General features: G+C 50.7%; 3 protein-coding genes, 2 long non-coding RNA genes and 1 pseudogene across 10 annotated transcripts; 2 read left to right on the forward strand and 4 right to left on the reverse strand.

Annotated features, from left to right (window-relative positions):
- The first annotated feature begins 10465 nt into the window (after window positions 1-10465).
- KCNN4 (potassium calcium-activated channel subfamily N member 4) lies at window positions 10466-23211 on the forward strand. Of its 5 annotated transcripts, none has more exons than XM_067718012.1 (9): window positions 10469-10894; window positions 13778-13873; window positions 15136-15566; window positions 17574-17709; window positions 20240-20350; window positions 20546-20664; window positions 20982-21051; window positions 22247-22414; window positions 22726-23209. In XM_067718012.1, the coding sequence occupies exons 1-8, from the start codon at window positions 10736-10738 to the stop codon at window positions 22409-22411; spliced, it is 1287 nt and encodes a 428-aa protein (XP_067574113.1). In that variant the 5' UTR covers window positions 10469-10735; the 3' UTR covers window positions 22412-22414; window positions 22726-23209. The 5 variants fall into 5 exon arrangements, with proteins under 5 accessions (XP_067574116.1, XP_067574115.1, XP_067574113.1 ...); XM_067718016.1 differs by lacking the exon at window positions 10469-10894 and adding an exon at window positions 10990-11081 and having other exon boundaries at window positions 22726-23210; XM_067718013.1 differs by lacking the exon at window positions 10469-10894 and adding an exon at window positions 11398-11781 and having other exon boundaries at window positions 22726-23211.
- LOC137214361 (uncharacterized) lies at window positions 16541-39489 on the reverse strand. 2 transcript variants are annotated; one of them, XR_010938872.1, is made up of 4 exons: window positions 39356-39489; window positions 37130-37275; window positions 18088-18313; window positions 16541-17022 (listed from the first exon to the last, which is right to left on the reverse strand). It is a non-coding gene; the product is annotated as an uncharacterized lncRNA (long non-coding RNA). The 2 variants fall into 2 exon arrangements; XR_010938871.1 differs by having other exon boundaries at window positions 16546-18313.
- On the forward strand, window positions 39417-58624 carry SMG9 (SMG9 nonsense mediated mRNA decay factor). Its single transcript, XM_067718009.1, has 14 exons — window positions 39417-39552; window positions 42211-42366; window positions 44601-44675; window positions 44764-45028; window positions 45106-45203; window positions 46700-46812; window positions 49017-49128; window positions 52167-52262; window positions 52665-52750; window positions 55416-55522; window positions 56233-56340; window positions 56511-56639; window positions 56953-57097; window positions 58108-58624. The coding sequence occupies exons 2-14, from the start codon at window positions 42217-42219 to the stop codon at window positions 58184-58186; spliced, it is 1563 nt and encodes a 520-aa protein (XP_067574110.1). The 5' UTR covers window positions 39417-39552; window positions 42211-42216; the 3' UTR covers window positions 58187-58624.
- Window positions 58625-60561: 1937 nt separating this feature from the next.
- Window positions 60562-63709, reverse strand: LOC137215496 (interferon-inducible GTPase 5-like; annotated as a pseudogene).
- Window positions 63710-66037: 2328 nt separating this feature from the next.
- Window positions 66038-67437, reverse strand: LOC137214358 (interferon-inducible GTPase 5-like). Its single transcript, XM_067718010.1, is given in 4 exon segments — window positions 66038-66347; window positions 66349-66613; window positions 66615-67245; window positions 67248-67437. Coding segments are annotated over 4 exon segments (1362 nt in total). The 3' UTR covers window positions 66038-66071.
- A 22420-nt stretch (window positions 67438-89857) lies between these two features.
- LOC137215168 (uncharacterized) lies at window positions 89858-93535 on the reverse strand. Its single transcript, XR_010939184.1, has 3 exons — window positions 93438-93535; window positions 91401-91541; window positions 89858-89960 (listed from the first exon to the last, which is right to left on the reverse strand). It is a non-coding gene; the product is annotated as an uncharacterized lncRNA (long non-coding RNA).
- Window positions 93536-107161: the final 13626 nt, after the last annotated feature.

Here is a 107161-nt window from a genome sequence, read left to right on the forward strand (position 1 = left end):
AGAACAGGCAGAATTAAAAGATATGGATAGACAAATATATGAAAAGATAAAAATAAAGGGAGAAAGGAGGGAAGGAAGCAAAGAAGCAAGGAAAGGAAGAAGGAAAAAAAAGCAAAGAAGAAAATATGCATATCTAATACAGTTTGCATTTCTGTAACTGGTCACAAGGCCATAGTTGAAATGTTTAATTTCCTTCTTCCATTACTCATTCCAAGTGTCCTTTGCCCTCAGCTGGCTGGTGTTATTTATCAAGTTAGGCAACCGAAACCCTCATTCCTGAAAGGTCTAAATCCTTAGTGGTCCTGCATGTTTTTGAGGGGGTTACATATACTATGGGACATGAAATCTCTAAGGAGTGCTCCAGAGAATGCCTTGGGTTCCAGACACGGCCTTCCTTGGATCCACTCTGCAGGAGGAACCCAATTTCCCCTTAGTAATTGAGATCAGTCATCCCAGCAAATAATCTTCTTCTTTGCCCATTGGTTCAGTGGAGTGAGGAGCCCTAAAAGGCCAGGTGAACGTCTCACCTTCCCACTCAGTGGAAGCATTGCTGTGTCCTCTAGTGGAAGCAGGAAGCATTCTTTCCTTGGGAACCAAAACCTCCAAACCAGCAGAGCTCAAAGTCATGGGGATGGGAGGCAGAAGTTCTGCAAGGGGCTTCCGTGGTGGCGCAGTGGTTGAGAGTCCGCCTGCCGATGCAGGGGACGCGGGTTCGTGCCCCGGTCCGGGAAGATCCCACATGCCGCGGAGCGGCTGGGCCCGTGAGCCATGGCCGCTGAGCCTGCACGTCCGGAGCCTGTGCTCCGCAACGGGAGAGGCCACAGCAGTGAGAGGCCCGCGTACCGCAAAAAAAAAAAAAAAAAAAAAAAAAAAAAAAAGGAAGTACTTGGGCTGGAAGCGCTGGCAGGTAGAGAAAAAAAACCTCTGACTGGGGGTTAGGGCATCAGGAGTGATTTCATAGAGAACGGAGCCTGTGCTGGGTCGTGAATGATGAGGGGGGTCACCAGGTGGACAGAATGAGGAAGAGCATTCCAGACAGAAGGGCCAGCCCACACAAGCTCATGAAAGGAAATACTTGGTTTGTTTGCTTTTTATCATTATTATTATTGAAGTATAGTTGATTTACAATGTTATGTTAATTACTGCTGTACAGCAAAGTGATTCAGTTATACATATATATACATTCTTTTTTAAATATGTTTTTCTATTATGGTTTAACATAGGATATTGAATATAGCTCTCTGTGCTGAAGAGTAGGACTTGTTATCCATCCCTTTTATAAAAGCTTACATCTGCTAACCCCAACCTCCCAATCCATCCCTCCCCCAACCCCCTCCCCCTTCACAACCACCAGTCTGTTCTCCATGTCCTTGATTCTAGGAAACACTTGTTAAATGGCAGAGGGACAGCAGGACAGAAGCAGGAACAAGTAAGAGACAGAGGGAGCTGCAGGGAGGCACAGTCAGCAAACATTTATAACCTATTCTTCTGAGCCGGTGACGCCAGGGACCCAGCAATGAGTCAGACCCAACCCTGTCCTCCTGGTCTGGAAAGAGTCAGTCACAAACCCGGAGGCTGATTGTTGGTAAATCATAAAGTATGGAGGTCTAGGGGAGCTCCAAAGAGGAAGACCAGGGAAGGCTTCTGATAGGAACGAATCTCTGAGAAGACACTTAAGTGACAAGTAGGAATTGGCAAAGGAGAAGGAGGAAGGGCGGAGTGCAGAAAGGCTTGGTCTGTGTACAAAATGTGAGAAAAGATGAGGATGAAGTGATGGCAGCGCTCCTGAGGGGCTTAAAATGTCAGATGAAGCTAAAGTTTCCTGAACTTATTCTGCAGCCAGTGGGGATCCATGGAAGGGCTTCGAGCAGGGGAGAGGTATGGTCGAAGCCAGGGGATGGGAAGCTCTCCCTGTGAGCACGCAGGGGACAGACTGGGGGAGTGAGACTGAAGGTAGGGACACCAAGGAGAGGCTGGTGATGGGGTCTCTCATTCATGGTCTCCAGGGTCAGGGGCCACTTAGTGTTGAGGGGCTTGGAGGGAGAAGGAAGGAGTGAGAAAACAGTGTGTCAGGGCTGAGGAGTAAAGTCCCTTATGCATGAGGATTGTGGCTTCCTCTGGAGATTGGGAAGAAGGCGGTGGTCATAAAGAAGTACACAGGAAGATTCTGGGGAGTGGCAGTATTCTCTCTGGGTGTGTGGTAATTTCATGGGGATACACAAATGTAATCATTTGTCCAATATAAATCTCTATATGGTATACGCTTTCTGAACATGTGGTATATTGCATAAAAAAATACTAATGCCAACAGCAAAGTTAAGGCAAGAGCCTAGGTTTTTGGACTCCCATATTGTGGCTTTCTAATCTTTGGTGACAGAGGTCAGGATGCTGGCTATCTCTGGTGTATCAGTTGGGAGACGGTTCAGGAGAACCTCCTGTGGCAATGGAGATGCTCTATGACTTGCCTGAGGTGATGGTCACACGTGTCTATACACAGGTAGAACTGCATCAATTTGTACACTTAAGACTTGTGGGGGACTTTCCTGGTGGTGCAGTGGTTAAGAATCCGCCTGCCAATGCAGAGGACATGGGTTCGAGCCCTGGTCGGGGAACCAGATCCCACATGCCATGGAGCAACTAAGCCCGTGTGCCACAGCTCTAGAGCCTGGGCTCTAGAGCCCGCAAGCCACAACTCCTGAGCCCACGTGCTACAACTACTGAAGCCCGCGTGCCTAGAGCCCATGCTCCACAACAAGAGAAGCCACCGCAATGAAAACCCCGCGCACCGCCACGAAGAGTAGCCCCCGCTCGCCGCAACTAGAGAAAGCCCGCGCGCAGCAACGAAGACCCAACGCAGCCAAAAATAAATAAATTAACTAATTAATTTTAAAAAAAGATTTGTGACCTTTCCAACGTGTAAGCCATAACTCCACAGAAAGAAACAAAATTAAAATACGACATACAATTAAATGATATCATGTCTGGGATTTGCATGAAAATAATATAGGAAGTGAGGAAGCAGGTGGAGGCACAGATGAAATGCAATTAACCATGAGTTGCTTTTGTTAGATGGGTACGTGACGTTTATTATATACTCTTCTGTTCACTTCTGCTTGTTTGAAATTTTGCATAATAATAATATATATACGTATACGTATACATGGATAGATAGATAGACAGGCGATAGATAAAACAAATACCTGTTGAACCCAGTGACCCAGGCACTTCCTCCCTTCAGAACTCAGATGCCTGCTGCGCTCAGTGACCCAGGTGGTCCAGTGCTTGGATCACACTCACAGCGCCCCTCTCCTAAGATTCTGTTGCCCTCCCCAGGTTAATGCAGGTGGGAGCCTAGGTCAGCACCAAGGACAGATCCACAGCATTGGGTCTCAGAACCACAGACAGCAACTCAACTAATAGGTGAGACAAAGGACACGGAAATGAGGAAATGACATCCTTCCGATTTCCAGAACAGTGTGGAACAGGGCAGGAGGGTGGAGTCGAAGAAGAGCCAATCAGTACTACTGAATAAGAGCATTCCTTCAACAAATAGCCATTGAGCATCTCCTCTGTGCCAGGCACAGTTCTAAACACTGGAGATGGCAAAATCCCTGTCCTGAACAAGTAGGAAAATAAGAAAACAGGATCATTTAGATAAATGCCATGCGCCATGATAAAGACGTAGCAATGAAATATGATGCAGTTATTTATGGGGTGGGAGAGGAGCATTTCTGAGGAGATGGTCAAGGAAGAGACTATATTGAAAAGAGAACTGGATGAAGTAAGGAAATGATCCAAGAGGAGACTGGAGGTAAAAGCATTCAGGCAGAGGAAGAAGCAAGCACCAAGATGTTGAGGCAGGAAAGAGCGTGGCATGTTTGAGGACCAGCAAGAAGGCCAATGTGGTGGAGCAAAGTAAGTGGACAGGAAAGGGCAGGAGGGCTTTTGGTAAGATAGGAGTAGACACACAGAGAGAAAGAGATAGAGAAAGAGAGACAGGAAAATATGAAAGACAAGCAGAGACTGAAAGAGTCAAGAAAGACCCACAGGCAGAAAGAGAGAAGCAAAATAACACTAGCTGTAATTTATAAAGTGCATTTTCCATTATCTATTCTATTACCTATTCATATATACGTACTCATATATATTAATATATACATACTTTTTTTTTTTTTTTTTTTTTTTTGCGGTACGTGGGCCTCTCACTGTTGTGGCCTCTCCCGTTGCGGAGCACAGGCTCCGGACGCGCAGGCTCAGAGGCCATGGCTCACGGGCCCCGCCGCTCCGCGGCATGTGGGATCTTCCCGGACCGGGGCACGAACCCGCGTCCCCTGCATCGGCAGGCGGACTCTCAACCACTGCGCCACCAGCAAAGCCCTACATACTTTTTATTACGGAAAACTTCAAACATAAAAGTGAACATAAAAGTGTAATATTTATTGTTATTATTATATAACAAACCACTCCAAAATTTAGTGTCTTAAAACAAGAAGTGTATTATTTTTCATGATTCTGAGGGTTGACGGGGCACTTCTGCTGGTCTCATGCAGCTGCATTCAGATGGGGCTGGACTGGGGCTTTTGGCCAGAGTGCTTTGATTCTTCTCTGCATGGCCTCTCCATGTGACTAGCTTGGGCTTCCTCACAACATGGCAGTCTTAGAGTTCTAAGAGAACAAAAGCAAAAGCTTCTAGTTCTCTTAAGAACTGGACCTGGAACTGGCCCAGCATCATTTCTGCCACATTCTATTAGTCAAAGCAAGTCACAAGCCAGCCAGATTGAAGGAGAAGAGACAGAGTCTACCTGTTGGTGGGAGAAGCCACATACCAGCACAGAGGAGGAGGAATTACTGGAGCCAGCTTGGGAAACAATGTGCCACGAGGGCTTAATGTATGCCAGGTCCCGTGCTGAGGGCCCCACATATTCCACCTCACCTAATCCTCAAGCAACCCTGTGACACAGGGTATAATCATCCCCCCATTTTACAGGTCTCATAGGACACAGAGCTAGGGATAGCAGAGTTAGATATGAACTCAGGTCTGTCTCTAAACCAGGCTGTATGTGTGTTATGTTATTATGTTCCACCCAAAAATAAAGTCAGTGACCATGGCCATGTCAAGGCTTAACCCAGGGCTTCCCTGGTGGCTCAGCGGTTAAGAATCCGCCTGCCAATGCAGGGGACAGAGCCCTGGTCCAGGAAAATCCCACATACTGCGGAGCAACTAAGCCCGTGTGCCACAACTACTGAGCCTGCGCTCTAGAGCCCATGTGCCACAACTACTGAAGTCTGCACTCCTAGAGCCCGTGCTCAACAAGAGAAGCCAACAAAGTGAGAAGCCTGCGCACCGCAACGAAGAGTAGCCCCCACTCGTCACAACTAGAGAAAGCCTGCGCACAGCAACAAAGACCCAACGCAGGCAAAATAAATAAATAAAATAAATAAATAAATTTTAAATTAAAAAAAAAGGCTTAACCCAATTGACCCAAAGTCTCTAGATACCCAGATTGCGAGATATATATCTATATAGACAGATAGATAAATAGCTTAACATAATATAATACATAATTTTTAATTGGTTGGGAACACAGAGATACAAAGGATAAACTAAAAGCAGAGGGCTTCCCTGGTGGCACAGTGGTTGGGAGTCCGCCTGCCAGTGCAGGGGATGCGGGTTTGAGCTCTGGTCCAGGAAGATCCTACATGCCGTGGAGCAACTAAGCCCCTGCACCACAACTACTGAGCCTGCCCTCTATAGCCCGTGAGCCAAAACTACTGAGCCCGCGTGCCACAGCTACTGAAGCCTGCATGCCTAGAGCCCGTGCTCCACAACAAGAGAAGCCACTGCAATGAGAAGCCCACACACGGCAACAAAGAGTAGCCCCTGCTCGCTGCAACTAGAGAAAGCCCACGCACAGCAACAAAGACCCAATGCAGCCAAAAATAAATAAATAAATTTATTTTTAAAATAAAATCGGGGCTTCCCTGGTAGCGCAGTGGTTGAGAGTCCGCCTGCCGATGCAGGGGACGCGGTTCATGCCCCGGTCCGGGAAGATCCCACATGCTGCGGAGCGGCTGGGCCCGTGAGCCATGGCCTCTGAGCCTGCATGTCCGGAGCCTGTGCTCCGCAGCGGGAGAGGCCACAACAATGAGAGGCCCGCGTACCGAAAAAAATAAAAAATAAAATAAAATAAAAATTAAAAAAATGAAAGCGGAGAGGCATGCACCTGGGGACAAAGACCAGGAGACAGAAACTCAGAAGCAAGGCCAGTGAGATACAGAGAGAAGCAGACTCACAGAGACAAAGCAAAAGCAAGAGATAGATTGACAGAACCACAGGGTCTCCCTCCTTTAGCCAGGAAGCTCCATGGGGGCAGGGATTTTGTCTGTTTTGTTATTACTGTATCCCCAACGTGTAGAGCAGGACCTGACTCAGCAGGTGCGCAATAGATGGATACTAAGCTGGAAAAGCAGAGAGCCTGCAGTTCCCTCAAACAGCACCAGGTGGCAGTATCCCAATGCCCCGAAGCCTCCAAACGCCTAAATCCAAAAGACAGCAGTTGGAGGATTTGCCGCCACAGGCCTCAGACTTTCTGGACGTCTTCCCCTGGGCTGAGCCCCGCCTTTCCCTGCACAAGCCCTGGGTGATGAGTGACCTTTCCATATGAGACTACCTCTTCACCCGCTCCACCACCAGGCCGAGTTAAACAGCTCTTTCTTTGTCCTTGGCCCCTTCCGGCTGGGCACCAAGGCATCTGGGTCCATTCCAGGCCCGGAGATGGGGCTGGGATGAAGGTGGGGCAGCTGGGACGAGGCCAAGGAAAAGTCCTAAGGATTTTGGAATCAGTTTTCCTAGTCTTCCTGGACCAGGAGTATGGGTCCAGCCCCCTCCTCCCTCAGACCCAGGATCCTCGTCCCCGGCCCCTCCCCCGTCAGACCCAGGATCCAGGACCCCGGCCCCTCCTCCCTCAGACCCAGGATCCTGGTCCCCAGCCCCTTCCCCGTCAGACCCAGGATCCTGGTCCCCAGCCCTCCTCCCCTCCAAGTCCCTTGCAGCTGCCCTGCTCCCTCCTCTGGGCAGAGAGGTCCTCTAGTGCTCCCCCTCCCTGTCTTTTACAGAGACCCCCTCCCCCTCCACGCCCCCCTTCCAGGGTTGAGACTAAAGGTGAGTCACAGGAAGCGCTGGGGCCCTGAGTCACCAACCCCCTCTCTGGGCTGCAGGGAGCTGGCTCGGGCGCAGTGTGCTACCAGCTGACCCCCATAGCCCAGAACTTCCGTTTGGAGGCAGGTGCCCTTCCCACTCTGGCATCTCCCACACCCTGCCTAGTCTCCGCTTTTCTCTTTTAGTCGTGGTCTCTTTGGAGGCAAAATTTCCCTCTGCTCCAACTTCCCTGTCTTGATTCTGACTCCTGCTTTCTCTTCACCACTAGGTCTCTTCTGTCTCCAGCTCTTTGGGTTTGTAAAAACTTCTTCCCCCAACCTCCTCCCTCCCCTCTCTCCCCCTCCTTCTCTGTCTGTCTCTGTCCCTCCCTCTCCTCTGGCTCCAGCATTCACGGTCTCTCTGGTTGTCTCTCTCCCCTCAGTTTTTCACAGTTGCCTGCACTGGAGCACAGAGGCTGTGGAAGGCCTGGGCTGGAGGTCTCTGTTCCATGGCCACTGACCCTCTCAGGCAGCTGCAGTCTGTGTCCCTGGCCTTTGGCCCCTGAGCTTAGAGAGGCCCAGAGACACAGAGCACTAGAGGCAGAGAGAGGATGAGACAGAAAAGAGAGCACAGGCAGAGATGGAGACAGAGTCAGAGAGCAACAGACAGAGACACAGATAGCGACGAACAAAGAGAGGGACAGGGACAGGTAGCGAGAGTGAAATAGAAAAGCAGCGGGATCATAGGATCTCACTTCTATGTGGAATCTAAAAAAAAAGGGTGCAAATGAACTTATTTACAAAACAGAAAGAGACTCAGAGACACAGAAAACAAACTTATGGTTATCAAAGGGGAAAGGGTGGGAGGGATAAATTGGGAATTTGGGATTAACGGATACACACTACTGTATATAAAATAAACAACAAGGACCTACTGTATAGCACAGGGGACTACATTTAATATCTTGTAATAACCATAATGGAAAAGAATCTGAAAGAGAATATATATATTATATATACATACATATTAACTGAATTACTTTGCTGTACATCCGAATCATTGTAAATCAACTATACTTCAATAAAAAAAATGTTAAAAGCAGTGGGATGCAGGGATAGACACAGAGACAGAGATGCTGAGAGACATAGGGACACAAAGAGAGGCAGAGCCAGAGAGAGAAATGGAACCAGAGAAATGGACAGAGAGAGACAGAGCCAGAAGGTACTTAGGCAGAACGGAAATAAAGGCATAAAGGAGAGGAAAGCAGAGACAGAGAAAGACGGTCGGAGAAAGAGATAAAGACGAACCGAAAGGCTTCCAGAGCGGGAGAGACCGAGACAGCAGTCTGAGGCAAGGCCTGGGGAAGCCGAGAGGGAGGGGAGGTGGGGGGGGTCCCCCGGCTGCAGCATCTCCTCCAAGCAGACAGGCATGTGTCTCCATCACTACCCCCACCGCGTCTCATCCTGAGTGGGAATCACATGTGCACCATGGGGCCGGGCTCCAGCATAGGTTGTGTTTTTGTCACCGGGTGTGTCTGTGTGTGCGGTTTGGTGTCTCTGGGTGTGTCCATGTGGGTTGTGGTGGTGTGACGCCAAGCATGTCTGTGTGTGTCTCATTGCCCTGTGGCTGGAGGGACCATGTTCCTACATGGCATACAACTCAGGAGGGGAGAGGGGTTATGTCTGTGTGTTTCCCCAGAGAGTGGTGTCCATAGGGCCACACACCACACGGTGAGAGGGGTTTCGTGTCACCTCGCCAGCGAGTCCTGGTGTGTTGCTGGCGGAGGGTTTTGATCTGTGTCTGGATGTACGGTGTGCAGCCCCGTGCATAACTTGTGCTGCTGCGTGAGGTCGCATGCCGCATGGTTGCCACTCTGGGGGTCACCATGCATCAGTCTGCATCGCATTTGCTGTTCTCTTCCTTATGGGTGTTGTATGTGTAAAGCTGTGTATCACTCAGTGATGTGACCCTGTGTCTCCCTCCAGGTGTGTGTCCATGTTGGGGCCTCTCTTTTCCCTGCCAAGAACACAGACTGGGGACCCACACGCAGAGTGTTGTGTTTGCACGGCTGTGTATTACATTGTACCAGAGGGCGTCCCCCGGGGCTGTGTGCGGTGTCATTGCAGGCCTAAGTGATGGCTGTGTCAGTGGGTCACATCTACTGGTTCATGAGACAGTGTTTGTGCTGGGAAGTAGTGTAGCACGTGTTTTGTGTCATTGTGTCTTTGTGTATTCCACTGTATATGTTGTGTTTGTGTGGCCACCTGTGTTGGAGTGTATCATGCTCCAGGCTGTGTGTGGGTGTGGTTTATGGCGTCGGTCCCAGGCGATGGTGCACGTTTTACTCTGCTCACGGTGCTCTTGGGCATCAGGGTCCGTGTAGCCTGTGGCCAGCCCCCCTCCCCCGGGGGCACCATTCTTGGTTGTGTCCTGTGTGACGCACCAAAATAGATCAAAATGTCTTACACGGGGCATGCGCCGCTTGGGTTTCTGTGTGTGTCACTGTGCCTATAGGTCCGTTCCTACGCGCATCCGTCCATATTGCCCTCTGACTGCATATATGAATGGCATTGTGCACCCGGGTGTATTGTCTGTCAGGGTGAATCCATGTGTGTTGTGAATCATTCTATGAGCATATGTGCTTGAGTCACCACGTGCCGTGACGTACGTCAGTGTGCATTTCTCCAGGTGCTGGGTGATTGGAGACTGCCATGGGTGTGTCCCTAAGTGCTGTGTGTCTGCACACGTCGTGTTTTGTTCCACAGGTGTGTGATGGCTGAGTGCTCTGTTCACACAGATATGTTGTGTGTGGCATTTGGGGATTGCGAGGTCAATACAGATCGTGTGTTTGTGGAACACCCGTATATGTTGTGTTTGTGTAGCTACGAATGGGCATCATCCTGTGTGAGGCGTCTGGGTGTGGCTGTTTGTGTCAGAAGATGTCGTGCCAACTTTGATTGCAGTGTTTGTGCCTGCGTGTGGACAATATTTAAGTGACCGTGTGTGCCACGGGGCGCTGCCTGCCTCACTAAGTGCCGGTGTGTGTCGCATCATGTGTGTGGTGTCCGGGTGTGGCTGTGAGTTTCAGAGCTTGTCGGGAGTTGTGAGTCACTCGTTGTAGGTTGTGTTGTATGCCCATGGGTGTTATAGGTTCTGTCTCCGGCCATGCTGTCCATGGTTGAGGGTGTTATCACCGTGTGTTGCATGGTGTCCGGGTGTGGCTGAGTGTAGGTGTGTATTACACGCTGCAGACCGTTGTGTATGACAAAGCCCATTGTGTGTTGGTGTGTGTCTTAATCCATGTGGACACACGCCTCTTCCTTGCTCTGCCCCAAGACACACCCAGCCCCTCCTTAGTCTGAGAAGGGGGGTTGGGGAGCCTCCCCTCTGCCCAGGGGCCTCCCCAGCACCTCCCCGCCCTGCCCAGCAGTCACCACCCCCCAGAGGGCACAGGCTCTGCTGTGCCTCAAAGCAAGAGTCCAGAGCGAGGGAGCAGAGCAGGCCGGGGACCTGCAAGCCATAGTGGCTGCTCTTTGTGTGCTGCGAGGTGGGGGACTCTGGGCAGGAAGCTGGCTGAGCCCCAAGACCCCGGGGGCCATGGGCGGGGAGCTGGTGCCGGGCCTGGGGGCCCTGCGGCGGAGAAAGCATCTGCTGGAACAGGAGAGGAGTCTGGCAGGCTGGGCACTGGCACTGGCAGGAATCGGCATCGGACTCATGGTCCTGCACGCGGAGATGCTATGGTTCGGGGGGTGCCTGGTGAGTGGAGGCTGGAGGCTGAGACTCCCGAGCCTTGAGGGAGGAGGGACTGTAAGCTGAAACTGCTGGGTCTGAGGGAGGAGGGGCCTGGGGGCCAGGGCTCTCGGGTCCTTAGTGAGTAGAGGCTGGAGACCCCTGGGGCTGAGAGTGGAGGGAGCTGAGGGCTGGACTCCTGGGACCTAGGGAGGTAAATGCTGGGGGCCCTCTCTGCAAAAGGAAGGGAAGAGGGGTCACAGAGTGTCAGTTTGAAGGTATTGCAATTAGACAGTTGGAGGTCCAGGAGCCCTGCAGGCCAGGAGGTGGCTGGTCAGATACTTGAGCAGATTAGGGGAGAGGTAACCCCAGGTTCAGTGAAGGGAGGGTGGGGAGAAAGGCTGACTTCTTCCAGTAGGCAGCAGCTCCTTGGTCCTTATCTAAACTCTAATGTTTGCACAGTATCTCAGAGGCAAAGGGCAGAGACCAAAAGAACTGGCTGGGTGGGGGGGTGGGAAAAGAAAACAAAGCACCGCCCCCCTCCCCCCCTCCATCTCCAACATTAAGAAGCTCAGCTTCCCCAGAATCTATGGGCTATTTAGTCTGGGAAACAAGGGAGAGGTAGGTTTATGGTAGCCTGGACTCCTGGGTCCCAGGAGAGGAGAGGCTGGGGCCCGGGTTCCTTAGAGGTGACTTAGAGCGTTTTTAGGGGGAGAGGGGCTGACTTCGAGGATAGTGTGAGTGGGGAAGGAAAGAACAAGTGGGGCTAGGACAGGTCTGAGCAGGTTCCCAGCACATTCCAGCCCTGGTCCGGGCAGCGATGGGGGCAGATGAAGGACACGGGTCAGAACTGGCGGCTTGAGGACGGGACAGAATTGCTCAACAGGAAAGGAGGGGTTGGAGATCTGTCTAGGGTAAGGGACGTGGAATTGGGCTGGTTGGAGGGCACTGATTGGAGGATTGAGTTGGGGGGACTTCTGGGGGACAACACTCAGGCTTGGATTTGGGGGTGGGAGAGGCAGACAGCTTTGAAGTGACCAGGAGCCACACGGACTGTCAGGGCAGGCTGGCTTCCTCTGGCCGGGTGGCCAGGCGAGGGCAGCGGGCACTGAGGGGGTGGGGCCGCCGAAGCCCATGCCAACAGGAAACATGGTCAGGCCGACCCGCCGCTCCCACACTTCAGCACCCCGCCCAGCAGGCGAGGTGAGGACAAGGGAGCCCTGGCAGATGGGAAGGGACAGGGGGTCTTTCCTACGCCACCCCATCCCTCCGCTGCCTCACCTCCAATTGCTTCCCTCTACCACCTGCCAGGCTGCTGCCTCCAGCACGGGGACTCTGGAATCTGCTGCAGCTCTCTGAGCCTCAGTTTCCGCAACTGGAAACCGGCAGTGAGGGTTGAAATACATGATCCGAAGGGTCCTCCTCGGCCCCCTTTCTATGACTGCCTTGACAACACCCGTGTCCCCTCCCCACCTCCATCGTAATCTAATAAACTCATTTTGCAGGGATCCAGACACCTGCTCGCCAGGAGGGAAGGGCTGGAGGAGAGGCAGGTGCCAGACCCCACCGATGCAGGGGAACGTGATAGAGATAGTGGGGCGGGAGAGGGAGGATGGTGAGAGGTACCGAGAGGCAGAGATACACAGAGAGACCGAGACAGAGAGAGACCAAGACAAAGATGCAGTAAGAGACGGAGTGGTACAGACAGAGAAGGGGGTCGGGGATTCGGGGCAAGAGGAATTGGAAAGGAGAGAGGACCACCAGAGAAGTGGATTGCAGAGTGGGGAGGGGGTTGGGCCTAGTGGGATGTTCTTTGGGACAAACTAAAGAGCGGGACAGGGAACTGGGGAGCCACAGAAGGATGAAGGGGTGGGGAGGCTAGGGACAACAGCACCATTGTTCGGGGAAGGGGGGCAGGTCCCATGGAACAGGAAACTGGCCCTCTTCCCCTGCACAGAGGGGGGCCCTGGGTCAGGGGAGCTGGCAGTGTTTTAGGAGAAACAGGTGCTGAGCTCAGAGTGGGAGCCCAGGTGGCCCCTTCCCCCTGACACCACCTCCCAGGCAGGGATCCACACACACACCCCCTCCTAGGGAATCCAGCAGTCCCAGTCCCCTCTAAATCCCTTCCTCAAGAATTCTAGATTCCTCCAAGGTATTGCCACACAAAGACAGGGGAAAAAACTTCCTGTGGTTTCTGGAGGCCATGTGCTTCTGGGCAGCTCTGCCCTGGGCTTAGAGCCAGGAGAGAACGCAGGAGGTGGGGAGGGGGGGCAGAGGAGACACACGGGGCAGCAGGACTGGGGGGCCTTTCTCAGAGCTGGGGCTGGGGTCTTAGGAACCCACCCCCCTGGATGAGGGCAGGGGAGGGTGTCACTCATTCCTTGGGGCCTGAGTGATAGTTTCTAGGCTCCTCAGGAACTGCGAAGGGCAGGCGGGGGGAGGGGAGGGACCTGAAGTTGCTTTCTAGGGCAGAGACCAGCTGGGTGGGAAGGGAAGGGGAGGGACCACTTTTTAGAAGCTAAATGTCTGTTTCTAGACACCCCCCCATACACACACACACAACTGAGGAACTATTATTGATGGGGACCAGTACAGGGGAATTAGGAAGGAATGTGAGTTTCAAGGTCTTCCCTCAGGGGTGTGGTCCTAGCAGAAGAGCTGAGGAGGAGGGTGAACACTGGCACCTGGGCCAGGGCTGTCCCCTTGGGAAGGAAGAGGGCACTCTCCCTGGGGATCAGATGATGGTTTTGAGACTTCCCCAGACCTGAGGCATCAGGGGGAACTGGGCTGGGGGCTGGGGGTTAGGAGGCTGGGAAATTGGGACTGGAGAAGGGATGGCGGTTTGGGAAGAGTGCAGCGGGGGCTGAGGGAGGCCTTGGCTCTCACCCCTCTCTCCCTCCCTCCCAACAGTGGGCGATCCACCTGTTCCTGGTTAAATGCATGATCAGCATCTCCACGTTCTCGCTCCTTTCCCTTATTGTGGCCTTTCACGCCAAAGAGGTCCAGGTAGGCCCCCAGCCCCTTCCTAGCTCCCCTCAGCCCACCCCCACGCCCTGTCAGCTCACCCTTCCCACCTCCTGGGCTGAGTAATGAGCTTCCTCCACCCTGAGATACATCCACACCCTCATCCACCCGGAGGGGATGAACCACGGACAGACAGACAGACAGCCCCCCCCCACCCCCCGAGCAGCCCTGACCTTCCTCCACCTGCTGCCCTGTCTCACCTTGCACACCTGTAGATGCTGAGAGTTCCCGCCCCCAGGCCTCTGTCCACTCTGTCCCAGGTTGCCTCACACAAGACACAGCCTCCCAGATCTCACTTTTCCATCCCTGAGTCCCTACCTGTTCCTGTCCCAACAACCCAAGATCCTAGCCATGTGCCCGCAGGTCCTTCCCCACTGCTGAGCTCCCCACCTCTGTGCCAACGACTCCACAGACCCAGAAGCCCTTCCCACCCGTATCCCCCCCTCCCATCTCATGTCTCAACCCACACTGGACTCTCCACCCCTTCCCCTCTCATCCCATCCCCCACATCCCCAGATCCTGTTTCCTTCCCCCCACACCTCTGCAGTATAAAATGAGGGTTATTGGTCGAGTGTGGTGACGCCCCTTGCAGTGCCTGGCACACAAGACGTGCTCAGTAAGAAGTACACATCATCATTAACGCAGTCGTTCGAATAGTTAAGTGGCCTGAGAGCCCAGGGCCTCAGTTTCTGCATCTGTAAAATGGGGGTAAGAATATTTTCAATCTCACTGTCTTGTGAGCATTCGCTGAGTCACTCACGTACAGAGGACAGCGCAATGGCTGGCACCTCCAAAGTGCCCTGTAAATGTTGGCCATTATCATTGCTAATGGGACGATGGCAATTACTACTGCGTCCCCAGAAACTGGAGTTAGGACACAGCTCTATGGATGTGGAATGTAAGTCCTCGGAGAGGCAGGGGTTTTGTTTCGTTTGTCTTGTCCACCCATATCCTCAATGTATCTCAACATATGGAACAACGTCGGGCATACAACAGGCACTCAATAAGTGCTTCTGGGCTGGAAGTTCTGGAAGTGGGCTGAGACTAGGGGGAGAAGGTGGAGAGATGTCTTCCTCGGGTCCTGCCCTGCCCCTTCCCACCCTCCCGGGCCCCATGCCCTGCGCTATCTGCCTCCCTCTCCGGCCCCGCGGGCGCGCCCCCCTTATCTCCCCGCGCAGGCTGGGGAGCGGGCGCCTGACCTTCGTGTGACCCCCCTCCTTCTCCATCCGTTCCCCTCCCTGCAGCTGTTCATGACGGACAACGGGCTCCGGGACTGGCGCGTGGCGCTGACCGGGCGGCAGGCGGCGCAGATCGTGCTGGAGCTGGCTGTGTGCGCGCTGCACCCGGCGCCGGTGTGGCGCCCGCCGTGCGCGCAGATCTCGGGGTCCCCGCAGACGGCGGTCACGCAGTCCTGGCCGAGCTTCCTGGGCCAGGCGGAGGCGCTGCTGTCGCTGGCCATGCTGCTGCGCCTGTACCTGGTGCCCCGCGCCCTGCTCCTGCACAGCGGCGTCCTGCTCAACGCCTCCTACCGCAGCATCGGCGCGCTCAACCAGGTCCGCTTCCGCCACTGGTTCGTGGCCAAGCTGTACATGAACACGCACCCCGGCCGCCTGCTGCTCTGCCTCACGCTTGGCCTCTGGCTCACCACCGCCTGGGTGCTGTCGGTGGCCGAGAGGTGAGGGTGCGCGGGGAGGGGAGGGCGGGAAGGGACGGTACCTGGAGCCTCTGGAGGAGCCGCTTACAACCACCATCGCCCTGTACCGTGGTGCAGGTTGGGACTCCCTGGGACCAAGAAGTGGAGAAAGCCTATCGCCCCAAACCCTTTCCTCCACCTGCAGTCTCCAGTCTCCCCAGACACACACACACACCATAGGAAGCCCTGCCCTTCCTGCTTCCAAATCTCTCTTGCCTCAGGTTTCCAGGCATCTGTTCAGTCTCAACACGCAGGCTCTGGGCCCTGGCCAAGGGTTGCACCTGCTTTGGAGGAAGGGGACGTCTCTTCCAAATTAGCACAGATGCACTGTAGGTGCTCCCAGTGACCCCCGGGCTGCGCCAGAAGGGAATTCCGTGCAGAGCATTGGTATGGGAATTCGAGACCCCCTGCTGGACTTTGACCTGATGCTGGAACTGTACCCCTCAGGGCCTCCACTTACCTTACAGATAAACAAATTGGGGGTAATCTTAGCCAGTGGTTCTCAAAGTGTGGTTCTGGGACCAGCAGCATCTCCTGGGAACTGGTTGCAAATCCAAACTCGCAGGCCCCACCCGGATCTGTGGAATCCAAAACTCTGGTGGGTTGGGCCCAGCAATCTTTTTTAACAGTTCACGCTGATGCTGGCTCAAATTTGAGAACCTCTGGTTTCGTACATCTGGCAAAGGATTCTTGAGGGGAGATGGAGAATGGGAAGAACTGGCCTTAGATCTCTCCTCTCTGAGCCTCTGTTTCCGCATCTATAAAATGGGTATCAAAATCCACCATCTTTAAAGTCTCCCTGGCAATTCTAATCTTTCATGATTTTAAACTCATTTGTCTCACAGGATCTCAGTTTTCTCAGTTGGGAAATTGGTCAGGATCAGTAAAGGATCCTCCCACCAATTTTCTCACCTGAAAAATGGGAGGATGGGGAGGGAGCCAAATTTCTAAATCTGTTTGAGGCAGAAGTCCTCAAACTTGAATGTATTTTGGGATGAAGGGATTGGAGCTTAACAGGGCAGATTCAGTCGCCACCTCCAGGCACAATTTAGTGGGTTTGAGGTGTCTGGGGCCCTGGTGAGTGATGCTTTCCCTGCTTTGGCCTAACTGTGGGTCAAAGTTAGACAAATCCTGATTATCCATCCTTTCCATGGCTGGACCTAAATGTCCCCTCCTATGAAGTGAGGGGAAAAGAGGCAGAGTCTGCCAAGCCTTTTTATTTATTTTTTTAAAGTGCATTTATTTCCTTATTTTAAAGATTTATTTTCTATTTTATTTTATTTACTTTTGGCTGTGTCGGGTCTTGGTTGTGGCATGCGGGATCTTTTGTTGCGGCGCGTGGGCTTCTCTCTAGTTGTGGTGCGCAGGTTTTCTCTTCTCTAGTTGTGGCATGCAGGCTCCAGGGCGCGTGGGCTCTGTGGTTTGCGGCACGCAGGCTCTGGTTGAGGTGCGCAAGCTCAGTAGTTGTGGTGTGCAGGCTTAGTTGCCCTGCGGCCTGTGGGATCTTAGCTCCCTGACCAGGGATTGAACCCGTGTCCCCTGCACTGTAAGGTGGGTTCCTTACCACCGGACGACCAGGGAAGTCCCCCGTCAAGCCTTTTTAGAGTCCCACCTTTTTAGTCCTGATAGGGCCACCTCTAGGCCATAGAGCATCTTTGTGGAAATTAGAAAAAGGTGCCCCTTCCTTTGAGTGGATGCAGCCCCCTGCCGGGTCTGACAAGTGGACTTCAGGCTGGGTGTCTGCCCCCCTCTCAACCCCTCAACCACACGCTCTGAATGTAGCAGCCCTGGTAGCCTAGCTGAAACCAAAAAGGCTTTGGAATTGGTCGGATCCAGGTTCAAATGCCACAGCCCAGAGTGGTTGAGCATCTTGCCCAGGTCACACAGCAAGGAGGAGGCCAGGCAGGCTCTCCAAAGCCCAGAACTTAACTGGGTATCAGGGTATCAAACATCACAGGAACCCCAGAATTAACCCACTCTTCCCCACAGACAGACCGTTAATGCCACCGGGCACCTTTCAGACACACTGTGGCTCATCCCCATCACATTCCTGACCATCGGCTACGGGGACGTGGTGCCGGGTACCACATGGGGCAAGATTGTCTGCCTCTGCACTGGGGTCATGGTGAGTACACCCACTCAGGGACCCTGCCTTTATCCCACACTGCTCATCCCCTGGGCCCCAGGAAACCACAGAGCCAACTAAGGCACTCAGGGACACCCCCAAGAAACTCGGGTGTCTGGACCCCCACAGCCCCATTCCCTGTCCAGGACACAAACACTAGCCTCATTTCCTTTGAAAATCCAGGAATCCATCCCCTGAGTCCTTGCTCTCTCCAGAACCTAGGACCCAGCCCTCGTCCTCCTCGGGAACACAGGCCCCTGACCTCCCAGCCCCATTTCCTCCCAGATTCCAGGAGTCCAGTCCCAAGCCCCACCAAGACTCAGGTATCTTGCCCTCTCCACCCCCCTTTACCCTCTCAATCATCCAGGACTCAGGTACCTGGTTTCCCAGCTCTAGGCTCTTCCAGGACCCAGGAATCCAGTCTCCCAGCCTCCATTAAAGCTGTTTAGACATCAAGAGCATGCCTGTGGACTCAGGCTGCCTGGGTTCAAATCCTGCTTCTGCCCACTTCCTAGCTGGGAGTCAGCCACACAATCTTTCTGGGCCTCAATTTCCTCATCTGTAAAATGGGGATGCTGATACCAGCGTACTCCTCACGGGGTTCCTGAGAAGACGAAATGAATTAAACCATGTAAAGGGTCTCAAACACAGAAAATGCTCAGTAACTGGGTCAGGGGGTGGCGATGCGGAAGCTGTTGTTGTAACTGGTTCCAGGCGTCCGGCTGCCCCTACCCCAGCTCTTGTGCCCTCAAGGATGAGGCAGAGGCTCCCCAAGCGCCAGACTCCAGCCTCCTCCCCAGGGTCGGCCTCCTCCTACATCTAGACATCTGCCCCCTTCCCCTCATAGACCCAGCACCCAATGCCTTGGCCTTCACCTCCCTGTGAGATCTGGCTCCCTTCACCCGCAGGAATTCAAGCCTCCAGCCCCAGCCCTGATTTGTCCCAGGAAGGACATGGTGAATCCCCCAGTCCTGGGTCCACAGGTGATGCATGGGGGGAAATGTGACAGCCCCCTTCCCTCCAGCAGTGAGTCTTTGTGACTAGGAAAGAGGGGCAGAGACTCAGCCAGGCACACACTCCCAAAGGGAGATAAGGCGATTTGCACTCGAGCTCACAACCAACTCCTAGCTGAGAGGTTCCAAGGTACAATGAAATTATAATGGCTAACTTTTATTGGGCACATACTCTGTGCCAGTCTCTGCTCTAAAGGTGTCAACTTATGGAATCCTCGGAGTAATACTGTGAGGGTGTGCACGTTTTACAGATAAGAAACTCAGACACTAAGAGATTAGATAACTTGCTCTGAAGCTGGGCTTGAAACCCAAGCAGTCCCAGAGCCAAGGTTTACAGCTAGTAATTATTCTGAGGGTCAAGAGTTGAAACATATGGGGTGGGGGAAGACTTCAGGAGATTCATTCTAACTCCAGGTGCTACAGAGCAGTTGGGATTTGTTGGGGCCTTGAAGGATCAGAGGCCTCGAGAAGGAAGGGAGAAGAGTGAGACCTGCTCAGGCAGGTGGGGGCTGAGTTGCCTGGGACGGGAGCTGGGCAGAGGAGGAAGAGCGGCCTGGACCTTGGAAGGCCTTGAGAGCTACACTAAGAAGTCTGGGGCAGTGGGAGCCTAGAAGGAGATTAGGGTGAGGGCATCAGGGGCATAACTGGATGTTCGATCTCCCTGGGGTCAGGGTGGAGTGAGGGAAAGGCTGGAGACTGTCCAGAAGGGAGAGGATGTGGCCAGAGCTGGGCAGAGGCTGTAGGGGTGGGGAGGAGGGGGAGGACACCCTCGCTGACCTGACGGCCCACTGGACCGTGGGGAGGAAAGGGTCCCGCAGGAGTCTGAGGTCTGCTCCTTGCCCAGAACCAGCCCTTCTCCCCAATCTCCAATCACACTTAACCAAAGAGAACATGGGCTTCCCTGGTGGCGCAGTGGTTAAGAATCCACCTGCCAATGCAGGGGACACGGGTTCGAGCCCTGGTCCGGGAAGATCCCACATGCCACAGAGCAACTAAGCCCGTGAGCCACAACTACTGAGCCTGCGCTCTAGAGCCCCCGAGCCACAACTACTGAGCTCACGCGCCACAACTACTGAAGCCCGCGCACCTAGAGCCCGTGCTCTGCAACAAGAGAAGCCACAGCAATGAGAAGCCCGCACACCACGACAAAGAGTAGTCCCCACTCGCCACAACTAGAGAAAGCCCGTGTGCAGCGACGAAGACCCAATGCAGCCAAAAATAAATAAAATAAAATAAATAAATTTCTTTTTTTAAAAAAAGAGAGAGAACATTGTGATGGTGTAAATACCACACCTAGGAGTTGGACTCGGACGCATGATTTTATGATCCCAGCTCCACCACTGGGAGCTGTGGGACCCTGACTCTCTCTGGGCCGGTTTGCTTGTCTGTCAACTAGCGGTGGTGGTGCCTGCTGTCTGTGGCTGGTGGGAGGGCTGAAGGAGAGAGAGAGTTGGTGGCACACGGCTGGTCCTCAGATCCCCACGGGCCTTGTGTCATAGTGCCTGCTGTGCCCACAGGGGGTCTGCTGCACAGCCCTGCTGGTGGCCGTGGTGGCCCGGAAGCTGGAGTTTAATAAGGCAGAGAAGCACGTGCACAACTTCATGATGGATATTCAGTATACCAAAGAGGTGAGGGGGGCCTCCAGGACCCAGGGCACACCCCTTCCACAGCCCCAGGATCCAGGCCCCCGGCCCCTCCCCCCTCAGATCCAGGATCCAGGCCCCCGGCCCCTCCCCCCTCAGACCCAGGATCCAGACCCTGGGCCCCTCCTCCCAGAACCCTAGGAGGACTATCTCGCTTGACACTGTGAAACCCACCCCCAGATGAAGGAGTCGGCCGCCCGAGTGCTGCAAGAGTCCTGGATGTTCTACAAACATACACGCAGGAAGGACTCTGGAGCCGCCCGCAGGCACCAGCGCAGGCTGCTGGCCGCCATCAACAGGTGAGGACCTCTATGCGTGCGCACGCCATGTCCAAGTCTCTTCCTCTCTGCAGGGTGCACGCGCACGCGCGCGTGTGTGTGTGACCAAGCATGAACATGTGCCCAGGTCAGGATGCCCATGTGTTGTCTCACTGAACGGATGCCCACCTGGACCTCACAGTGACTCTGCGTGATGGTTTCGTTTACATGTCTCAGAGTGTCTGTGGGCCTGGATGCCCGGGTCTCTATGTGGGAGGCGGGCTCATGGGTGCAGCCACCCCCTCTCATCCCACCTCTGAGCTAGGGCCACTCTGACCCCCCCATTTTTTTATCCCCAGTTTCCGCCAGGTGCGGCTGAAACACAGAAAGCTCCGGGAAAAAGTGAACTCTATGGTGGACATCTCCAAGGTACTGGGATCCCATGAGAGGGGGTCTGGGAGAAGAGGGAGGTTGGGGGCAGCTGGTAGGCAGATCTGGCCCTGGAATAGGGAACGCTGGCACACACAGGCACTCACTAAAGGTTTGTGGCTGAACGAACGAATGAATGAATAAGTGAATGATGCAATAGCGTTTCTCATGTGAGGTGCGGTTTCCTTTGAAACTTAAATAACTTGTACAAAGAACTCCAGTGTTCGATGTGAAATTATCTCCATTGTCAAGTTACTTACATGTGGACGGATATAAAATTCCTTTCAACTATGACTCTTATACAACAATAAAACCAAAGCAAATTGACAAACCAAGTTCAGACACAAAGGGCAAAGCAATAAAATGCGAATTAACAGCACTGACACCGGACAGGTAGAAAACTCAATCTGTGTTGCTATTGTGAAGAGGGGGCCCAGGAGCGCTGGGCAGCCTTGCCTGGCCAAGGGGTGACTCAGCTTGCCCTCCTTCTCCTGGGTCCCCTTGATTCTGAAGTGCTCGAGTAGGTGACATCATGCACCCCGGCTTGGCTCACAGCACCTCTTGCTTATCTGGTAGCCTCTGCTTTTTTCTCATTAGTCCACGACAATTCAAACAGTGGCCCTTGGCCCCAATACCATGGTAAACACAGTCACAGATGCCGGCCCCTAAACTGCATGGTGGTGGCCTAAATCTGACGGAATTGGCAGGTCATGATTTCCAAGATTATCCACCCGGCTCAAAACATGGAAGTCAAGAGTTCTCATAGAAAGCTCACACACTCTCAAGGACGAAGCTGTGAATCCTAGTTTGAGAAGGCAGAGAAAGGGCTCTGTGGATTGTGAAGTCAGGCAGTCATCAATTACACAAAGATTTAAGTGAGCACCTACTAAGTTCTAGGGCCTCCCTGATCCAGGTGCTGCCTTGGGCGTGTCATTTAACTGCTCCAGGCCTGTTTCCTCAGCTCTTAAAAATAGAAACAGGATTCCCACTGCCCACACTTTTAGGAGGATTTTAAACTATAAAAAGCACCGGGCCAAGTTGCTGGGCGGTGGCAGGTGGTTGATCAGGTACCTGATATTATTGAGGATAGTCCTCCAAGGCCTGTAAGGACTTAGTAAATGCTGGTTCCGCTGCCTTACTCCACGGGGCTGGGAGAGTCTCCCCCAGCCGATCCCTCTGACCTCTCTCTGCCCAGATGCACATGATCCTCTGTGACCTGCAGCTGGGTCTGAGCACCTCACACCAGGCCCTGGAGAAGCAGATTGATGCGCTGGCAGGGAAGCTAGACACCCTGACCGAGCTGCTTAGCGCTGCCCTGGGTCCACGGCAGCTTCCAGAACCAAGCCAGGAGGCCACGTAGCTGGTAAGGGAGCTGGGACTTGGGCAGGAGAACATCCTGGAGGAAGGGTGCCTGTGGCCAGCACTCCATGTGACTAAGGGGGTGGGGGATGGGTGGCCTGGAGGTGAGGCCACCCTTTCTCTTCCGCTTTGGCTCTGTCTGGAGGGAGGGACTCCAAGTTCGGGGCTGGACCAGCAGCGAAGGAAACAGACGTTCCATCCCCCCTTCACAGACTCTCAGTACCCGCTCTCTCTTTCTTTGCTTGGTCTCTGTCTCTGTCTCTTCCTCTGGTGTCTGGCCTGCTTGTCTATCCAGCTCTCTGTTTGTCTCCCCAGGACCCAGCCAGGAAGAACCAGGCTACTTTCCCCAGGATTGAGGTCAAGGACATTCTCTCTGCTACTCCTAACCCAGCCCCATGCATAAAGCCAGTTAAGCGTAAGGACCCAGGGGGGCCACACCTTGGGGTGGGTTGACTCCCTGATGGCTGCTGGCGGGGACACTAGCTGAAGGAGGGAGGCCGTGGCCCATCCCCACCGAGGCCCCAAACGGGAAAATGGTCACCCCTGTCCCACATACCCTGTGCCTGGGGACTGGGACTCCTGAGTCCCAGAGGAGGAGGGGAGCGGGGGCCCAGAGTCCAAGATGCTGGACTGCATCAGTTACCCGCTGACCAGCACAGATGAAGGAACGAGGCCCGAGGCAGAAGGCAGAGCCCCCTGGCGGGAGATCGAGGAGGACACCAATTCTCCAGAGCTGCAGAGAATTATCTGGTGGGGGAGAAGGTGGGACCTGGGGGGAAGGGTGAAGCTCACCAGTCTCTGCTCTTATACTTTGTAATAAATGTTAAACAAAGTCAGAAGAAGTTGCTGTTTCTTTCGAAACATCCACACTCCAAACAGGCAGGTCAGCCAGTGGAACGCCCTTGCCCTGTCTGAACCTGTTTCCCCATCTATAAAACAGAGGCCTCTAAGACGTATCCTCCCGGGTCTGTAGGCTGGGGAGTCCTCAACTCCCACCTGGCCCCAGCCCAGATCTGCGGCGAAGAGCAAGGGCTTTCAATTCAGGCCCAGGAGCCCAGCCCCCCAGCCCCTCCTCCCTCAGACCGAGGAGTCCAGGCCCCCAGCCCTCCTCCCTCAGATTTGGATCAGGGTCCAAATCCTGGCTCTGCCAACCACTGGCTGTGTGACTTTGGGCAAGTGGCTTCACCTCTGAACATTTCACTTCACCTGTAAGATAGGGCCACCTTCCCATGGGTCAGCTGTGAAGATTAAAACTGGGAGTGCACAGAGGGTCAGGTATTCAGTAAGAACAAATACAGGCGAGAACTTAATCATTTTTATTAGTGCTACTGATTTTCAGACACAATGAATACGGGGCTGCCCTTTCTCTTTTTTCTACTGCCCTTTAACCCTCTCTACTCATATCCCACCAGAACCTAGATGAAAACTCACCTATCAGGAGACTAACAGGAATTCCAAACCATCCTACGTACTTGTTTCGTACCTGCTAGGACTAAGACAGAAAAAGGAAAGGGGGCTGGCACTTACAGAGGTCCTCCTGTATGCCCAGCTCTGCGCTCCTGTTTTGTAAGTCACCACCACCACTGCCCGCCCCACTCCACTCCATTGTACAGATACAGAAACTGAGGTTTCAAGAGGAGCAGGGCCTAGAGGGCCTGGATTCACACCCAGCTCATCCCACTGCAGAGCCCTCCCTCTCTGCCCTGCTTGAGGTGAGTCAAAGACAGAGCAGCCTTGGACCCTGAACCTAGGTCTCGTTTCCCACAGCCGCTTCGTTCCACTTGCAGAGGCTGATTCATCCTCGCTTCCCGTGATTTGAGGGGAAGCCCAGGCTGCGAGTCATCCTTCTCTGCTGAGCTATCTTTGGATTTCCCTGCAAGTCCACAGCCAGCCTCCCCCTCAGCCCCAAGAGCTAAATGGGGTTTGCACCACCCATTGCCGCAGACAGCCCTTCCTCTGGACGCCAGCCCATCTGCGGGGAAGAGGAAACAGGAACATTTCTAACACCCTACCCCTGCAGTAAGCCCTCCTTAGTGATGCCAGATACCCTGCCGAACTCATTCCTCCAGGACCACCCTTTCCTAGTTGTACTTGGCTTCAGCAGGCAAACTCCTTCTTACTCCTCCTTTGGGCCCCTGCTTAGATGCCCCCTCCTCCAGGAAGCCCTCTCTGAAGCTCCCATAGCCCCACGAACCTGTCTCTATTACGATAATATTTATTGGGCAAAGCCCCAAGTTAAGTCCTTTATATAAATGATCTCACAAAATCTCTACAAAAGGAGACAAGGTGGTATTATTGGTCCCATTTTACAGATGAGGAAACTGAGGCACAGAGATTAAGAACCCTGCCCAAAGCCACAGCAAAGAGATGGGGGAGCTGGGATTTGACCCAGGTGGCCGGGCTCTGGAGCCCCAGCACTTAGCCAACCAGCCCATTCATTCGCTCAGAGTTCCCTACACCGTATTTTAATTTTTACTCTGTTGCGTCTTCAATGTCAAGGGCCTGGCATATACCAGGCCTCAGTGAATATCACTGAATGAACACACTACCTGGGATGGCTGGAAGCTTCTCACCCTCTACCACATGTTGGTTTCTTCTGGGACAAGGGACGAACTGGTTATAAGGGGCTTTTGACTAAGAAACTAAGAGGACACGTGAGAGCGCTCCTGTTCTGAGTTATCTCAGATCTGCCCCCGCCGCCCTGCCCCCACTCTCCACTGTGGAGCTCAGGTCCTGACCTCTCCCTCCAGCAGTCTCTGCTCTCCCCCTCACACAATCAGCACTTCCTGAAGGCCCTGCACCAGGGGCAGGGCTGCAGGCATAAGTCAGAGGGCTCTGCCCCCAGGGGCTCAGTCTCATGGTGATTTTGGCAACTTCCCCCTCCTACTTCTGTTTTGCCTCCATGCCCACGAGAGGACTGGGTGGGGAAAAGTGGGTCCAGAGAGGGCTGGAGGGCTTACCAGGATTAGAGAGCCAGTCAGGAGCTGGGGCCACCCCACCCCCCACCCCAACCATGCCCCAGACATGCCCTTCCTCTGCTCAAAACCCTTCCATGGTTCCCACCTGCCCTTCTCTCAAAGTCTGGCTCCTAGTCCTAGCTCATTTTTTCTCTTCTTGCAGGATCTTAGCTCCCTGACTAGGGATTGAACCCGCACCCCCTGCAATGGAAGCGCAGAGTCTTAACCACTGGACCACCAAGGAAGTCCCCACTCAATTTTTTTCATTGAGATTTATTTTACATAAACAACACAAATTTTAAATGTGGCCTCAATAGATTTTTTACAAAAGAATTTACCTGAGCAACTACCACTCAGCTCAAGCTTGAAGTTTCTGGGCCCCTAAAAACTCTCATGCCCCTCCCATCTTGATTCCTTTTGCCCAGTTTTGAACTCTGAAAGGAACCCTGCTGCACACCCTGGTGTGTACCTGCTTCTTGGTACCAGCCAGGTGCACATTCGTTTTTACTACAGAATGGTGTTACTACGCACACAGGCCTCACCTGGGGGGGCTCTTCAGGCTCTGCACCCCCCTGCCCCTGCCTCTAGCCTCCCCATCCCCTCCCTGTCATGGCTGCTAATGATTCTGCACCCAATTCCAGTGTGTGAGGGTTTTTTTCCCCCATGCCAAGCAATTCTCAGACACCACAGTCAACTCAATCCTGACACTGTCTACCTGGAGACAGCGTCAGATTCCACAGGTTAAGGGTTCAGTCCTACAAGACTGCCCCCTACCCTCACCCCTTCAGATGCCAATTTCAAGTCCAGTGTCACCCATGCTTCTGACCGACTGGCTACAGATCCAACAACCCCCTTCCTTGGGTTCGATGAGTGGCTCACAGAACTCAGAGACATGCTTGATTTACTAGATTACTGGTTTCTTATAAAAGGATATAACTCAGGAACAGCCACGTGGAAGAGATGCATAGGGCAAGGTATGGGGAAGGGGCAGGGAGCTTCCATGACCTCTCTGGGCACCACTCTCCCCACATCTCCATGTGTTCACCAACCTGGAAGATCTCCAAACCCTGTCCCTTGAGGTTTTCTATGGAAGCTTCATTACACAGTCATGACTGATTAAATCATTGAACTTCCGTGACTAATTCAACCTCCAACCCCTCTCCCCTCCCTGGAGACCTGGAAGTTCTGACCCTCTAATCATCCAGTTGGGTCCCTTGGCACCCAGCCCCTATCCTTAGGTTACCTAGGTGCTTTCCAAAGCCACCTCATTAACATAACAAAACACACCCTTATTACCCCGTTCCAAAGGGTTTAGGAGCTCTGTTCCAGACTCAGGGGACAAAGACCAAATACACATTTATTATAAATCACAGTTATCACAGCTGCTCCAGCCACAGGGCTCTTCCCTCCCAAAGATTCTCTGTTGTAATTGCCCACCACTCTCCTGGCCCTTTTGCCCCAACCATGTAGAACAAACATGGCCAGTATTTGTCCAGTTCTTTATGATGGTTGGTGAAGGAAGCTGTATCGTCTACATCAACACCAGACTGCAGTCCAAGGACCTGTTTTGAGCTTTGCTGCTGTGTGGGATTACTGCTAACATACAAAAACTAGGAGAGTGCTTTTCACAATTTGGAGGCAATGTCAAATGGTAACACTTTCCTTTCTTCTACCAGGATGAGCTGGCCCTCCTTCAGTTCAAGTCCAAGCCCTGTCTCCACTTGCAACCAGGCTGCATCCTCTCTCGCCTCCTTGAGGGCCTGGGTCCTAAGTCTCCTGCCTCATCCATTTTCCCTGCTATTGAAACAGGAGGCAAGGGGCAGGGCACAACCTTTAAAAGAATGACATAGCCAAAGGACGTTAGAACTAACTAAGTCCAAGATGGCGGAAGATTCAACTTCCAGTGGAACGTGAGCCTCATTATACGCTCATTGTAATACATTAGCATATGCTAAAGGACACACCCACCAGCGCCATGACAGGTCTGAGGACAAGCATAAAAGGCCAAAAAGTGTGCTGTGGTGCAATTCCTGGAAATCCACGCCCATTCCCCTGAAATAGATGGAATAATCCTTCCACTCATTAGCCTATGAAATTACCCAGTCCATAAAAATTAACCACCCCATATTTCAGGGCCTCTCGCCTTCTGAGATGGCCCACACTCTGTCTGTGGAGTGTGTTTCTCTCTAAATAAATCCACTTCTCACATATCACTTTGTCTCTCACTGAATTTTTTCTGCAACGAGACATCAAGAACCTGAGCTTCATTAAGCCTTGAGACCAGGTGTGTCATCTCAATTAAAAGGCCATGGGGAAGATGGCGGAGTAGAAGGATGTGAGCTCACTCCCTGTTTTGAGAGCACTGGAATCACAACTAACTGCTGAACAATCATCGACAGGAAGACACTGGAACTCACCAAAAAAAGATACCCCACATCCAAAGGCAAAGGAGAAGCTGCAATGAGATGGTACGAGGGGCGCAATCACAATAAAATCAAATCCCATAACCGCTGGGTGGGTGACTCACAAACTGGAGAACACTTATACCACAGAAGTCCACCACCTGGAGTGAAGGTTCTGAGCCCCACGTCAGGCTTCCCATCCTGGGGGTCTAGCAATGGGAGGAGGAATTCCTAGAGAATCAGACTTTAAAGGCTAGTGGGAATCGATTGCAGGACTTCGACAGGACTGGGGGAAACAGAGACTCCACTCCTGGAGGGCACACACAAAGTAGTGTGTGCATTGGGACCCAGGGGAAGGAGCAGTGACCCCATAGGAGACTGAACCAGACCTACCTGCTGGTGTTGGAGGGTCTCCTGCAGAGGTGGGGGGTGGCTGTGGCTCACCATGGGGACAAGGACACTGGCAGCAGAAGTTCTCGGAAGTACTCCTTGGCACAAGCCCTCCCAGAGTCCGCCATTATCCCCACCAAAGAGCTGGGTAGGCTCCAGTGCTGGGTCACCTCAGGCCAAACAACCAACAGGGAGGGAACCCAGCCCCACCCATCAGCAGACAAGCCAATTAAAGTTTTACTAAGCTAGGCCCACCAGAGCAACACCCAGCTCTACCCACCACCGGTTGCTCCCATCAAGAAGCTTTCACAAGCCTCTTTGAGAGCTTCATCTACCAGAGGGCAGACAGTAGAAGCAAGAGGAACTACAATTCTGCAGCCTGTGGAAGGAAAACCACATTCACAGAAAGACAGACAAGATGAAAAGGCAGAGGACTTTGTACCAGATGAAGGAACAAGATAAAACCCCAGAAAAACAACTAAATGAAGTGGAGATAGGCAACCTTCCAAAAAAAGAATTCAGAATAATGATAGTGAAGATGATCCAGGACCTGGGGAAAAGAATGGAGGCAAAGATCGAGAAGATGCAAGAAATGTTTAACAAAGACGTAGAAGAATTAAAGAATAAACATCTAGAAGAATTAAAGAACAAACAAACAAACAAAAAAAAGAAAAAACAAACAGAGATGAACAATACAATAACTGAAGTGAAAAATACACTAGAAGGAATCAAAAGCAGAAGAACTGAGGCAGAAGAATGGATAAGTGAACTGGAAGACAGAATGGTGGAAATCACTGCCACAGAACAGAATAAAGAAAAAAGAATGAAAAGAAATGAAGACAGCCTAAGAGACCTCTGGGACAACATTAAACATACCAACATTCTCATTATAGCGGTCCCAGAAGGAGAAGAGAGAGAGGAAGGACCCGAGAAAATATTTGAAGAGATTATAGTCAAAAACTTCCCTAACATGGGAAAGGAAATAGCTACCCAAGTCCAGGAAGCGCAGAGAGTCCCAGGCAGGATAAACCCAAGGAGAAATATGCCAAGACACATAGTAATCAAACTGACAAAAATTAAAGAAAAACAAAAATTATTGAAAGCAGCAAAGGAAAAACAACAAATAACATACAAGGGAACTCCCATAAGGTTAACATCTGATTTCCCAGCAGAAACTCTACTAGCCAGAAGGGAGTGGAACAATATATTTAAAGTGATGAAAGGGAAGAACTTACAACCAAGATTACTCTACCCGGCAAGGATCTCATTTAGATTCCACGGAGAAATCAAAAGCTTTACAGACAAGCAAAAGCTAAGAGAATTCTGCACCACCAAACCAGCTCTACAACAAATGCTAAAGGAACTTTTCTAAGTGGGAAACACAAGAGAAGAAAAGGACGCACAGAAACAAACCCATGACAATTAAGAAAACGGTAACAGGAACATACATATCGATAATTACCTTAAACGTGAATGGATTAAATGCTCCAACCAAAAGACACAGGCTCGCTGAATGTATACAAAAACAAGACCCAGGGCTTCCCTGGTGGCGCAGTGGTTGAGAGTCCGCCTGCTGATGCAGGGGACATGGGTTCGTGTCCCAGTCCGGGAAGATCCCACATGCCGCGGAGCGGCTAGGCCCGTGAGCCATGGCCGCTGAGCCTGCGCGTCCGGAGCCTGTGCTCCGCAACGGGAGAGGCCACAACAGTGAGAGGCCTGCGTACCGCAAAAAAAAAAAAACCCAAAAAACAAAAAAAACAAAAACAAGACGCATATATATGCTGTCTACAAGAGACCCACTCTGAAGACCCACCTAGGGACACATACAGACTAAAAGTGAGGGGACGGAAAAAGATATTCCATACAAGTGTAAATCAAAAGAAAGCTGCAGTAGCAATTCTCATATCACATAAAATAGACTTTAAAATAAAGAATGTTACCAGAGACAAGTAAGGACACTAAATAATGATCAAGGGATTAATCCAAGAAGAAGATATGACAATTATAAATATATATGCACCCAACATAGGAGCACCTCAATACATAAGGCAACTGCTAACAGCTATAAAAGAGGAAACTGACAGTAACACAGTAATAGTGAGGACTTTAACACCTCACTTACACCAGTGGACAGATCATCCAGACAGAAAATTAATAAGGAAACACAAGCTTTAAATGACATAATAGACCAGATAGACTTAATTGATATTTATAGGACACTCCATCCAAAAACAGCAGATTACACTTTCTTCTCAAGTGCATATGGAACATTTTCCAGGATATATCAAATCTTGGGTCGCAAATAAAGCCTCGGTAAATTTAAGAAAATTGAAATCATATCAAGAATCTTTTCCGACCACAACACTAAGAGATTAGAAATCAATTACAGGCAAAAAAAACATTAAAAACATAAACACATGGAGGCTAAACAATACGTTACTAAATAACTAAGAGATCACTGAAGAAATCAAAGAGGAAATAAAAAAATACCTAGAGACAAATTACAACGAAAACATGATGATCCAAAACCTATGGGATGCAGCAAAAGCATTTCTAAGAGGGAAGTTTATAGCAATACAAGCCTACCTCAAGAAACAAGAAAAATCTCAAATAAACAATCTAACCTTACACCTAAAGGAACTAGAGAAAGAAGAACAAGCAAAACCCAAAGTTAGTAGAAGGAAAGAAATCATAAAGGTCAGAGCACAAATAAATGAAATAGAAACAAAGAAAACAGTAGCAAAGATCAATAAAACTAAAAGCTGTTTCTTTAAGAAGATAAACAAAATTGATAAAACTTTAGCCAGACGCATCAAGAAAAAGAGGGAGAGGACTCAAATCAATAAAATTAGAAATGAAAAAGGAGAAGTTACAACAGACACTGCAGAAATACAAAGCATCATAAGAGACTACAACAAGCAACTCTATGCCCAAAAAATGGACAACCTGGAAGAAATGGACAAATTCTTAGAAAGGTATAACCTTCCAAGACTGAACCAGGAAGAACTAAAAAATATGAATAGACCAATCACAAGTAATGAAATTGAAACTGTGATTAAAAATCTTCCAACAAACAAAAAGTCCAAGACCAGATGGCTTCACAGATGAATTCTATCAAGCATTTAGAGAAAAGCTAACATCCATCCTTCTCAAACTCTTGCAAAAAATTGCAGAGGAAGGAACACTCCCAAACTCATACTATGAGGCCACCACCACCCTGTTACCAAAACCAGACAAAGACACTACAAAAAAAGAAAATTACAGACCAATATCACTGATGAATATAGATGCAAAAATCCTCAACAAAATACTAGCAAACAGAATCCAACAACACATTAAAAGGATCATATACCATGATCAAGTGGGATTTATGCCAGGGATGCAAGGATTCTTAAATATACACAAATCAATCAATGTGATACACCATATTAACAAATTGAAGAATAAACCCATATGATCATCTCAATAGATGCAGAAAAAGCTTTACACAAAATTCAACACCCATTTATGATAAAAACTCTCCAGAAAGTGGGCACAGAGGGAACCTACCTCAACATAATAAAGGCCATATACGACAAACCCACAGCAAACATCATTCTCAATGGTGAAAAACTGAAAGCATTTCCTCTAAGATCAGGAACAAGACAAGGATGTCCACTCTCATCACTATTATTCAATATAGCCACGGCAATCAGAGAAGAAAAAGAAATAAAAGGAATACAAATTGGAAAAGAAGAAGTAAAACTGTCACTGTTTGCAGATGACATGATACTATACATAGAGAATCGTAAATATGCCACCAGAAAACTACTAGAGCTAATCAATGAATTTGGTAAAGTTGCAGGATACAAAATTAATGCACAGAAATCTCTTGCATTCCTATACACTAACAACGAAAGATCAGAAAGAGAAATTAAGGAAACAATACCATTCACCACTGCAACAAAAAGAATAAAATACCTAGGAATAAACCTACCTAAGGAGGTAAAAGACCTGTACTCAGAAAACTATAAGACACTGATGAAAGAAATCAAAGATGATACAAACAGATGGAGAGATATACCATGTTCTTGAATTGGAAGAATCAATATTGTGAAAATGACTATACTACCCAACGCAATCTACAGATTCAATGCAATCCCTATCAAATTACCAATGGCATTTTTTTATAGAACTAGAACAAAAAAATCTCAAAATTTGTATGGAGACACAAAGACCCCGAATAGCCAAAGCAGTCCTGAGGGGAAAAAATGGAGCTGGAGGAATCAGGCTCCCTGACTTCAGACTATACTACTAAGCTACAGTAATCAAGACAATATGGTACTGGCATAAAAACAGAAATATAGATCAACGGGACAGGATAGAAAGCCCAGAGATAAACTCACGCACCCATGGTCAACTAATCTACGACAAAGGAGGCAAGGATATACAATGGAGAAAAGATAGTCTCTTCAATAAGTGGTGCTGGGAAAACTGGACAGCTAAATGTAAAAGAATGAAATTAGAATACTCCCTAACACCATAAACAAAAATAAACTCAAAATGCATTAGAGACCTAAATGTAAGACTGGACACTATAAAACTCTTAGAGGAAAACACAGGAAGAACACTCTTTTACATAAATCACAGCAAAATCTTTTTTGATCCACCTCCTAGAGTAATGGAAATAAAAACAAAAGTAAACAAAGGGGACCTAATGAAACTTAAAAGCTTTTGCAAAGCAAAGGAAACTACAATCAAGATGAAAAGAAAACCCTCACAATGGAGAAAATATTTGCAAACAAATCAAAGGACAAAGGATTAATCTCCAAAATATATAAACAGTTCATGCAGCGCAACATTAAAAAAACAAACAACCCAATCAAAAAATGGGCAGAAGACCTAAATAGACATTTCTCCAAAGAAGACATACAGGTGGCCAAGAAGCACATGAAAAGCTGCTCAATGTCACTAATTATTAGAGAAATGCAAATCATAGCTACAATGAGGTGTCACACCAGTTAGAATGGGCATCATCAGAAAATCTACAAACAAATGCTGGAGAGGGTGTGGAGAAAAGGGAACCCTCTTGCACTGTTGGTGTGAATGTAAATTGATACAGCCACTATGGAGAACAGTATGGAGGTTCCTTAAAAAACTAAAAATAGAATTACCATATAACCCAGCAATCCCACTACTCGGCATATACCCAGAGAAAACCATAATTCAGAAAGACACATGCACCCCAATGTTCATTGCAACACTATTTACAATAGCCAGGACATGGAAGCAACCTAAATGCCCATTGACAGACGAATGGATAAAGAAGATGTGGTACATATATACAATGGAATATTACTCAGCCATAAAAAGGAACAAAATTGGGTCATTTGTAGAGACGTGCATGGACCTAGAGACTGTCATACAGAGTGAAGTAAGTTAGAAAGAGAAAAACAAATATTGTATATTAAAGCATATATGTGGAAACTAGAAAAATGGTATAGATGAACCGGTTTGCAGGGCAGAAATAGAGACACAGATGTAGAGAACAAACATATGGACACCAACGGGGTGGTGGTGGTGGTGGGATGAATTGGGAGATTGGGACTGATATATATACACTAATATGTATTAAATTGATAACTAATAAGAACCTGCTGTATAAAAAATAAAGAAAATAAAATTCAAAAAAATAAAAAATAAATAAAAGGACGTGCGTGGGTTCAATTCTCAGTCTGGGTTTGGCCCGGTTCAAGTCCTGGCACGTGGGTTCAAGTTCCAATTTGAGTTGCATGGTTTCCCTATCACTCCAAGCAGCATACAAACATGCTGTCATTCCTCCCATCTCAAAAACGGCCCACAGGAACTTGAAGCACTTTACATCCTCCACTATGTATTCTCCAAACTGCAAAACATCCGGAATTCAAATTCAGAGTCTTTATTTTACACATTGTAAAATAACCTGTATGTGGAAATCCTTTAAAAGTAAGTTCTTATAGAACAAACTCCTGATACATTCAACAGCAGCAAAGACTCTCACAGACCAAAGAGCTAAAGAAGGAAGACAACACAGAAGACCTGCTGTAAGATTTCATTTATATCAAGTTCAAAAGAGCAGACACAACTCACGTATAGTAACCAGAATTAGATCAGTGGCTGCTTCTGGAGTGGGGGAGCTGACAGGGAAAGGGTCCAAGAGAAATTTCTGGGGTGTTGGAAATGTTCTCTACCTTGACCTGGTTAGTGGTTACACGATTATATATATTTGTAAAAATTCATTGACCAATACTCTTAAGATCTGTGTCTTTTCTGCACTTCGCCACGTTTAAGTTACACCTCAACAACAAAAAAGATAAAAAAAAGTAAGTACCTGTAAACTTTTCCTTATAGATTCCATATTACGATATTGAGAAGTTTCCATGACATAGTGAGACTGAGACAGGAGGGAAGGGGGCAGGACACAACCTTTAAAAGAATGACACAGGACTTCCCTGGTGGTCCAGTGGTTAAGACTCCATGCTCCCAATGCAGGGGCCCTGGGTTTGATCCCTGGTCAGGGAACTAGATCCTGCATGCATGCCACAACTAAAGACCCAGCGCAGCCAAATAAATAAATAAGTATTTAAAAAAAAAAAAAAAAAAAAAAGAATGACACAGCCCCTCGAGGATACGACTAAAACTGTTTAGAACCTACTAGGCCCAAGTTGGCAGAAGATTTGACTTCCCTAGACCTTGAGCCTCATTATACGTTTGTTGCAAGACATCAGCATATGCTAAGTGACACACCCACAGGCACCATAACAGTTCTGAGGCTGACCATAAAAAGCCAAAGAGTGGGTGGTGGCCCAATTCCTGGAAATCCCCGCCCCCTCCCCAAAATATTTGGAATAATCTTCTCACTTGTTAGCCTATGAAATTATCCAGCCCATAAAAACTAACCACCCCCGCACCCCAGTGCCACTCTTGCCTTCTGAGATGGTCTGCATTCTGCTGATGGAATGTGTATCTCTCTAAATAAACTTACTTTCACTTTACTGTGGCTCGCTCTTGAATTTTCCTGAGTGAAACCAAGGACCCTCACTTGATGGCCCGTCCCTGGGACTCGCCTGGGACATGACCATCTTCTTGCACCCCATTCTCCTGCAACAAGACTGGGGGATAAGACAGCCATGTTTTCTCCATGGTGGACCCCACGTCCACCTCCAGCTACTGCTCTGTATCTCTGCTCCCTAGTCGATCACCATCTTTTTGGAACTCTGTTTCCTCGGCCCCAGTTTATCACCTCTCCTGATATTCCTGCTCCATCTCTAGGATGCTGGTCCTTTCCCCGATTCCTAAATGTGAGAGGCCCAGGGCCCAGTCCCTGCTCAACCTACTCCCTCAGGCTGGATGGTTTCAGCAAATTCCGGGGCTTTAAATGTCATCTATATATTAACAGCTTCAAAATTTAGCACACTTGTATAGTTATTGATAAAATGACAGGACATCTGAGGTTTGCTTAAAAGCTTAAAAAATAATACAGAAACTCCAGGAAAAAGTGTGCTTATATGTGAGAGAAGAAAATAGAAGAAATAAGATAAGTAAAATGTGATGGCTCTCCACGCTGGGTGGTGGGTATGTGGGAGTTCTTTATACCAGAAAACTTTTGTGCGTGTTTTTAAATTTTCATAGTGAAAAGTCAGTAAAAATTCTGTATCTACAAACCCTGGCTTCGCCCTAGTGCGACCACTTACTTGGACCACTTGAGATGTCCAGTGTGCATCTCAAAGTTAAGCAGTTCAAAGCTTGTCAATTTCCCGTCAAGTCTACTCCTCCCCATCTTGATAAAAAGCATCACTCTTCACCCAGTGGGTCAGGCCCAAACCTTCAGGATAACCTTTAAGTCATTCCTGATTCATGCTTCCTCTCACATAACCCTCTTCCTGAGTCATCGTCATCTCTTGCCCAGGGAAGAGACAGCAGCTTCCTCATCTCCTGCTTCCACAGCTGCCCAGCTGCAGCCCATTCGCCTCATGGCGGCCAGTGCTGGTTTAACTTTTTTGTGCATAGGTAAGAGTCACATAGTTCAAAAACATGCAAGTCTTAAGACGTTTTCCTCCACATCTACCTATAACCTTCACCCCCACAGGGAACCACTGTTACTACTTTTTGAGAATAACACTAGAGAAATCTTTATAAAACATACCTCACAACATGCTTGTCCTTGCTCACGGCCCTCCAGAGGCTTCCTGTTACACTTGTAAGTAAATTCAAAAGCTCTTACCATAGCCCACAAGACCCCATGTAACCTGGACCTCTCTACAGCTATATCCCTAAATAATTCTACCCCTTTCCACTCTGCTCCGGTCACCCTGGTCATTTTGATAATCCTTGAACACCCAGGTCCATTCTCACTTCGGGATCTTTCCACTTACTGTTTTTTAGCATCTTCCTATGGTTCATTCCCTTACCATCTTTCAGGCTTCTGCTCAAATGTCACCTCAGAGCAGCCTTCCCTGACCACCTGTCACTCTCTGTGACCTCTGTCACTCTCACTTCCCTTATCCTGATTTTTCCAAGCATCTTTTACCTGACATCATCTGCCCCTACTAGAAGATCCATTCCTGAAGGGCAGGTGCTCTGTCCTGGCAGATGACTAGAGTTCCATAATTCGTTCAGTAGATACAAACGAATGAATGAAGTGAACGGAGAAGTGACTTGAGAAATGAATAGATCGTTTGGCAAAGGGCTCTTAAAATTCCCTGTGCAGGTACCCTTTGACTCAGCAATTCTACTTCAAACGAGATATTCTATTGATAATACTATCATCTACAGGCAGTCAGATGTACAGGATATTCATTGTGGCAAACGTTTGTAAGAGCAGAAGTTCAGAAACAACCTAAATGTTTATCAATAGGGTAATGGTTAAGTATGGTACATCCACACAACAGCATGCCATCCCATTTATATAAAAGGCAGCTCTCTGGGTGCTTGATTGCACCACTGACTCACCGCTAGGCAGGCTGCCCAATGCCAGGGAAAAAATGTGGGCTCGCCCTAGAGTGAGACAGGGTTGGGTTTGAATCCAGGCCCTGATGCCTCCTGGCCCTGGGTACTTCAGTAAGGCCCTTCTTCTCTCTCAGACTCATTTTCTGCATCTGTTAAATGAGGAGGGGAGAAGGTTACAGTGATGTATATAGTATACAGTGGGCCCATGGTCCAATGCCAAGCCCCTTCTTTTCCCTTAAGTCAAATCTCCACCTCTGAGGGTTGCCCAGAGGTGAAACTGGCATTTGTGAGGGTACTCTGGGGTTGAGAAATTCGGGTAAGAAAAACAGATTCGAACTAACAGATGAAGATGCTAAAGGGGATAATGTCAGACATAACACAAAGATGGCCTGTCATGCGTATCTATTCCAGACACCCACAATCTTCTGGAGAATCCACAAACAACAGGACTCTCAACTCAGTCTGTGTGATGGTTGTTTTCACCCAGCCTGTGACAGCCTGGAGAAATGGTTCCACCTGCCACCTGTGCTGAGAAAATGGCAGCAGGGATGAGGCCTGGACGGGATGGGGGCAGTTCAGACTCAGTCACTATCACTGTCATCGTAACCACAAAATAATGACAACAGGGCTTCCCTGGTGACACAGTGGTTGAGAGTCCGCCTGCTGATGCAGGGGACACGGGTTCGTGCCCCGGTCCGGGAAGATCCCACATGCAACGGAGCGGCTGGGCCCGTGAGCCATGGCAGCTGAGCCTGCGCGTCCGGAGACTGTGCTCTGCACAGGCCATAACAGTGAGAGGCCCGAGTACCGCAAAAAATAAAAAAAATAATTACAACACACAGTGCTACTATGCACCAGGCACTATTCTAGGCACTGTCACCCATTTAACTCTGCCAGTATCATCATTCAGTGCCCTCATCTCCATTGTAGAAACAGGACACAGACGCAGAAAGGTTAAGGAACTTGGCCAGGCTCAAGCTGTCAACCCCAATGCTTTGCTCTAACAGTAGCTCCAGAAGGAAACTGAGAAGCGGTGCTCTAGGAATGGAATATGGGAACCAGAGAGGAGACGGACTTTTCTTGTCTACCCCATGGACTTCTCGACTTTTGTCAGAATGTACATGTATTCCCTGTCCAAATATAATTTTGTTGTTTGGCCACGGCACGCGGCATGTGGGATCTTAGTTCCCCGACCAGGGACCACCTGTGTCCCCAAGCAATGGAAGCCGAATCTTAACCACTGGACCTCCGGGGAGGTACCCAAATGTAATTTTAAATGAAAAATGGTAAATTCCTCACTCACCTATATATCTATGAATATATGTATATGTATATATACCCTTCTCTCTTCTCTTGAAGCATCTATCGTTCCCATTGGCAACCACCCGCTTCAGTTAAGTCGCGGAGGCCTTTGGGCTAACAGCGCATGCGGTCTTTGCGGGCCTCACTCTCCGCCCGGTATTCATCTTAGGCGCGCACAGGGTTCCCACCGCAGGCGTTTGAATTGTTGACTCTTAGCACTGTATCCCTCCTCCACCGCAGCCCCCGAAGGGTTTATACGTGCTCTTCTTCCCACCAGTCCACGTCTCACATCTCTTCAGGATCTGACCTGCCCATGTCTGCTGCCTCACCTCCCACCCCAGTGGAACTCCATGAGTCCAAGCCAGTTTGGACCTTTCTCCCGGGGTTCCCTCGCCTGGAGTGTCCTTGCCTGCCCTTCAAGGTCCAATCGTATCCGCATCCTTTCCTAAGTGATTTGATTCCCTAGCCGTCTCCCTCCACAGACCGGGATCCCATCCAGGGCCTACGCCAGTTCTGATTCATGCCTGTGTTCTCAGCACTCACTCAGCCCGGGACACTTAAAATTCTTTCCTGCCGTCCCACCCCACCGCGTCCTGCCAACACCACAGCTGAAGCGGTACTCGAACCCAAAGCCTCCGGCGTCCCCGCCCCGCCCCGCTTCCCCAGCTTCTCTGCAAGCCCACGTACGCCCCCTGCGATGAGCACGCGTACTGAAGCGGAGTCGCCGCGCACTCCCAACTGCCCTCTGCAACCCGCCGGCTTGCTGAAGCCAACCACCTACATCAACGCATGCTCAGCCCGGCGCTCACGCTCGATTCTCGCGCGCCCAGCCTGCGGCGCATGCGCACGGCCGGCAGCCCGCGAGACGTGATCTCGGTTCGGCGCCGCGAGATCTTCTCGACTTCTTCCTCCCTCGGACCGGCCTACCTTCGGTGCCGCTTCCGGGATGCTCCCACCGGTTGTGGGTTGACCGGTACCCGTTCTCTCCCGCCACGCTCCCGGGTTCCCAGACACCATTTACAGGCCGGTGGCTTGCAGTGGAACCTCCCCGTCCCCACCCCACCCCCTTCTCGGAGAGCGCGCGCCCCCCTTACGCCCCGGGAACCAATCAGCAGCCGCCTTAGGTAAGTGGCCCGCGTGCCTGCGCTAGGCTGGCGCCTCGGCGGGGGGCGGGGCACGGGGCGTGTTTCGGGGCCCGGCTCCTCCTTGACCGCTAACTGGTCGTTCGGACGCCTGGCGGTTGTGCGTAACTAAGTTCGGAGTCAAAGCAACGCGTTAAAAAGCGCGTTACCGGGAGTGGGGTGGGCAGGAGACAGATAATGTGTATATTGGAAAAATTTCAGTTCTGAGAGACCATTTATATTGAGGGCCTGTAAACTGGCGGTAAAGTACTGCGAAATCCCTCCAATAACGTGCAGAGCCCTGGGGACACTCGTAGAGGGCCTACAAACGGATTTTTAAACAGTGGGGCGGTCCTCCAAATTCCTCTAAATACAATGTAAATAGAAACTTAAGTTCTGGGGTTCCCTATAGGAGGCCTGTAAACAGGTGCCTAATTATGCTGAAGTCCCCTGAATAAAACACAGACTCAAGTTCCAGGGGAGACCCCATATGAGAGGCTGTACATATACATGTAATTGCTGGAGAGTCTTGTAGAAAAATAGTGTGAATAGACCCAGGTTCTGGGGTGGGAGTGCTCCATTAGACCATAAATACGGAGTTAGGAATTGGGAGTCTCCCCAAATAACTTGCAAATAGATTCTGGGTGATCCCCCAAAAGGAGCATGTTAAGAGATGCTTAAGTACTGAGGAAACCCCCCAAAGAATTTGTAATAGGGGAATTTGTAATTTGTAGTTCTGGGAGGTCACCTTAAGAGTCCTGTAAATAAACACAAATAGACTGGCTTTATACTTTTGTGTGGGGGGGGATCCCCAGAGGAGCCTGGAAACTATTGGGAGTCCCCAAAATGCTTGTAGGTGAACTCTTAAATTCTGGGGAGCTTGCCATAGGGGCTGTAGAATAAACTCAGGTACTGTGGAAGTTCCCAGAATAACATGCATGGGAAGAAGGTCCTCATGGGTTATGTAAACAGATACTTTAGTGGTGGAGCAGAATCCCTATTGAGGCAAGAAAACAGACAATTAAGTGCACTGGAGGCCTCCAGGATAAAGTGTAAACAGAACCTTAATTGCAAGGCGGGGAAGAGTCTCGATTTCTGAGGAGGCTGTCCTTCAGGAGACTGTAAACAGTCACTTAAGTGCTGAATCAGTTTGCATAAGCATCTGTAAACTGGCCTTGCCCTCCTTTGTCTCAGAAGGCAGTCTTCCACCTAGTTTGTGGCTAGGGGAGAGGTCACGTAGAGCAGTGCTGAGAGGAGCTAGACAAGCCCCTACCTGGCTAGCAAAATTACTCCTGCATCCTGTAAACAGATACTTCCGTTCTGGGGAAAGAGTCTTACACAAGGACCTCTTAATGTCACTGTACTGGGGTGGGAGGTGGAGGGATTCATAGAATGATTTGAAGGCACTTCAGAGCTAAGCAAAGGTCAGCAAACTTTTTCTGTAAAGGTCCAGAGAATAATTACTTTAGACTCTGCAGCCCATAGTATCTCTGTCTCAGCTACTCACCTCTGCCATTGTATCAAGAAGGCAGCCATAGACAACTTGTAAAATTGATGGATGTGGCTGTATTCCAATAAAACTTTATTTCCGACAACAGAAGGCAGACCAGATATGGACCCGTGAGCTATAGCAGTTGGCCTCGGAGTCCTGCAAACAGACATACTCAAGAGACTTCCCTGGAATGAAGTGTAAACAGCTGGGGAAACTCCCTAGGGGCCTATAAGCAGCTAGTTAAATGGTAGAGAGTGGGTTATATAGGTAACCATACATTTTATAATGTCTTAGATGTGAGACATATAATGACATATAATGACCCTGGTGAGGGACATATAATGTTCCTGGTGAGGCCTTGGAGGGTGAGGGATGGCAGACCGTCAGTAATGGAAGGTGAACACACTGAAAGTAGAGGGACACCCGGTGAAAACAGGTCCTTGAATACAGGTGCCCCACCCCCACATGTGCCAGTATTGGGTAATCAAAAGGGTAGTTGTCGGACTGGGGGTCATGTTACAGATTTGTATGGAAATGCTTTGCTGCACTTTGGGAAAGAGTATGTCCCATTTTTATGTGACCTTCCCCCATGTGTTAGTATTTATGTTGAGAAAAGTGATTAACAGTTGGGAATAGTTTTGGCTACAAGAGATAGAAGGGGATTTGTTTGTCACTGCATCCAGAGATAGGCAATTTAAGGTTAATAGGGAGTCCCCGAACCTTGTGTTTTGTCTCTTATGCCTTCCTTCCATTAAGCTGCCTCACAGACCTTAATGGCTGCTTGAGCTCCAGCCTCCACACCCGCATTCCTTTCAGCTAGTAGGAGGAAGGGACAAAAGGCAGGTGCCAGTGTCTGTGAAGAAAAGTTTCTGAACGCTGCCAAAACACGCTTCTGGTGTCATACCGTTGGCCAGAAAGAGCTTAGTCACATGGCCGCAGCTAACTGCAGACTAGGCTGAGATGTATATTCTGGATAGCCAGGTGTCCAGCTCAGAACTGAGGGTTTTATTTCTTTGGAAGTAGTGAAGAATGGCTATTGAGATCCTGCTGGCAGTCACTGCCACAGCCACAGAGCTCTCTTGAAAGGAAGTGCCTTATAGTCCAGGGTAAGCCAGATAGAGTGGGGAGAGACTTCTTTCATCCTGGAATCAACCTCTTTCTACCCATAGGTGACCATGTCTGAGTCTGGGCACAGTCAGCCTGGGCTCTATGGGATAGACAGGCGGCGGCGGTGGAAGGAGCCCGGCCCTGGCGGCCCCCAGAATCTCTCCGGGCCTGGTGGTCGGGAGAGGGACTACACTGCACCTTGGGACAGAGAGAGACGGGTGAGTATCTGGGCCCAAGGGCAGCATTCATGTGTCCACTCATTCCACCAATGTTTATTGAGCACCAGCTAGGCACCGGGCCCTCATCTAGATGCTGGGGATATAACTGTTGACAAAACGGACTGCGCTCAGAGTGATAAAGGGGCTGTCTTAGATGAAGCAGTCAGAGAAGGCTTCTCTGAACAGCTGACTTTTGAGCAGAGACCTGAAGGAGGCAAGGGGACAAGTCCTGACAGAATCTGAGTGAAGAGCATTCAAAACAGAAAGAACAGCAAATGCGAAGGCCCTGAGGCCTTATATCTGGTGTGTTCAAGGAGTAGCCAGGAGGCCAGCGTGGCTGCAGTGGATGAAGAAGGGGAAGTGATAGAAGATGAGATCAGAGAGGAAACTGGGGCCAGATCATGTGGGACCTGATAGGCCTTGGAAAGAACTTTGGATGTCACTGACTGGAATTGGCATGGGAGTTTGAGCTGAGAGGTGCCAGAAGCCCCTGTTTTCCAGAGTTGTGTCATAATAGCAGCCTTTTTTGTTTATTGAGCAGTGTGCAGTGTGCTGGTGCTCTGCAGAGTGCTTTCCATCCTTTGGGTCTTGCTGAGCTCCTGCAGCTGTCCCATGAAGTAGAGCCTATGATAGATGCAGTTTTCACTGATGAGGAAATGAGTCTTAGAGGGGAAGGGACCTACCCAAAGTCACAAGTCAATAAGCTTTGGGGCCAGGCCTTGAACCCGAATCCAAGTGAGCCTCAGGCGCAGCAGCACTGTGTCTGCTGTAGAGTGTCCTGGACCGGGAATCGGGAGTCGGGAGCGTCGTTGTGGGCCTGGTCCAGCCTTGCTCCTCTCCTGTGTGTAGGTGACTCACTGCCACAGCCTGCCCCCCAGGCTCTTTCTCCAGGGCCCTGCCCGCCTCTAAGGGCTGTTTATTTGGGGGGGGGGAGTGGAAGAAGATAATGGTTGGGACAGTTTCTGAGCCATAAAACTGCAAAAATCATGAAGGAAATTTATTCACAGTGAGCTTGGCTCTTGCTTACTCCTTCCCTTGGGCCACAGCATAAATGACAACACGCAGTCTCTCCTCCTTCCACACACATCTTTCTGGGGAATGTTACCATCCTCCTGCACCTTCAGCTTCAGTCCCTGAACAAGCAGCTCCCAGATGTCTTGTCTTTGAGACCCTGGCAGCCTCCTAACTGGCCAATGGACTCCTCACGTCCTCCATGTCTCCTGCTGACCTCAGCGTCTTCCTGCCAATTCTCTTCCTCCCGCTACTAGTGATGGCCCATCAGGTCTCATCCTGGTCACCCCCACGCCCATCGGGCACCAGTGCTGTACATGGTGCCTCCTGACTGTATCTCCTATCCATCCTCATCTCTTCACCCTCACCTGTTCTTTGCAAAGCACGTTCGTATCCTTTGGTTTGTCCTTCGTCATAGGCCAGTGAGTGAGCAGGATTTAAATAAGTATCCTCAATATGTAGGTGAAGAAACAGACCTACTGAAGGGTCAGGACTCTCCCAGGGTTACTCAGGGTACCACAGAAGGAACAGGATTCAAACTCAGGTCTCTCCCCTTTCTTAGGCAGGTGGGGGTGAGACAGAAGAGGCGTGAAGAGGGTAAGGCATGGGAATCAGTCCGCTGACTTGGCGAGCCCGGGTGGGGCTGAGGAGCGGAGGTTGGGACAGCAGGGCTGTCAGGAGAGCAGCTCTAGATACTGTGCACCTGCCACGTGCCCAGTGCTCCGTGGACGGTTTGTGAGTCCTGTCTACTTTCAGCCTCTTAACAGTCCTGTGAGGAAGGAATTCCTATCCCCATTCGCCAGATGAGCAAATGGGCCTAAGTGAGGGTGATTCCTTATCCGTGTTCACACAACCAACAAAAGCCAAGGCCAAGTTCAAATGCAGATTTCTCTCGCTCCAAAGCCCCAGCGCCTTCTGCTTGGGCTTGTCTAGCAAAGGCAGCTGAGTGGAGTGGCTGGCAGCGTGGTTCTGGAACCCGGCTGTCTGGCTTCAAGTCCTGGCTCCACTGCTTAATTGGCTGTGTGGCCTTGGGCAAGCCAGTTAACCTCTCTGGATCTCAGTTTTTTCATTTGAAAAATGGGGATAAAGGTATCTCTCACAGGGCTGTTGGTAGGATTGGAGGAGTTTATGTCTGAAGGCGTTTAGAATGATACTTGACACTTAGAGGGGTGTCCAGGGAGCTAGGGGAGTCACTCCTGAGTAACTACCCTCCCTCACCACAGGATGGCAGCGAAGAGACAAGCACGGCGGTCATGCAGAAAACCCCCATCATCCTCTCAAAGCCTCCAGCAGAGCGGGTGAGTGGGGAAGACGCTTTGGAAGGGGAGGCTGGGAGCAGTTAGGGCAAGGATCTCTCCACTGACCGGAACCTTCTCACGCCCGTAGTCAAAGCAGCCACCGACTCCAACGGCCCCTGCCGCCCCGCCTGCCCCAGCCCCTCTTGAGAAGCCCATTGTCCTCATGAAGCCACGGGAGGAGGGGAAAGGGCCTGCGGCCACAGCGAATGCCTCCACCCCCGAGGGCACTGCCCCACCACCCTCTGCAGCCCCTGCGCCACCCAAGGGGGAGAAGGAGGGGCAGAGACCCACACAGCCTGTGTACCAGATCCAGAACCGGGGCATGGGGACTGCCGCGCCGGCAGCCATGGACCGTGAGTTGGGGCCGGGCGGGATCTGGTTGGGAGCCAGAACCCCCTCGCACAGACCGTCAGCACGTCCTTGTCTGCAGCTGTCGTGGGCCAGGCCAAACTGCTGCCCCCAGAGCGCATGAAGCACAGCATCAAGTTGGTGGATGACCAGATGAATTGGTGCGACAGTGCCATTGAGGTACTGGGGGGTCAGGGCTCTCTCCCTGCTCGACCTTCTCCGGGCCCCACACCCTCACCTCCTCCCCGCCCCCCAGCTCCTTGGCAGGCAGCACCAGACTAGACAGCTTTCGGGCAATGGCAGCAGTGAGAGAATGGATCAGAACGTTCTCACCTAGCCGGGCCGAATTTCAGTGGCTTACACTAGCTCAGCTGTGCTGGTTGCTAAAATGCTGAAATACTTTGATACTGGTTGGCGGAGAGGGACCCATTACCACCGCAGAGGCCCTGGGATCTCCTGCCCGCTCTCGCACGCAGCAGGGCAGCCTCCTGGGCCTGCTCCAGTCCTCCTCCTGATTGGTCAAGACCCATGCAGTACCAGTGTGAACTGGTTTGAATGTTAGCCCCCGGAGGTTCCGCCTCCATCCCAACAGCCCTCACTGTAGTCCACACCTCACACCTCTGACCATCATATCTACTTCCAGTGTCCCAGTCTTCATTTCCCCCGTCCTGTTTTTTCCCTCCCAGGCTTGTCACATTACTCAGATTCTCCCAGGTGTGCTCCCTCTCCTTCTCCAACAGCTTGGGTTTACTAACAACGCAACCAGGCCCATCTGTTACCACTCTCATGTTGATGTCAACTGGGAAGCTTTAAAAAAAAAGAGCCGCTGTCCAGGCCCTGCTATAGAGCACTTACCCACAAATCCCCAAACGTGGATCGTATAACTGAGGAACTCATTTGTAGTTTTGTTTAATTTTAATTAATTTAAATTTAAGTAGCCACATGTGGTCAGTGTCTACCATATTGAACTGGGCTAGCCCTCGATATTCTGCTTTAGTGGGTCTAGGGTTCAGCCCAGGATTAGAGGGGTTTTTTTAGAGCTCTCCAGATGATTCTAAGGTGCAGCAGCCACATTGAGGACATGACTCTTTTCCTTGAGGAGTGTCTCTTATGCCCCCTGGTGGTGAAAATCAGCAGAGCTGGCAGCCCAGAGGTGAAGGTCTCAGGATTCTGTAGGACTCTTAAACCCCACAGACAGAGCCAGGACGGGCTGGTCTCCCCTTCCTGCTTACTGCTGCCTTTATCACGCTTTCCCATGTTTTCCCAACCTGCCTGAAGCCCAAAGCCTCCCAGGAGTCTGCTCCAGTGGCCCTCAGTTACCCAGTCCTGGCTTCTTCCACCCATCCTTTTGTTCCTATGCCTCTCCCCTTCTCCCCAAAGTCAGGCGCCCCTTTTCCTCTGTGTTCCAGCCACTCTGACTTCCTAGTACCTTCTTGACCAGGGAGGCTCTTTTCTGCATTGGAGCTCTCACAAATGCTGTTCTTTGTGCCCAGAACGTTCCATATACCCCCCTTCCCCCGCCCTTTGCCCAGTTGAGGGGATTTGGAGCACAAACGTTTTTCTTTATATCTGAGAAGGTAGGTGGGCGAGCCATGGAAGTCTTTAGGGCCCCTTCCTCACTCCCACTCCATCAACCGACAGATTTTTGAGGGTCTCATTCCTGCCTCTTCCCGCAGTACCTGTTGGATCAGACTGATGTCTTGGTGGTTGGTGTCCTGGGCCTCCAGGGGACAGGCAAGTCCATGGTTATGTCGTTGTTGTCAGCCAACACTCCTGAGGAGGACCAGAGGTGAGGGGGACGTTGGGTCTGCAAGGGAGGTGGCACCCACCTAGGTCAGGGGAGGGTGGGCCTGGATATTGCAGGTGGTGTTTGGTGTTCCCCTACCTTGACCTCAATGTCTCTGTCAGATGAGGATGGTGACCAGTCTGGACCAAACTTTCGTGTAGCTCCAAGGACACCAATCCTGTACCTCCCTCCCTCCCTCCCTTCCTCGTTCCAGCAAATGGACAGGACCAGCCAGGAGCTGGCATGGCGCATCCGTTAAGTCTTTGGATTTAGGTTCACCCCAGTCTCAGCCCTGCCGCTCACCAGCTGGCTGGTCTTGGGCAGGTCCCTTCACCTCCTGGTATCTCACTTTCTCATCTGTAAAGTGCATTTTTGGAGGATGAGACAAGATCGGGAAGGCAAAAGTTAACAAGAACTTGGCACAGAGCGAGTGCTCACAGGATGTGGCTGATGTGGCCTGGGAAACACTGGGACAGGAGACCTGGGTGAAGGGCGTGGGTTCTAGACCAGCCTCAGTCCTGCCTTGCTGAGTAAGGACAGGGTATGATTGTGAAGGTAAAGGAGGGAGTCCTTTGGGGGAGGAGGGAGCTTGAGCACTAGAGCCCCAAACTGAGGGCAGGGAAGGAAAGAGGGAAAGGCAGGGATTGGGGAGTCAGGTAGGGAACACAGACAGTCTAATTAGGGAAGAATCAAGATGGGGGGTGAGCAGGGGTTGTGGCCACTTAGGGTTATCTTAAAGCATAGGAGTTTGGTTTTTATAAAGTCGGTGATGTCACCCTGGACACCATGGATGGGCCTCAGGGGTCCATGAACCCCCGAACGGTATATGCAGGATTCTACACACATTTACAGTCAGGCTTCTCTTCTAGGGACAGTGTCCATAGTTCCCACCAGCTCTCAGAGGGGCCTGAGGGAAACCCGGAACAGGTTAAGAACCCCTGTGGTGAGAACGTACATCACCAGACCCCGAGCTGCGGTGCCCCGCCTCCCAGGTCGGCTCCGTCCCCACTCTTCTCTGCTCACTCATGACCTCAGCTCAGCTGGGCCCCGCTCTGGCACAGCTGCAGCTCTCTTGGCCGGCATCCTTTCCATCTCAGCTTCCACCCCCAACTAGCAAAACTTCCCTGTGGCCGTCGGCTCAGATACTTGAGCTAGAATCCTGTCGGCCTAATGTGTCCTTCTGAGGCAGGTCCGCCTGTGACATGGCAGACGTTGGTACCAACTCTTGTCACCAGGTCTCATAAGTTTTACCTCCTAATTATCTTGAGAATTCATCTGCTCCTCTCCTCCACGCCCATCTCCTGGTCCAGGCCACTGCCATCTCCCCTGGAGGAGGCCAGGAGCCTCCTAACTGGTCTCCCTGCTTCAGTTCAACAAATATTTATTGGGTGTTTACCACGGGCTAGGCCCTGTCCTGGGTGCTGGGGCTACAACAGTAAACAAAAGTGGCAAAAATCTCTGTCCCCGTGGGGCTTGCATTTTAATGGGGAGCTAGTAAACAAGCACATTAGAAGATGATAATCAAACAGGAAGGGGTTATGGGGAGGTGGCTGGGGCCAGGTTCCTGTATAAATCAGCTGGTCAAGGGGCCATTTGAGAACAAGCAGACGCTGAGGAGGGGGAGCAGGGAAAGCGCTCCAGTCAGGGCAAGAACTGGGAGCCTGGATGCCCCGCACCCTCTCACCATGGGGTGGAGAGTATTCAGTGCTGTGTGTCCCATACCTGGCACATGGCAGGTACACTTGATAATTAATAGCTAGCTATTTTATATCATCGTGTATCAGGCACTCTTTTAAGCGCTTTATGTATATTAACCTCACAGTCACTCTGAGAGATTGAGACTATTGTTGTCCCCATTTTACAGACGAGGAAACCGAGGAGAAAGAGATTAAGGAACTTATTCAAAGCCACACAGCCAGGAAGAGGCAGAGCTGGGGTTTGAATCCCAGCAGTGCAGCAAAGTCCTTGCTCTTAAACACCTCAGTCTATTGATTTTGTTAAGACTTAACAGGTCTACCTATGGGTAGGGGTAGGGATGAAGTCATGTGATATAAAACACAGCCCCCTAGGCAGCAGGGGCCATGAATGGAAGGCTTTGCGGGCAGGCGGGGAATCACATCTCATGGTCTCACTCACAGGGCCACACTCTGGAGGCGGCAAAGGCCAAGAACTTGACCTCTAATGCCCCCACCTGCTCCTTTCCACAGGGCCTATGTCTTCCGGGCCCAGAGCGCCGAAATGAAGGAACGAGGGGGCAACCAGACCAGTGGCATTGACTTCTTCATTACCCAGGAGCGGATCGTTTTCCTGGACACGCAGGTGCTGACCCCCACTCACCCCACCCTGCTGCGTGCAGCACTCAGCTTCATCCCCAAATGTGTTTAAGCCAGAACCTTGCTTGGATTCCATGGGGCTTCGGCCAAGCCACGGACATGCTAGTGCCTTTGGGCAAGTTGTGTCTCTTTTTGGCCCTTAGTCTCTTCTTGTCAGATTTCACCCCCTCTCCACTCCCATCCATCCGTGTACACAGGAGCCTAAAGAATCTTATAGCATAGCAGTTGGAAGTGTGGGCCCTGGAGTCAGTCTACAGCCAGAGCTGGCCTTTAAGTAAGTTTTAACCCCCCCACCTCCATTTTTTCATCTGTAAATGGGGGTGATAGTTTTCTCAGCTTCATAGGAGGGTTGCAGGGAGTCAGTGGAACAGTCCAGGCAGAGTGCTGGGCACGGGATGGTGCGTGGCGAGCCTTCAGGCGCCTCACTGTCACAAGAGCTGGCCTGTCCTGCGTTACCTGGCAGCTTTCCTCAGCTTCTCCAAGATCCCTGTTCCTTAGCTAGGCAGCCGGGGCCTGTGCGGCTCGCCTGTCAGACTCCCTGGACTCCCCTCTCTGATGTAGACACCGGCCCCACCATACACACCTCCAAGCCTTGCCATAGTCTCGCTCCTGAGCTCTGCGACCTTGGCCAAGTTGTTTAACGTTTCCACTCCTCGGTTTTCTTAAGTGGGAAAAACAACATTGCCTCCCTCGTGGGGTTTCTGTGAGGTGTCAGTGAATTAACACAGGTGAAGTCCTGGCATGAAGTGGGTTCTCAGTACTCTTGGCTGTCAGCATCGTCACCATTAGAACATTCTCTCTCCCCTTGCTTTGTTGCTTGGCTGTTGCCTTCTCCTCCCTGAAGACTCCACAGGGGCATTGCCTCCTCCCGGAAGCCTCCCCCTCCTCTGAGCGCCCACCGGTGCCCATGTGCACCCATGTGCACCTCCCAGCGCAGCACGTGGCTTACCACAATCTGGTTCTTGCATTCTGTGCCCGCTCCTATCCGGTCTGCAGCTCCTCAGGGAGAGGCCTGGCCCACAGCTGATGCTCAATGAATGTTAGTGGAACAAAATTCTGGCCACCGTACACATTGATGGGTGGAAAACCTTCCACAAATGTGGTGTGAGACCTGTGTGCCAGGCCCTGTGACAAGACCACCGAGACCTTGTGCCGAGCTGAACCAGCTGCGGGCTGGTCCGGGGCCCCCATGGGGCAGAGCAGAAGTTAGAACAAGACAGAATGGAAGGGACTTCCCTGGTGGTGCAGTGGTTAAGAATCCGCCTGCCAGTGCAGGGGACAGAGGTTCGAGCCCCAGTCCAGGAAGATCCCACATGCCGTGGAGCAACTAAGCCCGTGCGCCACAACTACTGAGCCTGTGCTCTATAGCCCTCGAGCCACAACTACTGAGCCCATGTGCCACACTACTGAACCTGTGCTCTAGAGCCTGCGAGCCACAACTACTGAAGCCCTTGCAGCTAGAGCCCGTGCTTCACAAGGAAGCCACCACAACGAGAAGCCCGCGCACCACAAGGAAGAGTAGCCCCCGCTCGCCGCAACTAGAGAAAGCCCACGAGCAGCAATGAAGACCCAATGCAGCAAGCAAACAAGCAAGCAATAAATGAATGAATGAATGAATGAATGAAAAAAGACAGAATGGAACACTGCAGTGTTTGGGGTTTTAGAAAGTGAGCCATTGGATTGACGAAAGAGGAAAGAGGAAAGCCTCTTCTTTTTTTTTTTTGCGGTACGCGAGCCTCTCACTGCCACGGCCTCTCCCGTTGCGGAGCACAGGCTCCGGACGCGCAGGCTCAGCGGCCATGGCTCAGGGGCCCAGCCGCTCCGCAGCATGTGGGATCTTCCCGGACCGGGGCACAAACCCGTGTCCCCTGCATCAGCAGGTGGACTCCCAACCACTGCGCCACCAGGGAAGCCCCAAGCCTCTTTCTTAAAGTTAATTCCATCCAGGGCAGGAAGAAGTGGATAGATGATCCACTAATTTAACCTCTTGTATTTTTAGTGGGATGTTCCTTTAAGAAAAGGTGATGAGTTCACAGATGACTCTTTTACACCCACTGATGCAGTTCTTTGTTTGTTTGTTTGTTTGTTTTGGCTGTGTTGGGTCTTAGTTGCTTCGTGCTGGGTTTCTCTAGTTGCAGCGAGCGGGGGCTACTCTTCGTTGCGGTGCGTGGGCTTCTCATTGCGGTGGCTTCTCGTTGTGGAGCACGGGCTCTAGGCGTGCAGGCTTCAGTAGTTGCAGCACTCAGGCTCAGTAGTAGTGGCACACGGGCTTAGTGGCTCCACGGTATGTGGGATCTTCCCAGACCAGGGCTCAAACCCGTGTCCCCTGTACTGGCAGGTGGATTCTTAACAACTGTGCCACCAAGGAAGCCCTGATGCAGCCTTTTAAATCCTCACTAGTCTTCACATTAACCATTGTTATTTGACCTGAGTGATTATCCTAGTGAAGTTTTGAAAGCATTTGATACTTTTTTTTTTTTTTTTTTTTGCGGTACACGGGCCTCTCACTGTTGGGGCCTCTCCCGTTGCGGAGCACAGGCTCCAGACGCGCAGACTCAGCGGCCATGGCTCACGGGCCTAGCCGTTCCGCGGCATGTGGGATCCTCCCGGACCAGGGCAAGAACCCCTGTCCCCTGCATCAGCAGGCGGACTCTCAACCACTGCGCCACCAGGGAAGGCCTGACAGCATTTGAAACAACAAAATAAGGGTGTCGCAGGGACATGACTCATTCAAGTGGATGTTCGATTTTCCAGCACTAGGAGCGCTCTTCTGGGGCACGCAGCACTTGGGAGCAGTGGGGACTTGTGAGAGGGCTGGGGAAAGTGTGTCGGCTTTGAAACTCTTTTTCTGTCACCTCCTCTCACTGACTAGTTCTTTCCTAATTAGAAACTGCCCGTGTATCTGACATTATTTTGTCCTGAGAGGTGATGTATCTGCAGTCATCGGGTGGAACTTGGTGGCCGTGTCCCCTGGGATCCTGACCCGCGGCCCTTCCCTGACACCTTGCTGTCTTCCTGCTCCAGCCCATCCTGAGCCCCTCCATCTTGGACCACCTCATCAACAACGACCGCAAGCTGCCTCCAGAGTACAGCCTGCCCCACACCTACGTGGAGATGCAGGTGAGGGGGCCGAGCCAGGCCTGGTGGTCCAGGATGGAGCGCTAGTGGATACGGGTTAGGCTAGTTTCTGCTTCATAAGAGCCCTGGGTACCCCAGAGCTGGAGGGAGAGGACGGCACCAAGAGTCAGACCTGACTCAGCCCCTGGCTCTGCCTCTCGGCAAAATCATCCCCCCTTCAAGCCTCCGTATCCGCCTGTGTAAAAAGGGGCTGATCATTGCCACCTGGCCCATTTTAGGGATGGCCTGGAAGGGAGGTGCCCGTGCAATCTGGGCGCATAGTAGGTGCTTATAGGCTCAGAGGCGCTTTTGCCCTGCGGCCCCCTCAGCTGAGTCCTGAGATCAGGGACCTCAGTCTGGGCTGAGGGAAGCTTCAACTCTGTCGTCCCTTCCTGCCCCCCTCAGTCACTCCAGATCGCTGCCTTCCTCTTCACTGTCTGCCACGTGGTGATTGTCGTCCAGGACTGGTTCACGGACCTCAGCCTGTACAGGTGAGGCGCTGTCGGGAGCGGAGCCAGGCTAGGGACGGGGGCCCCGAGACTCAGCCACTTGCACAGCTCTCACCACTTCCACACGGCAGCCACAGGGACCCTTTGAAAACGTGAGTTGGAGAGGATCACTGCCACCTAATCCTCTCTCAGCACACATACACACTTACCACCCTCCACGGACTGTGCACATCACTCAGAGTAAAATTCAGGGTCCTCCCCATGCATGGCTAACAGGGTTCTACGTGATGTGGTCCCGGTCACCGCCCCGACCTCCCCCAGCACTTGCCTCACTCCTTCCATCAGAAGTGTGGTGGCCCCACGGCTGTCCCTCGTGGCGCTTAGGACCTCTGCACGCCTCACCTCTCGGCTGGAAACACTCTCCCCGCGGCTGCCAGGCCCCCTCCCTCATGCCCTTCACGTGCCCCTGAGGCCTCCCCAACCTGCTAACTGCCTCTCCTGTGACTCTCCCGCTCTTACCCTGCTGTGTTCTCCTTCACTGCACGTATCACTCCCTGACAGGATGGTGTGGACCTTTTTATGGTCTTGTCTCTCCCTCGTTAGAATGTAAGCCCCAGTGGCTCACACAGTGCCTGGCACAAGGTGGATATTTAACAAGTTTGTTGAATAAATAGCACGCTGAGGAACTGCTCCTTAGAGCCTTGTGGTCCATCTCCAGGCGTAGGTGCCATTCCCGCGGGTCCCTGGTGGGCAGGGAAGGGAGGGAGTCAGGATCTGGCAGGAGTACTGCCTGAAGCAGCTGGAGGTTCCAGAAATGCCCCCAGATAGGACTGGCTCCGATCCTCTTGGCCTCAGGCCCCAGGAGGTAGCTGTGGGGAGGCCAGCAGCCCTGGGCACGGGGCCCAGACAGACAGATGGAAGGAACGGGAGCTTGTGGGGAGGGGAGAGCCGAGCTGAAGGAAGCAGATGTCTCCGGAGTCAGGCAGCCCTGTGTTTGAATCCCAGTACTTGTTAGGCGAGCGGTTGCTTTTTCCACACTTCCTCATAGGCAAACGGTGTCCTGCAGATGAAGTGAGTTAAAGAATGTAAAGCATTCAGCACAGCACCTGGTGCCTAGTAAGCAGTAGATTAAGTGGGAGCTTAAGGTTTGTGTTAGTAACTCTGGGGGTGGGTGGGAGCTGAGGGTCTGGCCAACAGTAAAAAAACAAGCTGCTGGGGGAGCCGGCTGTTGTGACCAGATCTAAGTGACTTCATTCTGAAACACCCCCTCCTACCACCGTCGTCTGTTGGAATTCATTCAAAAGACAAATATATTGGGCATTTACATAGGCTGGTCTCTGTCCTGGGCTCTGGGGATACAGGTGTGAACAAACAGGTAACACAGGCTGCCCTGTGGAGGTCACATTGTGGTGGGGTGTGGCCTCAGGCTGGCCCTTGCAGAGCCTCGGTTTTAAGCCAGAGTCTACAGGTGGCCTCCCCAGAGCAGGTGAATCCCTGGAAATTGTGGATACCATATTTGTGGCCGATTTAGGGATGGCCTGGAAGGGAGGTGCCAGTGCAATCTGGGCGCATAGTAGCTGGTTATAGGCTCAGAGGCGCTTTTGCCCTGCGGCCCCCTCAGCTGAGTCCTGAGATCAGGGACCCCGGGCTGGTCTGAGGGAAGCTTCCACTCTGTCGTCCCTTCCCGCCCCCCCCCCAGTCACTCCAGATTGCTTTGTGTACGTGTCTGTACGAGGAGAAGGGCCATAGTTTATCAGATCCCGTTAGCCCTTATCTCAGGTTTATTTTATTTACTTTTATATATACTTTTATATATTTGGAAGAATTACTTTAAAATAGCATAAACTGGAAACTTATATCCATACAAAAACCTGCACAGCTTTATTCATAATTGCCAAAACCGGGGGCAGCCAAGATGTCCTTTGGTAGATAAACGGATAAATAAGTTGTGGTACATCCACACGATGGCATATTATTCGGTGTTAAAAAGAGATGCGCTGTCCTGCCATGGAAGACAATGGAGGAGCCTCAAATGGAGATTATTAAGTGAAAGAAGCCAATTTGAAAAGGCTTCATACTGTATGACTCCAACTCTGTGACGTTCTGGAAAAGGCAAAACTATGGAGACCAGTAAAAATATCAGTGGCTGCCAGGGTTGGGAGGGGGAGGGAGGGGTGAATAGGTGGAGCAGAGAGGATTTCTGGGCCCCGAAACTACTCGTGTGATACAAGTGGTGGATTTATGTGGTTTTTGTCAAAACCCATAGAGCATACACCACCAGGAGGGAGCCCTAATGTAAGCCACGGACGTCGGGTGGCAACGGTGTGTCACTGGAGGATCATGGGAATGTTGCCAAGCGGGAAGGCTGTGTGTTGGGGGCGGGGGGGAGGGTCCGTGGGAATTCTCTTTGCTTTCCACTCAGTTTTGCTATGAACTTAAAACTCCTCTAAAAAGTAAAGTACTTTTCTTGATGGCATAAACTCGTTAAAAAAATACATACGTGTTGACATGGGTCCAGGGATCAGTGTCTGAGAGGGTTGTCTCTGGGTTCCCTAAAACTGTGTGAGGAATACGGTGTGTATGTGGCATTTTTCTGAGTGTGGCTGTAGCTTTAATCAGATCCGTGAAGGGAGCCCCCTCCTTCCCCAGGCTGTGGGATATGGGGGGGCTGGCAGCAGAGCACCAACCTGTCACCCCAAACCCCAAGGTTCCTCCAGACAGCAGAGATGGTGAAGCCCTCCACCCCGTCCCCCAGCCATGAGTCCAGCAGCTCGTCAGGCTCCGATGAAGGCACTGAGTACTACCCCCACCTGGGTGAGAGGCATTCCGGGGGCTGCACTGGTGGGCAGGGGAGAGTGGGGGGTGGAAACCGGGAGTACTCTGCGGAGGGGGCGCTGGGAGGAGCACCTGTGGGGCTTGTGAGGAGAGTCAAAAAGGATTAGCTGCCACTTCCTCTGAGGGTCCCCCTGGCCATCAGGGCGTGACCCCCGAGTCCAGCTCTGGCCCCTCGATCAGAATGGGAGCCCCTTGGGGGCAGCACCCTAGTCTGCCTGCTTCTGGGTCCATGGCACGGGGCTCAGGGAGTGTGGCGTCGGCCCCAGTGGCGCCACGCACCCTGTTCACCCTGCTTGGGCCCCTACTCGCGCATCCTTGGTCCGCTCTGTCCTTGCCCTGCGCTCTGACGCACTGCTCCTCTGCAAAGATCCGGCTCGTTTATGACACCCCAGGCAGGGTCTTCCCTGCTTCCTCCACCTGGCCCAGCCCCTGGTCTTTCTGCCAGGCTCCTGAGCAGGTGGCCATCAGACTGGGGACTTCCTGAGGGCAGAAACAGACTGACTCATTTCTCTGGGTCCCCAGCGCTGCCCAGCACAGGGCCTGGTACTAAAGGGAAGTTACTTATCATGTAAATACAAGTGATCTGAACTCAGGGGCAGGGCTGGTCTTTGGTGTGAGAAGGGGAGTCTGAGTGGCGAGTGGCGAGTGGCAGTGGCGAGCGCGAGCTCCCCGTCTCCTCCCACCCGCAGTCTTCCTGCAGAACAAAGCTCGCCGGGAGGACTTCTGCCCTCGGAAGCTGCGGCAGATGCACCTGATGATTGACCAGCTCATGGCCCACTCCCACCTGCGGTACAAGGGTGAGGGTCCCCCAGCCCCCCCCAAGCTGGCCAGTGGCCTTCTGGCTCCCAATCCAGTCCCAAAGCCCCGGCCCCCAGACCCATCCCCTGACCCCAGCTTGACCACCCTGCGCATACCTCCCCCGGCCCTGCAGCACTGTGCCTGCAGCCTCACGGGTTCCCTCCGCCAGGTACGCTGTCCATGTTACAGTGCAACGTCTTCCCTGGGCTCCCACCCGACTTCCTGGACTCCGAGGTCAATCTGTTCCTGATGCCCTTCATGGACAGCGAGGCAGAGAGTGAAACCCCCCCAAGAGCAGGTACGGTTCCGCCTCGAGGGGATCTGGTCCGTAGGGAGACACGGCCCACCTGGTTAGAGGGAGACACAGGCTGCCCCGGTCTGGGGGTGACAGGGACCCGCCCTGGTCTGAGGGGAGACTCAAGCCTGTCCCTAAGGTGCTCAGACCCTTCCTTCCGTGGGAGCACGTTTCCGAGTCACGGAAGGACGGGGGGACCTGGTCCGGGGCTGAACTCAGGCGCTCCTGGCAGGCCAGGATGCTGTTGACGGGGACGAAGGGCCTCTCTCGGCGGGCTGTCCCCCTTCGCCTCCCCTCCTAACTTCTGACTTTCCAGGACCCAGTTCCAGCCCCCTCTTCTCCCTGCTCCCTGGGTACCGAGGCCACCCCAGCTTCCAGTCCTTGGTGAGCAAGCTCCGGAGCCAAGTGATGTCCATGGCCCGGCCGCAGCTGTCACACACGATCCTCACCGAGAAGAACTGGTGAGAGCGCTCGGCAGAGGAGTCAGTGTGAGGGCCCCACCTCCAGCGTGTTGAGGGTCTCGGAGGTCTCTCCACACCTCAGCTTCCCTTCCTGGAGCACTGATGAGTGCTACCATCTTGTTGCCGTTCCATGGGATTTTGAATCCCAATCAGCCGGGAGGGTGTAGATCTTGTCACCAGTTTTACTAGTGGGGAGGTTCAGCCTCAGAGAAGGAAGTGTCACGTGGCAAGGTCATGCACTGTGGTTGGGTGTCCCTTGACTGCAAGGAGTAGGGCCAGTGAGCCCAGTCAAGTTTAAAGATTTATTCTGAGGCCCTGAGTGCAGAGAGCATAGCTGCACCGGAGAGGAAAGCGGAAAGCTGTCGGGAACCACGGGAGCCGCGTTCTCCAGGCCCCCCCTCCCCCGACTAGCCCCCTCCACTGGGAGCCTCTGCCTCTGGCTTTCTCCACCTTCCTTCACAAAGCCCTGCGCTGCCTCCCCAGCCCCGACTCTACGTGGCTCTCTATGCCCAGAGCCCACAGCAGTGCTGCCACAGACCCGGGGCTGCCTCATCTCATTTTCCAGAGAAACAGAAACTTGAGAAGTAGCTGCAGCTTGGCTCCCCTGGGTCTGTCTGCAGTCGGCTGTGGGCAGAAGGGGCAGGGAGTGCAGACACAGCAGGAAGCCACTCTGGAGCTCTGTTTCTCTCTTTGGTCTAAACCAGGGCCCAGCGGGGAGGGGAGAATTTGGGAGGTGGGGGGTTATGCAGCTGCTAGACGTTTCTGATCATCACAAGACTCTGGAGGGATATAGAGATAGACCCCTACCCACAAAGGCCAGCACTGAGTGGAACGGGAAGCAGTTTGGGCCCAGAGGTGGGCGCTCGAGGACTTCACCTTCGCTTCCCCTGGGGGAGGTGAGGGGATCAGGTCACCTAGCATCGGCGTTGGCATCTTCCCTGTATCCCAGGCGTTACGGTCATGAGGGGGCCACAGCCAGGGCAGCTCTGACTGTTGACCTCCCCTCACAGGTTCCACTACGCCGCCCGGATCTGGGACGGGGTGAAAAAGTCCTCCGCCCTGGCCGAGTACAGCCGCCTGCTGGCCTGAGGCCAAGGGGAGGAACGGCTCGCAGAGAACCCCCTTCCGGGCCCCCAGTGGGTGGCGAGGGGCACCCACGTCCTCTCCCCGCGGGGCGGAGAGCGGCAGCAGACCTGATGGACAAGGGACCGTGACTTCCTCACCCGGAGACACGAGGTGTCCAGGGCCGGTCCCCCATCCTCAAGGGAGCGTTGTTCAGGGGGTGACTTTGAGATCCCGCCCCCAGCCTGGACGAGGTAGCCCATCATCAGCCCCCACAGGGACAGGCGGCGGGAGGAGCCTGAGTGGTCACCAGGAAGCCCAGACTCCGTGTCGGCCTCCTTCTGCAGGGACAGGAGCAGCAGGTCCCTCTGCCCTGACTCCAGGCCCCTGCCTGGAAGGTGAGGCAGGGTCTGGGAGCTCTTTATTGGGGCAGATCTGGTGGCTGGAATAAAAACAGTCATGCAAGCCTGTTCTGGCGCTCATCTTCTTCCCCCTCCCCAGTGTGCTGTCCTGGGAATCCCCCCAGTTCTGGGTCCCAGCCCTTGGGGGCAGGTTAGCCATGGCCTCCCATTGGAGCCTGAATGAACTTCCCGTGGGCACATCCACTGTAGGTCAGAGAGTTGCCAGGGGTAGTTAAAGACCAGTCTTTGCTATGGAGGAAGCCTCTAGAAAGGGGTATTCTATTTCCTGGGGTGATATCAAGCCTCCTGTCTCTGTGTGCCATGGAGAGGAAGGTACAGGGCCCTCGTTTTCTGCTCACTTGAAGACGGTGCCTTCCCTTTGGTGAAATGCCTAGTTAAATGCAATGCCTAACTCAATTCGTTAAAAAACAGAACACGTCCTTAGTTAAATACAATTAGTCAATATAGTATACTGTCACTCGGTATCCACAAGGGATTGGTTCCAGGACCCCCCGTAGATACCAAAATCCTTAGATGCTCAAGTCCCGTATATTAAACAGCACAGTATTTGCATGTAACCTACGCACATCCTTCCATCTACTGTAAGTCATCTTCTAGACTGGTTAAAAAACCTAATCCATGGGCTTCCCTGGTGGCGCAGTGGTTAAGAATCCACCTGCCGGGCTTCCCTGGTGGCGCAGTGGTTTAGAGTCCGCCTGCCAATGCAGGGGACGCGGGTTCGTGCCCCGGTCCGGGAAGATCCCACATGCCGCGGAGCGGCTGGGCCCGTGAGCCATGGCCACTGAGCCTGCGCGTCTGGAGCCTGTGCTCCACAACGGGAGAGGCCACGACAGTGAGAGGCCCGCGTACCGCAAAAACAAACAAACAAACAAAAAAGCCTAATCCACCAGTCAGTGCTGTGTAAATAGTTGTAAATACAACGTAAATGGTATGTAGATAGTTGCCAGCACTTGGAAAAGTCAAGTTTTACTTTTTGGAACTTTGTGGAATTTTTTTTTCAAATATTTTCAATCCAAGGTTGGTTGAATCCACGGATGTGGAACCCTCGGATACAGAGGGCCAACTGTACTTCCCCTTAGTCAAAACAGGTTCTACCCTTGTTCAAATACTCATATGTTATCCTTACACATGATGTTACCCTTACACATGGTGGCTTCCTTCCTCTCTAAACCTCAACTGCTCTTGCTGAGAAATGGTCCCTCCCTTTAATCCAGAACCTACCCTCAATTAAGTACACCATACAGTTCAATGTAGTACCTATCCTCACCTGCTCAGTTAAATATGGTACATCATCCTAGTTTAGTGTTTCCCAAAGTATGTCTCTAGATTGGTCTGTTCACCACACCCTAATCCCAAACTAGTCCTGGCCCTCAAATCATACCACTCCACCCTTCAGTAAAGCAGTTGGTTCCAGTCCAACCAGCTGATCTGGTCAGTCCACCACCCCCCATGCCACTTTGGTCTCCCTGGCTTCCCCCTGCCCTCTGACATACCCTGTATACAGTCCTGGTGTCCAGGTCATGGGAATCCCGGGGTCTTTTGAGAAAAAAAGTACAGCTGAAGAGGGTAGAGTGGGGGTCAGTAAAGAAAGCAGTCAGGCCAGAAGTGGGGAGTCTGCAGACCCCAGGTCTGGGAGGTACGAGGCCCAGGGCAGGCTCTGGCCCTGCCACCACTGGCTGAGACCTTAGGCGGGAACCTCCCTTCATGACCCCCCAGGCCCTTGAGAGCTGTTCACTGCCCTCTTATGGAAATGCTTCTGCATCCTTTGCCGCCGTGCCCGATCTGCGGGGACACCTTTCTGGCCACTCTCTCCAGCCTGACAGCTGGCTCTTCTCTGCCTTATCAGAACTTAGCACTCCCGTGTGCCGTTCCCTCCCCTTGCTTCCCAGGGGAGTGCTGGTTGGTGTGTGGGTTCACCAGAGTAGGGAAGGTGGGGGCAATGCCAGCGAGAGCGTGAGACCCAGAGCACAGAAGCACGAGAGCACACAGGCGCAGACAGGAGAGTTGCTGCTGAGTTTCTTCCTTCCCGTCCCCCAGTGCCACCCAGCCTGGGCACAGATGGAGCCTGCGTGCTCCCAGCCCCTCACTGCCACCTCCAGCTGGCCCAGGCTCAGGGCTGGGATCCTTGACTGGATTTATCTGGGAGCTTGTGTTCAGGGTTGTCGAGGGAGGCCTCAACCAGCACGCTCTAGGTGTCCACATCCAGGGAGGTGCAGAGCATCGGTAAACAGTGGCGAAGGAGAGTCCGCAGGCGGCCAGGGAGCCCAGGATGGGCACGTTGAGGGGCTCCTGGCTGAACGCCGAGGCATCCCCGGAGGCCTGGCCCAGCAGTGCCGCCACCAGCGCCTCGGTGGTCTTGGTCTTCGGGCCCTGTAGCGCCTCCAGGATCTTGTGCACGGGCCGGCCCATCTGCTCCGCCAGCCTGACGAGGGAGTCCTCGTCCAAGCTGAAGCTGTGGCGGTAGCCCTCCAGGGAGTGGGTGAGCGTGTGTGCACAGGTCACAGGCCACTTCCGGCACGCCCGGCACGGGACTCGGGTTGGCCCCGAAGGCCACCATGGCCACCAGCCAGATGTGCTGCCGTAGCGAGGCCGCCTTCCGCTCCAGCACGGGCTTGGGGACGTTCGTTGGGCAGGGCCACCAAGAACGTGCGCCGCTTGTGGCTCTCTAGGCCCCTCACCGTCGACTCCTCCAGCAGGCGGAAGGCGTACTCGCCCAATTCAAACATGGACAGCAGGAAGACTTTGGGGTCCTTGAGGCCCTCCGCTGCAGGAGACAAAAGCACTTTCAGTGGGTCCCCGCGCCAAGCCGACCCAGCTGTCCTGAGAGCTGCCTGGGTGCAGGCTGGGTCTACACAGCATGTGGCTTAAGACCGTCAGCCCTGGAGCTAGGCTGCCTGAGTTCAGATCCCAGCCTCGCTCCCTACGCCCTGTGTGGCATCAGGCTAGTTACCAAACCTCTCTGGGCTTTCCTGTACTTACCTGTAAAACCAAGGGATGCTTGTAACCTACCTCCTAGGGATGGCATGGTGGTGAACTGAGCTGGTGAAGGTGGTCCGTGGCCGCTGGTGAGCCCTCAAGAAACAGCTGCCGGCCGCGACGCGTTGCCAGCATCCGCCTGGGCACGGGCGGATAGCATTTGCACTGCTCTCACTTGGCCAATACATAAGCCAGTACCTACCCTTTTTTTTCCTTAATGCAAGTGACTGGTCTCCATCACAGGTGACTGAAATGGCAGCTGTAAGCAGCATTTCACCATGGGGGCCATGTGACCATGGGCGACCCCTCACCCCACTGTGGGCCTTGGTGGGAAGATGAAGGGGAAGGGGGAGGCAAGCCCTCAAGAATCCAGCCCCCCCCCCAAAATAAATAAAAATTAAAAAAATAAATAAGGAAATAGATAGGAATTTCCTGGCAGTCCTGCGGTTAGGACTCTGCTCTCACTGCCAAGGGCCCGGGTTCAATCCCTGGCTGGGGAACTAAGATCCCGCAAGACGCTCGGCCAAAAAAACCCAGAGCGAATCCAGCCCTCCAGAGCCTGCCCCTCACCCTCCAGCCTCCGCACACAGTCGTTCCGAGGCTGGATGAGCACCCTCTCCTCCGAGAAGGAGCTGAGGCGGCGGCTGCACGAGGCGGCGACGTCCACATCCACCTTGGAGTGGATGCGGTAGAAGCGCTCGCCCCGCCGCCCCGGATCTCAAGGGCCAGCTGGGCATGGTCAGCGGCGAAGCTCTCCAACGTAACGATGAGGAAGAAGTCGTACCGGCCCAGCAGCGCCCGCTGGAGGTATTTGTCAGCCCGGAAGGTGTGTGCGCCTATGCCCAGCAGGTCCCAGATGATGATGTTGGGGTACTTGGGATGCGGGTATGGCGTGGGGTCCACGGTCATTTCCACCACTCCCGTGCAGACCGAGGTGGGGGTCCTCGCCCCCCCAGCCCCTGGATGGCGTTGACAAAGGTCGACTTGCCTGAGTCCGTTCCCCCGGTAACACCAATGTCCAGCCCGACGTTCTCCAGAGGATGAAGCGTAGATTGTAACGTGGCAGCTACTGCTGGCGGGTCCCCCGCCTCCTTCAGAGCCCTGGTGCCCTGCGAGAGCTCCAGTATCTTGGACTGGCTGAGGCATGATTGGAAGACTTTGCTTGCCATGGGCTACCTGACCCCCAGCTCTCCGTCTTCAGGACTTGATGACCTTGGACAGGACAGGTAAGGGAGTATTTTCACTCTGAGTTGCCTTCCCTTCTCTACTTCCCTCAGCTTGCCTGAAGTATTTGCGGCATCACCAGTAATAGCACTGAGCGTGTTACAAGATGCCAGGCCCGGTGCTAAGTGCTTTATTTAAGTTCGCATTTATTCATCACCACCAGCTTCTCCTCCTGGAGTATCTCATCAAATCCTCAAAACAGCCAGAAAAGATTCCCTCCCTTCCTCTCCACATTTGGCACTGAGACGATAGATCACTTGCCCAAGGCCTCCAGCTGATTCCTGGGGATATCGGGAATGGGGCTGAAATCTTTTGGTCCTGGAATTCAAAGTCTTAAATTTGGGGGGCATTTACCATGCACCAGGCACTGGGATCAACCATAAAGGGCAGTGATTAAGAGCTGGAATCTTCGTCATTGCTGGTAATCATAGATCAGGTTTATTTGATGTTTACTCTGGGCCAGCCACTGTTCTAACCATATACATGATTTCATCAAGTGCCCATTCTACAGAGCAGAAAACTGAGGCTCAGGGAGATAAAGGTCCCTTGCTAAACGTCTTACTGCCTGCACCAGAACCAGGATATGGGCCAGCTCCCTCTGATCCTTTAGCCATACAACCTCCCCCCACAAATCTTTGCACAGCTAAGCCCTCAGTACGTGCCAAGAGTGCTGCATTTCCAGCACTAGCAAAACAGACGGGTCTAGTGCATTTGTGGAAACATTACTCATCCTCGTTGCCTGGCTCCTGAGTACGTGCATGTGCTCGGGAGCCACAGGGCACACCTAGGCAAGCCCCGTCCTGCCTCTAGGCCTCCGAGGCCTCACCGGTGTGATGGATGGGGCAGCCACGTTCACATCCTGGGATTGCGTGACGGCGTCTAATCCCAACCGTGCCAGGGACTTGTGGGGTGACATGGGGCAAGCCATATCCCCTCTGGAGCCTTCATTTTCCCCTCTGTGAGGGGTGGTGGTGTCAGTTTCCTCACCTGTGGAGTGGAGAGATGACTCCTCCGAGCCCTCCCAGCTCTGCTGTTCTAGGAAGACTCGGGGTCTTACTGCTGGCGAGGTTCAGGAAGAGGCCAGCTTGGGAAGGGCTTGGAACATGGGGCTGGGCTTGATCTTTATCTGTGGGTAGCCATGGAAGGGTTCTGAGCAGGGAAGGGAGGGGTCCGAGGTGGACCTTAGAAAGAGCCCTCCTGGGAATACCCTGACGGTCCAGTGGTTAGAACTCCACGCTTTCACTGCCGAGGGCCTGGGTTCGATCCCTGGTTGGGGAACTAAGATCCTGCAAGCCATGTGGCGTGGCCAATAAATAAATAATAAAAATAATTTTAAAACGAACCCTCCGTGGCCTTACGGTGCATTAGACTGGGGCCTGGGAGACAAGGTGAGGGGCTGGGGCAGGACCTAGGTGTGGAGGGGGAGGCCTCAGCTGGAACAAGGGCTGGGGGTTGAGATGGGAGGTGGGAAAGGGAACGGTGGAGGCAGAAGGGACAGGACGAGGCCACTAGTTGGAAGCAGAAGACAAAAGTCACCCAGGCTGTCTCTCTTAACCTTAGGCCCAGTGTGGTGAGAGCAGGCCTGACCTTTCCATCTCAGCCATTTGGGGTTGGTGAGTCCTGTGCTTAGGATGATTTCTGAGGGTCCACAGGTATAGGGATGTGGGCTGTGTTTTTGAGAATGGATTTGGAAGGGACCTTCTTTCTTGTGCCTCTAAGGGAACCTACCATGGTCCCTCGCACCTCCTTTGGTGCCAAAAGGTCCACATGAACCCCAAGTAGTCCTTGCAGAGCCAATGGGAGGCCTTCTGGGAAGAGGGGAATCTTTTGCAAAGCACAGAGCTCTTCAGCAAAGAAAACTGGCACCGCCATTAACCCTCCAGGTAAAAGTGGACCCTGTTAGTCTGTTTCCCAGAGTCAGGGGTAGTTTGAGGCCCCCAGATGGGGCTAGAACCATCACCAGGTCCTGGAACACCCTCAGGGAGTATTAGTGAGGCCAGCTTCACAGCACCAGAGATGCCTTCTGAATTCCTGGAAACTCGCCCTTCTCTGCACCTAAATCCCACCTTTCCCTGACCCTCATCCAAGCCCACAGATGCTCTTGGGGCAACCCCTGTCCTGTCCAAGCTCCCCACTCTGGTGGTCCGTTTTTAAACATGCATGACCCTTGACTCGGCATGTGAGTTTTGGCTTGAGCAGATAAGGGTGTCAGATTTCCGTCTGCATCCAGCCAAAAAGCCAAGCACAGAGCCAGAGGATGTGCCAACCAGTTGGGTTCCCAGGGTCTCCTGCGCCAGGCTAATACCGTCACTCAGTGCGTTACACACCCTCTGTCGTTCAAAGCCTCGCGCAGAAATCCCAACAGGCACCCTCCCTGTCAGACCCGTGGCCTTTCAGCATCATCCCCAACATCTGCGCCCAGCCACGCAGCCACGCACACACAGACCCGGAACCCCAGTCTCAGCCAACTATTTACCATCTTAGACCACAGCATCCAAATCACAGAGACATACCAAGATTCCTCCCAATCACAGATACACCAGCAAGCTCACCGCCACACACATCCACACGCGGACCCACTCACCATATTTCTGAAACGAGACTCATTCTAGGTGGCCGGTTGCGCCCCTGCCTCTTCCCTCTTTGCATGCTTACAGAATTGCCCACCTGCCCTCTCACCACCTCCGCTCTCATTCTGTTCCCCCAGGTTCCCCACGGTTCCCCGTGGCCACCTGGCCTCCCCTCTCCCTGCCACCCCCCCCCCCACCGTCACTCACAGGCAGCAGGGCTGGCCCAGGATGTCCCATCTCCCCCTCCTCTGTTTAACCCAGTTGCTAGGCACCATCGTGCCGATCCCGGGCACGCGTTGGCCACCCCTCTCCCACCAGAGCAGGCCTTTGGGACTCTGGGGTTCTCAGAAAGGGACATGAGATTGCAGGCCCCAGTGCCCACTCAGCCACCCATCCAAGGTGACAGTGGGCTCCTGTCCTGGATCCAGGCCGGGCTGTCCTGTCGCCCCCAAATCCCTCATGGTCACTTGGGGACCAGGGAGAGAGAGACTATTAAAGAGCCCTGACCCCCCGCCCCCCGTCCATACCTTGAACCTCTCCCTCCCAAGGTCAGTTCCTATCCCATGTTCGGGACCTGGACTTGGGCCCACCTGCCACCCTCAGCCCTCCACACCCTGCCCCTCAGCAACTGCAGCTCTCATTTTCAGCCTTTTTTGTCTGGCTGGTAGGTTTCGATAAGGCTTGGTTTGTGGGTGAGGCAGGGGGTTGGGGGCCGCACTTTCATTTGTCTTCCGACAAATCTCGCTTCTTCCAGCTGTGGAGAATGTACTTGAGGAGGAGGCCGAGCTTCTGGCAGGTCGAGAGCGGGTCTTCCTCGCCGCTCCCCTCCCCGGATCCCCACTTTTCCATGCCGTTGTCACCAGCCGCCTGCAGGCTGACCTCAGGCTGGGACCCCTCCTCCTCCAAGGCCTTGATGCGGACCTGCTGGGCATCCTCGGCCATCTCGTTGAGGCAGCCCCGGAGCATGGTGTAGACGGTGCTGAAGCTGATGCCCCCCGGCCACCAGCGTTCCGAGCAGGGGGATGCCCTTCTCAAAGGCTCCGGCCTCCCTCATGGCACCGTCGGACGACTGGGAGTAGAGCCGCAGGACAGTCTCGGGCGAGACCTCGTTGGCCAGCGGGGAGAGGATGTCCGAGCGCAGATCGCCTGCCTGTTTGCCCACCTGCTCGGCCAGCTTGGCTACCGAGTCGTCGTCCAGGCCGAAGCTGCGGTGGTAGCCGCGCAGTGAGCGGACGAGCAGTGCATTGTCGTAGCGGCCGCCGGCCAGGCCCGGGCAGAGCCTGGATGACGCCCAACACCAGGGCCGTCTTGAGCACCTGCTTCTGCAGCATGTCCGTCTTCTTCCGCAGGGCCTCCAGCAAGATGTCGGGCAGCGACAGCAGGCCGGCCTGGCGACGGGGCGCGGGCAGATCGTGCTCCCAGGCGGACACGAGCAGCGGGAAGTCGTGGTGCGCGGGCGAGAGGTTGGACACGAGGAAGACGCGCAGGTCGTTCACGCCGGCCCCATGCAGCCGCTCGGCGCAGTGCTCGCGGACCTCCTGCAGGGCCGCCGCCTCGCTGACGCCCGAGGGTCGCTGGGTGCGCGTGCGCACGAAGTAGAACTGTTTGCCCTGGCGCAGGATCTCGGAGGCCAGGCGGGTCTCCACGGCGCCGCAGCGGCGGGGCGAGACCAGCAGGAAGAAATCATAGCGGCCGAAGTCCACCTGCTTCAGGTACTTGTCGGCCGGGCAGCCTGGAGAGCCGGCCCCCGGCAGGTCCCACAGGGTCACGTCTGGAAACTGCGGGTGCGGGTAGGGCGAGGGCTGCATTGTGGTCTCTATGACGCCAGTGAGGGCCGCGCCGGGGTCCTCGGCACCCAGGCCACGGAGGGCATTAATGAGGGACGACTTGCCTCCCCGGACTCGCCTGTGACGCCCACCTCCAGCCGGGTGCTCTCGAAAGAGGCCAGCAACTCCCGGAGGCAGGAGGCGGCCTGAGGGATGTCGCCCGACTCGAAGGCGGTGCGCAGGGCCTCCAACTCTTCCTTGGCCATGAGGATGGTGTTCTCCTCCTCCCCGGGCACCGCTGGCAACTTCGCAGTAGCCATGGTGACCGGCGGTTCAGAGGGCGTGGGGGCTGGGGGAGAGTCTCGGAGGGACACGTGATCCTCAGCGTCTGCGGGGGAGCGGGGAGAAGGGAGCCATTCACGCCTCCCGGGCCTTGGCGTGGGGCAGGGAGAGAGACACGCCGAGGATATAAGGGGAGTCCCTCTGGAGCCCCGCCACCCTCTCCTTCTCAAAAACCCGGGGTACGTTTTGGACACGAGGTAGGGGGCTTTGGAGTTTGGTAGGCCCAGGTTCCCATCCCATCTCTGCCATTAACTTGCTGTGTGGCCTGGGGCAAAACGAGGCACCTCTCTGAGCCTGTTTGTTTCACCGCTTAATGGGCGTAATGACTGACCTGCCTACTGAGGGGCTGAAGAGTCTTGGGGATAACCTAGGAACTCGGACCGTTTCATGGGCAGCTTGAGACCCATGCAGTCACACGGGGCTCCACGCTTAAAAGGCCCAGCTCTTTGCTTAATACTCTGATGTCACTGATGAAAATTGTAACTCTTTGAAGCAGGGGCCCTGCATTTGCATTTTGCACTGAGCCCCGAAATTTACTTAGCCAGACCTGCAACGGAAGGGGCTTCAGCCCAGCTCCTGCCGACCAGGCAAAGAGAGCAGCTGCTCTCCTGCTGCTTCTACTGTGATCGGAAGCAGTGTGAAGTGATGGCCACGGGGACCCAGACCCTGGAGCCACACTGCCTGGGATCCAATCCGGGGCCAACCACATACTGACTGAGAGATTTGGGGCAAGTTCCTTAGCTCTGCCTCACATTCCTCATCTTACACATGAGGATCATAACGATCATAGCAGCAAACCACCTCCTAGGGCTGTTGAAAATGAAATGAGTTCGTACATATAAAGCACTTAAAACAGTGCCCGGGGAATTCCCTAGGGGTCCAGGGGTTAGGACTACGAGCGTCCACTGCAGGGGGCCAGGGTTCGATCCTTGGTCGGGGAACTGAGATTCCAAAAGCCTTGAGGTATGGCCAAAAAATAAAATAATAATAAAATAAAATAGTGCCCGACCCAGAGCAGGTGGTCTGCGTTATCCGCATCACCGTCATTGTTCTGATCATTATTAATATTCTGAGCTGTGTGACGTCCCTGCCCTCTCTGAGCCTCACCTGCAGCATCTGCACCATGGAAGATAACCTTGCCCACCTCACAGGGCTGCTGTGACCATCGTAAGCCTCATCATCTGTCTTTCTCTAGGCCATCTTTGAAGACATTCTCGGGTGCAGCCGGGCACGGGAGGTGGTGCCCCCCCACACCGGGCGTCTCATTAAACACCCAGCCCTGTTTGGCAGGCCTTGCTAGGCCAAGTCCCCTCCCACCTCGCAGAGCCCGTCATGACGGTCTCTCCTGTGACCCCATCCTCCTCACCCTGGAGTTTCCCTGGCCTCCCTCTTCCCAGTCACACGCTCTTCTTGTCCATCGCCTCTAAAATACACTTCCTCATTGACTAAGACTCTTCAGAGAACCCTGGGAGAGACGCTCAGGTCAGGGACCACTGTCTCCATCGGACGGAGACGGACTGAGGCTCAGACTAGACAAGGGATGTCCCCACTCAGAGGCACAGCCGGGACTCAAACCCAGGTCGCTCTGAAGAGCTGCTCTCCCTTCAACCACACGTCTTTGCCTCCCCCTTCTCTCCTCGGCTGCCCCTGTCCCCAGCCGCACCCAGCCTCCTACAGAAGACCGTCCTTATTCCATTGTTCCCTCCAGGTCCGATCACCCAGCCCAGGTGGGGGCATTTCCCCCAGGCTATACCCAGTCCCTCCTGTGCCCTGTCCCCTTAACCCATCCCAGGGCATGGCCTGGGTAGAGGAGAGGGGGATCCTGGGACAGGTCCCAATGCAAGGGGCGGACAGGCCAGTGGCCCCTGGGGTGGGCTTAGGGTTGAGGGAGCTGGGACTGGGATTGGACAGGGCCCAGCTGGAGAGCCCTGCCCTCGGGGAACTCACCTGCCCTGCAGGCTCTCTCTCCCCTCTCACTCTCCCCGCTGCTGGGGCCTCCCCCGGCCCCCCGTTAGCACAAGGTCAGGACCCACCCATTATAATAGCAAACCGCAGCTTATTGGTCAGCCAGCCCTGATACAATAATGTGAGGGTGATGTCAGAGGACCCCCCCAGCTGCTCATGGGACCGCCACTCCACCACACAAACACAGAGACCAAGAGATGAAAAAATATTCTCAGAAATTCCCAAACAGCAAAAACACAGACTAAGTTTCCTCCGCAGAATCCACAGCACGCAACCCTGGCCCGAAAGGGGAAGGAAAGACACAGACCCTCAAATACAGAGTCATTACAGAAAAGCCAAACACAGGCAAACGTGCAGATATAACAGCCACGCAAGCAACACACATTCAGGCACACACAGACTTGCAGACCGGAAGAGACACAATTACACACGCAGACAACGTATACAGATGGCATCCCCTGAAACCCACCACATCCATTCATTCTGCTCCAGCTCCTAATCCATGTGGCCGGCCGTGATCCGGGGCCCCGGAAGTACATCAGGCTAGGCTCGGCCCTTGGAGGCTCCAGGTTGGAGGAAAGGGGGATGGCAGCAGCCCAGGGTGACTGTGGGCCAAGACAGCTGCCAGGCACCTGCACAAATGCATCTAATGCAGGCTGGCACGCTGCCAGGGGCGCTTCTCCCAGCTCCTGAGAGCAGCAGCCAGAGAGAGGCTGAACCCATGCCTGTCTGCCAAGTCTCCTCTTCTCTCTTCATCCATCAAACATTCAGCACCTCTCCAGGCCTCATCCTGGGCTAGGTGCTGGGAACGCAGCCATGACCAAGACAGCCCCGGCCTCTGTCCCCACAGGACTCACAGTCCAGTGGCAGAGTCAGATCCATCCTCACACAGTGATGGCCCAGACGGGGCCAGACTGGGATGGGGGACCCCAGAGGACTGTGGGAGTACCAAGGGGCCACCTGACCCAGCTCAGGATTCAAGGAGGGCTTCCTGGAGAAACAGTCATCTGAGCTGAGATCTGAAGGATGAGAAGGAGTGAGCCAGATCGCCTGCTAGGGAGTTGCGTCCAGGCTAAGGAACCAACCTATGCAAAGACGCTAAGCTGAGAGGAAGCTCTCATTTGCCCAGTAATTCACTCAGTTATTTGGCCATTCCACAAACATTTGTTTAGACCTGACCAGTCCCTGTGCTGGTCCAGAGATGTGACTCACACTCACCCCTGCTCCTACACACCTCCCGGGCTGGTGGGTGCGCTGAGTCGCTCACACGCTAAGGCTGAGTGTTCGCTTACTGGCATTTATGATGCGCCAGGTGTGTGAAGCCTGTCAGATGGAGTAACTCACTTAACCTGGTCTAGAATTCTGTTCTCCCACCTGAAAAAGAAAGAATATATATATATGTATAACTGAGCCACTTTGCTGTACAGCAGAAATTAATGCAACATTGTAAATCAACTATACTTCAATTAAAAATATTTTAAAAAACGAACAAAAATGAACAAAAAAACCTTTACTGCTAAAACTGCTAACCATCAAAAACAACAAAAAAAGAAAAGGCAGCTCCATGATGACACCCAGGCAGGGCCAGCTACACCACAATGGCCACCTGTCTGTAAAGCACCATTGACTGGGACTCTTCCTGATTTCAGAATTGCTAAAATGCAGGGGGGATGAAAGGGGTGCATCTGAGAATCGATGAAGGTGTTTCCTGAGTGCTCATGCTGCGTCTGCCAGTCCGGGAACACCGCAATGACGCAGACGATATTTCCCGCAGGGAGGAAGTTTGTGCAGTATACGTTTACTATGGGCCAAGGCCCATTGGTCGATGTTCGGGACCCAGCAGTGGCCAAGGCAGCCCCAGCCCTGTCCCCACAGGACTCAGAGTCCCATGGGGAACACAGACCCACCCCCTGGCCGTGACAACCCACAGCGGGTGAGGTGGGGATGGAATGGCCCACAGGGCTGCGAGAGCCAGGGGATGCTTGACCCAGCAGTGTTGAGGTGCCAGGTCAGCGAAGGGTTTTTGGAGAAAGTTACTCAGCACACGTTTTCTGAACACCTGCTGTGTGCCAGGCCCTGTGCTGGTCAAGGCTGGAGATACAGCCAGGACTAAGACGGTCCCTGGTCCTTCCTTCCTGAAGCTCCCAGTCCTCTGCCGCCTCTTCCTCCTCCCATTCCTCCTTCCCGCTTCTCATCTTCCTTTCCTCTTTGTCCTTTCTCTGTGTGTCTCTGAAAAATCCTAAAGCACCGCCTTAGAAATATCTACACATTATGACCTTCACCTTCCTGCCATTTGCCATCACCCTGGGGAAACCTGAAGCTTGTCCCCAGGGATTCATTCATTCATTCATTCATTCAAATACGTATTGGCTGCCTTCTGGATCTGGACACAGTTCTGGGCACTGACACACTGGTGAACAAGACACAGATGGCCTTTGCCCTCATGGACCTTATATTTTTGGAAAGATATAGGTGATAAACAAAAATAAGGTAGTGTCCGATAGTGATAAGAAAAAAGAACAAGATAGCAAGGGTACAGGATGGGGCGGAGGGTTGGTGGATCACCTGTAACTATGGCTGCCAACAGTTTCTCCCATCTCCTTAGACACATGCCACCCTTCCCATCAAGAGGGGGAGTCTCTGTCCTTTCCAGGATCTGAGCTGGCCTTATGACTTGCTTTGATCAACAGAATGTAGCAGAAATGACATTCTGGGATTTCTAGGCCCAGGCTTTAAGAGGGAACCTTCTGCTTTCTCCTTCTCAGAGCCCTGAGCTACCATATAGAGGTCCTGCTACCCTGCTGTAGAGACCCCATGGAGAAACAGAGACCATGTGGAGATGGGCCTGAAGCCATCCAGGATGTTCCAGCCCCAGCTGAGCTCCAGCTGAACGCACAGGAGCGACCCACAGGAGTGACCCTAGCCGATACCATGTGGAAGTAAAAGAACCATCCAACTGAGCCCAGCCAACCCTCAGACTTGTGAGAAATATTAAATCATTGTTTTACGCCACTTAATAGCCTAATGATTTGGGAGAGGGAGTGTGCTAGTTTTGATAGAGTGGTCTGGGAAGTCCCGTCTAAAAAGGTAACATTCTTCTATCTTAATAAAGTAAGGAAACAAGCCTTGTGGACATTAGGAGGAAGAGCATTCCAGGCAGAGGGCATGGACGTGCAAAGGTCCTGAGGCAGAAGTGAGCCTGGTGTGTCTGGCGAGAATCATGGTGGCTGGTGTGGCTGGAGCAGAGTGACAAGGGAGGGAGTTCTAGGACATGAGGTCTGAGAGGTGGTCAGGGCCCAGGTCTCATGCTAGGCGGTGAGGATTCATATACCTTTTACCTGTGGGGGAATCCAAGGCTTTTGGGGGGATGTCACGAGGGGGCCAGAAATGAGGTGGGGGATCCTTCTGCACTCAGTGACGCAGTTTGGTCAGAACTAGTCAGGACTAGGGTCAATAAGCTGGCATTGGGTGCAAAATTTAAGGGGGTGCCAAAAAACTCAGTTATCAAGATAAATGATCTTTTTACTGCAATATTTTTTTTAATTTATTAATTTTTCATAAATTTATTTATTTATTTTTGGTTGCGTTGGGTCTTCATTGCTGTGCACAGGCTTTCTCTCATTGCAGCGAGCAGGGGCTACTCTTTGTTGCGGTGCACGGGCTTCTCATTGCGGTGGTTTCTCTTGTTGCGGAGCACGGGCTCTAGGCGCGCGGGCTTCAGTAGTTGTGGCCCGTGGGCTCAGTAGTTGTGGCTTGCGAGCTCTAGAGTGCAGGCTCAGTAGTTGTGGTGCACGGGCTTAGTTGCTCCGTGGCATATGGGATCTTCCCAAACCAGGGCTCGAACCCATGTCCCCTGCATTGGCAGGCAGATTCTTAACCGTTGTGCCGCCAGGGAATCCCTCTTCACAGCTTCTTGACTCCAATTTTGAGTTAGGTTTCCTTAACACATTTTCACATTTCCTCCTTTTGATCAAGATCTTTCTCTGAAAGCACAGCTGATCAAAAGTTGGGTCATCTGTTCCTTATTAGAATAATTTTTGTCCTTTGGTACCAGGAAGGACCTTTCCTGGGTGTCATGTCCAACATCAGAGGGAAAGTGCATAGTGATCAGAAACGATTTGAGGCCACATTTGAGTAACAAGGAAGATAGAAGGGGTGACTCGCAGGCATTCTCACTCTACAAGATCATACCTACGCTTATAAGCATTAAAATTCACTGCAAAGCACTGAGCCAACATTATTCTATCTGGTGCATTGTTTCTGCAGAGGTTTGACAGGCAACAGATGTAAAGTTTTAAAATAATTATGCAAAGCAGAATTTAAAGTAGTATGACAAATCCAGTTTGTATAATCATCCTGAACCGTGAACCCAGACCTGAGGGTAGTCAACTGAACAAGTTAAAGGACCGTGGACATTCACATGAAATTTGTTGTAACCAATGCACTTGTTCCCTGATCTTGTGTGATTGAGTTTCTACTTCTCCAGAGACATTTATCCATGTGAAAAAGGTACTTGCTATTGCACAGATGCCTCTTTCTTCAGCAGGTAGGTAACCAAGGGCTATGTGATTGTCCAAAACTATTTTAGTTAACAAGTCAAGTAATGGTTGTTGGGCTGCTATTGCTTTGGCTGTGGAATTGGCCAGTTTTCCTAATGTTAGGGAGAGATTGCTGATCATATGTTTATTGACACTAAGTCCAACTCAAGGGGGAAAGGCTCTCCCTATGGAGGCAACCCCAGAGGCGTGTATGTCTCCAAGTTGTTCATGCCCGAATCTGTGGCTCAGGACTGGAAAGGTGACAGCCACGGAGGCCAGTAAAATCTTAATGGTCTCTAGACCAAACGGAGTTTTATTCTTGTTATTCTTTCCTTATGTCCATTTCTTTACACAGAGCCTGGACAAAAACTGACCCATGTTTGGGTTTAACAAGAGAAAGGGAAATGGACCAGGGGGGTCTCTAGAATCACGGACAGATCAGAGTTTTTGATGACAAATCCAGCGGTCCGAAAAGTTATCCCCCTTAACAATGGCCTGAGAGAAATGGAGAATGGCATTATCTTTCCAGACCAATGCCAGAGTAAAGGAAAGAAAGGGAAGAAGAATGGAAGTGTTTTATATTTAGCTAAAGTAAGAAGTCTTTATCCGGCATCTTGGGAGGAGGCAGTCTACCTCAATGTCAGCTATATCTCTTCCTAGTCAAGTTGATTTGGAGGTCTCTGGCATTTGTACAGGACTGGATGCCAGGCAGAGCCTTTTTCAGCTGTGAGATGTATATCCAAGTTTCAAGTCCCTGAAGTTTGGCTGCCATCCAGGTAATGAGGAAGATATGGTTAGTCTCTTCCTAGGAGACCCAAGGGCAGTCTTTGTTCCTACTGACTGAAACATTAGTGTGGAGATTCATAGCCAGATATTTGAGGATACTAGAAGACTTCAGGATCCAGTCCGGTTTACAGGTATATAACAAAATCTCAGAGACTATTAACAGGATTGAAATATAGACAGATGTCTGTCTCTACAACTGCCGCCATTTAAATCAAAGATACACAGTAAAACTAAATTTATTTGCATTCAATTTGCCCTGATTATAAATGCAGCAAGAACAGTGATTGACCATATAATCTCTTTTTAAGACTGCTTTGTTGGAACTTTTTATAAGGAATCTCAGATTAAATGCTAGAAATCCCTCGAGTCCAGGAAGTCAAGACAAACTTAAGGCAGTTCCTTAAAGCTGTTTGGTCATATTTGACTCCATGCATATCTCTCTTGAATATAATATTCCAGTCAACACCTTGGTAATACAGCCAGTGTTTCTAATTGTCCTGTTACAAGGAGAACAGATTTTTATTGAACTTATGTAAATAAGTAACTATATTGCCATGAAAATGATATGCAAGAATTTCCAAATTTTGGAGGGATCAGGTAGGAAGAGAAAGTAAATGTTTCATTTTTGTTTACAAAGGTATACTTTGCCAAATTGGTATAAGTCATAGATAACTTAAGACAAAAGGTTTCAGACTTCCCTGGTGGTTCAGTGGCTAAGACTCTGTGCTCTCAATGCAGGGGGCCCGGGTTCGATCCCTGGTTAGGGAATAAGCTCCCACACGCTGCAAATAAGAGTTCGCATGGCAACTAAAAGATCCCACGTGCCGCAACTAAGACCCGGCGCACTCCCCTGGTGGCGCAGTTGTTAAGAATCAGCCTGCTAATGCAGGGGATATCGGTTCGATCCCTGGTCCGGGTGTATCCCACATGCCACGGAGCAACTAAGCCCGTGCGCCACAACTACTGAGCCTGCTCTCTAGAGCCCGCGAGCCACAACTACTGAGCCTGTGTGCCACAACTATTGAAGCCCACGTGCTTAGAGCCCATGCTCTGCAACAAGAGAAGCCACCGCAGTGAGAAGCCCACACGCCACAACGAAGAGTAGCCCCTGCTCTCCATAACTAGAGAAAAGCCCATGCACAGCAATGAAGACCCAACACAGCCAAAATATACAATTAAAAAAAAAAAAAGACCCAGAGCAGTCAAATAAATAAATAAAAATAAATATTTTTAAAAAGACAAAAGGTTTCCTTAAATATGAAAAAAACAGGGACTTCCCTGGTGATCCAGTGATTAAGACTGTGCTCCCAGTGCGAGGGCCTGGGTTTCATCCCTGGTCAGGGAACTAGATCCCACATGCCACAGCTAAGACCTGACGCAGCCAAATTAATTAATTAATTAATTAACAAAAACACACAAAATCTTTCCTTTCTAGGCATATTGCTTAAAAAGTAAGGAAAAACCTTTTACAAGCTCCTCTCAGAAGCAGACCAATAGTAGAAGCAAACTTTGTCATTTTAGCAAGTGGAAGAAAGTTAAGTTCCAGTTTTATTCATAAGTACACTATTGATATTAAAGCTTATTTTTTAAAAATACCTTTATAGCAAATTTTTTCAATCTTATCCAGCTTGATCACACCATAAAATTCCTTTCCCAAGAGTCCTTTTCCACGAATCTTCTACAAATATCTATGTTCATTTTAGTTTCTTTCCCTTTCCAAAATAACCAGCTTTACTTTAGGGCAAAATCACTTTCATCTTCCTCGACAAAAATGCATCTCCATACCTCACACCCTTTCTAAAACAATAACAACAATTAAAAAAAAAAAACCCATATCCTAGTTTTCTTGCATACTGAGTTATTTCTCTTATTATTTCCAGTAGCTTTAATTGCATATATTAATTAGAATTCTTAACCCTTAGAAACCTTAATTTTTAGTGAAAATAAAAGAGTAAACAATTCTGAACTGTTTCTTCTAATTAGCATTCTGTGGCTTGGCAAATTTACGAATACTTTTTATAATTTCTAGAAACAAACTTTCTCATAGAAAATTTTCTCAGTGTGGCATAAAACATGTTTAATAATAAACCCAAATGTCTAAAGGAAGCCCAAAATGGATAAACCTATGTTCCATATTTAATGTTTCACAGACTTCCCTGGTGGTACAGTGGTAAAGAATCGCCTTATAATGCAGGGGACGTGGGTTCAATCCCTGGTCAGGGAACTAGGATCCCACATGCTGCGGGGCAACTAAGCCCGTACGCCACAACTACTGAGCTCACGCGCCTCAACTAGAGAGACAGTGTGCAGCAAACTACAGAGCCCACGCACTCTGGAGCCTGCGCGCCACAACTAGAGAGAAGCCTGCACACTGCACAACTAAGCCTGCACAACTAAGACCTGACGGAGCCCAAAATAAATTAAATAAATAATAAATAAATCTTTTAAAAAATATTTAATGTTTCAGTGTCTTATCTATTTGGAGATGATTTGGATATTCAGTGAATTCAACTTAACTCACTATTTAACTGAACTTAGCAAAACTAAGGTTTCAGGTTCCAAAAGATTTGGGGAAACTATTTTTTAAATTCACCTAAACACTTTTTATCCTACTTACATCTACTTAATTTACTCATTTTTAACAACAATGTTTAGATTACTTATGAAAATTTCATCATACCAAGTTACTTTTCTTGCTGACAAATTTTGTAATATGAACTTATTTGACTAATAAGCCCAGGTTGAATAAAAGTTGTATGTTTGCATTACATTCCATGTTTATAACTCTAAGACATGTCCATTTTAATCAAATTATTTTAACCGAACAATATTTTCCCATATCACATGAACCTGAAAAGCATTTTGGTGGAGTTCTACTATATTTCTTGAAATTTTATGAATACTTAATTTATACAAGCTCTTTATTTTCTTTAAGCCAATTAAATCGAACTACACATTAATTTTATTGATTTATTTATTTTTATTTTTGGCTGCGTTGGGTCTTTGTTGCTGCATGTGGGCTTTCTCTAGTTGTGGCGAGAGTGGGGCTGCTCTTCGTCGCGGTGCGCAGACTTCTCATTGTGGTGGCTTCTCTTGTTGCGGAGCATGGGCTCTAGGAGCTCGGGCTTCAGTAGTTGTGGCATGCGGGCTCAGTAGTTGTAGCTCATGGGCTCTAGAGTGCAGGCTCGAGAGCTGTGGTGCACAGGCTTAGTTGCTGTGCAGCATGTGGGATCTTTCTGGACCAGGGATCGAACCTGTGTCCCCTGCATTGGCAGGTGGATTCTTAACCACTGTGCCACCATGGAAGTCCCTACACATTAGTTTTTGTGATACCATCCAAAGGTAGAAAATCCCACACATCTACAACACATTTATTGACACACATAAGCACAGAGACAGATGCAAACAGAGACCTTATAGTTTCATTTTAAAATTTATGCCATGAATCAGGTACAATCATACCAAGCACACTAGTTATAAAAGGACAGTTGGAACAAGTTAAGTTTATCTTCTCAGATGGCTAAAGCTCTCCTCCACCACCCAGGTATATTTTAGCTTAAAGGAAAGGGTCTAAAAGAAAATTCCTATCCGGATCTGTATATTAGCTTCCAGATTGGCCAAATTTCTGATCATGACGTTACTAAATCCTTTCAAATATCTTGTCAGGTTTCAGCTGGAACAAACAGTAAATATTTCTGGCAGTATTAAATAACTCCATGCATCCAAGAGGTGTCCTCAAAGAAGGTGCAAAGGTTATTACCTTCCCGAGATCCAGAGTCACTCCTACAGATAGCCAAAAGGAGGAACCAACAGCTGCTTGTCCCGGGCAGGTAGAAAGCCAAGTCAAGGTCTTCAGATGCAAAACACGACAAGCAAGAAGGCAGTAGCTATCTCTAGGAGAGAAAGGATCGATAATGAATGAGTCTGGACCTGGAAAGAAGAGGCAACGTGAAATTTTATTTTGCTATCCAACTGGCCACTACAGATAGAGATTTGGGAGAGCTGATCTTAGTAAGAATTTTCACCTTTTGTTGGCTTCTGCCAGATTTTTTAAGGATTGCATCTACAAGTTCTAAGTGGGGTTTAAAGTGGATAGTGTAGCTCCAATATTTACCAGAATTTGGCAAGGTTTTCTTATTAATTTTTAATTTAGTTTTCCCTTAGCAGTTTAAGGGAATAACGTAGCAGTTTACCAGGAAATCCCTCGGAGTCTCGTCAACTTTAGGAGAACCTATAGGTCAAGAGAGGAAGTGACAGCCGGAGGCTCAGAGAAAAGGGGAAGTTCAGGGAGAGGATTAGAATGGGGAAGTGGAGGGTACAAAGGAGATGGGGCAGGTACAGTAGCCAAAGGGGAAGTTAGTGCAGTGGGGTAAAGGGGGTGAAGAGGCCTCTGATGCCTTTTTATTTTCTTTCAATTGTTTATTTACCTCAATTTAGAATAGTATTTTGTAAAGAGATAGGCGTCCCATTCCATTTGTTTTATTTTAGATCCACAGTCTTCAAATTTAGTTTTGAGAAAAACAAGTTTGGGGAGATCAAAAAATGCCCCGTAATGATCATTGAAGTTCTAAATTATCTTTGGTTAGGTTAATCCACGTAGTTAAAAATGCGTATGACGAGGGACCATAGTTTTTAAATATAAAGCTGGCCAGGATCCCAGAAGGAGGACCCTCCTGAGATAATTTAGAGGATTGGGATCCCATACTTCAAAATCAGAGGTTCAGAAAACAAATAAATACTCACCAAAAAGACGATGCCTTCGAGAAAAAGAATCCCGAATAAAGTTAGAGAGCTCAATCAAAAGGGGGGAGCGCGAATCCAAGAGAAGACTTACCAAACCGAAAGGAAGGAGATGGTTCACAGAAGCAGAGAGCACAAGGGGCTTAAATGGGTAACGCACATGGTTCTGGGGGTTGCTAGTTCCTCAGGAGTTTGTTTCCTTCGGATCCCACTTATGACACGGATACCGAGCAGGGCCCTGTGGGGTTCCTGGGCACAAAGCCTTTCTGAGTCCCCCATTTCTTTGATTACAGGAAATAGCCTTCATTCAGCCTCCGTGACCTTCCCGGAGTTCCAACGGGCAGATTCAAGCAGCTGTTCATTAGGGAAGGGAGGGGATGCGAGAAAAGGGAGAAACAGTGGAGAGAAACAATAGTGCAGCCTTGGGGCAAGGTCCTGCTTCCCCATCAACAGATACACACAACATCTTAGAGCTGTTTTGCAGATACTGAAACCCCCTCCAGGTGGGAGAAGTTAACAATTAATGATGGTATGCCACAAGCACGTAGACACCAGACCATTTGGAACCTGAAGGTTGATGATGCCGACTCCTACTTACTCTCCAAGGGGGGACCCATAGTTTTTCAAGGCAGGAGCCTGCTGTGTCCCACTTTGCCTGGCAAAGTAATAAAGCTATTCTTTTCTACTTCACCCAAAACTCCGTCTCGGAGATACGATTTGGCGCCACGTACAGAGAAGCTGAGCTTTCGGCATCAACACCATGAAATATCAACCTTAATCAGAAAAAAGAGCAATTTTATTTAAGCAGAAATTGAGGTTATTCAGGAATAGCTGAGGAAGTGCAATTCAGAACAAGCAAACCATGGAGAACCATATGTAAATCCAGAAAACGAAGGAGGAAAGTATTCTTTTACAGAAGAAAAGAGGAAGTTGGGGAGGGGTTGTTTTGAGCAAAAGTTCATTGAAGGAAAATGAGAGTTTGAAGTGGTGGTGGCTCCTCATTGACTGCAGACAAGGGCAGCTCGCTGTTGTCAGGCACCTGCAGCTTGCTGTTGCCAACGAAGAGAGGAAATCTTCCTTCTTCCTGTTGGACTATACAAGCTGCAACACGTGACGTGCACGAGAGCCCTCCCTTTGTGGCTTCCCAGCTCCAGTTTTGAGTTAGGTCTCCCTAACACATTTTCACAAAGGTATTTTCTCCACTTTTGTCTATGTTGACATTTCCTTAGTGTTTAAGGTAGAAAAAACTTTATCTTCTGGAGTCAGACAGATGTGGGTTCGAATCCCATTGCTGACACTTATTAGCAGTCCTTTATCCCACCTGAGTCTCAGTTATGTCTTCTTCACAATGCAGATAAATAATAGTACAGTTATCATGATGATTAGCAACCACAGGAGATGACTACTTCCATCTGTTGAAAACTTAGACCGTGCCAGTCCTTAAGCTTTACATGCCTTACAATAATGGGAGGTCAAACTCTAAATATCTCCCAATTACAAATGGGGACACAGAGCCTAGAGAGGTTATGAGACTTGTCCAAAGCCACACAACAGATAATCTGTGAATCTGCACTACAAACCCAGGTCAGGACCCCAGGTCTCCCAGGTCCAGAGATCTTAACCACTACCCTACCCAAGGCAACAACGTGAGATATTTGGTTCTACCCCCAACTCTGCCTTTAATTACCTTGTGACCTTTGTACTAGTCAGGATAGGCCAGGTGAAGCTACAGTAACAAACAGCCCCACAACGCTTTGGTGGCTTACAACAACAAGAGTTTATTTCTCACTCACATCACATGTTCATGGTGGTCAGCCTGATGGACTCTGCCTTGGGGTCATCCAGGTAGAGAGAGCAGGGATACGGCAAACCACTCTTAAGGCTCTTAAAACTGCTGTCCAGAATTGACTCCTGTTGCTTCTGCCCACATTTCAGAGGCTCTGCAAGGACATCCCCATTCTTTCAAACTAGGCCTGATGACACTTCAACCCACATGAATCAGTAATCATAGATGAGTCCAGCTACTTGATGGCTGACCTTGAGATGGAGACTCAAGGACTCATCTCTCATTTGCAAAATGAGGGTCTGTAATGCCTAACTCACAGGGCATTAAATAAGATTAATTATGTTTAACACCCACACAGTGCTAATCAGAAATATTACCTCCTTCCCTCTTTCCTTTAAGTAATGTTAGGGACTAAATGTTTGTGTCCCCTCAGAATTAATATATTGAAGCTCTAACCCTCCAATATGATGATATTTGGAAGCAAGTCCTCTGGGAGATAATTAGGTTTAGTGAGGCCATGAGGGTGGGACTCCCATGATGGGATTAGTGTCCTTATAAGAAGAGGAAGAGAGACCAGAGCTTGCTCTCTCTGCCATGTGAGGACACAATGAGAAAACAGCTGCCTTTAAGCCAGGAAGAGGGTCCTCACGGGAACCCAATCATGTTGGCACTCTGATCTCAGACTCCCAACTTCCAGAACTGTGAGAAAATAAATTTCTGTTGGCTAAGCCAGCCAGTCTATGGTTTTTTGTTTTGGGTTCTTTTTCTTTTTTCTTTTTTCTTTTTTTTTTGGCTGCGCTTTGTGGCTTATGGGATCTTAGTTCCCTGACCAGGGATTGAACGCAGGCCCTCAGCAGTGAGAGTGCAGAGTCCTAACCACTGGATCACCAAGGAATTCTCCAGTCTATGGTATTTTGCTATGGCCGCCTGAGCCAACTAAGACAAGTAGCCTAACAACTGCCATCTAATGAATGCTTATTAACTACTAAGTAGTTAATACTAAGTAGTTAATACTAAGTAGTTAAGTACTAAGTAGTTAATACTAAGTAGTTAAGTACTAAGTAGTTAGTACTAAGTAGTACTAAGTAGTTAATACTAAGTAGTACTAAGTAGTTAAGTACTAAGTAGTTAAGCACTAAGTAGTTAGTACTAAGTAGTTAGTACTAAGTAGTTAATACTAAGTAGTTAGTACTAAGTAGTTAGTACTAAGTAGTTAAGTACTAAGTAGTTAGTACTAAGTAGTACTAAGTAGTTAGTACTAAGTAGTTAATACTAAGTAGTTAAGTACTAAGTAGTTAATACTAAGTAGTTAAGTACTAAGTAGTTAAGCACTAAGTAGTTAGTACTAAGTAGTTAGTACTAAGTAGTTAATACTAAGTAGTTAGTACTAAGTAGTTAATACTAAGTAGTTAAGTACTAAGTAGTTAATACTAAGTAGTTACTTATTAACTACTAAGCACTCTATATTCATTCGCCTTTTCAGGAACAGTTACTACTCCCATTTTACAGATGAAGGAACTGAGCAGGAAGGGACCTGTTTAATGTCATTGTTATTTACCTGTGGTCCCTCAGTTCCATATCTACCCTTCTCTGCCCTGTAATGCTGGGGCTGGGGGATTTTGAAAACTACATTTCCCAGGATCCCTTGCCACCTGACTCCTGCGAAGAGGAAGCACTCCAGGTCAGAGGGTAAAAAGAGCCTCCTCCGCCCCTGCTTGTAGCATTATCTATGGAGCTGTGCCTGTGTGTGGTGCCTCCTCTGTGGCCCCAGCCCTTGCCACACAGCCCCCCACCCATGGTTCCAGCACAAGTTGCCCTGTAGTACAGTAGCAAGGGGCTCTTAGGTGTGCTAACACCACCTCCTCCCTTTGGTTTGCCTGGCGTTAGCGGTGGGACCTGCTACCTGCAGTTGCTAATCAGTGGAATACTCCCTATGGCAGATTGTATTTTTCCAAAAGTATTTCTGATCCTACATGCTCTTTTAGAGCCTTGTCACTCCTCACTCCCCATCAAGAGTGGAGTCCAGCTCCCCTTTCCTTGAGCCTGGATGAAGAGAATATGGCAGAAGTGATCCTGCCTGTCTTCATAGGCTAGGTCTCTCTCTCTCTCTCTCTCTCTCTCTCTCTCTTTCTCTCGACGCTCACCCCAGGGACTGACTCTTGATTAGGCAAAGTCATTCAGAATAATCTATCACCATGCCAGGGGTTGGCAAATGGGACGTAAGAGATGTCTGCTAGGTGATGGGGTTTCTGACAAGACAAAGATGGGAAGCCACCTCTTCCAGCTTTGGATATGGTTGTAAGAGGGCTTGATGCTGGAGCTCTGGCCGTCATCGTGCAAACACCAACATGCTGAGGACGGCAGGACAGCAAAGTATGTTCTCAATGACTCCTTGGAACGGCTGAATTAATGACCCATGGGTATGTCCATCTCCATTCTTTCTGTTATGCTGTATAATATTAGGTATTCCTTACTGCTCCTACCCCAAAGCCTTTGTGTTTGCCATTCCCTCCACCTGGAATGCCCCCCACTCACTCCTCAGACATCTGCACTGCCCTCTCCCTCAGCCCCTTCAGGTCATTACTCAGATGTCACTCTTAACCCACCCTGCATAAAAGTGCACCCCTTTGGAAGTATCCCCACTTCTCTTCCCTGCACTGTTTTCTCCAGAGTACTCATTACTATCTGGAATATCATATGAGAGGTTTATCATCTCCCCCACGAAAACATAACCTTCCTGAAAGCAGGGGATTTTGTTTACTCTGTACCCCTGGTGTCTAGAATTATGTTGGACGCATAGTGTTGTGATCAATACATGCTTGTTAAATGAACGCGGAGTGAATTGCTTCAGTTCTCCTCCTTGGACTTTCTATTACTTTCAGCTGCAAGCAAATGTTCCTGGCATTCTGCCTCCTGTGGGTTCCTCGATGTTACCTCTCTGCTCAGTCCTTTGGGTCCAGGACTTGCTCTAAAATGACACTCACTCCAGACTGAGCATGTGATCTTATGCCCACTCTGGCCCCCAGACATTGTCCTCTGCAGGTCCCCCCAGGTCCCAGAATCCCCAGAGGTGAGAGTAGACCCCATCCAGGCCCCACTTGAGGCTGCAATGTCAGAAAAAGGAAACTCAAACTTCTCGGCATGGTGCAAGGCGATTCATTCAGATTTGTGCAGCTGGGAGACTGAGCCCAGACAGAAGAGGGCCCGTGGCGGGGGTGGAATGGGCTGCTCTAAAAGACTGGTGGGGGAGGTGGTATTTGGTCCTCAAGCCCTAGGTTGACTGCCCAGGACTTTGCTAGACCCTGAAGAGGGAGAGAGAAAGAGGAGTTGTTGCCCAATGTTCCTGAGAAGAGATGCAGCCCTAGTCTGAGGGAGTAGCCTGGTGATGGGGACCCCCTAGTTTGAATAAGGATGCTTAGTCTTTGGGGTCCCCAATCTGAAGGAGAATGTGTAACCATGGTGGCTTCTCTTATCTGAGGAAGAAAAACAGCCTAGCCTGAGGGAAGAGGTACAGCCTTTGGGGTCCTGGCTTGAAGAAAGAGGACTAGCCTTGGGGAAGCTCTTAGCCTGAGGGAGGAGGCCCACCCCTGGTTTTTGACTTTCTCAGCAGGAGCTTCCAGGCCCCTAGAGATGCCCTAGCAGAGGGGAGCCAGGGCGCCATCTAGCGGGACAAGCAGGCGGGCTCCGGGGAGGGGGTCGGGGGTCCGGGTCGGATGGCTCAGGAGCGGGCCACGGTGCCCAGGGCGACCATCAGCACAGGCAGGGCAAGGCGGGGGCCAGGCGCTGCGCCCGAGTGGCACTCGGAGTCCAGGACGGCGCGTTGGGAAGTGCTGCAGACCGGCCAGCGCGCCAGCCGGTGGCCGGGGAGCGTCGGGAGCCCCCCGATCTGGCACAGGTCGCGGGTGCCGCAGCCGCGCACGCTCAGGTTCCGGCCGCCTGCGGAGACGCGGGTGGGGAGGGGGACGTGAGGATGCGCGCTGGCAGGTGTCCCCCTGCGCGCGCGCGCCTGGCACACGCACGCCACCACTGGCACCAGCCCTGCGTCGCTGTCCCCAGATTCCGGGGGTTCCTCCAATCTAGCAGATTGCCCTGAAACTCCCTCCAACCCCGCGGGGTCGCCTTCCTAAAAGACTTCGACACATGGAAAAGGGAACATGGGAGCCAGCCAACCTCGGAGGGAATGGCCGGCCCTCAAATCCATGTCCTTGGGGAAAACTCACCAAGAATGTTCTGATCCTTGATCTGGGGCTGGTCACGGCCGTCCCTTTCGTCATTCTTTATACCTTACACGTGTGTTACAGGTGTTCTTTTACTTGTGTTCAATATTAATAAAAACTATGACACCTGGAGGCCACTCAGCTTCACACATCCCTCCAACCGGTTTCCCAACTATTTCCTATGCGTCCTCGGAGCCATCCATATACGGTATAATATGATAGGATGGGATATATTTATATATAAATGTAAATATACCGATGTAACCAGTTTGTGGAGGACTTGATGGGAAATGCTAAAGTGAAATCGTGTTATTTTACCAACAGAAAAACACCTCACCACAACTCTTGGTTATTTTCAGGTCCTTAAGTTTTAGCCATATGTGGAAATACTTATTGTCAAGTGATAAGATATCTGTGTGTATTCAAAATAATATGGGGTCAAGGTGGAGATGAAACACGATCGGCCATGAGTGGATAATTCTCAGAATTGGGTGAAGGGTACCTGGGGCTTATTAAACTGTTCGCTCTTTTATTTATCTTTGAATTTTTCCATAATACCAAAGTTAAAAAGAAATGTAAGCCTCACAGCACTGTCTGTATTTGTCTCATCTTGACCTGGAGTATGCTGGAGTATGCTTCCTCCATAGAGCCATGTTTGTGAGTCATGGTCCCACACCCACTATCATGCACACCTACCACACGTGTACACACACACACACATCTCAGTCACAAACAGCTCCCGTGATGCCCCAGAGACCAGAACACAATCCACACCAATGTGCCCAGCCTCCCTGCCCACTGTCATATCACCCCTCCCCCAGAAACACACACACACACACACACCCATTGTGCACACAAACACAAGTTCCCCAGCACATCCGTTCGCTGGACAGTGATTGATTGAAGGTCTGTCCAGTCCACATAAGCCTTATACACACATAACAATGATGACCACTAACACTGAAAGTCATCAGTTCCAAGACTCACATTCACATCCCCCAACACACACACACACACATTTTAACATTCCTGAATAGAGCTGTCTTCCTGTCTTCCCATCGGTAACATCTTAGATTTGCTGAAATGCCATACACAGTCCTAACTATGTTCAAGAATTAAACTGTTCAATGCAGTAGCCAGTAGCTGTATGTGTACCTGAGCAATTGCCATGTGGCTGATTTGAACTGGAACAGGCTGTGAGTATAAAAGCCACACCAGGTTTCAAAGACTTGGCAGGCAAAAATGAATGTAAGATATCTCATTTACGAGGTCTTATATCATTTGCATGTTGCAATGATAACTGTTGGGTATATTGGGTTAAATAAAATATATTATTAAATTAATTTCACCTGTTACCTTTTACATAAGGCTAGTGGAAATTTTTAATTTACGCATGTGAACATTGTATTTCTTTTGGACAGCACTCACCTAGAAGCTTCATGGATTATCTTATTTAATTTTCACAGCAGTCTTGGGGATAAGAGACTATAATTATCCCCTTTCTCAGATGGGGAAATTGAGGTACAGAGAAAGAAAGTCCCCTGCTCAAGGCCACCTGGCTCATAAGAGCTAGGATTTGAACCCAGGCAGCCTGGCCCCAGAGTCCTGCTTTATGCCCTCCACTCCATCACCTCTCTCATGAACTAATTTCATCCTCACAAAACCCTGTGAGGTGTTCTTCCAGCATTCCCATTTATCGTAAGGGAAAACTGAGGCTCGAAGAGATGAAGTGGCTTGGGTCACACAGAGTCAATGAGGGAGATGGACCCCCAAACCCAGGCATGCCTGTATCCAAAACCAGTGCACCCAGGCTCACTTGTGCACACGTGCACACACACATACACACACCTTACCTTCTTCAGACACCAGGTTCATCTGGACACACTCTGTCTCCCCACTGGGACACTGCATGTAGAAGAAGTGGTTGCAGGGCCCTGAGTGGCCCCCAGGACATGTAGGACACAAGAACTTGCTCAAGGTGCCTGAGGCCGGCAGGGTGGCTATGTAGGGGAGAGTGATAGTCAGCCGGGAGGACTCTGAGGACCTCCCAGGGCCCTTCGTGCGCTCCTAGGCTCTACTACAAGGGAATGACATTAACGGGCTTTCCCACTGAACTGGGGTCAGGGCGCCTTAGGATAGCCTGGCTGGAGAATGGGTGTTGAGTGCACACCCTCTTCAACGCAGGACAAACTCTCCTCCAAAGTCACCCCACCCCCTCCTTGGCCACCCATCTGACTGCTTTCTGGTGGCAGCGTACCGAGAGGAGGGGGCTCTTGGCAGTTGCCTTGGCAACAGGTGGTGTTGACCCGGAAGCCAAAACCAATGCTGTAGTTCAAGGCAAAGATGGAGTTGTCAGATGTGCAGTCCTTGGAGGCCACACAGGAACCATTTCTCCAGGAAACAGAGTTACTTGCACCTAAGACTGGAAGGATATGGAGGGCAGGCTCATGAGGAGAAGCAATTACCAGCCACCACCCAACGGAGGCCCCCACATCTCTCTGGGTGCCATTGTTGGCATGCACTCTGTCTGAGATTCCCCCTCATGGACTTGATGTCATTGAGCATGAGACATATAATCCTCCTGAGGACACAGTGGGGGGGAAGACAGAGACAAAGTGAGAGAGTAGCACTGACATATATACACTACCAAATGTAAAATAGCTAGCTAGTGGGAAGCAGCCGCATAGCACAGGGAGATCAGCTCGGTGCTTTGTGACCACCTAGAGGGGTGGGATAGGGAGGGTGGGAGGAGACACAAGAGGGAGGGGATATGGGGATATATGTATACGTATAGCTGATTCACTTTGTTATACAGCAGCAACTAACACACCACTGTAAAGCAATTATACTCCAATAAAGATGTTTAAAAAAGAAAAAAAGATGCAGAGTCCCCTGCCTTCTCCCCTTAGGGTTTCAATGAACAAGGTGACTCTGTACCTGTTCATTGGCGATGAACAGGTACACCTGTTGGCAATGTCTCCCCAGCCTGTCCCTGAGTCTCACATAGGCTTAGCCAGAAACTTCTCTAGGACCCCAGAAACGCCCAGCACTTGGTCTGGTACATTATCCTTACTATTCCTAATTATATTGCTGGAATTCCTAACTCAGCTATTCATGTGCATCTTGGAATTCATCCCAGAGAAGAGCTGGTTTCTAATTTAATCCCTCTTCCCATTTACAGAAGAGTCCAGTTTTTCCCTTTATGATGCAGATCGACAGGGAACTTTGGGGGCTCCCTGCCCAGAACGTTGCAGTAGATGCCAAGATGGCTACAACTGTTTCTCCCATGCCACATGCTTTTTCGCAACATGACTTTTTACCACACCCTCATCAAGAGGTGGAATCAATATCTTCACCTCTTAAATCTGAACTGGCCTTGTGACTATTGTGATCAATAGACTGCGGCAGAAGTGACAGCGTGCCAGTTCTGGGCTTATCTCTTAAGAAGCCAGTGGTTTCCACTTTTCCCTGCTCAGAAGCCAGCCACCATACTGTAAGGAAGCTCAACTAGGCTACAGACTATGAGAGACCACATGGAGAGAGGCCTCGGAAGGTGAGAGGCTGTATTGAACATTGCAGCCTCAGTTGAGTTCCCAGCTGAGTGCAGCCACACCCCTTGGACCTCAGCCTTCACCCCTGGAGCAGAAGAACAGCCCAGCTGAGCCTGGTCAACCCACTGAGGGGTGAGAAATAATAAATCATTGTTTTGGGTTTGGGTTTTGGTTTTTTTGGCCTTGCCGTGTGGCTTGTGGGCTCTTAGTTCCCCAGCCGGGGATTGAACCCAGGTCATGGCAGTGAGAGCGCTGAGTCCTAACCCCTGGACTGCCAGGGGATTCCCAAAATCATCGCTGTTTTAAGTCACAAAGTTTTTTTTTTTATCACTGTAGTAAAAAAATACATAATATAACATTTACTTTCTTAACCACTTTTAAGTGTACAGTTCAGTACTGTTAACAGTATTCACATTGTGGTATGCTAGATCTCTAGAAATTTTTCATTTTGCAAAACTGAAACTACCACCATTCTACTTTCTTTTTGCATGATTCTGGCTACTGTAGCTACCTCCTGTAGATGGAATTATACACTATTTGTCCTTTGTGCCTGGTTCAGCCTCTACATCTTGAGCTGCTTGGTTACTCAGGAATAACTATGACAAACGTGACATCGGATTTTAAGCTCACGTCCTCCACTGCCACCAGCTTCTGTCCTCCATGGCCAGAAAAGGGCTACCACGGCTGGAGTCAAGGCAGCAAACACAGGAGGGCAAGGAGAGGTCTTGGGTGTCTCAGGTCCCATTTCTTCCTCTCCTGCCCAATCCTGTCCACAGGGGCACCCACCTGTGATGCCCGCTATCTGAAGGCAGTAGTTCCTATCTTCCGTGCAGGGGAGAGGATTGCAATGGTGGAGGTCTGAGCAGGTGAAACAGACGGTGACCTTAGCCTTGGTATGGGTCACAGGTACATGGGGACCTGGGGAGAGAGGAAGATGAACTGGCTGGAGGACAACATGTGTGTGTGTGTGTGTGTGTGTGTGTGTGTGTGTGTGTACATTTCTGGGCACACAGCTATATGCCTGTGACCATGCTGCATGGATGTACTGCTGCGATGATGCAGTTTGCGTGTACGAGCATGCAGGTCTGTTTCTCTGTGTGCACATGTGGTCACGTGGTTGTGCATGTGTACGTGTGGAATTGTCTGAGGAGGGCTGGGGATGTTTGTGTGTCTGCTTCCGTGGGCCCCTGTGTGTATAGGTATCTATGTGCATGTCTGTGTTTACGCGTATGTGTGGCAGGCTTGTTTGGGGGGGTCCGTGTTTCCAGCAAGGTTTGGGGTGCTTGGATATATATGTTGGCGCACAGACATGGATGTTAGTAAAGTGTTTCAGTATGTCTGTGTATATTTTGTACTTTTGTATGTTTGTGTGTTTGTACCTGTCTCTTTCCCTGTCCACGTGTCTGGATCTGACAACCGATGTGTCCCTGCACAGATATGTGATATGCCCGCAGGGACTGTATACACGAAAATTCCAAGTCCCATCTTCCAGTGGTTAGTAATCCTATTTTGCCCTTTTTCCCTTTCCACGTCGTAAATTTTAGCTCCCAAGTCTTCCTTTTTTTTTTTTTCCTTCATCGTGATCATTCATTTAATCCTCTGCTTAGTTTTGAAAAGTAAACCGCCTAGCAGCTGGTAATCCGAGAAAGTGAAGGTGAGAATGTTCCTGCTTTGCCTGCAGATTCAGCAAACAGATCCCCTTCATCACAGAACTTGTCCTTGCTGTGCGGGTTTCTAACAAGAGCATCTTCTACATCCCCGGAGCTGAGGGGATACTGCTCTATCCACGTTTGAAAATTTTCTCTGCTGGTCTGAAATGGCTGTAATTCTGGTCAGTTGTCTCACTTAAAAAGCTGTTGCCCTGGTAAATACTATCTCAATTAACATCTCTCTTTTCTGGAAGATGAAAATTATTGTCAATGTTCTTTGTTAAGCTGAAAGAAGGCTATTGGCAAATCTGGCTTCTTTCACAAGCAAGGAAGTGAAGAAAAGGGAAAGACAGCCAGATTTCTTATCTAAATCGAGTCTAGATGTCTAATCTCACTTACACAACAGGATGTTCGTGTTTTGAAGTACATGCTCTTCTGTAGGTGTGTTTTCGGTGCTGGGATGTAAATGTAGATGTCTGTGGAGGTGTGGATATATGCCAATGGGATTTTCTGCTTCCAGGTGTCAAGTGGTATGAGTCTGTACGTGTGTGTGTGTGCACGCGTGCACGCGCATATGGGTAATTGCACTCCCTGGGAGCATGATGGTAGTGGGAGGGGATACCCTGGGAACACATAGGATTGGGAAGGGCATTTGGGATCCAGAGAGGGCAGAAAGGGTAGGGTCTCAGGAAGTCAGGGTTCAAAGCACCTGGGTGGGTGGTAGGAGCCACGTAATTGCATTCAGGCTTGGTGGTGAGATGAAATTCAGACGCTTCCGGGCCCAGGGTGGTGTTCGCTTGCAGGTGGCAGACCTCCGGTGTAGCACAGCCCTTCAGGATTTGGGGGCCCCCTGCAGAAACAGGGGGAAGCTTGAGGGGGGAGACTCAGAGCTTGAGCCTTCCCAACTTGATGTCTGTCTTTCTCTGTCTGAAAGTTCCCAGCTCACTTGATCGTTCTGTAGGATTCATTTTCACATCTATCTGGTCATTTCTTATAACCGTGTGTTGCCTGCTCAGTTGGAGGATTCTAACTTCATTCCTTCATGTATGTCACATATAGCTGTGCTATGTTCTGTAGCTGCTCATGATAATAGCTGAGTTCCTCGTGGACCTCTATCTGTTGTTTGTGGCTTCTGCTATCGCTCTTGGTGGCTTGTTTCCTTACGCATGTCATGGTCTCTGGATTGTCAGCTCCCATTTGGTTGATGTCAATCTGTGGGAGTCCTGGGGGCTTTTCCCTGGAGACGATTTGCCTTTGTTTATACTGAGAGCCAGGAGGTGCTACCAACTTGGGATCATTTCAGCCTCCTTCCACGGTCCCTGGCTTATGTGGGGATTAAAGAGTCAGCTATCCAACCGTGCTGTGGACCCAAGACCTAGTCACTGAAACCAGACTGTTATCAGCATTCGCTCTTACTGCGCCTTTCATTTTCACTCACCGATCTCCTTCCTGATTTCTGCTCACATATTAGTTTAATTTGGGAAGCTGTGGAAATTTCCCTAACTTCCCATAAGCCCCCAAAATCATGAAAAACATTTTTGACAGCATCTAGTTCATCTGTAAACGGTACCAAGGGGGATGGGTGGTGGGAGCAATCCGTCCTGGAAGCAGGCTATAAGAGGGTGTATTGTCTGCAGAGCAGTTAAAAACAGTAATAAAACGAACTGAAAGTCAATCTGCTTTTTATTATCACCATATATCCGCATTTCTAAACACTGGTGGTGATAAAATACCTCTCTCCACTGGAGTGGACCACTCCCCCCATTCTTGTTCCTCCCACCTCCACCTTTCCAGCATGCCACTGTTTGTAGAAGAAAGACCCTTCCGAGAATCTAGTCTGCCAGGCTAGACTACCAGGAACAGAAGCCCAGGCCATTTCTCTCTTTCACTTTGCTGCCTTCATAGTTAGTCTATTCTCTGATCAGTTTGGTTCTATGCTAAGACTTTTGTTCAAAAAGCCTCTGCTCTAACCATTTGCAAGCAATAGTGATGATTTAAAAATACATCTGCAAATTCTTTAAGACCAAAAGGTGAGGGTCTATACCTCCTCTCCATGAAATCAGATGGACTTTTGTGACCATTTCAACCAATAAAGCATGACAGAAGTGACAAGGTGTGATTTCCAAGGCTAGGTCATAAAAGACCATGCAGCTGCCACCTTGTTTGTTGGAATACTTGCTCTTGAATTCTTCAGCTGCCATGTAAAGATGGCGGCAACCATGATGTGAGGAAGCCCAATTTGACCGACGAGGCGAAATCACACAGAGAAGCTTGGAGATTACATGGAGAGAGAAGGGGGCCAACTAGCCCAAGCTGCTGCCTTGTTTCTGTATTATTCAGTGTATTGGAGTCTCCGCCACCATACAAAAAGCCCCAAGGCAGCCATGCTGTGAGGAAGCCCAATCTAACCAATGTGGAGAGAACACATGGAAAAGCCTGGATTCTATGAGATGCTCATCTAGCCCCTAGTTGCCCTCAGCCCTGCAGTTCTAGCTCCAGCAACCCTCTGACTGTAACTATATGAGAGACCCAGAACTGTCCAGCTGAACTTTTCCTGAATTCCCAGCCTAGAGAAACTGTAAGAGTTCGTAAAATGATTGTTGTTGTTTTAAGCCACTACGGGTGAGAGTGATTTGTTAAGTAGCAAGAGGTAACCAGAACACACATGCAAATAAACCTCAAGACTGATTTGTGCAGGTGGGAGGGAGGCCAGCCATGCAACTGACCTCCTGAAGGGAACACTTACCTCCACGCCACGTCCCACTGAGAGTGAAACACACAGTCTCGTTCCCGGTGCAGTTCATGACCGGAAGGGGGTCACATGGGGCCAACTTATTCCCAGAAGAGTAGGAACACTTCACCCCGTTGGGCTGAGCTTCGGGTCTCACTTCTGGAGGGAGCAGTCGTGGTGAGGGTAGGATGGGGCTGAGGGAGACACCCCTCTCAGTCCTCTTTTCCCCCTCCAGCCCTCTGTTCTTGCTGTTTCCACTCACAACAACCCAGAGCAGGACTTTCCTGGTGGCGCAGTGGTTCAGAATCCACCTGCCAGTGCAGGGGACACAGGTTCGATCCCTGGTCCAGGAAGATCCCACATGCCGCGGAGCAACTAAGCCCGTGCGCCACAACTACTGAGCCTGTGCTCTAGAGCCTGAAAGCCACAGCTACTGAGCCTACAAGCCACAACCGCTGAAGCCCGCGCACCTAGAGCTCGTGCACCGCAACAAGGGAAGCCACCACAATGAGAAGCCCCCGCACTGAAACAAAGAGTAGCCCCCGCTCACCACAACTAGAAAAAGCCTGTGCACAGCAATGAAGACCCAATGCAGCCAAAAATTTTTTTAAAAAAAACAAAAATAAAAAAAACCAGAGCATTTTCCTCCAAAGTGGGACCAGCCTGGTCTCAGACACCCTTCTGGCCCTTGAAGATTTATTCCGAGGAGCAGAGTGAACAGAGCCAAAGGTGGAGCTGGCCCCACTCTGTTCATTTGTCCTGCACAAACCTTCAGGCTGAATCCCAAGCCTTCTTGCATTCATTCCACAAACATTTCTTGAGCACCTACTGTGTGCCAGGCCCTGTTTTCAGGACACAGCACTGACCACACAGACAGAAGGTCCCCCTCAAAGACCCCAAGTTCCAAATGTGACGAAAAGGTGATCCTGTTATTTTAGGTTTTAAGATATTTTGGTGTTCTACAAAAGAGTGGTACTCCACTACCTGATTAGTTTTCAGAGTTTTCTTAGAGATCTGAAACATTTACGAGGAAGCCATTTAAGCATGTTTTTCCTGAGTCAAAACTAAGCCACATGGGCTTCCCTGGTGGTGCTGTGGTTGAGAGTCCGCCTGCCGATGCAGGGGACACGGGTTCGTGCCCCGGTCCGGGAAGATCCCCCATGCCGCGGAGCGGCTGGGCCCGTGAGCCATGGCCGCTGAGCCTGCGCGCCCGGAGCCTGTGCTCCGCAACGGGAGAGGCCACAACGGTGAGGGGCCCCCGCACCGCAAAAAAAAAAAAAAAAAAAAAGGAAAAAAACAAACAAACCAAAAAACCCCCAGAACTAAGGCACATATCGTTTTAACATGGGTTTATACTGAAACATTGGCAGATATAGAAAAGTAGAGAACTGTGCTGATTAATACGTGGCTGCTGTCTACACATGGCTATTAAGTAGTTAAACTGTGGCTGGTTCCCTTGGGGATGCGTCGTGAGTATAAACACACTCTAGATTTCAGAGGCTTAGTTTGGGGAAAGAAAGTAAAATATCTCGTTAATAATTTTATATTGATTATCTCCATATTGAAGTAATAGTTTAGATATGGTACCTTAAATAAGGTCGATTCTTAAATTAATTTCGCCGGTTTCTTTGTGCTTTTGAATGTGGCTAATAGAAAGGCTTTCATTCCCTAATATGGCTCACATTGTATTTCTACAGACAGCACTGCTCTCAGCATCTACCGAGAGACAATTACTCTAGTACACCTGAAACTAACACAATATTGTAAATCAACTATAGTCCAATATAAAATAAAAAGTTAATACAAATTTAAAACTTCCTGGTAAATTGGTCTTGTTGATATGAAGTGTCCTTGTTTATTTCTAGTAACACTTCTGCTTTCAAGCCTACTGTATCTGTTATTATATAATTTCCTTTTGGTTTATATTTGCACAGTATATCTTTTCCAACTTTTTTACTTTCAACCTTTTTGTACCATTATGTTTTGTTTTTTTAATAAATTTTTAAAAATTAAAAAAAACATCATGCTAAGAATTTTTCATACTAAAAAAAAATTTTAAACAGAACAAAAAATAAAATAAAAATGATCAGTAGAAGAATCTGAAAAAGAATGGATATACATACACATTTATTTTAAAATAAAAAAATTAATAATAATAAAAGAGTATTCCGAGGTAGTCCCTTCAACCTTTCTTTACACGTAGGTGTTTTGTTTGATGCAGTTATGCTCATAATTGGCATTTTATATGCTGAAAAGCATGCCCACCTCTCGGCTTGGACTTGGCTATTTTATTTGGTTGACGTGCACAGTTTAGGAGGACGGAAATCCCACGTGTCTGGAAGGATGGCTAGTAGCCCTGAATGTGGAGCTGTCTCAAGTCTCCCCACCGCTAGACCTGCCAAATACAAAATTCCTTCTCTGGAAAAATAACCAGGCAACCAAAAGTGATCTTTATCACCACTCAGAGACAGGTCTGGAGTGAGCCAGCAAGGAGATGTTCATTGTCAAGGTCGAACAAGTGCAAAGTCAGCACCTGAAAATGAGCACCTCCCCTTACCCTAGACCAGAGCCCATCACCACCCATGACATTTCTCGTTCTGCTTGACTATCCTTCGGGGCAGCCCCTCTCCTAAGGAGAAATAAGAGTCTGGGGCTTCTCTCCAGCCCCACCACCAATAACTGGATAAGCACAGCTACAATTTATAGAGTGCCTACTATATGCCAGCCCTGTGCTGGACGCACCCCCTGCCAAAGTTATTTCACACCCATTTTCCAGATGAGAAAACTGAGGTTCTTCCTGTCTCAGGCAGAGCCGGAAACCAAGGCCAAGTTCCCATGTCACCCCACCCGGGTGTGTGACCCCCAGGTCCCGCTGACCAACCTTGTCGGGTAAACCCGCTACAGCTGTTTTCACAACAGGCTGTGCTGATCCAGAGACTCAAGTCAGGGCCGTAGGTCAGGGAGTAAACATCTCTTCGGCATTCCCCAGGGGCCACGCAGGACCCATTCTTGACGAGAGTCTCATTTGCTGGCGACAGAAGTTGAGGAGGGGAAGTTAGAGACCATCCCCCAAGCCCTCCCAGACCTCTGCCCCTCTGCAGCAATGCCCAGAGGTCAATCTGGGGTCTCAGCTGGTGTTGAGAGCACCCCATCCCCCGACCCCCCGCGGCAGTGAGCTGAGCTACCGGGCAAAGTTTGGAACCTTCAGTCCCAGGACGGCAGGTCCAGGCCTCTCCCCTCTGACCCCTGCCCACCCACTTTGGGTACTTTGTCCATCCTCCCTGCCCACCCCCTGGCCGATCCCCCACCCAGCTGCAACTGGCTTAACAAGCAGGCGTCCCGGGCTGAAGGACAGGTTATCTCCGTGCAGTTTCCTGGTAGAGAGCAGACTGGACACATCTTGGAGGTCCCTGTGGAGAGAGAGAGGTGATCAGAACTTGTGATTTGAGAAGGAAAAAAAGGGGAACAAACACACACACTCTCACGCACAATTCAAGAACAGAAGCAAGGGGGAATATTCCCTGGTGGTCCTGTGGTTAGGATTCGGCCCATTCACTGCCAAGGGCCTGGGTTCAATCCCTGGCTGGGGAACTAAGATCCCGCAAGCCGCTTGGCGCGGCCAAAAAAAGATAATAATAAAAATAAAGAATAGAACTAAGGGCTGAGGGCGGGAGGACTGTTGGGAGAAGATCCAGGAACATTTTCCTGGTGCTGAGTAAATGGCATTCCAGGTGCGCGAAACAGTGTGGGCAAACCTTGGGAGCCGGAATCGCAGCACCTCCAAGCTGGGGCTGAGGAGAGTCTCCGTGTAATCTATCAGTTCTCACCGTGGAACTCTTTCTCGCAACGTTTCCCCCCTCCAAGTCCAGAAGTGAACAGTTAAGAGTGTCATTTCCCTTCATCATTTCTCTTTATCAGATGGGCTGAGGACAATGTCTAGTGAGTCTTCATCTTAACCCCCAAGAAGCCCCTGAGGCTCTTCCAAGAAACCTCAAGGCTCTAAGACACAGAGTCTGAAAAGTTCTGACCTTGACTCATACCTTCCTCTTACAGATGAGGAAAGTGAAGCCGGGGAGGTGGGGGGCGGTACTTAGAGTCTCAAGCAGCAAGGTCCTGGCTAGGTTTTGACCACTTAATTCCCAGCCAAAGCGGGTAGAACTAGAACCAGGGGGGAGATAGGCAGACGAGGTAAAGGAATAATAATAAGTTATGAATAATAACTCACCTTCAGGCAGGCCCACTTATGACCTGACACTGTTCTAAGCTCTTAAAAAGCTCCTCAAACAAAAGAATTTTTTTTTTAAGTTGAGGATTATGTTTTATTTCAGGCATTCCTGAGAACTTAAGCCTGGGATACACCCTCTCAGATAGTTCTGAGGGACTGTTCCAAAAAGGTAGGGGAGGAGCCAGGGTATATAGGAGTTTCTGCAAAGACAAACAAAAAACCCCACAGGTAGTCGAACATCAAAAGACTACTGCTAATTAAAGAAAACCCAGGGACTTCCCTGGTGGCGTAGTGCTTAAGAATCTGCCTGCCAATGCAGGAGACACAGGTTCGAGCCCTGGTCTAGGAAGATCCCACATGCTGTGGAGCAACTAAGCCCGTGCACCACAACTACTGAACCACCCTCTAGAGACTGCAAGCCACAAGTACTGGGCCCACGTGCCACAACTACTGAAGCCCACGCACCTAGAGCCCGTGCTCCGCAACGAAGAGTAGCCCCAGCTTGCCGCAACTAGAGAAAGCCCGCGCTCAGCAACGAAGACCCAATGCAGCCAAAAATAAATAAATTTATTAACCCCCCCCAAAACCCAGACATCTCAAGTTAATGAATTTAACGCTTTTCTATCTCTTCAAACATAGTAATTCAGTGAATGCCCCCAAGAGCCCCCTGAGGCAGAGTCATTATCACCCTCATTTCACAGATGGGGAAACTGAGGCACAGAGAGGTTAAGTGGCTTGCTCAAGGTCACACAGCTAAGAAATGGCAGAGCCAGGATTTGAACCCAGGTAGCCTGGCTCCAGAACTACGTTCTCAAACACTCCCTGCAGCTGCTTCCATTAGACAAAAAGCCAATATACAAGAAGCTGGCACTCAGACTCTCACCACCCATGTGGCCTTGGGGCCCACCCTCTCCCTCTCTGAGGGACCACACACAATGCGCCTACCTTGTGAGGCTGCCAGCGCTCCCAGGAGCGCCAGAGGAGAGAGAAGCCAGAGCATGATCCAGGCCAGAGAGGAGGAAGCAGAACCCAGGTGCCCTGCCCTTTTATTCAAGGGCATTGGCTAGGGTGGCAGCCCCAGAAGAGGGAGAGCAAATAGGCTGGGGAGATAGCAGGCCCACCCGCCATCCTGGCCACTGGGAGTGGGGGAAAGGGCTTAGGGTATGTGGAGATGGGGAAACTGAGTCCTGAGGGGCATGTAGGACAAGCTGGAGGCTACTCAGCGAAGCCAAAGAAGAATGATGAGCATGTTCTTGTTGTTATTATTATTATTATTACTAATAGGTTTGCTGGTCATTCCATAGAGATGTTAACTCACTAGATCCTTACAATAATCCTACAGGCTATCACCATTAACCCCAGGAGGCATATTCAAAATATTTTGAGCATCAGTCAGTATAGGCCTGGCTATGCAGCAGTAACAATTCGGCCCCATCACTAGAGCAATGTCCTGGTGCCCTCCACTGACCTGGTGTTTCCCTTTTAGTTAGTAGAACCTGGGGATGTCTGGGAGGACCCAGACATGCCATAGGTTAGGGGGCAACCAGGGTCTTGGGGGAGCGGATTTTTACCAACCAAATCTGGAGGTATCTCAATATTTTTACAACTGGTACAGTTGAAATCAGCCCTGAGTTTCCGCATCTAACAGAGAAGGAAACTAAGGCTCGGAGCAGTCCAGGGCCTTGCCCAAGGCCACAAAGTGAGGACATTGGCACAATCAGGATTTGAACGCAGGCCCCACTGAATTGACATTGGGTTTCACCAAGAGGGGAGAGGGAAGACAGCTCCCTTCCTCTGGATGAGGCCTGCATTGCTCTCTTGCCCCACCTCTGCTGGGCAGCCTTGATTTGCACATCTGTTCAATGGGAATAAGGTCCATCTCAACCACCCACGAAGGGCCTTCCAGCCCGACGCTTGGAATGTCTCTTTACAAGCTTTGAGTCCCCACCGGCCTCTCCTTTGTAGAGTAACCCTGGGGCTATCCCCTGCCTTGATTGGGGCCTTGTGTTGAACACTGAGATCCTTTTCTTTCGATTCTGGATTTTTTTTTTTTTAATTTTTGGCTGTGTTGGGTCTTCATTGTTGCACGCGGGCTTTCTCTAGTTGCGGCAAGTAGGGGCTACTCTTCGTTGTGGTGCGCGGGCTTCTCATTGCAGTGGCTTCTCTTGTTGCAGAGCAGGGGCTCTAGGTGCACAGGCTTCAGTAGCTGCAGCACGTGGGCTCAGTAGTTGTGGCGCATGGGCTTAGTTGCTCCACGGCATGTGGGATCTTCCCGGACCAGGGCTCGAACCCATGTCTCCTGCATTGGCAGGCGGATTCTTAACCACTGCGCCACCAGGGAAGTCCCAAGCCCTATGATTTTAAATCAGAATTGTTAATCCTCAATGGACAGTTCCATTCTTCTGCAAACTCAGGCTCTGACCTCAGAGGTTACGTCAGAGATCCCTGCCCCGCCCGCAGGATCCATATTAGATCTTAGGAGACCACAGCTTGGCTAGCACTTCCCAGGAAGGAAACACGTTAGGTCATCAGGCCTCCACCAGTCCCTAAGCAGATAAGATGAGTGATATGTCACTGCCCTGGTGACATTAACTGGCATCAAGCCAGGGCGTTCAGTAACCGCTCCGTAAATGTCGGCTACTCGACGGTTGAGGTGACTCACACTAGTGATGTTCAGGCTGCAAGGAAACCTCACACCCATGCAGAGGCGGATGAGCACCACGGAACCAGAAGGCCTGGGTTCAAGTTCCAGTTCTGTTGCTTCAGGCTGGGTGGTCTTGGACCTTTCACCCCCCTGAGTCTCAGTTTCCTCATTTGTCAAAGAGGGCAAATGGGAAGACCTACATCCCAGGGCTGCTGTGAGGATAAAATGAACTGATGCATCAGAGAAGAGCACTGAGAACAATAGATGCTCTGTATCACCATCATCACCTTATCATTATCTCATCATCATCCTCTCATCGTCATTACCTCATCATTCTCATCGTCGTCATCTTCATTGTCTCATCATCATCATCATCATCCTCATCCTCTCATCGTCATGACCTCATCATTCTCATCGTCATCATCTTCATTGTCTCATCATCATCATCTCATCATCATTACCTCATCATTCTCATCGTCATCATCTTCATTGTCTCATCATCATCATCTTCATTGTCTCATCATCATCATCTCATCATCATCCTCTCATCGTCATTACCTCATCATTCTCATCATCATCATCATCATCATTTAGCTGCGGGTATGGCAAGGCTGGGATGGGCCTACCCCCTTGGCTGAGACAAGAGAGCCCAACTGAGAGAAACGACCAATCCAAGGTCACTCCGCAGGACTGTCAGGCTTCCCAGACTCTGGGGAAGGGCCCTCAATCAGGGCGTACAGTCAAGGAGCTCTCTCTGGAAGGTGCCAGTCCTAAGGGGGAAAAACAGGAGGCTGGGGGTGGCTCTTCCCGATGGGGTGCTGTAGCAGGGACAAGTTTGCGGAGGAGGCCCACCTCCTTCCCAGGTGGGTCTTGAGCCCCTTGGTCCAGGAGCAGTGGGCAGAAGGGAGAACAGTCCCCAGGGAGCCTGGAGTCCAGGAGGAGGGAGCGGCTCCTGGGGCTTCGTGACTAGCAGCTGCTCTCGTCAAAGGTTAACTGATAACTCAGGCTGGGTAAACAGGCCATGATCTGCACAAACATGAGGCTTTCAGGGTAAAGAGTGTGAAGGGCAGGGAGGCAGGGGTGGACGTTTCCCTGCCCTTAATTTGAAACCTGGAGGTGAGGGGACATCAGAGCAGTTCGCTAATGCATGTCCAAGTAAATATGGGCATATGCATACCCCCCTTTTATGTACAAACAACAGGATATGATACACACTGTTCTGCCCCTAGATTTTTCCACCTGACAATCATGTAAGCTGAATTACATAGTTCCCTCTTTCTTTTTTCCATTGGATAATTGTACCTCTTGTACAATTTGGTGTGTTCCCATCACTCGGTATTGCAAACGATGCTGCCGTGAAAGAAGAACATAGATGCTGAGTTCCCAGAAGTGGTTAAGTGGTTTTGCAACATCAAAAAAGTTTTCTACATTTGTAATTTTGAGAGCAATTGCAAAATGACCATCCATGGGGTTGTACCAATGTACACTCCCACCAGCAGTGGGGGAGTGTCCGTTTCCCCACAGACTGGCCAATTCTGTGTATCATCCAACTGTTTTATTTTTGCCAATCCGTAGATGAAGGCATGTGGTAGGACACTGGTGGCCATCAATTCTGTGCGGCTCCTTCCATCAAGAGGCGGTCCTTGCTTCCCTGGTGGAGTGGTTACGACTCCATGCTTCCACTGCAGAGGGCGTGCGTTCGATCCCTGGTGGGGGAACTAAGATCCCGCATACCATGCAGGGTGGTGTGGCCAAAAAAATATAAAAAGAGAGAGAGAGATGGAGTCTATTTCCCTCTCCTCAACTCTGAGCCAGTCCTAGAACTTGCTTTGACCATAGAATGTGGCAGAATTAACATTGCATGAGTTCTGAGCCTCTGCCTAAGGGGAAATTGATGCTTCTGTCATCACCTTGTTGCTGCTGAGAACCGTTTTGCCACTGTGCGAACCAGCTTGCCTCCTGTAGGATGGCAGAGGCTCTGGGCATCCCAGCCATTCCAGTTGACAACCTACAAGTGAAGCCATCCAAGATCAACCAGGCCCGGCTGAGCCAGCCTAGACCAAGATGGGCCCAGCCAAGCCACAGAATCTCAAGGCTTAATGTTTGTTGTTTCAAGCCACTCAAATTTGGGGTGGTGTAATCTAGCAAAAGCCAGCTGATGCAAATGGTATTTCAGTGTCATTTTTACAAGAGTCATTGTGTTTCTTCTTCCATCCTTTCCTAATTTTTCTATTGATTCATAGGCGCTGTTTCAGTGTCCTGTGGTTGCCACAGCAAAGTACCACAAACTGGGTGGCCTGAAACAACAGAAATGTATTGCCTCACAATCTGGAGGCTGGAAGTCCAAAATTCAGGTGTTGGCAGGACTGTGCTGTCTCTGAAACCCATCAGGGGATCCTTTCTTGCCTCTTGGCGCCTTCTTGTAACTGGCTGGCAGTCTTTGGCCGGCAACCCATAACTCCAATCTCTGCTTTTAGCATAACGTGGCCTTCTCCCTGTGTCTCTGTCTTCACATGGCTATCTTCTTATAAAGACACCAATTACATTGGATGAGGGGAACACCCTACTCCACTGTGACCTCAGCTTAACTAATTATATCAGCAACAACCCTGTTTCCAAATAAGGTCACATTGTGAGTAGGTGAGTTAGGACTTCAACATATCTTTTTCTCTTTCTTTCCTTTTGTTTTGGAGGCGGGGCACACCCTTCAATCCCTGATACGAGCTTTTTATCTATTAGCAACATTAGCCCTTGGATTGCAATGGTTATTTCTGCTATTGCAGCTAAGTGGGGAAACTTGAGCTGCTAAGTGCTAGAGGCAGGAAAACCTTTCTTTGCACAAACTCAGCACATTTTTTCCCTCTGGCTCCCCTATTCTCCCCAGGTCACCCCAGCATCATGAAACCAGAGGGAGGCATGGCAAAGAGGACTGGTGGAGGACGGGATGGAAAAAGGCTGCGGGCTTCCAGCTCCTGGTTCTTGTCCCCCGAAGGCAGAGATACTCAGTATGGTAGTTATGAGAGCAGGTGGTAGAGACAGACTGCCTGGGTCCAAACCTGACTCTGTACTTACAAGTCATCACAGGCAAGTGATTTAACCTCTTGTATTCATTTGCTATTGTTGCTGTAATATATTACCACTGACTTAGTACCTTAAACGAACAGAAATGTATTCTCTTACAGCACTGGAGGTTGGAAATCTGAAATGAGTCTTTTTTTTAATATAAATTTATTTATTTTTATTTATTTTTATTTTTGGCTGCCTTGGGTCCTCGCTGTGCGCCGGCTTTCTCTAGTTGCGGCAATCGGGAGCTTCTCTTCATTGCAGTGTGCGGGCTTCTCATTGTGGTTGCTTGTCTTGTTGCGGAGCACGGGCTCTAGGCACATGGGCTTCAGTAGTTGTGGCTCACAGGCTCCAGAGTGCAGGCTCAGAAGTTGTGGCACACGGGCTTAGTTGCTCCATGGCATGTGGGATCTTCCCGGACCAGGGTTCGAACCCATGTCCCCTGCATTGGCAGGCAGATTCTTAACCACTGCGCCACCAGGGAAGTCCAGGTCTTTTTTTTTTTTTTTTTTTTTAAGTCTTCTACTGAATTTGTTACAATATTACTTCTGTTTTATGTTTTGTTTTTTTTGGCCACGAGTCATGTAGAATGTAGAATTGTAGCTCCCTCACCAGGGATGGAACCTGCACCCTCCGCACTGGAAAGTCAAGTCTTAACCATTGGACTGCCAGGGAATTCCCTGAAATGAGTCTTAAGGGCTCCAAACCAAGGGGTTAGCAGGGCAGCACTCCCTCCGGAGACCGTAGGGGTGCAGTGATCTCCTTGCCTTTTTTCAGTAGCTCGAGCTGCACATCCTGCATTCCTTGGTTCGTGGCCCCTCCCTCCATCGCCAAAGCCAGCAGCAAAACATCTTTCTCTGACCCTGCTGTCCTCCAGTCTGTCTCTGGTCACAGGTCCACCTACCTCCCTCTATAAGGACACTTGTGGTTACAGGTAGAGCTCACGCACAACATCAGGATAATGAATGTCCCATCTTAATCTCCTTGACTTAATCACATCTGCAAAGACCCTTTTTTCACATGAGGAAACATTCACAGGTTGCAGGGCTTAGGACCTGGATATCTTGGGAGGCCACGGCTCAGCCTACCACACCCCTGTGAACCCCAGTTTCCTCCACTGTAAAACAGGCGACCGTGAGAAGTCACCGAGTTATAGAGAGAAAGCACTCAGACCAGTGTCTTGCATAGCCCTGGCATCCAGTCAGATTGAGACAGGGAGAGCCTCATTGACAGTCTCCCCTTTGGGCCTCAGTTTCTCTGTCTGGAAAATGATGGGTGCAGACCTCAGGGGTCTCCCAGCTCTGCTGCTCCTGAAGGGGAGTCCTCTTCTGTCCCTCGTTTGTGCAGAGGGAAAGCCAAAGCCCTGGGAGGAGATGTCCCCCAGGTAGGAGGCGGCCAGGCCAGGCTGGGAAAGCCCATGAGTGTTACCTGGCAGGCCTCCTGGAGTTGGGGAGGTAACAGCTGAAGCCCCACCCCCACTCTTAGCCCAGGCCAGAGGGGGTCACTTCCTCAGGCAGGTGGCAAGAGGCTGAGGGGGTCTTGGATGTGCGCGCGCGCGCACACACACACACGCACGCACGCACGCACACACACACACACACAGTATCTGTCAATCTGTCTCTACTTTTCTCTCAGTAAAGGCAATTGGAGGTCGTTCTCACTAACTCCATCTGTCAGTCTCTCTCTGTCCCTCTGTTTCTTGCTTGGCTCTCAGCTGCTGTTTTCTTTTTTCCTTTTTTTTTTTTTAATGAAAAAAAATTAATTTGGGGGGCTTCCCTGGTGGCGCAGTGGTTGAGAGTCCGCCTGCCGATGCAGGGGACACGGGTTCGTGCCCCGGTCCGGGAGGATCCCACATGCCGCGGAGGGGCTGGGTCCGTGAGCCATGGCCGCCGAGCCTGCGCATCCGGAGCCTGTGCTCCGCAACGACAGAGGACACAACAGTGAGGGGCCCGCGTATCGCAAAAAAAAATAAAATAAAATAAAATAATTTTGATAAAATGCATGTAACATAAAATTTACTATTTTAATCATTTTACATGTACAGTTCAGTAGTGTTAAGTACATTCACATTGTTGTGCAACCAATCTTCAGAACCTTTTCATCTTTTTTCAAAAATTTTTATTTTAGGGCTTCCCTGGTGGTGCAGTGGTTGGGGGTCCGCCTGCCGATGCGAGGGACGCGGGTTCATGCCCCGGTGCGGGGGGGATCCCAAATGCCGCGGAGCGGCTGGGCCCGTGCGCCATGGCCGCTGGGCCTGCGCGTCCGGAGCCTGTGCTCCGCGGCGGGAGAGGCCGCAGCAGTGAGAGGCCCGCGTACTGGAAAAAAAAAAAAAAATTTATATTGGACTATAGTTGATTTACAATGTTGTATTAGTTTCAGGTGTACAGCAAAGTGATTCAGTTATACATATACATATGTCTATTCTTTTTCAAATTCTTTTCCCATTTAGGTTATTACAGAATATTGAGCAGAGTTCCCTGTGTTATACAGTAGGTCCATGTTGGTTATCTACTTTTTTTTTTTGGCCGCGCAGTCTGCGGGATCTTAGTTCCCCGACCAGGGATCGAACCTGTGTCCGCTGCAGTGGAAGCGCAGAGTCTTAGCCACTGGACCGCCAGGGAAGTCCCTGGTTATCTATTTTAAATAGAGTAGTGTGTATATGTCAAGTCTCTGTCTCTCTCCCTCTCTGATTTCCCCTGAGTCTGTCTGTCTTGGGCCTCTGGCTCTATCTCTCTCTCACTCTCTCTCCTTCCTGTCTGTCTCTTTCTCTGTCTCTGTCTCTCTCGATCTCTCTCCCTCTCTGTCTCTGCACGAGATTCTCCTTTACTCAGCCCCGGGAAGCCCCCGAAACCCATGGGCCTCGCCCAGGACCCAGCAGGCAGGTAGGAGCTGGGTGAGGCCCAGGTGAGTCACGGGGAGGAAGGAGCTGACATTCCTGCCGCTTTTCTGGGATTGTGCACGGCCCAGCCCCCTGCCTGCCCCCTCCTGTAACACGTCACTGGACCTCACAGTGTGTGTCACTTGAGAGGGAGAGAGAGAACAAGTCAGAGACAGAGACAGAGGGACAGAAAGGGACAAAGAAACAAAGACAGGCATTGAGAGAGACAGACAACAGAGGCAGAGAGACAGAAAAAAAGATACAGAGACACAGAGATAGAGGACAGAGAGTCAGAGAGATAAGATGGAGAGAGACATAGAGAGGCAAAGAAAAGGAGCAAGACAGAGATAGAAAAACACAGAGAAACAGAAAGGGAGAGACAGATGGACAGATCGGGAGACCAGAGCAGTCTGAAGTTGGGATGGGAAGGCTCCGAGTTATTTCTCTCATTCTTCAAATAAAAGAGAAAATCGTGGGGCTTCCCTGGTGGCGCAGTGGTTAAGAATCCGCCTGGCAATGCAGGAGACATGGGTTTGAGCCCTGGTCCGGGAAGATCCCACATCCACAGAGCAACTAAGCCTGTGCGCCACAGCTACTGAGCCTGTGCTCTAGAGCCCACGAGCCACAACTACTGAGCCCTCATGCCACAACTACTGAAGCCCGTGCACCTAGAGTCCGTGCTCCGCAACAAGAGAAGCCACCGCAATGAGAAGCCCACACACCACAACGAAGAGTAGCCCCCGCTCGCCGCAACGAGAGAAAGCCCGCGTGCAGCAACGAAGACCCAATGCAGCCAAAAGTAAATAAATAAATAAATATATTTAAAAAAGAGAAAATCGTGGTCCGGAGCAATGAGGTCATCCGGCCAGGAAGTGGTTGTGCCAGACCACACAGCTCCATGTGATCCCAAACTTGAACCTACCTTTCAC

This window comes from Pseudorca crassidens, chromosome 20, assembly GCF_039906515.1.
Source record: "Pseudorca crassidens isolate mPseCra1 chromosome 20, mPseCra1.hap1, whole genome shotgun sequence".
NCBI classification, from domain to species: Eukaryota; Metazoa; Chordata; class Mammalia; order Artiodactyla; family Delphinidae; genus Pseudorca; species Pseudorca crassidens.

Excerpts from the sequence above, each read along its gene's own strand:
- KCNN4 (XM_067718012.1), top strand. The coding sequence starts at position 10,736 with ATGGGCGGGGAGCTGGTGCCGGGCCTGGGGGCCCTGCGGCGGAGAAAG. Across the intron at positions 20,665-20,981 it reads CTGCTGGCCGCCATCAACAG|TTTCCGCCAGGTGCGGCTGA; the intron begins GTGAGGACCTCT and ends TTTTATCCCCAG. Across the intron at positions 21,052-22,246 it reads CTATGGTGGACATCTCCAAG|ATGCACATGATCCTCTGTGA; the intron begins GTACTGGGATCC and ends CTCTCTGCCCAG.
- SMG9 (XM_067718009.1), top strand. The coding sequence starts at position 42,217 with ATGTCTGAGTCTGGGCACAGTCAGCCTGGGCTCTATGGGATAGACAGG. Across the intron at positions 44,676-44,763 it reads CAAAGCCTCCAGCAGAGCGG|TCAAAGCAGCCACCGACTCC; the intron begins GTGAGTGGGGAA and ends TCACGCCCGTAG. Across the intron at positions 56,341-56,510 it reads CTCCCACCTGCGGTACAAGG|GTACGCTGTCCATGTTACAG; the intron begins GTGAGGGTCCCC and ends TCCCTCCGCCAG.